The sequence below is a fragment of the Cenococcum geophilum genome (assembly GCF_001692895.1).
Source record: "Cenococcum geophilum 1.58 unplaced genomic scaffold K441scaffold_4, whole genome shotgun sequence".
In the NCBI taxonomy this organism is placed as follows: domain Eukaryota; kingdom Fungi; phylum Ascomycota; class Dothideomycetes; order Gloniales; family Gloniaceae; genus Cenococcum; species Cenococcum geophilum.
The window spans coordinates 4,561,722-4,700,814 of record NW_027137562.1 but is presented as its reverse complement, the minus strand read 5'-3'; the positions used below and the strand labels follow the sequence as shown (position 1 = coordinate 4,700,814).

Here is a 139,093-nt window from a genome sequence, read left to right as displayed (position 1 = left end):
TACTATGCTAAAGGAGCTAGCAACTCGGTTTAATATTAATGTTAGCTATTCACGCCTATAATATCTTAGTTATATCATTAACCTAGTTATTAAGGCCTTACTATTTAGTAAGGGCATTAGTAAGCTTAAGCGGAAGCTAGCCGGTGCTTTATACAATGAAGTATTTAAAATTTAGAATAGTATAGGCCCGATCGGCAAGCTCCATAATATCTATATCTATATTAACTATAATTTAATAAGGATAATAATATTTAAAGAGTGCCAGGAGGAAGACTTCTAATATTACCAGCTTCTTACAGATAGAGGAATTCGGTGGAATTTAACTAAGGCTATAATTTCTTGTGGTATATCCTGTTTCTTTTATTTATATAATAGTACTAGAGCATATTACCTGCCATATTGCCACCATATCGCTGCAATATGCCGTATATTGCCATTATAGGTTACCACTAAGGGTATTATACTACGCGCTATTTCTAGGCTCTTTGCGGCCGTAATATGCGGTATAAGTTACCAGCTAGCAACTTATACCGCATATTCCTATAGCAGCGCTTATAGTAACCTATATAACTTAAGCATACTACATAATAAGCCTTAGCGGTCAGCTATATATATTTGTTTACATCGGTCTTAGCAACCCCTTCTTCTTCTTAATTTAGTATTATAAAGATAGCAATTATTTAAGGCTCGGTTCAGAGCCATTCATTTAAGTTGTCACAATTTATATTGGCTATTATACTAATAAATGCTAGCAATTAAACTACGTACTACTATTACCCTTTACTAAACCCGCTAGAAACTTCTAAACTAGTAGGGTGCCTATAACCTTTAACAAGACTTTCTATAAGAGGCCGATTAGGAGGACCTAATTAGGTGGCAAAAAATACTAGTTTCCTTTTAGGAGCTTTATAAACAAGAGGAAGGTTAAGTATAGATAGTTAGTTAAGAGGGACAATATAGCGCACTATAGAGAGTTCTCCATGGTATGAACTTTATGTATAATGTTCTTAAGAAGGCGTAGAAGGAGATTAATAAGTCTAATGCCGATTTTGAACGAACTGAGCACTATAATACTGGTATTAACACGGCCTGGCTAAAGCTTAAGAAGTACTTTAAGCTAATAAATTTCTCACCTCTTTACGTTGCGGCTATTGTCCTTTACCCTATACGGCGATTTAAGTACTTTGAGGATAAGTAGGCAGAGCATCTAAGTTGGGTTAAGACCGCAAGGAAGACATTTAAAGACCTTTTCCTAAGTTATTATGAAAAGGTTCCTAATATTAATTCCGCCTTTAACTTTAAGAATTAGCCAAATAATGTAAAATTTTCCTACCTTGTATACAACAAATTCTTAGTTAATTACCTATTACGGAAGTATTATAAGCAGAAAAAAAAGGATATGGATAGTCTGGAGCTTAATACCTATCTAAGGTCTTTTAATTACCGGCTTCTATTAATTAAGGACCCGCTTATGTAGTAGAAGGAACATTAAACTAATTTTCCTATCCTTGTACGTATGGCATTTAACATATTCTTAATACTAGTAATAAGTAGTAAGGTAGAACGCGTGTTCTTAGCGGCCAAAAGGCTTATTACGGATAAGCGAAATTGCTTAGGAGTAGAGGTTATAGAGGCTAGTAAGTGTCAGAGGCACTAGCTAAAGGTAGATCTTGTAAATTAAAGCGAATTCTAGCGAATTCTTGCAATTAATGAGCTCAATATCTTACCTTTTGTTCTTTCTGCTACTGCATCGCGGCACGTTGCTAGGACAACCCCCTAGCCAAATAATTGATTGGAAGTTTAATTAAATCAGCCGTCAATCAGGCTAGCTTCAATTAAATACGGCCTATGCGTCAATCAATCAAATATCCCGCCAATTAATTAGGATATTTGATTGTTGGCAGCACTAGCTGTAAGCCGAAGTCCAATTTTTACGTTCTATAACGACCACCCCCTTCCAACTAAAGCCCTCCCTTCCAGACCCCAAAAAGTTCAACGGACATTCTCATAAATTTAATACTTGGTTGCTATTGATTAAGGCAAAGTTACGGGTTAATAGTGCGGCTATTGGCGATATAGTCGCGCAGTTCTACTACGTGTACTTAAATCTCGATAGCAGCGTATAGGCAATGGTTCTCCCCCAGCTTGGATAGGCAGAAAAGTCGAATACATGGGATTACAATACAATTCTTAATTAGTTGGTGCGCGTCTATAATAACCCAAACAAGGTGCAACAGGCAGAGGATAGGCTACTGTCCCTACGGTAAGACAACGATTTAGTACCGACCTATATATCAAAATTCGAACGCGTTCTATACGAGGCAGACGGGCAGAATTAGCCGGATGTTAACAAGATATTGATATTTAGGAACGGGCTAAGCACTACCATCCGTAGCAGGCTTAATCAGCAGCTCAACCTACTAAAAAAATACCCTGATTTTGTTCGAACTGTTCAACAGCTAGCTGGCCGATTGTCTTCTTATTCTACGGTATAGTCTTCTAGCAATGGTAACGGCAACGGCAACGGCAACTACTATCGCGGAGCAGAGCCTATGGATATCGGTGCTATTAGAATTAACGTAATTGATACCCCTATCTCCGCACGACCTATCTCCGCACGATCTACTCCCCTACAATCTACTAGTTCCCCCACGGGACCCCGCGCTCGGTCTATGTCACCAGCTTACAGAGAACGATATAGATTGGAAGGACGTTGCGTACGCTATGGTGCACATGACCACTGGGTTAAAGATTGTCTGCTAGAGCCGTTTAAGAAGCAGATTAGTATGACAGCCCTCCGCAACTATAACCAGGCTCTCCAAAAACAGGCTCTCCGCGATCTGGCTACCTATAATTAGGAATTTGAATTAGAATCGGATTTGGATATGGATAAGGAAATTGGTCGGTTATAAAGGGGTGAGATTTAATCCATTTACTGTATGTAAGATAGACAAGCACCTAGAGAATAAAGCCTAAGGGCAGGCTTTTTCAAAGGGGGGGGGTGATGTGACGGCGCTGGGGCGCGTCACCTAGTTAGGGGTTCGCTTAGGACTTGGCATGTGTATATGGACGTGGCCTTACCACCTTCTCTTGCTCCTTAGCTTAATATCTTCGTAATACAGCATTCGTTCGCTTCTCCTTGCAAGCATTTATTTAAGTCTCTGTCGAGACATTTGTTTGATAGTTCGAGCCGTTATAGTATACTTGGAACGGCCTTACCTAGGACCTCTATAAATACCTAGATAATTATAATGCCTACTAACACTCTAAATCGCGCCGCTATAAACCCTATAGTGAGCTGCAGCCTCTCTAGGCCCCTACCCGAGCCTAGCGGTATTATTTACTTAACTTTATTACGGATCTCCTAGAGTCTAAAACTCCTAATAGCGTAGAGTATAACTCCGTTCTTGTCCTTATAGACTATTTTATAAAGCTAGTATACTACTATCTAGTATATAAGATAATTAATACTACGCAACTCGCAGAACTCTTATTTAGAGTCTTTGTATAAATAGGGCCTCTAGATAATATTATCTCTAATAGGGGTAGTATATTTATAAGCAAATACTAAAGTACTATATACTACTATCTCCGCGTTTAATATAAACTCAGCACTATATTCTACTCGTAGATAGATAGTTAAATAAAGCGTTAGAACTAGGAGCTTAAGGCATATCTACGTATATTTACAAACTGGGAATAGTCTAATTAGGCCTCCCTACTTAAAGAAGTAGCCTTTGCCTATAACTTTAAGGTCTATACCATAATAAAGCGTTCCCCTATTAAGCTCGCCTATAGCTAGCTACCAAACGTCCTAAATAGAGTCCTAGATAGCGTCTAAGATGCCTAGTAAGGTAGGGAGGGGTCTAAGTTAACAAATATCCAACTTGTAGAGACGTATCTATAACGCCTACGCCTTACATATAAGGTAGCGGCGGCGTTAATAATGCACGCCTAAAAGCTTTAGGTAAAATACTATAATTATTACCACCTAGCTAAATACTTCGCCGTTAGTGAACGAGTCCTGCTCTCCTCTAAGAACATCCATATAAAACGTCCCTATAAAAAGCTTAACTATAAGTTTATAGGACCGTTTTAGATNCTAGAGNGNNTANGGNAGNAAGNATATAAGCTANAGCTNCTACCTANTATNGNANNGCTCNACCNAGTCTTCTATATCTCCCTACTAGAGCCTTATAGGTTATACCCTAGGTTTTAACCCCTAGCAGTAGAAGAGCTTAAAGAAGGTAGCTGGGAAGTAGAAGTAATTATCGCCTATTAGGATTGTGCTGGACAACCGCAGTACCTTATTAAATGGCTAGGATAGCTAAATAAGTATAATAAATAGAAATATAAGATAGAACTTAAGAATTGTTAATAACTGCTAGATAAGTACCGTAAGCGGGACACCCTAGCCTTATAGCTAAAGCGCAGGCAAAAAGTAAGCGCCGCTGTTAAAATATAACCTATATTAAAGCGGAACAGAGGACGTCTAAAGGGATTAAAAAATAAGTAACGATTGCTGTAACTTACAGGTAAGGCTACGGTGTATACCAGCAATAAAGCTTAATTTAGAAACCACCCTTCCTAGACCTAGTCCGTTACTCTATACTAGCTAAGCAGATTATTTATATATTAGAGAATAGGCCCGTTTATAACTAGGGTCTATTTAACTAAGGTTTATAACCTACTAGTAACCCGCTAGTAGTAACCTATACTAATAACTTATACTATTTCACGTATATATTACGTAGATAACGTATAAGGCTAAAATATAGGTTAATAGCGGGTCTAATGGGTATATAGCCTTACTGTCCTAATCTAGCTGTATGTAAATAACCTATAACCTACCCGCGAAGTATATACGGCGCTACGCCGGTATAGTATAAGGCTAAAGTAGGGTTAGCGGCGGATTTAATAGGTATATAGCCTTACCGTCCACAAATCTGGCTATATGCGAATAACCTATAACCTACCCGCGAGGTACTAGCGACCTGCCTATATAAGCGAGCTTTAGAATATTTCTAGTCCACTAAATTTAAGCGATGGTATTAAGCTCTACTAGCTCTACCTATTAAATGGACTAATTAGGATTTTCCATGCCGGGTATATAAAATCGCTACTAGCTCGGTTAAATGCGAGGGAGTCTTAGTAAGGCAAATCTGACTAATTAAACAACTTTGACTGCCGGTCGAAGTTCTTTAATATCTTCGCGCCGCGCATATATACTACCTATCTCTCTATATATAAAAATCAAGACGCTCTTTCCCCTCTAAAAATTTTCCTTACTAAGGTTTTTTATAGGGTTTTATTAAGGCTTAAGTATATAAAGGATTGGGGACGACCCTTTTTAAAGGAGGGGGCATTATTAGGTAAAACCTAAGTAGATAGTTATATAGCCGCAAGGTATAGGTGACCTTGGGGCAACCTAGGGGTGACTCGCCCGTAAGGCACGTGTTCTGTACATTAAGAAAAAAAATTTTAGGCGCGTTGTTACAGCCGAAAATTAGGGTCTGCTTAACTTGCTTAAGTCGCAATTTTAGCAATTTGCGGCGATTTGCAGCGATTTGCAGGCTACTTTATATAAATTGCTAAAATTGCGACTTAAGCGACTTAAGCAGACCCTAATTTTTGGCTGCAACAAAAATGTAATAAAAATATAATAAAAATACTATAAAACTGTATAAAGCGCTATATAAAGCTCTATACGAAGCTCTATACAAAGCTTTATACGAGGTTCTATATAAGGCTCTATATAAAACTCTACGTATAGAGGCTCTGTATAAAGCTCTATACAAAGCTCTATATAAAGCTCTACACAAAGCTCTATATAAAGCTTTGTATAAGGTTTTATACTAGGGTTTATATAAGGCTCTATATAAGGCTCTATATAAAGCTCTATACAAATCTCTATATAAAGCTTTATACAAGGCTTTACGTAAGGCTTTATATAAAGCTTTATATATAAAGGCTCTATATAAGGCTCTATATAAGGCTCTATATAAGGCTCTATATAAGGCTCTATACAAAGTTCTATACAAAGCTCTATATAAAGCTCTATACGAAGCTCTGTATAAAGCTCTATATAAAGCTCTATATAAAGCTCTATATAAAGCTCTATATAAGGCTCTATATAAAGCTCTATATAAAGCTTTATACGAGGCTCTATATAAGGCTCTATATAAAGCTTTATATATAGAGGCTCTATATAAGGCTCTATATAAAGCTCTATATAAAGCTCTATATAAAGCTCTATACGAAGCTCTATATAAAGCTTTATATAAAGCTCTATATATAAAGGCTCTGTATAAGGCTCTACGCGAAGCTCTATATATAAAGGCTTTACGTAAAGCTCTATATTAGGTCCCCGCTATATTCCTAATAGCCTTTATATATACCTCTACTAAGTATACCCCCTATATATACCTAGGTAGCCACCTTATTTTTTACCCTTCCTTATATCCTCCCTACCTAGGAAGACACTAAAACGATAGCCAGCAGGCGACCGTTGCCGGAGCTAGATGACTATCGCCGGAGCTAGACAACCGTCGCCAGTGCTAAACGACCGTCATTAGAGCTAGACGACCGTCACCAAAGCTAAATAACCGTCGCCAGAGCTAGACGACCGTTGTTAGAGCTGGACGACCGTCGTTAGAGCTAAACGACCGTCGTTAGAGCTAGACAACCGTCGCCGGAGCCAGATAACCGTCGCTAGATAACCGTCACTAGAGCTAGACGACCGTTAGAGCCAGACGACCGTCGTTAGAGCTAGACAACCATCACTAGAGCTAGATAACCGTCGCTAGATAACTATCGCCAGAGCTAGACAACCATTGCCGTCACCAGATAACCGTTAGAGCTAGACGACCGTCGTTATTACTAGACGACCGTCGCTAGAGCTATACAACCGCTGCTAGAGCTATATAACAACCGTTTAAACAACTAGCCAGCGAATATAATAAACGATTTAATTAATCGATTGAATTAAGGTAATATAGATAGGTAGGTATAGATAAGTAGGTATAAATAGGTAGGTATAGATAGATAGATAGATAGATAGACAGATAGACAGATAGATAGATAGGTAAGTAGGTAGATAGGTAGGTAGGTAGGTAGGTAGGTAGATAGGTAAGTAGGTAGGTAGGTAGGTAGGTAGGTAGGTAGGTAGGTAGATAGGTAGGTAAGTAGGTAGGTAGATAGGCAGGTAGGTAGATAATTTAGAGCCTCTACAAAAGGCTTCCCCCTTAATGCCTAAAGTAGATAGCTCTATATTTTATATAGTTATAATATAAATATATTTAAAAGTATATTATAGAAATCTATAGGAATATGTAATAATTTGGTTATTATATAATATAATAATAATTTATATAGTTATAATTTATACAGTTCGTACAGTTTATATAGTTTATATAGTTTATATAGTTTATATAGTTTATACAGTTCGTACAGTTTATATAGTTCGTATAGTTTACGCGCTATTTATTTATAGGGTAGCAAAAAGCTAGAATTAGTTTGGTAGTTAAGCGTTTTGCTGTAATTTACTAGCAGATGCTGTAATTTTGTTGCGAAACGCGCGGTTTACGCGAATCGCTAACGACCATATACGACTACGCAAATCGCATAGTTTGCAGCAAATTGCCGCAATCTGCAACAACGCGCCTAAAAAAAAAAATCCTAATATACGTGCCTAGGGAAAACCCTTCCTACCTCGCACACAGACTCCTCCTTTTCCCTTAAGGATTCGTCTCTGTCTATGTCAGGTGAAACCTAAGTATATAGTTATATAGCTGCGAGGCATAGGCGACTCGCATGCGACTCGCCTGTAAGGCACGTGCTCTGCACGTGCCTAGGGAAACCCCTTCCTTACCTCGCATCTCAGACTCCTCCTTCTCCCTTAAGGATTTGTCTCTACTTATATAATATACCCTATTGTTCTATTATTGGACTCCCTATCCATATCCTTACCTTATATTTAAATCCTTACTAATCCCTTTAGGAGGATAGCCGGTTTAATCTTTTCACAATACCTCCGAAGATAAGATTAACGCCTACGCTTAATGGCAATACGCCTACAATATAACGGCAGAACGCCTTAAGGTCTAGTACTAGAAGCACATTAGTAGAATCTACGCGACCTTCCAAATCTTAAGACAATTAGATATCTACGAACGCTGGAAACTAGTTTAACTTATATACCTAGGCTTAATAGGAGCTTAGTAAGGTTACCAGCGTCCTACCAAATACTACTAACCTAAAGGAGCTAGATAAGCTAGCTAATAAAATAGCCAACTTATGGAGCATTATTAATTCAATAAAGCCCTTCTATTATCTCTTTAGCGAAGAGCATAAGTTATATAGCGAACGCATATAACGAATGAATCTTAACGCCCTAGTTAAGAAGTCACCGCCTAATATTAGTGGCACTACTTAACAGAAGTTTAACCGGTGGATTGCCGCAATTAAAAATTAATTTAAGATCTACGACGCTAACTATAACTGCGAGCGACGTACGCGCTAGGCCATCGAAGGTCTTGTAAAAGAGAAAACAGTCGCCTAACTAGTGCATTACCGCCTGGGCGCTAAAGATAAAGGTCCTCTACTGTGGGATAAACTTAAGACTATAGTATAAGACTAGATTAAGAACCCTATAGTAAAACGCTTTAAAAATGCTACTATATACTATATAACTGTAATAAAGGAGAACTAGAAGTTTGATACCTTCTTAGCCCATATATATAGCTTAAAGGACCTCTTCTTATACACCCCTTTTATTAACCCTAATTAATAGGTAGACTTTTGGTTCTTATGCCTCCTAACCTACCTATAAGCAGAGCTCTTCTGCCAGAACTTTGCTGCACGGGTAAGAACCGCTAAGGACCTCTTTATAGAAATCCGCCGTATAAAGTAACTGCTTAACACTATAAAGCTTACAGAAGATCGCGTAGTTAGCAGTAGCAAATCCTTGCGTTTAAAGCGCGGTCGTACCTTAAGCTCCGCAGGATTAGGTTTAGAGGACAAAACCTTAGGAAGGCAACGCTTTCCCAACCAAACTCCCGGGGAGACTACTTAACAGCTAAATGGCTTAGAGGACCCCCCGGACGCCGGCGCTACGCATACAACTTACACGAGGAACGCAGACAGCAGCCGTAGCAAAGATCACTGGCAGCAAGCCACCCAAGACTAGGATAACGCATACCCCTAAACGCACACCTTGCGCAGGCGCATCGCGACCCGACGTTAGAGAACGAGACGAGGACACCACATACCCTAAACGCATATCGTGCGCAGGTATATTGCGACCCAACGTCAGATGCCAAGACCAGGACACCGCATACCCTAAACGCACATTATGCGTAGGACATCGCGACCCGACGTCAGATTCGGATACCGCATACCCCTAAACGCATACCTTACGCAGGCGCATTGCGACCTAACGCCAGATGGGGAGAAAAGGAACGCATTGTGGTATATATTGCGATAGATACGCCCTAGGGTGAAGTCCGCCTACGTGCTTAATACGACAATAGGTGCCAAATCAACCCTTAATGCTATATAAAAGTTACGGGTTATAGACCTTGTGGGCGGTCCTAGTGCTACTACACCAATAACCTGGCGCCGGCGGACTAGAGCGTCTTACCATTCTCACTAAGACTTTGACTAACCTGTGGCGCTAGACCCTTAGCCTAGGCGACGGTCCCCTATAACGACCCTGCGAGTTACCTTACTAGCACTAGCTTTACGCAGAGCCTCGTGCCACGGTAAGTAGTAGTAGTAGCTACCTTAGCTAAAATAGCTTATAGAATACCCCTGAGTTACTAGTCTATCTATAGAGTATAAGGGACGCCTTTATATGCTCCACACGTGACTACCTAGGGGCGAGCTCTTACTAGTAACACTTAAGGACTCCTAAGGCATAATAAGGTCTAGCCTTATTAAGGACCTCCGTAAATACCTAGGTACTACAATACCTGCTAACGCTTAAATCGCACTACTATACACCTTATAGTGAGCTGCAGCCCCTAAGGCCCCTATATAAGCCTAGCGGTATTACTTACTTAACTATTACGGATCTCCCTAAGGCTAAGACACCTCCTTGTCCTTATAGACCGTTTTATAAAACTAGTATACTACTACTTAGCCTCGCAGCTAAAGCGTAAGCGAAAAGTAAGCGCTGCTGCTAAGATATAACTTATATACTATTCTATATATATGCTATATAGAGAACGCGTAAGGCTAAAGCAAGGTAGTGGCGGTTTAACGGATATAGCCCACATCTTAATTTGGCTGCATATAAGTAACCTATAACTTACCCGCGAAGTATATACGGCGCTATGCCGGTATAGCGTAAGGCTAAAGCAAGGGTCAGCGGCGGGTTTAACTGGCATACAGCCTTACCGTCTATAAATCTGGCTGTATGCGAATAACCTACGACCTACCCGCGAGGTACTAGCGACCTGCCTACGTGTCGACCTGAGTCGGGTGTCATGCCGCCGACTCAGTTACCTACTCCTTGACTCGGTCACCGACTCAGTCACCGACTCCCTATTACGTACCCCCCCCCCCCTATACCTGCATCTACCTTATGTATATATAGCCTCTTTTTCTTCATAGATCAATCGACACACGAGTTCTTCTTTTCTTATAATCGGTGCACGGACTTCCGATTGACACTACGCAAGCGAGCTTTTGGAATATTTCTTGTCTACCAAATTTAGATAACGGTATTAAGCTACTAGCTCTACCTATTAAATGGACCAATTAGGATTTTCCATGCTAGGTATGTAAAATCACTATTGGCTTGGTGAAATGCAGGGAAGTCTTGGCAAGCCAAATCTGACTAATTAGATAACTTTGACCGGCGGTTGAAGTTCCTTAATATCTTCGCGTAAGTGTACTACCTGTCTCTCTATACGCAAAATTAGGACGCTCTTTTCCTTCCAATTTTTTCCTTATTAAGGTTTTTATAGGGTTTTATCGAGGCCTGAGCATATAAAGGATCGGGGACGACCCTTTTTAAAGGGGGGGGCATTGTTAGGTGAAACCTGAGTATATAGTTATATAGCTGCGAGGCATAGGCGACTCGCATGCGACTCGCCTGTGAGGTACGTGCTCTGCACGTGCCTAGGGAAACCCCTTCCTTACCTCGCACCTCAGACTCCTCCTTCTCCCTTAAGGATTCGTCTCTACTTATACAATATACCCTATTGTTCTATCATTGGACTCCCTATCCACATCCTCACCTTATAGTCTATACAATATACCTATTATTCTATTATTAGACTCCCTATTTATATCCTCACCTTATATAAAATATAAAAAATATTTATATTTAAGTCTTATTTATATATATAAAGATATATAGTTTTTAGTTATAACAAAGCAACTTAAACTACTAAAATTATATTTAATAATAATTCTTAATATATTTTAATTATATATAGCTAAAATAGGTTTGTAACTAGTTATAAATATATTATAAACGTCTTAGAAACATTTAAATATATTAGAAAAAACTTATTATTTACCTTTATAGGATTTTTTGGGTTTAAATAGGCTTTATAAATAGCTTAAACTATTAAAATTGCTATAAATAGGCTATAAATAGCTTATATAGCTCTTTAAGGTAATAATTATTATATTAAAAATATTTTTATAATAGATTTAAGATATATATATAAGAAAAGATAAGGTAGAAGGTAAGGTCAAATTGAGAGAGGCAGGGTGGGGTTTGGTGTGGTGGGCGGAGGTTTCGCTTATCGGGCCGACCTTTTAGCGTGGTCCGACCGACCTATACGCACTGGGCGCACGTTTGCTGTTCTCCTCACCTCTCCTCACCTCCCCTCCTGATTTCAACCCACCCCACTCTCCTCCTGCTAGCCAATCTTCTCCATCGACTTCGCGCCTCACCCTTCTTCGTCCTCGTCCTTGTCCTACTCCTATAATTACTCCACTTTATGCACCCCCATCTTTGGCATCCCACCAGAGAGGCTCGAACCAACACGGGTTGGTGCCCATCAGACAGTTCTCGCTCTTCTCAAGGCTCGGCGCAGAAGGACTCTAGGTCAGAAGATGAGGCGGGCTACAAGGCGGACGGACGTGATGAGCGCGACGGACGCTGATTCAGACGATGCTCGCGAGGGAGAGTTGGCCGTGTCCGCCTGGCTCCTCGCTGACAAGGACCATTCACGACCTAGGAAATCTCTTCTAAGAGAATCTTATATAAATTATAGCACCAATACGCAAGCTGAGAGAATTAGTTATTAATTCTATATTACATGTATCGCTGCGAGGCCCTGTCCCCCCACCGCGAGTACGGAGTAGAGGGCGGCCAAATTCGCCCCCCTAGCCCCCCCAGCTCCCTACTATCACCCCCTTAGGAAACTCAATACCCGCGATACTCTCTATGTTGCTAGGGCCTTAACATGCACCGGGGTGGCGCCATCTAGTGCGCAGGGCGCGAGCGCGTCGCGACCAAAACAACTTAACAACTTCAACACCATGATATGGCCCCATCTACGCCTGAAAAGCTATTAAAAAGTGTGGAAAGGGATACTATAAAACACACTCGATTCTTTACTCTTTGCGATTCACGAAACCAGGCGATTCTCTGGCTAGAATCTATAGAAGAGAAGATACTCCCATAAGTTATGGATCAAGATCCCAGACTTTAGGGTTATTATCGCGCTAAAATTCCATAGTTCTACTTCCAGCCGCCATAAGTTTAAGTCCTCTGGTCCAAACTCCCTTCTTTACGTCCATGCCTAGCCTGTAATCCCCAAAGACCGCGTGATGATCCTCACGCGCGTAATCCGAGCAACTGTCGCAGCCACAATCATATTGCGTGTACCAGTCTACGCATCTCTCGAATGTAGGATCGCATATGTCCTCAGGCTCGAATCTGACGAAACAGTGGTATTGTATTGGCTTATGAATGTGGATGAGCTTTACGTCTTTAAGCTGAGTCAAGGAATTTAAGAGCCCAGACCAAGCACCCTTCTTAGGGGTAGTAAGGTTCAGTTCATTAAACACAACGGTTTTGATGGTGTCACTATGCAGAGCGATAAATTTTCGAAGGTCACTAGCGTGTATATTAATTTCTGAGAGCCGAAAGTCGGTTATTAAGGGAAGCGATAATGTAGCAAGTAGGCCGCCGACAAATTTTTCGAAACCTATAAAGTTGAAATCTGCCAGATGAAGTGACCGTAGGTTCGTTAATGTTTGTAGGCTCTGGCCAAGTTCTTTGATGTCGATCCCCTTGGCCATCGAGTATCTTGAGTCAGATTTCTGGTATTTGTTGGTGTATCGGAAAAGTATAATCTCTTTCAAAGCTGGATTTAGAAATTTGTTCTTTGAAATTCCGGTAAGAGCTGAGATAGTTCTTTGCGTTAGGGGCCATGAACCTGATGAGAAGCATTCCCTTGCGAATATTCCTGTGGTGTTGAGTGCTAGGGCTCTACACGTCTCGCGAACTTGTATAATCGCGTTTTTTTTGCTTGGAATGAAGTTAAGTGTATGGTTGATAAGCTCCACTGGAAGGTCTGGAAGCGATAGGGCCATAGCAACGAAAGTAGCAAATAGGCTGTTGAATATGGACGTTGGCGACAATATAATAGAGACCTAGGTAAGATTAAGCTTCGTAAACACAATTAAAAGCTATATTTCTAGGAAAAGCTTACCGTTTTCTAATGTTTAACAGTTTAAGTGTCTAAAGAGTGGAAGACAAAGTGTCTGAAGAATGGAAGATAATAAGTGCGAGTTATATAGAAGATGTTGCAAATTTTGTAACATCTACCATGGATCTAATCCAGGCAGAAATTGTTAGCTTTGGGGAACTGCAAACTTTAACGATCATATTCTCCTAAACTAACGTTATCCCTTAACCCGTTTGGGCAGGCAGAGGAGAAGGCCAGTGCGCGAACACAAGAATCAGAACAACGCGTAACGGGTTAGCCAGCCAAACGAGACAGCCACCCATTCGAGACAGTGCACGGACCTCCTACTAAAATTAAAATCAATTTGATGCCAAAATCAAGATCAATTTGATATCAAAATTAACCCAAATCTACCCTATTACACAAATATACTATAATCCATTGGTAGTCCCTTCCAAACCTTCTTTGTAAAGGTAATAACTCCTTATAATGCAGCCCTTCTTTCCTTTGCTGTAGCCTCTTCCTATTCCTTTTGAAGCTTTTCCTTGTTCTTCTTTTAAGCCTCAGCCACAGACAAAACTCGCGCCTTCCTATATGCAGCTTTTGTCTTACTATAACGCTGCTTCTTCTGCTTTTTAAGAAGCTCTTAATTCGTTCGCTTGAGGATTGTATTATTAGCTACCGTACTTAAGGTAAACTGCTAAATATTATATATAACTTTAGAACGAAAGGGTGATGCACCTTATAAAAGCTGCCTAAATATAGCCGTAAGTTTCTCCTTTACGGAAGGAGACATAGGTATATCAAATTGATGGCCATTCTTATCCGTAAAGCTTATGCAAGGAGTCGTTGGCTAAGTCGTTAGCTATATCTTTTGTAAAATAACTAAAGGATTAAACGGTAGAAGGCCTGTTGCTCGCTATATACTTACTATATTAGTAGGTAATATAACTTCGTGTTATGCAGCTTGGTAATACTTAAGGAACTTAGGTTTAGTAATATTAACAGCTCTATAAAAGGCAAAGTCGTAGAGGCGCTTTTTATAAGCTCTTGCTAAAGGACTAAATATACTAACATCTAGGGGTTAAAGTAGGTGTGTTAAATGAGGTAGTAGACAGAGAGGGATAATCTTATAAGTCTCGTAATACTTAGCGAACTATATTAATACGTAGCTCTTATATCCGTTAAGAATTAATAAGCAATAGATTCCTTAGAGTTGTGGCTTTATATATTAATTAAAGTGTTTTAACCAATTAACTATAATATCCAAATTTATCCACCCCAAATCGCTTACTTAAATTACTATTTTATAATTAAGTTCGGGTAATATCTAGGATCGTTATACTTGTTTCCCTTAAAATATAAGGTAGGGAGGTAATTAATATTAACTTAATATATACTTAATAATAGACACCTAATCGCGATTACCTAGCTTTATAATAAAGGCTTAAGCCTCTAATTAAGGAATAAGTACCTTAACCTTATCGCCTACCCCTATTATAATTCCTTTCTTATCTATACTATATTAATTACTTAGGGGAATCGCGTACTTAGTAATAGTAGCTTTATAGAGGTTAAACTATTCCTTAATAATATTTGGATCCTTAGAATCCTTTCGCTTTTAATTAAGGCCTTAGGTAAATTAAGCTTAAAGCTTTAGGTATTAGGTAAGGAAGTTTTTATACTAGTATTAGCTAAGCTTTAAAAAACATCTTCTTTATAATAAGGATACTTTTGGCTATAGATTTAAGGTATTAAATTTAAGGTAGCTAACCCTAAGCTCCTATAACGGGACTAGCCCAGTTATAACGGAACCTTATAACAAGAACTACGATAGGCTCGTTAATGGGCTAGGTGTGTAGGAAATGCAAGTATAAAAGTTAACAACGTAATAATAACTGGTGGAGTGGTTGCCTAACAGATTAACTCTAATTATATTCTAAGAATTACTATAAGGAAGGAACTATCTAGGTAGGGATTAAAGGTCCTTAAATATATAACCATACTCCTATAAAATCCTTCTTGTACGTAATAAACGTGTGCTCTATTTGCTTTATAACGGATTATATAGATTATATTATATAACCTTAGTTGCCATTTCTTGTTACATAGTTCTATCGGCTCCATTCTAGACCCTGCCTAAATTAACCAACTAGCTTCTTCTAACTCCTTTCCTAGTAGTCGTAACATTGTACTTAAAGCGTCCGTAACACCATCTCCCTCCTCTCTATCTTTATCCTTAAAGATTCCTAATATTTCTAAGTTATTTACTAGAGGTGTAATATCCGTCTAATTAATTTGGTTAATATTGTTACTTATTATACCTAAAGCAATTTCTTCGTCCTTAACTATCCGTCGTGCTCGCACTATTACTACGATATTGTCTCTTAGTGAGATTATACCGTCTCCATATTCTTATTATTTAAAAGAGGGGTTAGTTTATATTATATTAGCAAGTCCATCTTCTTAACAACCGTCCTCTTATTTAGAGTGCACTAAAGCGAATATTTATTCGTCTTATAACGTTCGCTTTACCTCTAATGCTAAATATACGCGATCTATTACTCTTAATAGTCGTCTAGTTCCCTAATTAATTTATTTTAGGGTCTCGTGTTTAATCCGCTGCTACTTAGCTAGATAGTAAACTATCTTAAACCCTTACTAAGTTAAAATATTCCTATAACGCGGAATAGAAGGCCCTAAATACTTAGATCGCGGCGTCTACTCGTTTACTTCGTCTTAAAAAGGTTTATAAGAAGGTCTATTTTAAGGAGTAGAAACTTATAAAACAAGGTTTATAGGAACTTAGTAATAAAAGAACGGATTCTCTTTTAATAGAGAAGGAAATAGATTTAAGTAGTTCGGCAACTACTCTTTTTAGGTCCCCCTTAGGTGACTTATTCTTTAGCGATCCTTCTTTATTAATACTGCCTAACCTAATTTCTTCCGATACTCCTATACCTTTCTTATAGTATTCTTTAAATTTTCTAGTAGTTCTTAGGTAGTCTTAGTATAGCCTATCCACTTAACCTTATACTATATTTTATCGTTAACGTCCTTATAACTAACAATCTTTAAAACTTACTATTTATCTTCTTCCTATTCTCTATACGTGTCTACTTTATAAACTAGTGGCTTAATATTCCTATATACTAGCTCTAGTATTACGATATACTATATAGGGTAGATCTTTATCTTAGCTAGTAGGTTTAACTTAAATATAACTAGTAAAATCCTTTATATAATTTTAAAAGGTCCTAGTCTAACATAGTCTAACTTCTTACTTAGTTATTAACTCTTGAAATTTTTATATAGTAGCTATACTTTATCTCCCTCCTTAAGATCTAGTCCCTTAGATCTCTTAGCATTATAGTACTTTTTCATTCTCTTTTATACTTTCTTTGCTAATTTTATAAGGTCTATATAAAGATTTATTAACATCTTTATTTTTTCTTTAGCTATACTACTCGTTTTTTTTACTTACTATAGTAACAACAATATTCTTAGCTTATATCTATAATTTGCCTTAAATAGTAATATGCCTATTCCTTCTTAAGGTGTTATATTATATGCAAACTATATAACTAGTAATAACAATACCTAATTATTTTGTATATAATTAATATAATGCCTTAAATACTACTCTAGTATCTAGTTTAATCTTTCCGTTTAACCATCTGTCTGTAGATAATATACGGTAAAAGTTACTATTTAAACTCCTTACTCTGCTAAGAATACTTCCTAGAATACTACTATAAATCTTAGATCTCTATCTAATATAATTTTACTTAGTGCTCTATATCTTATAAATACTTCTTTAATATAGATTTTAGCGATATCTTCCGCTGATATTTCTTCTGTGTATGCTATAAAGTATCCCTACTTTATAAGCTTATCCACTATTACTAAGATTATATTATAATCTTATCCGGTAATAGGATCTCTTAATTTTAGCAACTTAATAATAAAGTCCTATAATATAACCTCCTATGGTCTCTTTAGTGTTTTAATAGGTTATAGCCCTCTATATAGCTTATACCTTATTAGTTTATTTCTCTAGCAATCTAAATATTCCTTTATAACTTTTTATGCTAAGCCCTAGATTCTATTAATAATATATTCCTCTTAGAGTCTTAACACTAAGCCCGTAGCCCCGTTATATCCTTAAGTTAATCCCTTATAGAACTCTTCCATAAATTACTTAGCTATGCTTCTTAGGATGTACTTTACTTCTTAATATTCGTATATATCCGCCTATAGATCTTCTAGCTATACTTCTAGAATTCTTTACGCCTAAAAGCTCTCTAGTATCTTATAAACTTTTTCTAGCTTATCGTCTTCTTAAGTTACTGCAATTTTCGGATAATTATACCTAATTAATTCGTCTATATCCTTTCGCAGTAAAGCCCCTAATAGCTTCTTATTGTTTTATAGTTTAGCCTTCCAACTTAGAGCGTCTGCTCGTGTGTTGTCTATACCCTTAGTATACTAAATCTTAAAATAGTATTCTGTAAGTATCTCTGCCCATTTAACCTATTTTTAGTTAAGTTCCTTTACTATTAGGAATCCTATTAGGTTCTTATAATCCGTCTTAACTATAAATAGTTTCTCTATACCTTATAAGAATGCTCTCTATTCCTTAAGTGCTGTAACTATACCTAATAACTCCTTATTGTAGATGTTATAGTTTAACTCTAGTAGTGTTATCTTCTAACTATAGTATACCACTAGGTGCCATCCATCTTAATATTTCTATATAAAGTACGCCCCTAGTATATAGTCTGATATATCCGTCTTTATAACCGTCTCTAGTCCTAGTTAATAGATTTTAAGAATTGGCTCCTAGGTAAACAATTCTTTAACTTACTTAAATAGTCTCTACTACTCTTCTCCCTATGCCTATAGTTCTTCTTTCCTTATTAACCTTATAAATAGCTTAATATTCTTTAACCATTATACTATAAACCTCCTACAGTAATTGCAAAACCCTAGGAACGATCTTAACTGCGTAATATTCTCTAGTTCTTACCAATTTACTATAGCCTTAATCTTCTTTAGATCTATGCTAAGTTGGCCTAGTTTAATAATAAATTTAACAAAATCTGTCTTCCTTATAAAGAACTCGCATTTCTTAATTGCTACTAGCATCTATTCTTCCTATAGTCTCTTTAAAACCTATTTAACGTGTTCCCTATATTCTTCCTTAGTTATTAAGTAGATAATAATATCATTAAGGTATACCATAACAAATTTATCTAAGTATTCTTCTAATATATTATTAATACGCTTTTAGAACGTTACTAGTGCGTTTATAAGCCCAAATTATATAACTAATGGTTTATATAGTCCTTCCTTAGACCTAAAGGCTGCCTTCTATTTATCGCCTTCCTTAATTTTAATCTAATAGTACGCCTATCTTAGATCTATCTTCGTAAAGATTTACGCGTTGCCTATCCTATCCTAGATCTCGCTAATTAAGGGTAAAGAATACCTATCCTTTCTAGTAATGCTGTTTAACTATCTATAGTCGATATACAGCCTTAGTTTGCCATTCTTCTTTAGTATAAATAGTACTAGATAACCCACTAATAACTGCGATAGTCTAATATATCCCTTTTATAAATTTTCCTAGATAAACTCTTTTAATGCTCTACCTTCTTCTTCGGTAAGCTTATAGATTAAAAAGAACTTTAGACTTATTCCTAGTCCTAACTTTATTTTATAGTCCTATACTATATAATCTAATAGCTTCTTACTTTTTAGTGACCATAGTTTTTTGCCATACTTGTGGTATCTCTTTAGTATATAACTTAAGCCTCGCTTAGTCTCTTTATATATCACTCTAACTTAGTACTATACTAACTTAGTTTATTATCGTATCTTACGGCGTTAAGTATCTTTAATATCGACCTAACCTGTAATCTAATCGATCCTTAGATTGTATTTCTATAACTAAGGTATTCCTAATACTGCCTCATCCCGTCCTAATAATAGGATATCAAAAAATATCTTAATTCGTCTCCCTTTAATAGTTATCTAAATAGGTCCTATTTTAAGATTAATAATCCCTCCTCTATAGGCTATTAAATCTCCTAAAATTGTAACTAATAGGTAAAGTTACTCCTTCTATCTATAAGGTAATCCTATTCTCTTAACTACTACTAGTAAAATATGGTTTCGTATTACTCCACTATCTATTAGCGCTTTAAACTATTAATCTTACTATTTAACTCGTAAATTTAGGTGTTATTCTTAAATTCCTTTAAGGGTCTAAGGCTCTACCACTAGCTCCCTTTAGTTCTATAGGCCTCTACTTTTCCTAACTATTAGCTACTTAATTCTTATATACTTAGCTTACTCTTTAACTAATACCTAGTTCGCTTTTTATCTTTAATATACTATAGATACATATTCTCTAGGCATTCCCACCACTATTATTTATCTAAGCATTCTTTTATAAGGAATCTTTCTGGCTAAAGTATTAAATTTCCTTCTTCTTAAACCTCTGCTGGATGCCATCTATATATATATTTAGCATTTCTATACTATCGCTTATTTATTATCTAGTATATCCTTATAGGGTATTTCCGATTATTTTCTTTCGGATTCTTATATATCTTGTATATATTGTCTACGCATATAATCTATAATAGCGTATAGTATGCTAGGTGCTTTAGGTTAACTCTTAACTCGTCTTTATCTTTAAGTTTAAACCTTTATCGTGCTAATCTAAACGTTACAACTTTATTTATAGGTATTAAGATGCGTCTCTTGCTTCTCTAGTCCTCTAATCGTTCCTCTAAATCCTTTAACATTATAATTAAGGCTCCTTTAATATGCGTTATGGCCTTTTCTATAATTAGGTGGTCTTAGATAACTCTTTTATCCAACTATATATAGAAATCTTCCCACTTATCGTTGTGTTGTTACCTATACCACTTTTAGTATAGCTGCTAGAGTGTATACGGCTTATCCGTAAGGAAGTATCTTCTTATTACTACGTTGTAATAGCCTTTTATATATCGTTCCTCGAACCTAATTAGAATCCCTAGATCCTCTTTATTTTCCAGTTTAGTAAGCTACTTGGCTCTTAGTATGCCTACCCTAGGCCTATTAGTAATTCTTTATACTAGCGCTCTATCCCTTATACGTCCCAATATGCTAGATCTCTTATCTAGTTTCTATTCTTGCTATGTGATAATTCTTTGCCTAAACTCTTCTATAGTTTCTTTTAGTTTGCGTTTTATAGACTAATTCTTAAAGTTCTCTTACTTCTTAATCTTGGTATTAACTTTTTAATCTTTAAGCTAAACACTGTGTTCCCCTAGTAAGTCTTCTAGGTCTATATACTTATCTCCTAGTCTAACTGCTATTTATACTGCAGATTCTCTGATCTGTAAAGAAGCCTCTTACCTCTTATTTACGGGTGTCCTTATTTATACTCTAAATTCTTAACTCCTTTAGATTCTTAATCCTAAGCTTGCTTTTATCTTAAGCTTTACTTTAGCCTTAGTCTAACTAGGCTTACTTAGTATTCTTATCTCGTCTTAAGAGTCTTAAATCTCACTCATTTTATCTTAAGAATCTTATACCTTTAGGAAACTTCGTCCTAAGCTTATTCGTATATCACTAAACTAAGCTATTACTCTGCTCTATTAGTTACCGTCCGTTATAGGTCCTTAAGCTTGCCTTATTTTGTCTTAAGAATCTTAGTTATCTCGCATCTTATCTTAAGAGTCTTAAGCTTTTAGCCTTTTGCCTTTATTAAGTGCCGAAGTAGCTTGCTATTCTATTTTTTTTACGTCTTATAAAGCGATAGACATTATATCTAGTAGGGTCTTAATCCCTACTAATATTCCCTATTCTATAGTGGAATTATCCTCTACCTTTAGTATAATATCTTTAATAGCTATATGTTTCTAGTAAACCGCTTTTATCACCTTATCGTCACGGAATATTTTACCTATATTAAATTTATCGTCCTTAATGTCCGATCTGCGAACTAGTTCGTTAGTTCCTTAATATTTTAATAAACTTAGCTCCTATAGCTAATAGCTTACACCATACTTAGCGTCCTTATAAATTTAGTATACGTTATTATAATAAAACGCAAAACTTCTAATTAAACATTCTTTTGTTCCTTGTAGTATATTATCATCCCTCTATATATATATATCGTCTACTAGTCTTATCCCTTTTACTATATAGTAACTCTGCCTACTTCTATAGTCTCTAACGTAATAACCCTGTTTTCCGCAATTTATATAAGCCCCTTTTTTAAACTATTTTTCTTATTATAGAGTCCGCCTAAACGTCTTCTACTGCTAAGATCCCTAGTTTGGCCTCTGCTCCTTAGACCTCTAATTACTTAATCCTTATCCTTTAGGTTTCTATAGTTGTTTACTCTATCTCTTATAGGCTTCTTTAGTACTACTTAGGTCTATTAGCTCTGCGCCATACTATAGTTCTTAACTTAGCTTTAGTTATTGCGTACTTTACGCCTTATATAACTATAGAACTCTATTTTAGCCTCTCTTAGCCTGTTCCCTTTAATAGATCTAATTGTTAATCTTAATCACTTAATCTATTAATTCCCTTAGGGTGTCCGTATCTTCTATTAAAATAATTACATCCTAGACTTTAGCCTTAAGTCCCTATTTATACTATGCTATAAGCGCCCTATTATTCCACTCTACTTACGTCACTAATATCTGGAACTGCGTTATATATTTAATTGCTAAGGTTCGTTATATAATATCTTAGAGTTTTCTTTCCGCCGTAGTTACTGCCTCTAGATCTCCGAATATTTATATAAGTCGCTCTATAAATCCGTTTTAGCTTAAGAATATAAACCGTACCTTTTAGTTCGTTATTATTATTCTATTTACCTAGATTTCTATAAGGTAAGGCTTAAACTATTTAAGTGCTCTTCCTATTAAGAACAATCCCGTATACGCTATTTAATCTATAAGTGTTACTAGCTTTACTCCCTCTTGCGCAACCTTAAAGTGCATTTATATAAGGAATCCTTTAAGCTTTAACTTCTCTCCTAAAAATCTTTTAATTAATAGTAACTTTACCTTTACTGCGCCTATTCCGTTAATCCTATTTTCCAACGTCGCATTATTTTCTATTAGCTGGTCAACTATCTCTTATAGTTATCCGACCGTTACAGGTTACTATAAGTTAGTGTCTGCTATACTAGTGTCATTACCTAACCTTAAAGTAGTTGCCGCCGTTAATAGCATTATAGTGGCTGCTTTTAGTGGCATGTTGTTCGACTTTCTATATTAATACTATAACTATAGTAGTAATTATATAACGGAACCTTATAGCAAGAACTATAATAGGCTCGTTAATGGGCTAGGTGTGTAGGAAATGCAAGTATAAAAGTTAACAACGTAATAATAACTAGTGGAGTGGTTGCCTAATAGATTAACTCTAATTATATTCTGAGAATCACTATAAGGAAGGAACTATCTAGGTAGGGATTAAGGGTCCTTAAATATATAACCGTACTCCTATAAAATCCTTCTTATATATAATAAACGTATGCTCTATCTACTCTATAACGGATTATATAGATTATATAGATTATATTATATAACCTTAGTTACTATTCCTTATTACATAGTTCTATCGGCTCCATCCTAGACCGTGCCTAAATTAACTAACTAGCTTCTTTCGACTCCTCTCCTAGTAGTTGTAACATCGTACTTAAAGCGTCCGTAACACCAGTTATAGTAGGAATATCTTAATAAAACACTTAATAGATAAATTCCGACGCTTTAACCAAATTCTGCTAGATTAATTAAATTCTACTAAAGTCCGTTAAAAACCGCGTGCGTATATACGCACGCATCGACTACTAAGCCCCTAACTATTTAATTATATAATTCTCTTGTTATTCTCTTCTCTTCTTTACGTAACGTCTTATTCTCTACAAGAGCTATACCTATAGATTTAGATAGAATTTATATTATTCCTTTAAATCTGCCCCAAAGCCTCTTTGCGCCCTTATATTACGTTATATTAATACTAATACCCTTAAAATAGTAAACGAACTTAAATCCGCTACGTTAACTATTATAGCCCTAGTTAGGGAATAAATAACTATAATATAACAGCCCTTTATAGATGCCTTAGCCTAGTAATAAACTATACTAGAAGCTTAGTATTAGTAATCGATTAAAGCAATATATAAAGAACTCTATAACGCTAAAGTACTCGCGTTAAAGACCCTAATAGTAACACCTGTAAATAAAATTAAAATAAATAGATATAAACCCGACCTATTAAATATAAACCCTAAACTAGTAACGGTAGCTTAACCTATACCTATAATAAACCTAGTACCTACTACAAAATCCAAAAAGCTCCCTAACCCTTTAATGTTTAATAGAAATTAAAATAACCTATATTCCTTTATAACTAAGCTCCGTCTTAAACTTTTAATAAACTATAACTAATACCCTATTAAAGCTAGCAAGATTAGCTATAGAATGCCTTGTTTAAGTAAAGACGCTATATAAATTATAGACCTATTCTTCTATAACAGCATCTTTATTAATTTTAAAATCTTTATCTCTCTATTAAAATAAATATATAATAACGCTAGCCGCGAATATATAGCTGTTACTAAACTTAAAAACCTATAATAACAGAACCAAGACTTTACTAGCTTCTTTTTGGAATTTTTAGGCCTTATTAGTAAACTAGATTAAAATAAAGCCGCTAGAGTTACTGCTCTCCGTTAAGCTATTTTAGATAAAATTAAAGTATAGTTAGTAGGTAGAGAACTGCTAAAGGATTTACCCAAATTTGCTATAGTATATTAATAAATTAATAAGGACCTTTAATATAATAAATAAACTTATTCCCTAAAGCTAACTATACCTTACGTTTAAAACTCTATAAAACTAGTATATACCCTAAAGTATAATCCGTCTTTAAGACCTAAAAGCCCTATATATAACCCTATAGACCTTAATACTACCTAATCCTATATACCCTTAGGAACTAATAAATAAAGAACTTAAGCCGTAAATAGAGAATGCTTTAGATGCGGTAAAAGGGATATATTTAAAGGAATTGTCAAACTTACCCTTTTAAAAAGGTCCGCCGTAGTTCCTCTTAGCCCTTAAATTATACTTATTTTATAAATTATACTTAGTTACTATAAAGCATCTTACCTTTAGTTACTATAAAGCATCTTACCTTTAGTTAATTTAGAAAACAAATTATCCTAGGGCTAAGTTACGCCTTAGGATAAGAAGTGGAAGAGTATAAGTATTTAGGCTCTTTTAGCGCTAATATATAACACAACTCCCTTAATATACTCAGTAAAATTTAAATACTTAAAAAATAGAAGGAGGTATAAATGCTTATAGATAGTAGAGCTACTAGTATAGGCTTTATTAATATAAACTACGCGAAAACTTAACGCTTAAATTTAAAGAAACTTAATAAGCCCTAAGGCCTATAAGGCTTTAATAGTAAGCCTTTAATATATAGCGAACTAACGCACTACGCTCTTATAAAGATGCGGATAGGCAAATACCTTAAATACGTTTCCCTATTTATAATACCCTTAAAGCATTATAAGGTAATACTTAAATATAGATAGCTAAAACGATATAACCCTTTAATTAGCTGGGTTAAAGAAACACTAAAATTCCGTATAACCTACTACTAAAGTTACTGCTTAAAATACTACTTGCCCTATAAATATATACACGACTATTTAAATTTAATATAATATAAATTACCTTTACTATAAACTCCGAACTAATATAATAAAGTTATAACTACTAATCGCGGTAAAGAATGCGAAGATAATATATTAAAACCCCTTAAAATTTATATAATATAAGCCGCACCCTTTTATTTATTAGTAAGAAAACGAAACTATAAGATCTTTACTATAACACTAGAAGATATTAAAAAGGCGTTAGAACCGAAGCAATATATTAACCCCTAACCTCTTATACCTAAAGAATATCATAATCTAATTAATATATTTAAGAAATAATTCGTAGACTAACTACCCCTATATTAAGATAAGTATAATTTTAAAATAGAACTTAAACCTGGTATAATGCTAAAGTTCGGCCCGTTATACGGTATGTTACAATGATAACTAAATTAGACAGCCTACGGCGCTGGCTGCTAGTTTATAATGCCCACAGTTTCCTTCTACTAATTAGACGAAAATTGATAGGAAAGGGCAGCGGCTTAGTTTAGGGAAATATGGGTAAGCACGGAATAAAGCTTCTAAAAGGCATAAGACTCTTAAGACGAGATAAGTGAGATCTAGAACTCTTAAGATAAGACGAGGACACTATAAAGGCCTAATTAGATAAAGGTTAGAGCTTAGCTTAAGAAAGAAGCAAGCTTGGGGCTAAGAATCCTATAGGACCAAGATTTTAATATATAAATAAGGACTATTAATAGGACTAAGAAATAAGAGTTTAGATGTAACGGAGCCTTATAGTAGGAACTACGGTAAACTCGTTAATGGGCTAGGTATATAGGTATTGCAAGTAAGTTAACAACGTAATAATAACTAGTGGAGTAGTTGCCTAATAGATTAACTCTAATTATATTCTAAGAATTACTATAAGGAAGGAACTATCTAGGTAGGAACTAAGGGTCCTTAAATACACAACCGTACTCCTAAGAAAGTCGCTACTCTATCTACTCTATCTACTCTATTTGCTCTATTATAGATCTTATAGATTACACAGATTACACAGATCACATTACGTAACTTTGCTTACTATTCCTCATTACATAGTTCTACGGGTTCTATCCTAGACCGTGCTTATATTAACTAACTAGCTTCTTTTAACTCCTCTCTAAGTAGTTATAATATTATACTTAAAGTGTTTATAACACCATCTCCCTCCTCTTTATCTTTGTCCTTAAAGATACCTAGTATCTTTAAGTTATTTACTAGAGGTATAATATCCGTCTAATTAATTTAGTTAATATTGTTACTTATAATACCTAAAGCACCTTCTTTTTCTTTAACTCTTTGTTATACGCGTACAGTCTCTTCTATACTATTACTTAGTGAAGTAATGCTATCTCCGTGCTCTCGTTATTTAAAAAAGGGGTTAGTTTATATTACGTTAGCAAGTCCTTTATTTTAATAGCCCTCTTTTTATACAGAGTATACTAAAGTAAACATTTAATTATTCTGCGATGTTCGCTTAATTTCTAATGCTAAGTATACGCGTCCTATAACTCTTAATAGTCTCTAAGTTCCCTAAGTAATTTATTATAGGGTCTTATATTTAATTTGCCGCTGCGAAGCTTAATAATAAGCTATCCTTAGCGCTGCTTGCAGTTTAATATGCCTTAGAAGAGTCCGTACGTGTCCTTAAAGCTTAGCGTCTAGCTTACGCTTATCTTTAGCGTTTAGAATATGTTTATAAAAAGGTTCATTTAAAGAAATAGAAACTTATTTAATAAGGTTTATAGGAACTTAGTAATAAAAAAACAGATTCTCTTTTAATAGAGAAGGAAACAACTCTAAGTAGTTTAGCAGTTACTCTTCCTAGATCCCCCTTAGGTAACTCATTTTTTAGCGATTCCTCTTTATTAATATTACCTAACCTTTTCTCTTCTAATACTCCTATACCTTTCCTATAGCGTTTTTTAGGTTCTCTAGTAGCTCCTAGGTAGTCTTGTTATAACCTATCTACTTTACTTTATACTATATTTTATCGTCTATATCCTTATAACTAACGATCTTTAAAACTTACTATTTGTCTTCCTCTTATCCTTTATATATATCTGCTTTATAAACTAATGGCTTAATATTCCTATATGCTAGCTCTAGGATTGCGATATACTATATAAGGTAAATCTTTATCCTAGCTGGTAGGTTTAACTTAAATATAACTAATAAAATTTTCTATATAATTTTAAAAGGTCCTAGTCTAACGTAGTTTAACTTCTTACTTAGTTATTAACTCTTAAAATTTTTATATAGTAGCCATACTTTATCTCCCTCCTTAAGATCTAGTCCCTTAGATCTCTTAGCATTATAGTACTTTTTTATTCTCTACTATACTACCTTAGCTGTTTCCATAAGGTCTGCATAAAGATTTATTAAACTCTTTATTCTTTACTTAGCTATACTACTTATCTTCTTTACTTAGCGTAGTAATAATAAGGTCCTTAGCTTATATCTATAATTCGCCTTAAATAGTAACGTGCCCATTCCTTTTTATAGTGTTGCATTATATATAAACTATATAACTGGTAATAAAAATACCTAATTATTCTGTATATAATTAATATAATGCCTTAGATACTATTCTAGTATCTAATTTAATCTTTCCGTTTAACCGTCTGTCTATAAATAATATACAGTAAAAGTTACTACTTAAACTCCTTACTCTGCTAAGAATACTTCCTAGAATACTACTATAAATCTTAGATCTCTGTCCAATATAATTTTACTTAGTACTTTATATCTTACAAACACTTCTTTAATATAGATTTTAGCGATATCTTCTGCTAATATTTCTTCTAAACATACTATAAAGTATCCCTACTTTATAAGCTTGTCTATTATTACTAAGATCGCGTTATAATCTTATCCGGTAATAGGGTCTCTTAACTTTAATAACTTAATAATAAAGTCCCATAATATAACCTCCTATGGTCTCTTTAGTATTTTAATAGGTTATACCTCTCTATATAGCTTATACCTTATTAGTTTATTCCTTTAGCAATCTAGATATTCCTTAGTAATTTTCCGTGCTAAACCCTAGATTCTATTAATAATGTACTCCTCTTAAAGTCTTAACACTAAGCCTATAGCTCTGTTATGTCCTTAAGTTAGTCCTTTATAAAATAACTTAATAAACTCCTTTATAATAGATCTTGGTATATATATTACTTCTTAATTTTTGTACTACTCTAAGTCTAGATCCTCTGTTTATGCGTCTAGAATCTTTTATATTTAATTACTCTCTAGTAAATTATAAATCTATTCTTCTTATATTGCTATAATTTTTGGATAATTATACCTAATTAATTTATCTATATCCCTTCGCAATAAAGCCCCTAATAGCTTTTTATTATTTTATAGTTCAGCTTTTCTACTTAAAGCGTCTACTCGTGTATTCTCTGTACCCTTAGTATACTAAATCTCGAAATAGTATTTTATAAGCATCTCCGCCTATCTAACCTATCTATAATTACATTCTTTTATTATTAGGAACCCTATTAGGTTCTTATAATCCGTCTTAACTATAAATAGTTTTTCTATACCTTATAAGAATAATCTCTATTCCTTTAGTGCTGCAACTATACCTAATAACTTCTTATTATAGATATTATAGTTTAGTTCCGGTAGTATTATCTTTTAATTATAGTATACCACTAGGTGCCATCTATCTTTATATTTCTATAGAAAGCACGCTTCTAGTATATAGTCTAATGCATCCATTTTAACTACTATCTCTAACTATAGTTAATAGATTTTAAGAACTAGCTCCCGGGTAAACAACTACTTAATTTTCTTAAATAGTTCCTTTTGTTCCTCTCCCCATACCTATAGTTCTTCTTTCTTTATTAATTTTATAAGTGGCTTAATATCCTTTAACTATTAAGCTATAAACCTTCTGCAGTAGTTATAGAACCCTAGAAATAACCTTAACTGTGTTATATTTTCTAGTTCTTACCAATTCACTATAGCCTTAATCTTCTTTAAATCTATACTAAGTTAGCCTAGTTTAATAATAAATCTAACAAAATCCGTCTTTCTGGTAAAGAACTCGCATTTCTTAATTGCTACTAGCATCTACTCTTCCTATAGTCTCTTTAAGACCCATTTAATATATTCTCCATGTTCTTCCTTATATATTAAGTAGATAATAATAATATTAAGATATACTATAACAAATTTATCTAAGTATTCTCTTAATATATTATTAATGCGCTTCTAAAATATTACTAGTGCGTTTATAAGCCCGAATTGTATAACTAGTGGTTTATATAGTCCTTCCTTTAACCTAAAGGCTACCTTCTATTTGTTGCCTTCCTTAATTCTAATCTAATGGTATGCCTATCTTAGATCTATCTTTATATAGATTTGCGCATTACTAATTCTATCTTGGATTTCGCTAATTAAGGGTAAAGGATACCTATCCTTCCTAATAATACTATTTAACTGTCTATAGTTAATGCATAGCCTAAGTTTTCTATTCTTCTTTAGTACAAATAGTACTAGATATCTTATTAATAACTACAATAGTCTAATGTATCCTTTTTAAAGATTTTCCTAGACAAACTCCTTAAGTGCCTATAACTCTTTTTCTGTTAACTTATAGGTTAGGTAAAACCTTAGACTTATTCCTAGTTCTAACTCTATTTTATAGTTTTATGCTATATACTTTAATAGCTTTTTACTTTCTAGTGACCATAACTTTTTACTATATTTGTGGTATCTCTTTAGTACATAACTTAATCCTTAATTAGTCTCCTTATATATTACTCTAACTTAGTACTATACTAACTTAGTTTATTATCGCATCTTATATTATTATATATCTTAGATACCGACCTAACCTATAACCTAATCGATCTTTAGATTATATTCCTATAACTAAGGTATTCCTAGTACTACCTTATCCTTCCCTAATGGTAATATATTAAAAGACATCTTAACTTATCTCCCTTTAATAGTTATCTAAATTGGTCCTATTTTAAGATTAATAATACCTCCTCTGTAGGCTATCGGATCTCCTAAAATTATTACTAATAGATAAGGGTGCTCTTTTTGCCTATATAGTAGCCCCATTCTTTTAACTGCTATTAGTAAAATATAGTTCCGTATTGCTCCACTATCTACTAACGCTTTAAACTGTTAATCTTGCTAATTAACTCTTAGGTTTAGGTATTGTCCTTAAATTCCTTTAAGGGTTTAAGGCTCTACTACTAGCTCCCTCTAGTCCTATAGGCCTCTACTTTTCTTAACTATTAGCTGCTTAATCCTATTACACTTAGCTTATTCTTTAGCTAATACCTAGTTTACTTTTTGTCTTTAATATACTATAGATAGGTGTTTTCTGGACATTCCCACTATTATTATCTATCTAAGTATTCTTCCATAAGGAACCTTCCTGGTTAAAGTATTAAACTTCCTTCTCTTAAACTTCTGCTAGATGCTAGCTATATATATACTTAGCATTCCTATATTATTATTCTTCTATTATCTAGTATATCCTTATAGGGTATTTCTAGTTCTTTTTCTTCGGATTCTTATATATTTTATATATATCGTCTATATATATAATCTATAATAGCGTATAGTATGCTAGGTGCTTTAGGTTAACTCTTAACTCATCTTTATCTTTAAGTTTAAACCTCTATCGCACTAATCTAAACGTTATAACTTTATTCGCAGGTATTAAGACGCGCCTTTTACTTCTCTAGTCCTCTAATCGTTCCTCTAGGTCCTTTAATATTATAATTAAGGCTCCCTTAATATGATTTATTGCTTTTTCCGTAATTAGGTGGTCTTAGATAACTTTTTCGTCCAACTATATATAGAAATCTTCCCACTTATTATTATGTCGTTGCCTATACCACTTTTAGTATAGCTGTTAGAGTATATTTGGTCTATCTATAAGGAAGTATCTTCTTATTACTGCGTTATAACAGCCTTTTATATATCGTTCTTTAAACCTAATAGGAATCCCTAAATCCTCTTCTTGTTCCAGTTTAGTAAGCCACTTAGCTCTTAGTATGCCTATTCTCGGCCTATTAGTAATTCTTTATACGGGTGCTCTGTCCCTTATATATCCTAATATACTAGATCTCTTATCTAGTTTCTGTTCTTGCTATAAGGTAATTCTTGCTTTAAATTCCTCTATAATTTCTTCCTTTTCGCGTCTTATAAGTAGATCCTTAAAGTCTTCTTACTTCTTAATCTTGGTATTAAACTCTTAATCCTTAGTCTAAACATTTTATTTAACTAGTAAGTCTTCTAGGTCTATATATCTATCTCCTAATTTAACTGCTGTTTATATTGTAGATTCTCTAATCTATAAGGAAGCCCTTTACCTCTTACTTATGGGTGTTCTAATTTATACTCTAAATTTTTAGTCCCTTAGATCCTTTAATCCCGAGCTTACTAACTTAAGCTTAGCTTCTGCCTTAGTCCAACTAGGCTTACTTAGTGTTCTTATCTCGTCTTAAGAGTCTTAAATCTCACTCATCTCGTCTTAAGAGTCTTGTGCCTTTAGGAAACTTCGTCCTAAGCTTATTTGTATGTTGCTAAACTAAGCCGTTGCTCTATTCTATCGGTTTTTATTCATTATAGGTCCTTAAGCGTGCCTTATCTTATCTTAAGAATCTTAGTCGTCTCTTATCTCGTCTTAAGAATCTTAAGCCTGTAGCCTTTTGCCTTTATTAAGTGGTAAGCTAGCACTAGCAGTTGTCTGCTTACTTAATTGTCTTTAAATATTGCTCCTTTTATCTTATAAAGTAATAGATACTATATCTAACGGTGTTATAATACCCGTTACTAAACCTTGCTCTATAGCGGTCTTAGTCTCTGCTTTTATTATATTATTAAGGTTTAGATACCCCTAGTTAGTTCCTTTACTATCCTTATTGCTATTAATTAATGGGTACTCTAACTCTATTATTATTATTACTAATTATTATCCGCACGTTACTGTAATATTTTAATCCAGCTTATAGAGTTAATCTTATTCTTTATCTAACTCTTTAGTTCCTTTAAGTCCTCTTAACTCTAGCTTTTATAGCTAATAGCTTATACTATACTTAGCGTCTTTATAAATTTAGTATACGTTATTGTAATAAAACGTAAAACTTCTAATTAAACACTCTTTTGTTCCTTATAGTATACTATTATCCCTCTATATATATATGTTATATACTATTAGTTTAGTTTCCTTTACTATATAATAACTCTAACTACTTTTATAGTCTCTGGCGAAATAACCCTATTTTCCGTAATTTATGCAAGCTCCGTTTTTAAACTATTACTTTTGCTATAGAGTCCGCTTAAACGTCTTCCGCTATTAAGATCCTTGGTTTAACCTATGCTCCTTAGTCCTATAATTACTTAATTCTTAACTTTTAAATTTTTATAGTTACTTTCCCTATCTCTTATAGGTTTCTCTAGTACCACTTAGGTCTATTAGCTCTGCGCCATACCATAGTTTCTAATTTAGCTTTAGTCGTTATATGCTCTATATCTTATATAACTATAGAACTCTGTCCTAGCCTCTCTTAGCCTATTCCCCTTAGAAGATCTTATTGTTGATCTTAATTGCTTAGTCTATTAATTCCCTTAGGGTATCCGTATCTTCTATTAGAATAATTATATTTTAGACTTTAGCCTTAAGTCCTTATTTATACTATGCTATAAGCGCCTTATTATTCTATTTAACCTATATAGTAAGTGTTTAAAACTATATTATATACTTAATTACTAAAGTTCGCTATATTAGGTCCTAAAGCTTTTTCTTTACTATAGTTGTTACTTCTGGGTCCCTAAATATCTATATTAATTATTCCGCGAATCCTACCTAGCTAGAAAACATAAATTATACCTCTTAATTAGTAGTAGTTATTCCGTTAGTCTATATTTCCGTTAAGTAGGGTTTAAACTATTTAAGTGCCTAACCCGTTAGGAATAGTTCTGCGTAGGCTATCTAATCCATTATTATAGCTAACTTGGCCCCTTCTTATATAACTTTAAAATGCATTTACGTTAGGAATCCTTTAAGCTTTAATCTCTCCCCTAAGAATTGTTTAATTAAAGGTAACTTAACCTTTACTACTCCGATCCTATTAAGTCTTTCTTTAAGTATTTAGTTGTTCTTATTTAACCTATTAACAATTTTCTATAACTGCCTAACCGTAACTGGTTGTAAGTCAGTATCTTGTATACTTGTATCTCTACTTAACCTTAAAGTAGTTGCTGCCGTTAACGGCGTTATGGTGGCTGCTTTTAGTGGCATATTATTTAACTTATTAAAACTATAACCATGGTAGTGATTGTGTAATGGAGCCTTATAGTAGGAACTACGGTGGACTTATTAATGGGCTAGGTATATAGGTATTATAAGTAAGTTAACAACGTAATAATAACTGGTAAAGTGGTTGCCTAATAGATTAACTTTAATTGTATTCTAAGAATTACTATAAGGAAGGAACTATCTAGGTAGGGACTGAGGGTCCTTAAATACACAACCGTACTCCTAAGAAAGTCGCTGCTTTGTCTGCTCTGTCTGCTCTGTTTGCTTTATTACAGATCTTATAGATTATACAGATTACACAGATTACATCACGTGACTCTGCTTACTATTTCTCGTCATATAGTTCCATGGGTTCTATCCTAGACCGTGCTTGTATTAACTAACTAGCTTCTTCCAACTCCTCTTTAAGTAGTCGTAATATTGTACTTAAAGCGTTCGTAACATTAGAGACTTACTTATAAGGCGAGGAATAAAAGAAACTATAGAGGAATTTAGGTAGAGGATCCTTATATAGTAAGAATAGAAGATAGACTAAAAGTCTAATATATTAGGACATATAAAGGATAAAGTATCTATATAAAGAATTACTAATAGACCTAAGATAGGTACGCTAAGAATAAAATGGCTAATTAAACTGGAGTAAAAAAAGGATCTAGGGATCCTAACTAGGTTTAAAGAACGATATATAAAGGGTTGTCACGACGTAGCTATAAGGAGGTATTTCCTTACTAATAGATTATATATACTTTAAGGAGCTATACTAAAAGTGGTATAGGTAGCGACACAATAATAAGTGGGAAGACTTTTATATATAGTTAGACGAACGAGTTGTTTAAGACCAACTAATTATAGAAAAAGCGATAAGTTATATTAAGGGAGCCTTAATTATAACATTAAAGGATCTAAAGGAGTAATTAGAGGGCTAGAGAAGTAAAAGATAAATCTTAGTACTAGCGAGAGAGGTTATAACGCTTAGATCACCATAATAGAGATTTAAACTTAAGGATAGGGACGAGCTATAAGTTAACCTAAAGCACCTAGTACACTATATGTTAGCATGGATTGCATATATAGATAATATAGATAATATGTATAATATATATAGTATACTAAAAGATAGGAATAGGAAGTACCTAATAAGAATCTATTAGGTACTAGACGAAAAGAAATACAGAAATGCTAAGTATATATATAGCTGGCATCTAGTAGAGGTTTAGAAATTAGGGAACCTAATACTTTAACCAGGAAGATTCTTTACGGAAGAATGCCTAGATAGACGGCAATAGTAGGAATGCCTAAAAAGTATATATCTATAGTACGTTAAAGAAAAGAAACGAACTAAGTATTGGCTAAAGAGTGACTAAAAGTAAATAGGATCTAGTAGCTAATAGTTGGGAAAAGGGGAGGCCTATAGGACTAGAGGGAGCCAGTAGTAAAGCCTTAAACCCTTAAGGGAATCTAAGGATAATATCTATATCTACGGATTAAATGGCAAGATTAAAAGTTCGAAACACTAATAGATAGTGGAGCAACGAGAAACTATATCTTATTAATAGTAGTTAAATAAATAGGACTATTATATAGGCAGAAGAAGCAACCTTACCTATTAGTAATAATTTTAGGAGATCTAATAACCTATAAAGGAGGTATTATTAATCTTAAAACAGGACCAATTTAGACAACTATTAAAGGGAGATAAATTAAAATGTCCTTTAATATCCTACTATTAGGATAGGATAAGGCAGTTTTAGAAATACCTTAGCTATAGGAATATAATCTAAGGATTAATTGGATTACGGGTTAAGTCGATATTAGGGATACTTAACGACGTAAAATAAGATAAGCTATTAAAACGGTATAGTACTAGGTTGGAGCGACTTATAAAGAAACTAATAAGCAGATTAGATATATACTAAAAAGATTTTAGAAATACGTAAAGCTATAGAGCGAAGACTTTAAAGAAAGATTAGTAGATTATAAGCTATAAGATTACGTAATTAATCTAGAACTAGGAACGTACCTAAAGTTTTTTCTAACGTATAAGCTGATATAAGAGGAGTTAAAGGAACTTAATGAGTTTGTTTAAGAAAACTTACGGTTAGAACGGATTAGACTATTATAGTTATTAGTAGGATACCTAGTACTATTTATACTAAAGAAGAATAGAAAACTAAGACTATATATTAACTATAAATAGTTAAATAGCATTATAAAGAAGGATAAATATCCTTTATCCTTAATTAGTAAAATTTATAACAGGATTAGTATTATAAAGATCTTTATAAAGATAGATCTAAGATAGGCGTACCACTAGATTAGGATTAAGGAAGGGAGCCTTTAGAATATAATAAAGATTATATAAACTAATAGTTTTATAATTTGGCTTTATAAACGTACTAGTAATATTCTAAAGATAAATTAATAACGTGTTAAGAGAACACTTGGATAATTTCGTAATAGTATACCTTAATATTATTATTATCTACTTAAAAAATAAGAAGGAATACGAGGAATATATTAAATGGGTCTTAAAGTATTAGTTACATAAGGTAATATCACGTAGCTACGGTTCGTAGATAGTATAATAATGATTATTATATATCCCTCCTACTTAAGGAAGGGCGAGAAGCTTAAGGCTCCTCGCTACGCTAGTGCCGCGGCGACACGTAACGGCAACTTGCCTCGCGTGACGGCAACTTACCTATATTCCTAACACTGGCAACTCTTCTTTTATAGTTGCTATCTATATATATATACCACTTAACTAGCGTAACAAATATTAATCCTCCTTACTTACTATTGCTATTATAATATAAGTCTTACTATTTTAAAATTTGCCTTTTAGCACGTAGTACTTTCTTACTTAGGAGTTATAGGTAGATATCTTGTTTAGAGGGCCGCTAAGGCGCTAGTAGTAAGCGAGCTAATAGCGATTTTCTATTCTGGGGATGGAAAATCCTAATTGGCTAGGTTAAGTTAGGGTCTATAAAATGTTATACTCCCCCTTTAAAAAGTCTTAGTAAGAGAATCTAACTAATTAGATAACTTTAACCGCCGGTTAAAGTTCCTAAATATTTTAAGACCTTATATAACTAAGAAATTTCTAGGAACTCCCTTTTAACCTAACCTTTAACTTATATATATAGAGTATTTATATTAATAAACGTCTCTAGTGNCTTATTTAGGTTCGCCTTTATTATTATATCTACTAGGTTATCTTAGCTATTAATCTATTAAATCTTAAAGAGTTTTTAACGCTTATAGGATTGCTAAAGTGCTATAATATTAATTATAAGGCGCTTCTTCTTTATAGTACTAAGCTTAACTAAATACTTATAGAGGGAATATAAGTTGGTATATACAATTATAGGGATAATAGGAAGTTTAAGTTAATCTATAATTATCTTTAGGGTAGTTCTAATTATAATTGCTATATTAACTCCGCTAACTATTTTATATATCTCTAACACTAAAACATTTTAGGTAATATGCTTACTCTTAGTTAAGCTCTAATAGATAAGATTGCTATAGATTATAAAGTTATTCTCTTTAGTAAATTTATTTATAATAATAATCTTATATCCTAACTAGGAGCTAAAATCTTTATTATTTATAAACGATCTATTAATAAATATAAAGAGCTTAGTAGTAGGAAGATTAATAGGCACGTAAAGTAGTCCCCAATTAAGATAGTTTATTTACTAAAAAAACGTTTATTTAGGGCAAGAACATTATCCTTAGTTAGTTCCTAGTATTAGGCGGTAACAGAGAGATTAAATAAAGCCTTAGGTTAATAGATAGAAGTAATATAAGCTTTATAAGTGCGTTGCTTTATATATCCTTACTTTAGGGAATTAACGTTAATAACGTTAATTTTTTTACCTTAACCCTTCTGGCGTAAAGCAATAGAATCCTTATTTAGGGAGAGAATACATTTATTAAAAAGTAATAGTGTTATTAAATTAAGCTTTTCCTTTAGCTTTACTATAAGATTTACCTTTACTAGCTTATCCTCTTTAAGAGCTAAAAATTAGTCGTCTCCTAAGATAATTATATTATTAGTTTATATACTAATAATTCTAAATAGGGTTCCTGTAGTTATAATAAGGAAGTAGGGATTAAATATAAAAGTAATTATTAAAAGCTTCTCTTTATAGTGCTTACTGTAGGTAGCCTACTAGTAAGTTCCTACCTCTACAGTTCTATATAATGGCTTAAGCATAACTATAATTATATCTTTAGGATACTGGTAGCGAATTTGCTCTAGAAGGTATGCTAATATTAAGCGCTAAAGGTGCGTCTCTAATTGGGTGTAGGCTTAAATAATATTTTATAAATAAACCGCTAATCTATTCTTTATTAAAGAGGGAGCTAATATAATAATAACTCGCTAACTAGCTTGTTAAATTATAGGAGATTATATAAAATTATTTCTTTACTATTATTATTATAACCTTAAATAATAAGCCTTAATTTCTTAAATGGGGCGTTAGTAGCTTTGCCCTTAATCTTATTAATTATCCTTAACTTAAAGATACGAACTTTATTAAACTTAATAGGGTTATACTTCTTAAATTTAAAGACTTCTCTTGTAATAAGACCGTCGATCTCTTACTTATTAAATGCTTAGAAAGGAGCTCCTAGGGTTATAATATGACCTTCCTTTTAAAGCTATTTTATAAGCTTAAAGTTAGCCTTCTCCTTAGCTATTATAAAGGCCATTAATAACTTAACTCTATTCTTAATGGCGGCAACAAATTATTTTTTAAAATTAATAAGATAATAGCGATTTCATGATTCTTTTAGGCGACTTTTACCGCGTTATAGTTATGGCGCATCTACTATAATTATATCGGGGTTATAGTCGCCTTCTAAAGTATATTAATCGTAGTTCTCCTCTAAGATATCTTCTAGGGCATACTATAAAGGCTTAAAATTGTTATCTTTATAGTAAGGCTTAATAACAGTTAAATAGAATTAAGTAGGTCTATAAGGTATCTAAATAGTATAAGTTTAACCATTAATTATAATAAGTTAGTGTAGGCCTAACTATCCTCCCTTTTTACGCTATATGCGTACTTTAGACTAGAGTAGTAGATTAAGCGTAGTTAATATATTTAGGCTATTTCTTATTCCTAGTGCGTTATTAACCTAGTATATAGCATAGAGACGTTATACCTTCTTTATTGCCTTATAAATAGCCTTAGCTTATTATATAATAGAGGGAGATAGTAGAGAATTATTAGTTATTTAAGGGTAGGCGTTAAAGACTAGTAATATAAGTATAAGTCTATCTAGGCTAGCGGAATTATTAATAGCTTTAACAGCCATTTATAAGGTAAGTTCTTTACTAGCATCCTTTAGTTCTAAAGAGATAATCTTATATACGCGGCGTAATGGCGTATAATATTGCTCTACTTTTCTAATGCTATTATATACCTTAACAGGGACTTCCTTAACCTTAATTACTATTGCCTTTGTCTATTATCAGAACTCTATAAATAAGAAGTTCTTTTTTATATTATAGATAATTTAATTAGGGGGTCCTAAATAGATATTAATCTAGTATAACTAAAGGGTATCCTATATATTTCTAGCTAATATATCTTTTAAAAAACGCGCGGCTTAGAAGAAGGTTAAGAAGTTAATAACTTAGAGCACTAGCTTGCCGCTAAGATATATAATGTTAATAATAATACAGAAGTTAAAGTTGTAGTTATTCTTAAGGGTAAACTTAAATCGGCTAGGGAACTTCTAGTTTATTTAGTAGTAATAGTAGTACTTTATAAGATACTTAATTACCTTAACCTTAACTTTATAGCCTACTTACTAAAGAACCCTAAGTAATTAATAAACGGATAGGTGGCTAAAACGATAGTGTAGTTAGCGTAATTCCAACTTAGTTAAGTGGCTTTAAATAACACTCTTTTCTAGTTAATAAAGGAGCAACTAGGGGTAACCCTACTTGCACATAATAGGTACCTAATTATCTCCCTAAATAAGTATATTTTTAAGGTTGTTAAGCCTAATACCTAACTTATTTATATCTTTAATGTAAAATAGAAATGGAGTGTTTATAGGAATAATATAGAAAGTAATATATCCTAAGGGGGTTTAGACCCTAATTATGCTAAGAGAGATTATAGTACCTTTACTAAAGCAAATTGTATATTAGCCTGCCGTTAATTAGTTAATCTAAATAGAGCTATTAAGCTGCTAAAGAGCTTAAACTTAAGGTTTTCCTACTATAGATACTCCTGCGGCTCCTGTATCCGGTATAATACTATAAAAAATATACGCTAAGTATTTATTGTTAAAGGAAAACGTGGAACTCTTCTTTAGCTTATTAAAAATATCTAATTTTATAATAAAATAGAGCGTAGATTAATTATTAAGAATAGTAACGGTTTATATGTTATCTACCTTACTATATTTAGTAAAGTATTAGTTAGGGGAGTAGTTCTTAATTTCTATATCTATAAGGAGCCACCTAACCTTATTAACCTCACCCTTAAGATCTTCTACGCCTTTATATTAAACTAGGAAGCTTTAAAAGTAGGCTATAGTAACCTTATAATTTCTAATATTTTTTATACTCTAATAAAACTTATTATATGCCTCTTTTTGCTTATTAAGGGAGTGTTGTTACGGACGCTTTAAGTACGATGTTATGACTACTTGGAGAAGAGTCGGAAGAAGCTAGTTGGTTAATATAGGCACGGACTAGGATGGAACCCGTGGAACCATGTAACGAAGAATAGTAAGCGAGTTATATAATGGTTAAACGTGTTAGCTGCGTTAAATATAAGGGACGTTACGTTTAATATAGATAAGACGTACATTACGTATAAGAAGGATTTCTTAGGAGTACGGTTATATATTTAAAGACCCTTAGTCCCTACCTAGATAGTTCCTTCCTTATAGTAATTCTTAAAATATAATTAGAGTTAATCTATTAGGCAACCACTCTACTAGTTATTATTACGTTATTAATTATTATCTTTACATTTCCTATACACCTAGCCCATTAACAGAACCCATCGTAGTTCTTACTATAAGGTTCCGTTACACAATTACTACCTAGTTATAGTATTAAATATAAAGTTAAATAACATACTACTAAAAGCAGCCACCACAACGCCATTAACGGCGGCAACTACTTTAAGGTCAGGGGGTGACACTAATATAGCGGACACTAACTCGCAACAACCTATAACGGTAGGATAATTATAAGAAATAGTAGATCGATTAATAGAAAATAATACGGTACTTAAAAATAGACTTAATAGAATTGGAGCAGTAAAGGTTAAGTTACTATTAATTAAACGATTTTTAAAAGAGAGATTAAAGCTTAAAGGATTTCTAACGTAAATACATTTTAAAGTTATGTAAGAAGAGGCTAAGTTAGCCATAATAATAGACTAGATAGCCTACGCAGGACTATTCCTAACGGGTTAGGCACTTAAATGGTTTAAACCCTACTTAATAGAAATATAGACTAACGGAATAACTACTATAAACTAAGAAGTACAATTTATGTTTTCTAGCTGGGCAGAATTCGCGGAACGATTAATATAGATATTTAGAGACACGGAAGCAATAACTACAGTAAAAAAAAAGCTTTAGGACTTAATATAGTAAACTTTAGTAATTAAGTATATAACGTAGTTTTAAATACTTATAATATAGGTCGAATAGAATAATAAGGCGCTTATAGCACAGTATAAATAAGGACTTAAGGCTAAAGTTTAGGACGTAATTATTCTAATAGAAGATGCGAATACCCTAAGGGAATTAATAGATTAAGCGATTAAGATTAATAATAGGATCTTCTAAAGGGAATAGGCTAAGAAAGGCTAGGATAGAGTTTTACAGTTATATAAGATGCAGAGCACGCAATAACTAAAGCTAAGTTAAAAACTATGGTATAGCGCAGAGCTAATAGACCTAAGCGGTACTAAAGAAGCCTATAAGAGATAGAGTAAGAAACTATAAAAACCTAGAGGTTAAGGATCTAGTAATTATAGGACTAAGGAGCAGAGGCTAAACCAGGGATCTTATTAGCAGAAGACGTTTAGGTAAACTCTATAATAAAGTTAATAGTTTAGAGACGGAGCTTATATAAATTATAGGAAATAAGGTTACTTTATAAGGGATTATAAAGATAGTTAAAGTTACTATATAATAAAGGGAACTAGACTAATAGTATGTGATATACACGTATAAAGGGATGATAGTATACTATAAGAAATAAAGGAATGTTTAATTAAAAGTTTTGCGTTTTATTATAATAACGCATGCCAATTTTATAAAGACGCTAAGTATGGTACAAGCTATTAGCTATAGAAGCCAGAGTTAAAAGGACTTAAGGGAACTATAGAGTTAGATAAAGAATAAGATCGACTCTATAAGCTAAATTAAGATATTATAGCAATATATTGATAATAATTAGCAATAATAATAATAGAGTTAGAGTACTTATTAATTAACAGCAATAAGGATAGTAAAGGAACTAACTAAGGGTATTTAAACCTTAATAACGTAACAGAAGTAGAGACTAAGACCACTATAGAGTAAGGTTTAGTAACGGGCATTATAACACCATTAGATACGGCATCTATCGCTTTATAAGACAAAAAAAGCAATATCTAGAAACGATTAAGTAAGCAGACAACTACTAGTGCTAGCTTACCACTTAATAAAGGTAAAAGGCCACAGGCTTAAGATTCTTAGGATAAGATAAGAGACAACTAAGATTCTTAAAGTGAGATAAGGCACACCTAAGGACCCACAATAGACGAAAACCGATGGAGCAGGGCAGTAGCTTAGTTTAGTAATATACAAATGAGCTCGGGATAAGAATTCCTAACGGCATAAGACTCTTAAGATAAGATAAGTGAGATTTAGGACTCTTAAACCGAGACAAGGACACTAGTTAAGCCTAGTTAGACTAAGGCTAGAGCTAAGCTTAAGTTAGAAGTAAGCTTAGGATTAAAGAATCCAAGGGATTAAGAATTTGGAGTATAAATTAAAACACCTATAAGTAAGAAGTAAGGAGCTTCCTTATAGATTAGAGAATCTATAGTGCAAATAGCAATTAGACTAGGAGACAGATACATAAACCTAAAAGACTTACTAGGGGAATATAGCGTTTAACCTAAAGATCGAAAAGCCAATACTAAGGTTAAGAAGCACAAAGATTTTAAAAATCCATTTATAAGACGCAATGTAAAGGAAACCATAGAGGAATTCAGGGCAAGAATTACCTTATGGCAAGAACAGAAACTAAATAAGAGGTCTAACACATTGGGATATATAAAGGACAGAGCGCTAGTATAAAGGATCACCAATAGACCTAGAATAGGCACACTAAGAGCTAAGTAGCTTACCGAACCGGAATAAAAAGAGGATTTAGGAATTCCTACTAGGTTCAAGGAATAACATACCAAAGGCTATTACAATACAGCAATAAAGAGATATTTTCTTACGGATGAGCCGTATATACTTAAGCAGCTATACTAAAAGTGGTATAAGCAACGACATAATAATAAGTAGGAAGATTTCTATATATAGTTAGACGAGAAAGTTATCCAAAACCACCTAATTACAGAGAAGGCTATAACTTATATTAAAGGAGCCTTAATTATAATATTAAAGGATCTAAAGGAGTAATTAGAGGACTAGAGAAGCAAGAGACGTATCTTAGTACCTGTAAATAAAGTCGTAACACTTAGATTAATATAAGAAAGGTTTAAACTTTAGAATAAAGACAAGCTAAGAGTTAACCTAAGATATTAAGCATATTATACACTATTATAAATAGCATGCGTAGATAATGTGTGCAATATATATAGAGCACTAAAGGATAAAAATTAAAAGTATCTAATAAGGATATATTAGATAACGGATAAGGCGAAGTATTAAAACGCTAAGTATATATATAGTTAACACCTAGTAGAAGTTTAAGAACAAGGGGACTTAATACTTTAACTAGGAAGATTCCTTATAGAAGAATGCCTAGATGGATGATAATAGTAGGAATATCCAGAGAACACCTATCTATAGTATATTAAAGACAAAAAATGAACTAAGTATTAGCCTAAGTTAGACCAAGTATAAACAGGATCTAGTAGCCAGCAGTTAGGAAAAGTAGAGGCCTATAGAACCAGAGGGAGCTAGTAGTAGAGCCTTAGACCCTTAAAGGAATTTAAGAACAATACCTAAATTTAAAAGTTAAATAGCAAGATTAACAGTTTAAGGTATTAATAGATAGTAGAGCAATAAGGAACTATATCTTACTAGCAGCAGTTAAAAGAATAGGGTTACTATATAGATAGAAGGAACGTCCTTACCTATTAGTAATAATTTTAGGAGATCTGATAGCCTACGGAAGAGGCATTATTAATCTTAAAATAGAACCTATTTAGTTAACCATTAAAGAAAGATAAGTTAAGATATCTTTTAATATATTACCATTAGGGAATAATAAGGTAGTATTTAGAATGCCTTAGTTATAGGAATATAATCCAAAGATTAATTAGGTTATAGGTTAGGTCAATATCAAAAATATATAATAATATAAAATACAATAACAAACCAAGTTAATATAGTACTAAGTAGGAGCAACCTATAAAGAAATAGAAAAAGGGTTAAGCTATATACTAAGAAGATACCATAAATATAGTAAGAAACTATAGTTACCTAAGAGTAAAAAGCTATTAAAGTATGTAGCGTAGGACTATAAAATAGAATTAGAACTAGGAATAAGTCTAAGGTTCTTTCCAATCTACAAGCTTACTAAAGAAGAAGGTAGAGCACTAAAAGAGTTTATTTAGGAGAACTTATAAAAGGGATATATTAGACCATCGTAATTATTAGCAGGTTATCCAGTACTGTTCGTACTAAAAAAGAATGGTAAACTAAGGCTATGTATTAACTATAAATAGTTAAACAACATTACTAGAAAGGATAGGTATCCTTTACCCTTAATTAGTAAGATCTAAGATAGAATAGGTAAAGTATAAATCTTTATAAAGGTAGATCTAAAATAGGCATACTATTAAATTAGGATTAAGGAAGGCGACAAATAGAAGGCAGCCTTTAGGTTAAAGAAAGGACTATATAAACTATTAGTTATGCAATTCGGGCTTATAAACGCACTAGCAACGTTCTAGAAGCAAATTAATAATGTATTAGGAGAACATTTAGATAAATTTATTATAGCATACTTTAATAATATTATTATCTACTTAATAACTAAGGAAGAATACGGAGAATACGTTAAATAGGTCTTAAGGAGACTATAGGAAAAACAGATACTAGTAGCAATTAAGAAATACGAGTTCTTTATAAGAAAGACTAATTTCGTTAGATTTATTATTAAACTAAGCTAACTTAGTATAGATCTAAAAAAGATCGAGGCTATAGTAAATTAGTAAGAACTAGAGAACATTACGCAGTTAAGATTGTTTTTAGGGTTTTGCAATTACTACAGAAGGTTTATAGCGTAATAGTTAAAGAATATTAAACCACTTACGCAATTAATAAAGAAAGAAGAACTATAGGTATAAGGAGAGGAATAGTAAGAACTCTTTAAAAAAGTCAAAGAGTTATTCACCTAGGAGCTAGTTCTTAAGATCTATTAACTAGGACTAGAGACGGTTGTAGAAACAGATATATTAGACTTTGCACTAAAAGTATATTTTATATAGAAGCATCCAGATAGATAGCATCCAGTAGCGTATTATAGTTGGAAGATAACACTATTAGAGTTAAACTATAACATCTATAACAAGGAGTTATTAGGTATAGTTACAGCACTAAAGAAATAGAGAGCATTCTTATAAGGCACAGAGAAACCATTTATGGTTAAGATAGATTATAAGAACCTAATAGAATTCCTAATAATAAAGGAACTTAATTAAAGGTAGGTTAGATAGGCAGAGATGCTTACAGAATATTATTTTAAGATTTAGTATACTAAAGGTACAGACAACACGCAAGCCGATATATTAAGTTAAAAAGCTAAACTACAAAACGATAATAAACCATCAGGGGCTTTACTACGAAAAAATACAGATGGACTAATTAGGTATAATTATCCAAAAATTGCAGCAACTTAAGAGGATAAGTTAGGACAAGTCTATAAAACACTAGGAAGCTTTTAGGCATAAAGAATTCTAGAAGCATAGCTAGAAGATCCACAGTTAGATATATATAAAAATTAAGAAGTAAAGTATATCCCAAGAAGTATAGTAGAGTAGTTCATGGAGGACTTCTATAAGGGACTAACTTAAGGATATAATGGAGTAATAAGCTTAGTATCAAGACTCTAGGAGGAGTATATTATTGACGGAATCTAAAGGATAGCCAGAAAGGTCACTAAGGAGTGTCTAGATTACTAAAGGAATAAATTAATAAGGCATAAGCCATATAAAGGGCTACAACCTATTAAAATACTAGAAAGACTATAGAAGGTCATATTATAGGACTTTATTATTAAGTTGCTAAAATTAAGAGATCCTATTATAGGATAAGATTATAATGCGATCTTAGTGATAGTAGACAAGCTTACAAAGTGGGGATACTTTATAGCCTATACAGAAGAAATCTCAGCGGAAGATATCGCTAGAATTTATATTAAAGAAGTGTTTATAAGACATAGAGCACTAAGCAAAATTATATTAGATAGAGATCTAAGATTTATAGCAGCATTTTAGGAGGTATTCTTAGCGGAACAAGGAGTTTAAGCAGCAACTTCTACTGTATATTATCCGCAGACAGACGGTTAAATAGAAAAATTAAACTAGACACTAGAGTAGTATCTAAAGTATTATATTAATTACGTATAGAATAATTGGGTATTACTATTACTAATTATATAGTTTATATACAATATAACACCACAAGAAGGAATGGGTATATTACTATTTAAGGCGAATTACGGATATAAGCTAAGAATATTATTATTACTACGTTAAGTAAAGAAAACGAGTAGTAAAGCTAAGTAAAGAATAGAGACTTTAATAAATCTTTACGCAAACCTTATGGAAACGGCTAAGGCAGTATAGTAGAGAATAAAAAAGTACTATAATGCTAAGAGATCTAAGGGACTAGATCTTAAGGAGGGAGATAAAGTATAGCTACTGCATAAAAATTTCAAAAGTTAATAACTAAGTAAGAAGTTAGACTATGTTAGACTAGAACCTTTCGAAATTATATAAAGAATTTTACCGGTTATGTTTAAGTTAAACCTACCAGCTAAAATAAAGATTTACCCTATATAGTATATCATAATGCTAGAGCCAGTATATAGAGGGCAAGAAGAAGATAAATAGCAAGTTTTAAAGATTATTAGTTATAAGGACATTAACAATAAAATATAGTATAAGGTTAAGTGGATAGGCTACACTAAGACTACCTAGGAGCCACTAGAAAATTTAAAAAACACTATAGGAAAGGTATAGAAGTATCGGAAGAAAATAGGTCAGGTAATATTAATAAAGAAAAATCGTTAAAGAACGAGTTATTTAAGGGGGACCCAGGAAGAGCGACTGCTAAACTACTTAGAGTTATTCCCTTTACTGTAGGAGGAGAGTTAGTTCTCTTATTACCTAGTTCTTAAAGACCTTATTAAATAAGTTTCTACTTCTTTAAATGAACTTTCTTACGGACACGTTCTAAACGCTAAAGACGAGCGTAAGCTAGATGCTAAGCTTTAAGGATACATACGGACTCTTTTAAGGTATACTAAACCTTAAGTAGCGTAGAGGCCAGCTTACTATTAAGCTTTATAGCAGCAGACTAAATATAAGACCCTATAACAAATTACTTAGGGAACTTAAAAACTATTAAGAGTAATAGGATGTGTATATTTAATATTAGATGTAGAACAAACGTTATATAACGAACGCATATTAGCGCGAGTGCATTTAGAATAAGAGGAAGGTTAGCGACCGGAAGGACTCGCAATTATAATATAACTTAACCCCTCTTTTATATAACAAGAGTAAGGAATTGCTATTACTTTACCTAGCAATAGTATTAAGAAAACGGTATAAAGGCGACGCTCAACCTAAGAAAGAGAAGAAATTGCTTTAGGTATAATAAGCAATAATATTAACCAAATTAATTAGACGGATATTATACCTCTAGTAAACAACCTAAAGATACTAGGTATCTTTAAGGATAAAGATAAAAAGGAGGGAGATAGTGTTACGGACGCTTTAAGTATAATATTATAACTACTTAGAGAAAAGTTGGAAGAAGCTAGTTAGTTAATATAGGCATAGACCAAGATGGAACCTATAGAACTATATAATAAAGAATAGTAAGTAAGTTATATAATAGTTAAATGTGTTAGCTGCGTTAAATATAAGGGATGTCACGTTCAATATAAATAAGACATACATTATGTACAAAAAGGATTTCTTAGGAGTACGGTTGTGTATTTAAGGACCCTTAGTTCCTACCTAGATAGTTCCTTCCTTATAGTAATTCTTAGAATATAATTAGAGTTAATCTATTAGGCAACCACTCCACCAGTTGTTATTACGTTGTTAACTATTGTCTTTACATTTCCTATACACCTAGCCCATTAACAGAACCCATTATAGTTCTTATTATAAGGTTCCGTTACAAGTGTCTAGTTAACTAGTAATTTGGCTTTTTATAAACGTAGTACTTCTTCTAGTAATTACTTTAAAATAAACCTCTATAAGGACCTCTATAATTACCTTATAGTTAATATTAATTATACCCTTTTCCGTATTCCCTACTACGGCCACTATATATTTAATTAGTTTAGTTATAATTATATTAGTTAGGAATACTTAGTTAGGTAGGGTTTTTAGTATAAAACTATTAAGATTCTTATATTTATATTATAGTACCTATAGCAAAGCGTAGCTTAGTATATACTCCTTTAAACGTATTTATAGGTTTATATAGCGCCAAATTACACTTAGAAATACTATGGCAGGCTAAGATAACCTAGTCCCTTAGGCTATTCTTATTTTAGTAAGTTTTAATAAAACTATATTAGATTTTCTAGAGTTTATTAAAGAGTAGTTAAAGGCACTTTAAATAAGTCTTTATTGGGTTAGAAGCAATAACTCTTTAGAATATAGTCTCTCGCCATTTGGATATATAAAGTTGGCAATTCTTATTAGTCTTAAAGTAAGTTCTAGTAAGCTAAAGTATTATATTAAAGCTATAGTTTCTACCCGTAATATAGTTATAATAAAATACTACTGCCTATCCCTTTAATATAATAAAGAAAGCGTAGTAGTACTAGTGGCATTAAATTCTAACCTTATTGTAATAGTTATAGAAAACCTATAGTTTTGCTCCAAGTATATTATATAATTCTCCTCTAAACTTCTTCTCTTTGTCTAAATATACCTTTATTAGATTCGTAACTTCTTATAATAGAGGGTTACCGGTTGGCTAGAGTAGAGGAGCTAAAGGTAGTAAAGGTAGAGGAGGAGTACCTCTAGGTAAGAAAGCACCTTTAGGTGGGAAAGTATTTCTAGGTGGGAGAGTAGCGTTCTAGGGGTTTTGTTCTAAATTAAAGTTGCCTTTTAAAGAATATAGGTTAGTTTTAGGTTTCTATAGTTAACGTATAATCTTAGCTTCTGTCTATATTAATTCTTCTATATTAGTAATAACGGCCTAAATATTACTAGTAATTGGGTTACTATTCTTAGTAATGTATACCCCGTTCCTATAGAGGAAGTCTTAAAATTTTTAAATAATATTAATATTACTAAGTGCTTAGGTGTTAGCGGTCCATCCTACAAAATCTTCCCTAAAATATTCCTATAGCTATAAATTGGTATAGTATTTACTTTAGTAGAATATAATACGGTATAGGAGAAAGCTATTAACTTATTTTACGGTACAAGTTGTTATATTAAAGGTAAATTCATCCTAATTTTTATTAATAAGTTTCGCGTATAAAGCTACCCCTAGTAGTAAAGAGTCTTCCCAGTCGTTTAAAGTAGGCGTAGCTATATTTTTAGAGGGAGGGAAGTGTTATTGGCGTAGGGATTATTGTTTTATACGCGTTTATAATATATATTTATTATTTAGTACGCGTTTATAACATGTATTTACAATTATAGGGCTTAGGACTAGTTCTAACCTTAAATCGTAAAGACTTATAAAGCGTATTATTCTGCGTAATAGACGTAAGAATCTATAATTTAGGAAAGGCTTAGGACTAGTTCTAGCCTTTAAATCTTTAGATTTATAGAAGAGTTCTATTTAAGGTTTAGGACCAGTTCTAACCTTAAAAGACAGCTTCCTCTAGCACGAGTAGCACTGGTATAGTGGCTTATCTCTTCTTAGTGGAATACCTAGCTATTCTGTAGTATAATAGTAAAGTTAACTACTAATTAGTGTTGGTTACACAAGGTGATATTACGTAGCTACGGTTCGTAGATAGTATGATAATAATTATTTTATATCCCTCCTGCTTAAGGAAGGGCGAGGAGCTTAAGGCTCCTCGCCACGCTAGTGCCGCGGCAACACGTGACGGCAACTTACCTATATTCCCAACATAAAGAGACTATAAAAAGAGTAAATACTAATAGTAATTAAGAAATGCGAGTTCTTTATAAGGAAGACTGATTTTGTTAAATTTATTATTAAACTAGGCCAACTTAGTATAGATCCTAAAAAGATTAAGGCTATAGTAAATTAGTAAGAACTAGAGAACGTTATATAATTAAGATTGTTCCTAAAATTTTGTAATTATTATAAAAGGTTTATTATAGAATAGTTAAAGAATATTAAACCCTTTATAAGATTAACGAAAAAGGAGGAACTATAGGTATAGGGAAAGGAATAAAAAGAACTATTTAAGGAACTTAAGAAGTTATTTACCTAGGATCTAATCCTTAAAATCTACTAACTAGGATTAGAGACGGTTATAGAAATATATGTATTAGACTTTATACTAGGGGTATACTTTCTATAAAAATATAAGGATGGATAGTACCTAGTGGTATACTATAGTTAAAAAATAACACTACTAGAGTTAAACTACAATATCTATAATAAGAAATTATTAGGTATAGTCGCAGTACTTAAGGAATAGAGAGCATTCTCATATGGCACGGAGAAACTATTTATAGTTAAAACGGACTATAAGAACCTTATAGGATTCCTAATAATAAAAAAACTTAACTAAAGATAGGTTAAATGGGTAGAAATACTTATAGAATACCATTTTGAGATTTAGTATACTAAAGGCACTAAGAACGCGCGAGCAGACGCTCTAAGTAGGAGGGCTAAACTATAGAACGACGAAAAGCTATTAGGAGCTATATTAAGAAAAGATAAAGATAGGAAGATTAGGTATAACTATCCCAAAATTGCAGTAATGTAAGAGAATTAGGTTTACGAATTACTAGAAAGTAACTAGATATAGAGGATTTAAGAAGTATAAAATAAAGATCTAGACTTAGAGCAGTACGAAAATAGGGAAGTAATGTACGTACTAAGGGCTATTATAAAAGAATTTATTAAAGATTTCTATAAGGGAATAACGTAAGGATATAATAGAGCTATAGGCTTAGTGTTAAGACTTAAGAGGAGTATATTATTTATAGAATCTAGGGACTAGTAAGATAAGTTATAAGAGAATATTTAGATTGCTAAAGAAATAAACTAATAAGGTATAAACTATACGGAGGGTTATAACCTATTAAAGTACTAGAACAACTATAGGAAACAATATTATAGAACTTTATCGTAAAATTGCTAAAATTAAGAGATCCTATTACCGGACAAGATTATAACGCGATCTTAGTAATGGTGGATAAGTTAACTAAGTAGGGCTACTTTATAGCATGTATAGAAGAAGTCTTAGTAGAGGATATTGCTAGAATCTATATTAAGGAGGTATTTATAAGATATAGAGCGCTAGATAAAATTATGTTAGATAGGGATCTAAAATTCATAGTAGTATTCTAGAAGGTGTTTCTAGTAGAATAGGGGGTTCGCGTAGTAATATTAACTATATACTACCTATAAACAGATAGCTAAATAGAAAGATTAAATTAGACACTAGAGTAGTATTTAAGGCACTATATTAACTATATATAGAACAATTAGGTATTATTATTACCAGTTATACAGTTTATATATAACGTAATACTATAAAAAGAAATAGGCATATTACTATTTAAGGTAAATTATAGATATAAGCTAAGGATATTATTGTCACTATAATAACTAAAGAAAATAAGTAGTATAGCTAAAGAAAGAATAAAGATATTAATAAATCTTTATATAGACCATATAGAATTAGTAAAGATAGTATAATAGCAAATAAAAAGGTACTATAACGCTAAGAGATTTAAGGGACTAGATCTTAAGGAGGGAGATAAAGTATAGCTACTATATAAAACATTTTATTAATTATATTTAGATTAAACTTACTAGCTAAAATAAAAATCTACCCTATATAGCACATTGTAATACTAGAGCTAGTATACTAGAATGTTAAACTATTAGTCTATAAGTTAGACACGTATAGAGGATAAGAGGAAGACAAATAGTAAGTTTTGAAAATCGTTAGCTATAAGGACATTAATAATAAAATATAGTATAAAGTAAAGTAGATAGACTATAATAAGACTACCTAGAAGCTATTAGAAACCCTAAGAAACGCTATAAAAAGGTATAGGAGTATTAGAGGAGATTAGGTTAGGTAGTATTAATAAAGAAAGATTGCTACGAAAACAAGTTACTTAAGGGGGACCTAGGAGGAGCAGCCGCTAAACTACTTAAAGTTGTTTCCCTTACGGTTAGAGGAGAATCTATTCTTTTATCGCTAAGTTTCTATAAACCTTATTCCATAAGTTTCTACTTCTTAAAACAACCTTTTTTACGTACCTTCTTAAGACGAAATAATTAGGTAGACGCCGTAATATAGGCTTTAAGGGCCTTCTGCTCTATATTATAAGAACGCTCTAATTTAATAAGGGCCTAAGTTAGCTTACTATTAAGCCGCGTAGCCGTAGATTAAATATAAGACCCTAAGGTAAATTAACTAAGGAACTAGACGACTATTAAAAATAATAGGACGTGTATACTTAGCGTTAGAGATAGAGCGAATATTATAGGATAAATAAATATTTACTTTAGTACACTCTAAATAGGAAAAGGGCTGTCGTGAAAATGGACTTGCTAACGCAATATAGACTAACCCCTTTTTCGCATAACGAGAATATAGAGACGGTATAATTTCACTAAGTAATAGTATTGTAGTAACGGTATAAGTATAATATTGTGCTTGTAAAGAAAAAGGTGCCTTAGGTATAATAAGTAATAATATTAACTAAATTAATTAGATAAATATTATACCTCTAGTAAATAACTTAGAGATATTAGAAATCTTTAAAGACGAAGATAAAGAGAAGAAAGATGGTGTTATGGACGCTTTAAGTATAATATTATAACTACTAGAAGAGGAGTTAAGAGCGGCTAGTTAGTTAATAGAAGTACGGTTTAAGATGGAACCGGTAGAACTATATAATAAGGAATAGTAAGCGAGGTTATATAATATTATACGTAGTATATAAAGTATATAAAGCGAATGTATGTATAATATATATAATACATATATTATATATAAGGAGGATTTTTTAGGAGTACGGTTGTATATTTAAAGGACTATAATCCCTACCTAGATAGTTCTTCTTTTTATAGTAAATCTTAGAATATAATTAGAGTTAATCTATTAGGTAACTACTCCACTAGTTATATTTATATTGTTGACTATTCTATACCTATATACCTAGCCTAATAACAAAGTCCACCGTAATATTTTCTATAAGGCTCCGTTATATATAGAGTCTTATTCCTATCTTACTAATCTAGCTTAGATTCTTAGTCTCTTAGGAATCTATATCCTGTGCTTATTTATTTACCTTTAAATTAAGCTACTACTCTTATCTATTGGTTAGAGTCTTAAGTTAGCCTTATCTCGTCTTAAGAATCTTAAACTTATAGCCTTTTACCTTTATTAAATGCCAAAGTAGCTTACTATCCTACTTCTCTTACGTCTTGTGAAGTAATAGATATTTTATCTAATAGGGTCTTAATCTCTATTACTAAGCCCTATTTTATAGTAGTTTTAATCTCTACCTCTATTATTACGTCCTTAAGGTCTATATACTTCTAGTAAGCCGTCTTTATTACCTTATTATCGCTACTAATAGTCTAATTATCTTAATCCTTAGATTTTATTACTTTCTAATAAAACTAGTACGTAAGGACTCCCTCCGCTAACTACTGGCTAAATATACTATCTTAGTCTTAATCTAGTTTATAGAGTTAATCTTACTTTTTATTTAACTCTATCGTGCCTTAAAAACCCTTTAACTTAGGCTCTTATAGTTAATAGCTTACGCTATACTTAGCATCCTTATAAACTTAGTATATATTATTATAGCAAAACATAAAACTTTTAATTAAATATTCCTTCGTTCCTTATAGTATATTATTATCTCTATATATATATATATTATCTACTAGCCTAGTTCCCTTTACTGCATAGTTACTCTAACTACCTTTATAGTCTCTAGTAAAATAACCTTATTTCCTATTGTTTATATAAGCTTTATCTTTAAACCACTTTTCTTACTATAGAGTCCGCCTAAACGTCTTCTGCTATTAAGATCCCTAGTTTAGCCTCTACTTTTTAATTCTATAATTACTTAATCCTTAACCTTTAGGTTTCTATAATTTTTTATTTTATTATCTTAACTCTTTAATACTGCTTAGGTCTATTAGCTTTACGTTATACTATAGTTTAGACACTTACTATAGTGCCTTTCTTATATATATTAGTCTCTAAAATATCCTACCGAATTTATTACTCTAGTATAGCCAATTATCTACTTTAATAGCCTATTTAATTAGCTCCCTTATATCGCTTAGATCGTCTATTAGTATTATAGTTAAACCTTAGCCTTTAGTCCCCTTCTATACTATACTATTAACGCCCCTTAATTTCACTTAGTTTATACTACTAGTGTTTAAAACTATATTATATAGTCTATTGCTAATCCCTTTTAAATAAGTTAATATGGCTTTTTTTTTAGCTATTGCTATTAATTCTAGATCTCCGTATATCTATATAAGTCTACTAATAAATCCTTCCTAGCTTAAGAATATATACCGCGCTTTTAAATTAGTAGTTAATAACCTATTAGCTTATATCTCTATAAGATAGGGTTTAAACCACTCTAATGCCTAACCTATTAAGAATAGTCCTATATAAGCCACTTAATTATTAATAAGCTCTAACTTGCTTTCTTTATACCTAATCTTTAGCTATATCTGCGTAAGGAATCCTCTTAACTTATATCCCTTACTTAAAAACCTTTTAATTAATAGTATTTTAATCTTCTTTTTCTTAATGTCTTATAGGTACTATAGTAGTGCACCTTAGTTATTATTCGTCTCCTTAATAAACTCTTTAAATTATGCCATTGTAATTATTTATAAGTCGTTATTCTATATCTAGTATCTCCTCTTAATCCTAAAATAGTTACTACTATAGACGGCGTCGTAACTAGTACTGCTTTAGGTGGCATATTATTTAACTTTATTAATATTATAGCTAGGTAGTAAATATATAATAAAGCCTTATAGGAAATACCACGGTGGACTTATTAATAGGCTAGGTATATAGGTAAATAAGAAGTTAATAACGTAAATATAAATCGTAAAGTAGGTTGCCTAATAGATTAACATTAATTATATTCTAAGGTTTACTATAAAGAGAAGAACTATCTAGGTAGGGACTATAGTCCTTTAAATACACAATCCTATGCCTAAGAAATATGCTAAGTATATTAGTACGTTAGTATATTAGTATATCCTACATTCCTACATTCTTATATTCCTATATTACGAACTTATAACATAACTAGCTATATAACTTGGTTACCTCTCATCCTATAGCTTAATCGATTCTAGCGCCTCCTATACTATCTTAACCAACCCGTTTATATCTTCTCTTAGTAATGCGACTACTGCTGATATAAGGTCCATAACAACTAAGGTATTAAGATTTATTTGGCGTATACGTTTGCCGTATAATTTATGCTCTTTACTAAAGAGGCAATAGGAGGGCTTTATTAAGTTAATAATACTCTATAAGTTAGCTATTTTCTTAGCTAGCTTATCTAGCTCTTTTAGGTTAATAGTATTTAGTAAAACGCTAGTAACCTTACTAAGCTTCTCTTAAGCCTAAGTATATAAGTTAAACTAGTCTTTAGCATTCGTAAATATCTAATTATTTTAAGGTTTAGAAAGTAGCTTAGATTCTACTAGTATGTTTCTAGCGGTTTTATCTATACTAGATCCTAAGGCGTTTTATAGTTATATCGCTAATATATTACCATTAGGTATAGGCGTCGGTTTTCTTTTTAAAGGCATTATATATAAAAAATTTAAACTGGTTATCCTCCTAAGGGTATTAGTAAGAATTTAAATATAAAGTAAAAATGTAGATAGGGAGTACAATTAATAGAATAATAGGGTATATTATATAGATAGGTAAATTGTTAAGGAAAAAGGAGGAGTCTATATATAAGGTATGGAAGGGTTTTCCCTAGGTACGTATAGCGTACGTACCTTATAGGTAAGTTGTCTCTAGGTTACCCCTAGGTCGTCTATACCTTATAGCTATATACCTATCTACTTAGGTTATCACGGATTCCGGCCTAGCGGCCCTTAGCGAGCCTTGGTACCCCACAGTATATAGAGCTGGTCCCTTCGCACCTCTTTGCACCTTCGTGCAATATCCTATCATGTACTATAGTCAATGCTACGACGTTCACAGAGCCTCCTGACCTCGTTCCGTAATATAGGTTTTACCTAACAAGTTCCTTAATATCTTTGCGCCGTGTATATATACTACCTATCTCTCTATATACAAAATTAGAACGCTTTTCTATTTTAAAATTTTCCTTATTAAGGTTTTTTTATAGGGTTTTATTAAGGTATAAGTATATAAAGGATTAGGGATAGTCCTTCTTAAAGGGGAGGGTAATATTAGGTAAAACTTAAATAAATAGTTATATAGTTATAAGGTATAGGCGACTTAGGGGCAACCTAGAGGTAATTTGCCTATAATGTATATGTGCTATATATGCCTAGGGAAACCCTTTTCCTTACCTCGCACTTAAACTTCTCCTTTCTCTTAAGGATTTATCTATTTATATAATATACCCTATCGTTCTATTAATTGGACTCCCTATTTATATTCTTACCTTATAGGGTATTAAATACGTTAAATACGTTAACGACGTCAACTATAGCTATTTTAATAGCTATTTGGCGTAGTTAATAGTATTTAATTTTACTTAATATAGAGTCCAAATTTTAGCCTATAGATATTTTCCTAATATACCCTTAGTAGTTATATTCTACTACTATAACTTTTAGGGTTAATAGTAAGGTTATACTTTAATTTTAAATTGCCGTTAATTATAAGTAAAGTACCTAGTCTTTAAGCTAGAGAAAGCTTATATAGCTAGAGCATCTTTTTACCTAAAGGACTGTCTTAAAAAAGGTCTACTTTATACTTCTATATTAGTAATATAGGAGCTTTACTTAATATTAACCGCTTATTAGTAACTCGGTATCTACATTTACTAATAAACCTACCATATATTATTAGGCAGAGATTGTCCTAATTAATAATAACAATAATAATTCTTTAATTAACGTCTAACACGGATCCTGCTAGTCTACGCAGACTACTCCGTTATAGGGGGAAAACTTATATATTTATAGGAAGAAAACCCCTATAGTTAGGGGAGGAAAAACTCTATAAGCTACCTTAGTTAGATAAAAAACCCTAATTTGCCATATTTGTACGTAGCAGTAGCCCTATAGGCCTATAGCACGTCCTCCTCCTTAGATATTTTAAACTCCTTAGGAACTACTACTTCCTTCTTTAGCTTATTTTAAGCTAGGGTTTACTACGTCCTAGCTAAGTCTTACCAATTAATTACCGTATGCTTATTATTTCTCCTATATCTTAACCGTCCCCTATATACTATCTTTTATTAACTATTACTATATGCGCCTTACCTCCCCCCCCCTTAAACTATTAAAGGCGTAAGGGGGATTTATTTATTCTAGGTACTGTAGTACTAATAGCGGGATATATTATATGCTTTAAGTATCCTTTATACCTAGGCCCTAGCTAGGCCCTTTTTAAGGGTTACTACTCTATTAAAAGGAGATGAGGAAAACCGTAGGTCGCAATCCAGGCTGCTAGGTATTTAGTAGTTAACGGTAAGTAACCGTATACTCTGTGGGCAATTGCCCTAGGGGTTAAAGGGGGCCGTATATTTACTTATTCGCTTATTTATTTATTTACGTTTATTTATTCGTTAATATAAGGTTATTAATGCTTTTAATTACGGGTTAAAGGATATTGGATTCTATATTATATCCGTGAGAATTATATAGGGTTAAATAAGAGAATATAGCAGTTGTCTACTATAAAGGGGGTTACTATTAATAGTGGTTTTCGAGATCTTACCATCCTATATAAAAACTTTTTACTACCTCCCATAATATTTTAACTACCACCACGACCTCCTACCCGCAGCTGTGCGACGTCTCTACGTTGGCTTTACTAAGTCCAAAGACTAGTAGGTTTATAGGCCTTACTACGTACAGGTGCAGAGTCCGATTTTAAGGACCTGTCCTAATTAATAGGAAAGATATAGCCGTAGTTCTAATTAGCTAGAGAAGGCTCTCGCGATATAGAATTATCTTAATCGCTTAATTTGGTATTATTATTAATTAAAAAAAGAAGTAATTAATCTATAAATCCTACGCGGTACTAAAGAAGTTAAGTAACGCGTATATTATTAATTTTAATAAGGAAGAAGTAAAGGAAGAAGTAGAGGAAGAAGCTCTACTATTTAGCTAATGCGTAATATATAATATATATAACAGATTTTATATAGGTAATAAAATTGTAAATTTTAGTATAAGAGAACGGGTTTATGGCGCGTATTAGAGATATTAGGGAAAATGCTTTATTTACTATAGCTAAGCAAGAGATTCCTATAGGTTTTTTATTACTTAGTATATAATTAGCTAAGGATCTAAATATCCTTAACTTCTACTAAAAGCTTTAACTAAATACCAAATCTTACTACTAAGGCAGCGAGCTATTAGCTAGCTACAGTCTTATAGCTAATTAACGGTTACAACTCTATAAGCTCGCTAACTGCTTATATTATTAGCCTCTTGGCAGCGACGCTAACTCTTGGACATACTGGATTGTCTATACGGTTATCGAAAAATCCAACGCCAGCTTGGGCTATACTTGGGGTAAAGTTGAACTTCTAGTGTTATCCGACAAATCCGGAGATGTTGCACTGGGTAAAAGTGAGATTACGATTAGTAGCCGAAAAAGTCGGGAGGAGCACGATCGGGATGTTGCGAAGAGCAGAGTCGTTAAAGCATACAAGGTTAGTGTTCGTACTAATTTAATAGCACGAGTGAGTCATATCCCGGGGCACGAAATACGTATAGTATCGTATGCTCTTTGGGATGGTGGTGACTGTCAATTCTATTAAGGTAGACTACATGGTCTATATACTAACGCGCCTCCCCCCTAATTAGTCAGCACGTAGGTGGTTAGTGCACGAACGCGTATTTACGCGTTCGTATACCAGGTGCTGTAATTATACACTGGCGGTACTTAGAAAATGAAACCACTTGTATACGGCCTCCGTAATTGCCTTAATAGAACCATAAAACACATAAGAAAATACATAGGAAATCCCTCCTAAGGTGCCTTCTGGGCTGCCTTCCAAACGGTGCCCCAAGCTGGCCATAAGTCCTGCTTACGGTCCGTAAAATAAACCGTACGGCCTTTTAACGGGCCGTAGACGAGCCATAGGTTAGATCTTAAGGGCCGCCAAGGCGCTAGTGCTAAGCGAGCCAATGGCGATTTTCCATCCCGGGGATGGAAAATCGTAATTGGTCAATTTAACTACCCTATAGAATTCGGCAGGTTACATAGGTCCACTAAGTTCCACCACAGCTTTTCCACCATTTTCCACCTATACCGTAACATGGGCAATTTTGCGGCAATTTGGGGCAATCTACCTGTGCCGATTATTTGATAGCTTACGGTCCGTAGGATGGACCGTACAGTAAACCGTACGGCCTTCCAACATACCATAGGTACTCCGTTAGTCTCGTTCCACCTATTCTATAACTTTTAGATTAAGCTTATTTGTGTTAATTAGGGCTTTAAGGGCTTAACACGGCTTTGCCTTAGTCATGGCGTCTACTAGGTTGTTTCCGCCACTAATCTATTTAACCTCCACAATTTTACGTCGTTCGTAGGCCTAATATAAGCATATTAGGTCGACTATAAGCCTCTTCTCTTATGTCGTACCTAGTTTAACTAGGCAGTCGTAGAGGGACTTTAAATCGGTGTATAAAACTAGGGGTAACTGCTCTAGTTATAGAATCTTTTAGACCGTTAATTTAATTGTAGCTGCTATATTAAAACCATAAGCTAGTGTATATAGTTTAGAAGCTAGTATACTACGGGTTACTTATTTACACTTAATTAAAGACTAGTATAGTATATTTGCATCCTAATTGTGGTCCATAAGTATAATTATAAAGCCGATTTATAATAATAGGTCTTTATTATTGGTAAAGGAGGCGTCCGTAAATGCTAGTAGGCTAAGGGAACTTAGGTCTAGTGGTATAAAAGTAAGTCTTCTTACTATATTGTTAATTTGCTACTAAATGCGCTTATTAAGCTGCTTAATATTTTCTTTTTATAAATCTACTGCCTAGGCCGCAAAGGATAAATCATAGGCAGATTTAGGTTAACAGACTGTGGCAATATAGGCGCCTCTTACACGCTGTGTAACGTATTAGTCCTTTATATTTACGGTCTTGCGGGTCTCTCTACGGGAGCTAGTGAGGTCCGTAGGCTTTACTATAACAGGCTTTAGGTTTTAAGCTTGGCGTTTCTAAGTTAGCTTAATTAGGTTGCCCTTTTATATAATTAGGCCTCTATTAAACTTAATTAGATTCTGCTTAGTTAACTACTCTTACGGCTTTGCCAAGAACTTGGCCTTTTATAGTTTAGTTTCTTTAGCGTCTATAAAGGTCTAGTCTACTAGAAATAGGGTATTATTTATTTAGAGTCTAATAATACTAAGGCCGTTTAATAGGCTGTATAGGAGGTAGGGGTTGTAGGTTAACTATTCTATTTTAAGTTTACTAATATGGTGCTAGTGGTATGTCTTAAATTAATGGTTTCTAGCTTCTAGTACCCTATAAAGAGGTTTTATAACCTATAAAATTGTTCCTAGTTATAAGTTAAGCTTATAGGGTGGTCGTATAAAGATATCCTTACTTAGGTAGGTATTTAACTACACGTAGGCTTATAAGATGTCCCGTAAGTAAAGGGCTACGGGTTTAGTTTACTGTAGTTTAGGTGTAAGTGTAAGTATAATCCGTTAACTAACTTATTAAATTGTAGGTAATTATATAAGGACTAGGTCCTTTCCCTAGTTATTATAAGCTTATATAATAAGCCTTAATTTCTTAAAAGCTTTATTAGTACTAGGGTGCTTAATTTCGTTAATAAAGCGTAAGTTAAATATACGGACGCCTTGCGGAATATCTTTTTCCGTTATAACCGCAAAGACGCCCTTTTTAAGTAGTCCGTTAATTTCTTTACGCCGTAAGTCTGTAAAAGGGGTTTCCTATACTAGAACTAATATATCTATAGGCGGAGATTGCTTTGCGGATATGCTTATAGAGGTTAGGTGATTCTTTATTATAGGGTTCTTACGGGGGCGTCCTCGGCTACGCTTTATAGCAGGTTTAGTAGGTTTAATGGGTTTCTAGGGGACCTCTAGGGTAGGTAAGGGTGCTTTTAGTTTATTTAATTTGGCGGGTGCTTCTAGTTCGTCTAGCTCGACGTTATAGGTGTTTTTAGACCAAAAGTAGGGTTTTACGGACGTGCTTCTAAAGCTAGTTGGCCCGCTAGGAAGTTATACGCAGCATGTCTCGTTTTTTACGGCTAGTAGACAATAGGGTCTATTCTAGCTGCCGCTTTTACGCTATATAAGGACTTTAGAGTTAAGCGGGAGGTTATATATTAAGGTTGTATTAGGTCCGTTACGGTAGTATAGGGCATTATTAATAGTTTGTTTGGCCTGTAGCTTAACTATCTCGGCTATCACCTTCCGTATTATAGCTACTTGTTTTATAATAGACGGGGTAGGAGGGCCTAGGTTGCTTATTCTTGGGTAGGCTCCGTAAACTAAGAGGGTAGGTACTAATCCGTTAGGGCTAGCGGTGCTATTAACGGCTTTTACGGCTATCTATAGAGCTAGTTCCTTTTAAATGTCCTTATATTTATCCGTAATAATCTAGTAAGCTCTTTATAAGGCTAGGTAAGCTCGCTTAATAAGCTTAATAGACTAGTACGCCTTAACTGGAACGGCTTTTGTTAAAATAGCTATGGCCGTAGTATACTGTTGGAATTCCTTGCTGATAAAGTTTTTACTAGCGTTGTAGGTAATATACTTAGGAGGTCTAAGGTATATGTTAATTTAGTAGGTCTATAAAATGTCCTAAGTATATTTTGCGGATATATTTTGCAACTAATGGGTAGCTTAGTAGTGGGTTGCCTTGTTAATTATATATAATACTAGGCTGCCGTTAATGTATATAATATTTACGTATACTAAGTGGTTGAAATTAAGATTCTTATAAAGGGTGAACTTAAATTGGCCTAGGGAACGTCTGTATTTCTGGCAAAAGGAGTAGTATTTAATTAGGTGGTTAATTGCCTTCCTGTTAATGTTGTTATATCTAGAGCGTTTAAGAACTCTATATAGCTTTTCGGCTAACGGGTGGCCGAAACGGTGGTATAGGTGGTGGATTTCCGTACTGGTAAGGTAGTACGGGTTATAGTCAAAAGATTCCTAAATGTAGGTCTGTAAAGTCTCTCCCTATATAAGGAACGGGTGTCTAAATTGTTATATAATTAGTAAGGTGATATGCTTGCTTCCTAGGGTAGTTATAGGGCCAATTAGGGTGTCCGTAATATTATTATAGTATACCTATAACCTATCTATGTCTATAAGATAGAGTAGGAAGGGGGTATCTGCTTTTACTATGTGGAAGTTAACTAGGCTAATTAGAGTCTTAACTTTAACTAATTTAATTAATGCGGTTAAGCCGATGCCAAATTAAACGTTTATAGCCCCAGTTTGCGTAATATTAATGTCCGTATTGTTATTTATAGTGGTCCTATATGCGAGGTATTGTCCGTAACCTATAGTAGACTTCTTAGAGGTACCTGTATCGATTATAACGCTATAGAATTCTTTAGGGGTGTAGCGTTTTGTGGTAATATATGCAAATAGGTCTTGTTTACAGTTTATAACATCTATAATAGGCCTAACAGGTATGCTTATAGGCTAGTTTTTAGGTATAATTAAGTGTGTAAAGGAGCGGTCGGCTAATACGGTTATAATATTAAAGGCTTAGCTATCCGTAAAAGGTCTAAAAGTGGTTAGGAATGTCTCTAAGGTTTTTTATTCTTAAGTGTCTAAGTAAAAGTTAATTATAAGGGCTTCTATTAACTTATTAGGGGGCTTTTCTACTTTCTTTCCTTTGTATTCTAAAATAAACTAGTTAATATAGCTATTAAGTCTTTTCCTGGACTTGTTACGTTCTTCTTAGGTATGCCTTATAAACTAATATCCTTCCTTACTATATACGAAGCACTTCTAGCTAGTTTATCTATGGGGGTATGTTTTTATATAGGGGTTGCTATAGGGGTTATAGGTAGGACTTGGTCGGTACAGGTGCTGCTAGCGGTAGCGGCGGTCCGTAAAGTAGACGTCTAAGTCTATTTGCGGATATTAAATATCTATAATAAAGGCTTAAGTGCTACCTGGTGGGTTTAAGACTTCGTACGTTATAATAGAGGAGCGTAGATTATTAATAAGGCCAGCTAAGGTATCTGTAGGCTTATAGTAGGTGTCACGGCTTAAATAAATGCCTTTAAACCGAAGCTTGAACGAATGCTATATTACGAAGATACTAAGCTAAAGAGAAGGAAAAGGGGTCGCTAGGACCGATGTAAACAAATATATAGGGTAAGCCGCTAAGGCGCTAGCTTTGGGCGGGCNAATNNNANGTCGGCAGAATATNGNAGAATTTGGNANGTAANGTGCGATAGCGCCGTTANATCACCCCCCTCTTTAAAAGAAAGCCTGCCCTTAGGCTTAGTTAGAAATAGGGTAGCATTAGGCTTATAAACGTAGGATTACAAAAATATAAGATAAGGAGATAAAGGGGATATAAGTCCGTCCTAACTAAGTATAAAGGGCGATTATAGGCTAAGTGGAAGCACTAGGCTAGAAAGAGTAGCCGCTAAAAGTCTTGGCACGGATCTAATTAATTAGATAACTTTAACCGGCAGTTAAAGTTCCTGGACATCTGAAATTTTATGGTACTAGCAGAAAACGGCAGAATATGGCAGAATTTGGCAGATAGCTATATTAGGGCTTTAGGGCGTTTTTGTCCCTATATTCTTCCGGTAACTTATTATCTTTATTATGCTAGTATTTTATCTATTTATCTAGGTACTTTGGGGGTCCAGGCGTATTAGGGTATTAGTTATAGAATTCTTTAAGCTTCTAGGGGTAGCCTATAAAGTTCCATATAGGGTACTAGGTTGGGTTAGGATTATAGCCCTTCCATTAGACACGGTATTTTAGCGTTCCCCATACTATCTTATAGGCCAGTATTTTGTTAACCTCCTATTTATTATTACCGTTTACTTAAACTAGTAGGGAAGGCTTATTCTTTTGTCTAGGCAATAGGTCGTTTATAGCTTTCTATAACTTATCTAGTAAGAAAATAGGGTAAACCCTAATTAAGTTTAGGAGCTTTATCTTATATAAGTTGCCTATCTTTTTAAGAACCTTATATGGTCCTACTATCTAGTAGTTTAGCTTATAGCTGGGTCGTTCGGTCCTCTAATTCCTTATTATAACCTAGACTATATCGCTAGGGGTAAAATTAGGCTCTTAACGGTGTTTGTTTGCCTGCTATTCTATTAACCTCTAAGCTTTTTCTAGGTTCTCGCGGGCTACCGTCTAGGCCTCCTCTAATTATTTGGTGTACTGTTGGGCCTTAGTATAGGATAGCTTCTCTTGTATAGTTTAGGGTTCTTCTAGCCTTTTCCAGTTAAAGCTTATGCGGGGTAAGTATCCCATTTCTAGCTAAATTAGGGCAAACCCTATGGAGTTATAGGGTAGGGTTGCTTGCGCGTAGTCTATTAAGGGTAGTAGTTTAAACTAGTTGTTCTAGAAATAGTTAACGAAGGGCCTAAGCCTCTAGTCTAGGTACTAATTTATAATCTCTGTCTAACCGTTTATCTAGGGGTAATAAGCCGTAGAAAGCTTTAGCTTAATGCCTAGAATCCGGGTAAACTTATTCTAGAAAGCTAATATAAATTATAGCCTATAATTGGATATAATAGTATCTGGTAGTTTATAGATTTAGTAAACGTAATAGATATATAGCCGGGCTGCCTCTTTAGCATTAATGTTCTTATAATATAGAATTAAGAACGGGCGTTTACCAAAGCGGTTAACTATAACTATAACCATATTATATCCGTTACGGTCCCTAAGTGGTTTATAAAAGTCTATAAAGATATACTGCTAAGGGCGCTCTGGTATCGGGAGTGGCTTAAGTAGTCCTAGGATCTTATCCTGTAGGATTATAGCTCTCTAACAGTCTTTACAGTTCCGTATATATTAATTAATATCTATAACTATTCTTGGCTAGTAGTAGCGGCAGTTAATAATTTTACGGGTCTTATTCTTGCTAGGGTATGCCGTAGAGACTTAGTAATAAGCTTCGCGGATTAGTTTAGTCCGTAAATTATTAACGTTAGGGACTATAAGCCGCTCCTAGTATAGGAGCAATCCTTCCTCTATTTTAAAATTAGGGTTTCCTTTTACAGCTTATTTACGGAGGGCCCTTAGGGCGTTGGCCGTGCGGTTTATAGTTAGGAGGCGGTTAATTAGCCCTATTAGCTTATCTAAGGACTCCTTTATTAGTGCTAGCTCGTTTTACTAGGAGTCTAGCTCCTTAAGGATCCGCGGGTCGAGCTATTCTAGATAAAGGAGGGCGCGCGTCCAATATTAGGTCTTTAGCTTATTTTAGGGTCCTATATCTTATTCTCTTTAGGTTAAAGTATTAGCCTTAGAGTTTTACTTACTAGAATGATATATAATCGTAAAGAAGAATTAGGAGAGTATTTTAGCTTACTGGGCTTATCGCCCTATAAGCTACTTTATAGTTATAAAGTACTCTAGGGCTTTATAATCTGTATATATCTTAATCCGGGAGTTTATACCTTTAAGCTCTATACGCTATTAGGAGAGTAATTAAATAATAGCTAGCATTTCTTTATTATGTACTTCGTAGTTATACTTAGCTAAGTCTATTATCTTTAAGAAGAAAGCTATAGGGTACTATTCGCCGTCTAGATATAACTATAATAGGATTCCCGCTATAACCCTATTAGAGGCGTCTATTTCTAGCATTAATTTAAAGTCCGGGTTATAGTAATAAAGAATTAGGGAAGAGATAAGCTAATCTTTTACCTCTTTAAAGGTCTTTATATAGCTATTATTAAAGACAAAAGGCGTATCCTTCCTAGTTAGTTATATAAGAGGTTTTACTATAATTCCGTAGTTACGGATAAACTAGTAGTAGAAATTATAAAAACTAAGGAAGAACTAGATTCCTTTTATTATATAAGGGGGCTTTTAGTTACGGATTACCTCTACCTTCTTAGGGTTAACCTTAATTCCTTCTATAGTTATAATAAACCTAAGGTATTTTATACGTTTTACCCTAAACTCGCATTTCTTAATATCGACTTATAAGCCCGCGTTCCGTAGTCTCTCTAAAACCTTCTTAATATAAACTTAATGCTTAAGTTCGTTGTCTAAGTATATAAGAATATTATCTAGGTATGCCATACAGAATTTGTTAAAGTAATTAAAAAGAACGTCATTTATATACCTTTAGTATATAGCCGGTCCGTTTATTAGTCTAAAAGGAAGAACTTTATATTTATAGGAACTATAGCGGGTATAAAATGTTGTTAAATATTTAAATATAGGGTCTATCCTAATTCGGTAAAAAGCTTAGTGGATATTAAGTTTAGTAAAGATCTTTACCTAGCTTAGACGTGCAAGGGTCTTGTTAATTAAAGGAATAGGATACCGGTCCTTTTAAGTAATAGCGTTTAGCTTTTAATAGTTAATATAAAAACAAAGGCCTCTATTAGGCTTTTTTATAAATAGGATAGGGGAAGTAAAAGGGGCTTAACTTAGCTCGATAAACCCTTTATCCAGGTTATTAATTAAGTACTACTTTATTGCTTTTAGCTTATCCATTAATTAATAGTAAAGGGGGCTATAGCCTAGCGAGTTATTGGCCTCTAATTAAATCTTATAATTGTACGTCTAGTAGGGGGGTAACTTATTTAAGGCCGCCTTTAAAAATGCATCCTTATAGCCTATATAAATGGTAGAAAGGAGGCGTTTAACTAGTTCCTTATTAGTTTCCTTATCTGGCCTTTCCTCTCTATTATTAATAATTTGGTTAATCTTATATAGGCTTATTATAAAGACCTTATTGTCCTTCTGGTATATATTAAAGTAGAACGCTATAGCGCTAATTACGGCAATATCTATAGTAGGGGGGTTAACTAATAATAGGGGCGTATATGACTTTAGGGACTTCTAGGGTACTAGCGTTATCATTACTCCTTTTAGCTCCTATTATATCTTTTAGAGGTTATCCCTTATATCCTATTAATACGTTCTTTTCTATAATGGTTAAATCTATATAATTTAGATGTTATCTACGTTATTATCTGTCCCGCTTCCGTATATAGAGTCCTCTTTAAACATAGCGCTTTAAAAGAGTATCTTTATTAATACAGAGTTCTTTCTAGCTTCGTGGTAGGCGTTCTTTTAAGTAAAGGCTAGGTCATGGGCTCAGACATCCTACTAATAAGTAGGGTCAGCCCTTACGGCTAGTGTCTTGCGGTTAGTTTAGATCTCCCTAATAAAGGAGGGTAACCTTAGTCTATCCTCCGGCTAGATAAACCGTCTTTTTTATATATTTAACTAAATATTAAAATAGGACATCTATTTTTGTCTAAGGATTATATTATAGGACCCTAGGTCTAGGATATAAAAGGGGATACTATATTAGCGTCGTCCGTTAAGAGCAATATATAACTTTAAAACGTGGGTAATAGGCTAACCGGCTTAGCTATTATAGCCCTTTACCTAGACGGGCTTCTCTAATTAGATGGCTTCTATATTTAGAAACTTAGTAATATTATTTGCATAGGCAGTATTTATAAAGGCGAAGCTATTTGCTTTAGTATTAATAAGGGCGGTTATATTAACTCTATATCTATTTTAAGATACTATATATAAAACTATAAAATACTTTCCACCTATTAACTAACTAAAATTAATCTCTTTAAGATTAATAGGGTACCCTAGGGGGGAGTCTTTCCTTAGGGTTCTTCTTTTCCTAACTTATTAGACGTTTCTCCTTCCTCTATCTCCTTAATATCGCCTATATCCTTTAGCTCTAGGCAGGATAAGGTAAAGTAATCTTGCTTATTGCAGTTAAAGTATATAGCTAAGGCAGGGTTAATTAGAGTATTACGGCAAATACTAGTTAGTGGCGTGGTATATAGCTAGTTAGGCAAGGCTCGCCGGTGCGTAGTTATAACCGCCTTTAGTATAAGAGCAGTCGTAACTTATCTTCCTACTTTAGCTCCTATAGGTGTAGCTAGCGAGTTCTAATTATTATAGAGTCGCTTCTACTAATTAGGGCGGGCGTTAATCCGCTTTAGTTCTAAGTCTAATAATAGGTAATAAGCTATAAGTCTTTTATAGGTTAGTAGGTTATTTAAGGTTATAGCAATCTTTTCTTATAGCTAGATTATTAGCTTATTATATAGGTCTAATTAGTAGTTCTTAAGGGGAACCTAGCCTTCTCCTATAAGGTATAGGAATTAAGTCTAGAATTTAGTAAAGGGTTAGTTTGGTTTTATTATTAGGTAATTATAGTTATAACGGGTATCCCGTACTTTATTTAGGTTAACATAAATAGCCGCTAGGTGCTATATTATCTTATTAATAGATATAAATCGGATAGGGAAATCGTCCTTAAACTTAGCTTAAAGGTGCCGTTAGGCGTCCCCAGTGGTTTAACTAAAGAGGTAGAGTATTTTAGCTTTTTTAGAAAGGAAATAGTTATAGTTAACGCGGAGCTTTCCTTATACTTAAATCCTCTAATTCTTAAAGGTAGGGTCTATCCTATTAGACAGTAGTAGGGGGTTAGGGAGCTTAACGGACTTTAATTACTTTATTATTATATCCGTACTCCCTAGTATATTGTATTTAGTAGAGTAAATAGGTCGGCTAGGGCTTTAAGAAGGGGAAGCTAGGTTATTTTATAGGGCCGTAAGGCTTTCTAGGATCTCTTATAGGGTCTCTTATATATTTCTCGCTTTAAGANAATTNGCTTCCTAGCTGGCTNCNAGGGCNCNAATCTACTNGCGTATGTCTANNANATTATNATTATCTTTAATTTCTGATCCTAATTAGATCTTAGGTTCCTCTTAGGTAGAGGCAGCTCTCTTAAATAAGCTTACTTTAGGTACCATTATTAGCTTCTTAAGGTTTATCGGTATTATACGCTTTAGTTTTAATTCTAGGGGTATAGGTCTAGTCCTATCTAGCTTATAAGGTAGGATATTATCTAGGCCTTTCTAGGCAATGTAGAGTTGTTTTGGTGTCTAAGTATAGCGCGTTAATGCGTTGTTGCAGATAAAGTTTCTTTAGAGTGGGATATTATTAAGGCCTTCCCAGGCAAGGTAGGGAGAGCTTAGTATAATATCACGGCTTAAACAAATGCCTCTAAACCAAAGCTTAAACAAATGCTGTATTACAAAGATACTAAGCTAAAAAGAAGGAAAAGGGGTTGCTAGGACCAATGTAAACAAATATATAGGGTGAGCCGCTAAGGCGCTAGCTTTGGGCGGGCTAATCACAGGTCAGCAGAATATAGCAGAATTTGGCAGGTAACGTGCGATAGCGCCGTTACAGTAGGTGTACTTATAGGGCTCTACTTCCTGGCAGGCCGTAATAAGTTTATTATATAGGAAGTTGTCTGTTTAAAGCTTAGCGTTAAGGCTGTGCTATAGGTACTAGAGGTCTTTAATAAGAATTTATAGGCACTCTATAGTCGATTTTTTAGTATTCTTATCAATTACGGTCTATAGCTTAGTCGTATTCTATTAGGTAAGGATATTACGCTTATATTCCGGTCCTTTAAAGTAGTTGCGGGTAGCTTTATATAGCTTATTAAAGGGAACACTAAGAGGGTTGCTCTTAAGGTTAGTGTAGTAGTAGTTAAGTGCTAGGCCGCGCAGTATAGTGGAATAGGCTTGGCTGAATTCCTGTTTAGGAATATTAGCCTTCCGATAGAGGTCCGTAAAGATAATAAGTTTAAAGTTAAAGTTATCGTTTTTACTGCTATACTTAGATTTGTTAGTATAGAGCTTAGCTAAGTTAGCTAGCTCCTTGCCGTAGGTCTTTACTTAGGTGGTTTGCGGATCTATAACTTAAATAATAAAAGGGGTTTAATCCGTAATTTGATTTGCGGGGGTATTACGGTCCGTAATTTGGGTTACGGGGGTATTGCGGTCCGTAACTTTAGTACTAGGTATACTTTGGTCCGTAAGATTAATTCCGAAATTGCTTAGGTTTATAGAATGAATTTGGTTAAGTAGGTTAGGTATAAGGCTAGCGATACTATTAAGTTTGGGAGAAGTAAAGAGTTTATTAGTGGTTTTAACCTAGTTTAGGATTTCCTCTTTAGTCTATTCCGTTTGGTCCTTCTCCTATATTGTGTTGTATAAGGACCGTGCAATAGTAACTTATTTATCCTTTTTAACCCATACACCTTAGTGACGTAAAAGGGTTCGTAGGTTATAGATGGCAGTAGGGTTATATGCCTTAAGAATAGCTTCCGTAAAGTCCGTAAAGTCTTCCTTGTATTGCTCCTATAGGTCGTCGTTTAGAAGCTTATAGTATCCGTATTTAAGGATTTTAAAATTAATATAGTCGTTAACGCCGTCCGTAGACGTGAGGTCGACTCCCTAACTCCACTTCTTTTGACCTTCGCTGATTTACTTGCTTAGGTCTGCCATACTGTATATGTAGTGTAGTACGTAGCAGGTGGAAGAGGTCTTGTGGTAGGCCGTAAAGGTAGTTAACAGGTCCGTAACGGTTTGTAGGAGGGTAGGGGGTTTCCGTAAGGTCTTGTAACGGTCCGTAAAGGTAATTGGCAGGTCCGTAGTAGTTCGCAGAAGGGTAAGGGGTCTCCGTAAAGGGTCTGAGAGAGGTTGGGGGTATTGGAGGAGGGTAGGGGGTTCCGTATAGGTCTGTATTCGCGTCTATAAACTTCCGGTAAACCGTACTAAGACTTGAATAAGTATACAGAGTTGGTGATAGTCCGTAATCCCCGACTTCCGACCTTCTAGTAGGTCGTACTAGGAGTCTGAACTGGTGGTCGCTGTCGAGTATCGCTCGGGGGGAGGTGTCGAGTGATTGCTGATCTGTGCGCGCTCACTGATCAGTGTTCGTACTAATTTAATAGCACGAGTGAGTCATATCCCGGGGCATGAAATACGTATAGTATCGTATGCTCTTTGGGATGGTGGTGACTGTCGATTCTATTGAGGTAGACTACGTGGTCTATATACTGACGCGCCTCCCCCCTGATTAGTCAGCACGTAGGTGGTTGGTGCACGAACGCGTATTTACGCGTTCGTACACCAGGTGCTGTAATTATACAGTTAGAGTCTGGTAGAATCGGCTGGATAATGATATCAGAGAGGTCAGAAATGTAATTCCAGCGACGCTGCTTTTGGGAAGGCTCCTTAGGCCCACATGGGCCCCTCAGCCTGGGGCCACGGAGGGCGCAACGGTGGTTTATCGGGATAATCACTGAACGGTGAGCCGCCAGGATGAGCATGGCTAAATTTATTACATCTACGCCGAAGGGATGCCTGGAGAGTTTGCCCCCCACGAAGGGTGAGTCAAAGGGTAAATCTCACTCAGTTCGTACTGGCCTGGAGCCATTCTGCTTTATATTCATTAGGTCTATCCATTAGTCTTATACATAGTGTGTAAAGTCATGGCGGTATCATGGTACAAACAACCGAAGCGTTGACCCTTTAGATCCCAGAAGGTCTGAGTGCATGTCTAAACCCCTTCGATGACTAGTAATCCGTTGTTCTTCTAAAATGTACAAGCTGACCGAGGCCATTCTGGCCTGCCCTTGGCGTGTTGTGAACTGATCGTTAAAGTCTTCGGAGCTAATATCAATCGGTTGATGTCCCTAGTTGTTGCTGAGCCAGCTCGCGGATAGCTTGTAACATCTGTTGGTAGTTCGGATCATCCCGAGATGCATACTTGACCATATATGAGTGGCTGGAGTTCATACCCATACGTTTCCCCCCACTTATTCTTGTGGTTGATTCAGGGGCCGTCTGCGCGTCACATGTCATTAGTCCGCGGTCCTAAAGAGATCAAATAAAACAATGTTCGAACTTACAAAAATCGGAATGGAAAGCCAAACAAGTCCATACTTTGTGGGCTTTAGCTCGTAGAACGAGACGAAACTGACAGTAGACGTCTCCAAAAACTTCTGAAAAGCTTTATCAAGTTGAACCAAATACTTTGACCCCACTGAGAGTCTCGAAAGAAAGGCTCCTGGCAATCGGAACAGACGGCTCATAGGAAGCGTAAAAGATGCTAGCTTGGAGCCTTGGTGAGGTGTCCCAACAAAGATCACTCCGATCACAGAGGGCAGAAAGCTGACAGTGTCAAGGGTTTGCTGTCCCATAGCAAGGGCCTAGTGATGTGTCAATTACGACGAACATGGCTATCTTCTCAGAACAGAGTGTGTGAGAAGCTCAAGGCATCATTATACCCGTTTCACGACCAGCCCGCCAAAACTGTGCCCGATTAGGATTATTGAAGTCATGTCATGCTGAACGAATACATTAGCCAAGTCATCTCGCGAAGTCAGAATAGTACCGCACGTCTTTTTGGCGTTGTTGCTGGATGCAGAATGTAAGTTGAAGTGCTTCATCCTCAAGCTCGGTGGCAGGAGTCTCCGCCAGACTCAAGGCCGCTGTGCGCAGCATAGCTATTTGGGGAGCGATCAGCAACAGGATCGCCGCAAAGTTTGCAAACAAACGTTTCAGCCCTGTTGTATAAAAAAAACAAAATGCGGAGAGAAAAGGCCAATGTACCGCACAAAGACACGACTGATCGTCGATTCTGCTTCAAGGGACTCGACCTTGGATCTTTTACGGGCTCAAAACTCATGATCCTAGCCGTAGGAAGATCGACCGGTAACAGGCCCTGCAGCCAATTTACGCCGTTGTTAGCCCATGTGTGATTCGGATCTGCCCATAATCCTTGAACAGCAATGATGCTGATACTCAGTCAGCTTGTAACGGTGAAATGATTCTCAAAAACATACCAGACAGAGGGTTTTCCAGCTGGTTCAAAGCGCTTGATTATTTGATATGGAGCCATGTATCGGGTGATTGATCGTAGGGGAGGATTGATTTTGCTTCGCAGGTGCAGTGGGAGACGATCGGTTATGCTAGATTACAAAAGTTGCAAAACCTTAACTTTAGCCTTACTATGATGATCGTCTGGTACACGCTTCGTATTTTTCCTAGTCCCGCGCGTTAACTTCACCAAAACCTGCGCGCCATACTAAATTTTCAACCATTAATTAACAGCGAACCAACGCTTTTATTGACGACCGACCATCGACAAGTTCTAGAACTTTATGAGGCAATTCGAACGCTATTAGAATTATTCTGAACGGCCAAGTGGTTGCTGCTGGAAAATGTACTAAAGCTGTCACCGCGCGGTCGTACTTAGTCGCACTCGGTCGCACTCGGTCGCATCTGCTGCTGCCCACCTATACAAACGCCAGACGGTCGGTAGACACCTTAGAAACAGCAAGTAGGCAACGAGTCAACGAGTCAACGGCGAGCCAGCGACGTTGAGGTAGTTAGACCGTTGGTAAATAATGAGGCACCTCGGTTACGCAGGCAGAGAGGCGGAAAATGAGGCTCTGTAGATGTCGGGCGTGATAAAGTAATAAAGCGGTTTACGGAAAATTAGCCAGCAAGGCTCTCTTCGCGGGCGTTAATTTAGTTATTCTAACTACCGTAGATAGCTATCCGGCGTATTGTTACTATAAAATTGTGACGTGACAAGCTCCGCACAAACCTACAAAAGGTAAGCGAATGACTGACAAGATGCCGGGCACGGCTGTGCGGAACAATATATATAAGCGAGGTGACTTTGTCACCTGACAAAAGTACACTAAAGATTGTATAATCTGTATCCCCTTGCACCGTCAGTGTGCACAAACTGGTCTCCGTGCGAGGAACACCAAAAGTCGATTATTAGTGGTCGGTGCGGGTCGACCACCCTCCCTACTTGTGGTGGCGATATTTAGTGCCAAATCAATTAATTACTGTTAGATATCACTTCCAAGCAAGCTTACGCAGTTCGACGCGTTCCGCATTTTCACTAGCTTTAAAGTTGTAATAACTGTGTCCAATAAATTGTGGCTCGTGCGCACCAATTAAAAGGCCTGCTTGAAGGGAAATATTGGGGAAGTATTAAACGTGCGCGGGCGTGATGTAGAGTACCTAGAATTTCTCGCACGGGCCACTTATTATTGGCAGTCATCAGTGCAGGGGATATTATCTATCTGCTACTTATTTAGAGTTTTAAGTGATGCCTGCGTATGAGGATGTAGAGGGCCAAGGGCTAGGGCCATTTTCGCATTAGGGGGTGTTCGGTTGCGACTCCATATTGTAACCGAAATGGAGCTCAAATCTGAATATGAGGTGGGTGTTCGGTAAATCTGACGACTTTTGAATATGGAGCTCCTCCATATCGGTAAGCGCGTCAAATTTGCAAGCTATACTGTATACAGTAGTTGAAATGAGGTTCTTGGCACCATTTTAATATGTAGCTTCGAGCTCCCGTTCCATATTCCATATTAATATGGAGCTCCAATATACGCGCCAAAGTGATAACTTCTCGTGATATGGCGACTCCACACGCCTCGACCGCGATACTGCTGTCGCATTTGCAAGCCTTATATGATGTCATTATCTTAACCTTCGTGATCGCGGGCGTCGCTGTAACTCTACTACGGCTCGTACGGGAGGTGGGCAAAGATGTAGGAAACGCCGATCGTGGAGAGGGCGTTGGCCGAGGAGGAGACTCCATTATTACACCAAAGTAGGGAGTCGCGATAGAGGCCTGGTGGCAGAGAGGGGCTTATTCGAATCGCTCACCGATGTCAATTATGCATTATGCGAAGTCAAATATGGAGCCTCATCTGGAGCCTTAACCGAACGGTCGACTCAATTATATATTCAATGGTAGCCGCCACTAAAAGGCGCACGGATTGACAGGTTATGAATATGGAGGCGATATGCAACTGAACAGCCCCTTAGTAACATAGCCTCTTCGTGGCGACTTTGGGACTTCCACGAACATGTTAGGTTGTTTTATACTGGTTAGCGTATTTGGATGCTTTTACGCAAGGACCTTCTTTCTCGTCTCTATCACTTGCACCTCCAGCTCTTCGGCCTCTACTACCGTCCTTGATCACCGTATGTCGACGCCAGGTTGGCCATGCTAATCAGTGTGTCTGGATGATCTTCTCCAAGCACCCTCTTTCTCGTCTCCATTACTTGCACCCCCAGCTCTTCAGCCTCCTTCCACCGCCTTTGATTCTTATACATTAATGCCAAATCGGATATGCTAACCAGTGTAACTGGATGCTCTTCTCCAAGTACCCTCTTTCTCGTCTCCATTACTTTTAACATTAGCTCTTCGGCCTTCTTCCACCGCCTTTGATTACTATACATCCACGCCAGGTTAGCCATGCTAAGCAGTGTGTCTAGATGCTCCTCTCCAAGCACCCTCTTTCTTATCTCTATTACTTGTAAATCCAGCTCTTCGGCCTCCTTTAACCGCCCCTGGCTATCATATACTAACGCTAGATTAGCCATGCTAATTAGCGTAGAAGGATGCTCCTTCCCAAGAACCCTCTTCTTTGTCTCTATTACTTGCACCCCTAGCTCTTCAGCCTCCTTCCACCGCCCTTGATTCCTGTACATCAATGCCAAATCGGATATGATATTCAGTGTGTCTGGGTGCTCTTCTCCGAGTACCCTCTTTCTTGTCTCCATTACTTGCACTTCTAGCTCTTCAGTCTCCTTCCACCGCCCTTGATTACTATACGTCCACGCCAGCCTAGCCATATGCTAACTAGTGTGTCTGGATGCTCTTCTCCAAGTACCCTCTTTCTTGTCTCCATTACTTGCACTTCTAGCTCTTCAGCCTCCTTCCACCCGCCCTTGATTACTATACGTCCACGCCCAGCCTAGCCATGCTAACTAGTGTGTCTGGATGCTCTTCTCCAAGTACCCTCTTTCTTGTCTCCATTACTTGCACTTCTAGCTCTTCAGTCTCCTTCCACCGCCCTTGATTACTATACGTCCACGCCAGCCTAGCCATGCTAACTAGTGTGTCTGGATGCTCTTCTCCAAGTACCCTCTTTCTTGTCTCCATTACTTGCACTTCTAGCTCTTCAGCCTCCTTCCACCGCCTTTGATTCTTGTATGCTAATGCCAAATCAGCTATGCTAATCAGTGTGTCTAGATGCTCCTCTCCAAGCACTCTCTTTCTTGTCTCTATTACTTTTAACCTCAACTCTTCAGCCTCTTTTAACCGCCCTTGATTACCGTAGGTCGGCCCCAGGTTAGCCGTGCTAGTCAGCGTGTCTGGATGCTCCTCTTTAAGCACCCCCTTTCCAGTCTCTATCACTTGCGCCTCCAGCTCTTCGGCCTCCTTCCACTGCCCTTGGTTCCTATACGTCGGCGCCTGGTTCACCATGCTATCTAGTGCGGAAGGATTCTCCTGCCCAATCACCCTCGCACTCGTATCCATTGATATTGCCAAAGGATCGCTATCTGAGCTATGCTCCGAATAAACGTCCTCTTCCATGATGCAGCACTCTCCACAGAACGGATTCTGTGGCTCTATCTCTCGCTGCTTAAACTGCGAGACTAAATAATAAAGTTGTTCTGCACTAACCCGGTTGTCATATGGTTCTTGAAGCATTGCATCGATCCACGATTCTACAATGAAGGGTAGCCGAGGCCTGCGACGCGGATTGTGAGACAATGTGTTAGTCATCCAGTCCTGAAAGGATGATATGTTACTATAAAATCGATGGACCTCTGTTCGCGCCCTGAAATAGTCACGCAAGTCTTCAACGGAATAGCCGTGAAGGACAGTCCATATTTCTAGGTAAATGCACCCTAAGGACCATATATCGGACGAAGAGTTCCGTTTCTCATGGCGGGCAACCTCTGGTGCGCAATATATAAGGCTCTTGGCGGTATCCTCGGTGGTAGTGCTTCTAGTAAGATTCTCCCAGTCAAGCGATATGCCGAAATCGGTGAGGTAGACTCGTTTGGCCTTGACTAAGATGTTCTCTGGTTTAATATCACGATGGCGGATCTTTGTCTGGTGTAGGTAATGTACAGCACTGGCAAGACAGCCGAAGAATGTACTCAAGCTTCGCAAGCTTGATTCGTCGCTAGTAGCAAAAGTAAAAAAGGAGGCAAGGTTACACTCCGCAACAGGGGCCATGAGGATGCCGAAGTGTTTAGAGTCTGTATAGCTGGCTATCTACGTAACATTAGTATTCGACGAATGCCATCACCTTCGTTTTACAGAGCCACTCACCAATTCAACGCAGTGATTGTGTTGTATGCGTTTCAGAACGTCTAGTTCATTCTTGAAGCTCTTGAGCTGGATTTTACTCTGTTGATTTCTTCCCACTCTGCGAAACCGCTTTCTGGCAAACTCCCGCCCACTCAACGTACTAATGACTTTGTCAACGTAGCCGAAAGCTCCCTCACCAAGTCTTCCAGCCTCCTTGAAGGGGAATTCATCATCACGCCCAAAATGTGCGTGTCTCGCGAGCTTTGGATTCTCTAAGCTAACCGCCTTTGTAAGCACTGTCTTCTGTGCTTCAAGGAATTCATCATGCAACGAGGGTCGAAGTGATAAAGGGAGCGAGGAACGGGATAAGGGCAACCATAAGTCAGTTATGCCGTAATTGATAAAGCTGTCAAGGAGCTGAAGTTGGTCTATTTTACGGAGCACGATGTAGAGCCTTGGCGTGACACTCCATTCCGACCGCCCAATTTTGCGAAGGAGCTGTGAGACCCCTGTGCAGTCAGCATCACTATATGATTTTATAGATTCGGAAAAATAGTCCCCAAGGTTATAGTTCGTAGATAATGTGCAAAGGGGACCTAAACTCCGGAGTGATGGATGTGATTTACTTTCGCCATGATGGCTGTCCTGTTGGATGCGCTGTTGCTGCGATACGGCAGTGCTAGCAAATTCAGAGCTTCCGTGTGTACTTATATCCTTAATCCACTTACGAAGCTCCCCAGTAATTGCTATAAACCCTGGGTCGTTTTCATCCTCAAACTTTGTCATGCCTATGTGATTACTTCGTATGCCGATAGGAATGTATCCAGGGAGGATAGCCGAGTGCGACGGGACGACCTAGGTGGCCCGTTAGAATGCAAGAATACGGCAATGTACCGAACTCGACTTACTACACCAATGCCTGGCAGAGGCAGCTCTTCGTAGAAGCCGGTAATCTCAATTGGCTGAAGGCCATCCTTAGCCCGTGCCCTAATTAAAGTATGGAAACTATCTTGGATCTGTGCAAGGACCTCAGTGTCGCTTTTAAGGACTGCAACAATCTGAGCATTTGTCTGCTTTAACACGCCGATGGACCTGGCTACCACTTCAGCCCATTTTGCCAGTCCAGATCCGTGATGGGGGGTGCCGAGGAACAAAATGCCGTGGGTTGAGTGAAGGATTCTTCGCAGATGGTTCTCTGGTCTCTGTGATGCCGCTACTAATGCCTGCAGTAAATATCAACCTTTATATGCTTTCCCATTAGGAGCGAGGCGGCGTACATCCTCACACACAAGGCCGCCGAGGCTGTGACACACAAAGACGATCGGGCGGTTGTTCTGCCAGCGTAAGCCACCTGCTCTACATATCATTCCCTTCTTAAGCTCACAGTATCATCGTTCTCCCGGTACGTCGCAACGGCAGTAAGCAGGTTCATCGAATGGTTTCCGATTCTATTCTTTGAGACCATGCCCATCCAGTCCGCAACGTATGCATCGTATCCGAATGTAAGGACTCGGGCATTGGGGAGTGTGTCCGGAAGCAAGGTTTGAGGCCATGGCGCTTTGGCATCCTTTGCCGTCCATGTCTTTTCGCGGTCTCCCGTGAGACCATGTACGAATATGATACTACGAAGGTGAGACGGTGAGTTAGAAGATCTAATGAACTAGTTTAAAGATAAAGCACTTGGGGGACAAGCTTGCCAGAGAAAAAAGCCAACTTACTCTGCAGCGCTGTTCTGCGCATCGTGGAACAGCTTAATGCCCGAAGGAACAGTCTTCCTGTGTGGGCCAGTAGTGGGGTTGCTTGGAAGAGAAGATGAGTCGCCCGTGGGGTCTTCAGCCCTGTGATGTGACAACCGTTGCGTGTTCTCCATCTCGCGCGTTGGGAGCGTGCTGATCTGCGACGGCAGGCCCGTCCGTCTAATAACAAAATAAAGAATGAAGCTGTAATGGGCGAAAAGAGGCCTGCGTGTTTGGATTTGAGGGCCTAAAACTCAGCCTGGCGCTTGCTTGTTCTGGTCTGCAGCCTGTGGCATCCAATCCCGTTTCGTTAAACATGATCAAGGTGATAAACTATATATAGTAGCCTTGCCCGATTCCTACCATATTGTCCCGTTTCTCCCATTTAACATTTGCTATCTTTTGCAACCTTAAAAAGCTATTCTGCAAGCTGAAAATGGGGGCAGGCCTGTCGCCGATAGCTAGTGCAAACCGGCCATACCCTTGTAGACCGACGAAGGTTTTGCTCAAAACGGCTTAGTGCACGGCAAAATCTCGGTAAGAAGGTCTGGCACTGAGATAACTTTAGCCGAACCGCCAGCCATGACTTTTCTAGCGGCAGGGTTGCATAAGACTGCTCCTGCTAACCTCTAACAAGCCGCCTATGTATCTATGCCGACGGAAGAAACACAATCTCGGAGGGTTTTCTGGTGGATAGCAAACGTACTCTAATAATATGGATCCGCGAAATCGAGTTTTCGGGTACCTGCCCACTCAGCAGCCTATTTCACCGAATCAATATATGTCACCGTACTACGACCCTCGGCTGTTCGGAGAAATTCAAATACCACACAGTGGCTCTCAATTCCAATATGATCAAGAATATGTTACCCACGGGCCTGTGGTACATGAAGGTTTTGTTCCTAGTAATAACTTTGACGATTTCGATGATATCGAAGACGAAGGAGCTTATCCAGTGCTGCCACCACAACTTCAATCATCGTTTGTGGGCTTTAATCCTCAAACAGATTTGTTTCAAATAGATACTTCAGGTGGCCTTGAGGATGAGGAAGAGGACGATGAAAGTGAAGACGAAATCGATCCGACCGCTGACGAACAGTTCCTGAGCTTTATCCCAGACCCAAACAACCCTAATGTTGACCCCGATTATGCAATGTCAGACGGAGAGCAGGCTAGTCAAGATGAAATGCTAATCGACGAATCTTTGCAAGAAACCCTGCTACCACGGCGAGGACGCTCGCTAGGCACTGGCAGAGGAAAAGGCCGCCGTGGTCGCCCACCTAAAGAATCTCGTCCAAAACCAAGAGGCCGTAGGAAAGGAGCAGCCCCAAAGGGTGAAGGCCAACGTGGAGGAATGCGGGGAAGGAAAGGACCTCGTACGGTTGCTGATCCTGGGCCAGAGTTCAAGAATCTCCAAAATCGTGCGAGCGATGCCTACGTTGAAAAGAATTACCAGGCTGCTATCGATTATGCCAATAGAGCTATTCAGCTCAATCCGGAGATATTTGCAACTCATAGCCTCCTATCCGAAATCCATCTGGAAATGGGAGACATGCAACGTTCTCTAGAAGCTTTAATTGTCGGTGCTCCAACCAAGCGAGACAAGAATCTTTGGTTCCATATTATCGAGCGAATTTGGGATCTCGAGGAAGAAAAATACCCCCTGTACAACCGGGGAGTCAAGATTGCCCTCGCCCTTTCATGCCTAAAGGAAATCCTTTTGATGGATCCGAATGACTACGAAGCCCGAGAACAGAAACTTAAGATTGAAGTAGAGCTTGGAAATAATGGCAAAGCTATATCACTTTGTGCAAAGATGCTAGAAATCCGACCTTCCGAGACTGAGGTTGTTCGAGAAATGGCGAGGTTAAGTACAAAATCTGGGAGACATGCTGCAAAGTACCTTGATAAAGTCCTGAATAGTTTCGGGAGCACAATTACCTATTTTACAAAGAACGAATCTCCTGCAACTAGCAACTTTGATTGGTCTTTACTAAATTACTATCTAGAGCTTCTAGAGCGTGTAAAGAATTATGACAAGGCTTTAACAAGCTTAAAGATGCTCTCTAGATGGCTGCTTGGCAGGAAGGAGGAGAAATATTGGGATTCTCAACAAGACGATCGGGAGTGGGACGTTGGAGATGAGCCCAGAAGGATTGGAGTAAGTGGGTTTACTCCTGGGGATTATCCTAACGAAACGTATGGAGAAGGTATGCCTCTAGAAATAAGGGTGAAAATGGGTGTTTATAGGTTGCATATGGGCCCTTCTCATCTTGCTGAAGCTTTGGTATGTTTTGGCCAACTACTGCACTTTAAGCTGCTAATTTCTTTAAAGAAACATTTCGAGTTTCTCGAACCGGATGACGAATCACCAGATGCAAAGGTCATGGACTACGGCGATCTCTTCCGCGAAGCTGCCGATACTTTCAAATCATTAGGTTATCACCAAGAAGCGATTCGTTTCTACGAAGCACTCCAAAGGAACCCCGATGAAATGAATGTAGCATACTATCTAGGGCTCGCAGTTTGCTACACAGCACTTCGGCGAACATCGGATGCAGCTGAATGCTTGCAGACTGTGATGAGCACAGACACGCAGAATGTCGAAGATCTCGTACAACTAGCAAAATTCCTCGAGGACTTTGGGATGAAGGAGGCCGCAATTCGTAAGGGTAGAGAGGTGTTCAAATTGGGAAGGCTAGACCTTCTCAGAAAAGCTGGATTCAAATCGATCGCGGCTGTCCAGCCAGCCTTTCCTCCGAGGAAACCCGTTTTCAAGAACGAAGACAGAAAGAACCATATGAGAAGTATGCCAAGGAAAATTGCCCCAAGGTCTGTACCAAGGCATGAGTTGAATACTGGTTTGGATCTGGACGAGAATTCCGATGAAGCGTTAAGCGGTACCAATGGCCCTACCGGAGGTCATGAGTTGAATACTGGTTTGGATCTGGACGAGAATTCCGATGAAGCGTTAAGCGGTACCAATGGCCCTACCGGAGGTCAACCACCGGAACGGTCAAGTTCCAGTAGGAGGCCGTTTGAACCTCAGAAATTTGGGAAGCAAATGCCTGGTTCTTTTGAAAGCTCGTTCATAAGAACGTTCCAACCTGTCGATGATCCCCAGTTTTCTAAATCTGCTACTGTAAGATATAGGCTAAGTCAGGCTGCTGCGAAAAGGCCAGCAGAAATGCAGGCAGCCAAGGATGTGGATCTAAGAATCAAAGATCAATTTAAGACTATGAAAGAGTTGGAGGAAGCCATAGATACTGGAGACCGCCTTACCACAGAAGAATGGATGAATGCGGCAAGCGAAATGATAGCTGAGTTCATGAAGTTCAAACTCTTCTTTATGGACAGGAACCTCCCATTTACTGGATACTTCCGGAGGCGCGGGGATTGGTGGAAAGATGCGGCTATCACCGAATTAGCGTCTTTCGCAAATAGGATCGACAGTGGCGGTAAGTTGCCTCCGATGCGCAGATATGATCGGTGCTAAGAAGTTCTGCAGATCATGATCTCGATGCTGAATTAGATAATGTTGCCAATGAGTTCCATGACATTTCATTTGAAGAGTGGTTCGACATATTCTGCTCATACGCCACACAATTGGCCAAAACAGGGAACGGCGAGCGATGTTTCGAGATTCTAAATGCAGCTTGTAAAGCCAACGTCTTCTTCACAGAAAGGAATCGCCTACATCGGATCTACGTCTGCTGGTTAGGTAAGGAAATTTGTTTACAGCTGTGACTGGATCCTAAGTAACTGACGCTCTCGTTAGCCTGTGCTATCACTCTCAACGATGCTGAACAAGTCTGCTATGCCTGTCGTTGGTTCATGAAGCATTATCCATTCGATAGCGACCTCTTCCGGCTCTATAACATCTCCAATCGGCTCTGCTCGGGCCCAAATGGTTGGTACAACTCGGGACCAGCCCAGAAGGCTATACTCCGATACGTCAAAGCCATGGACTTTACACTGCTCACACCAGAGCAGCGTAAATGGTACAAATTCAACAACACTGAGCGGTCCTCCTGGACAACTGGAACCGGGCTAATGCACAAGATCAAAAGCCACGACCCCACTCTCTTTGCCCTCTACGGCCACGTGCTTGTCGCCGCAGGGACCTACGTGAGTGCGCTGAACTACTATTTCCGAGCCTATGTTATCACTCCTGACGACCCGATTGTCAACCTCTCAATAGCACTTTGCTACATCCAGCACGCGATGAAGCGGCAGTCCGAGAACCGCCAGTATCAGGTCCAGCAGGGCCTTGCTTTTCTTTTCCGCTACTACGAATTGCGGACCAAGGATAACGTCGCGGTTCATATTCAAGAGGCCGAGTTCAACATTGGCCGGGCATGGCATGCTCTCGGCTTGACACACTTGGCGTTCCCGGCGTATGAGAGGTGCATTGAGATGAGTGGCCGTGTGCGGGAGGAGCAGCAGAATCGTGAGAATGGTAAAGTCGAAGCTGTGGAAGATTTTGCGGCTGAGGCGTCGTTCGCGATTCAGACGATACTTGCTTTGACGGGAAATTTTGAGGGCGCGAGGAAGGTCACTGAACGAGGGCTTGTTATTGAGTAGCTCATCTTTTCTAGCGTGTTGCATTTTCTAGAGTCTGGTGCAAGCTCTAGGGATATGGTGCTTGTAGCGCCTGCCTTTCCCGGCGGCGGGTTAAATTATATACCTGCACATAGTTGTGTTTGGGGATGGGGCATATGCGTTGATCATCTCCACAATATCAGTGTAAGCGGCATCTAAAAATTGAAACAAACATTTCAAAATATATTGGAATCTTAACTGAGATGTGCTCTAAATATAGCTTTCTCGACTGATCAATTTAGGGTATTCTGTCATATCTTCACCAGACCTTAAGCCAAAGAGAGTTCATAATTCGTTACCGGACCATCCGAAACCAACAGACGCTTACCGATACAAACCAACCCACCCCAAATACAAATTGTTAACACAGTCCAACCAAAGATGCCTCTCGAAACCTCTTAATCTCCCCTCTCATCCTCTCACAGCATAATAAAGCGCACCCAGCTACCAGCCCCCCCTAGCCCTCCTCTCTCTCACCTTCCCCCTACCAACTCCCCATCCCCTCACCGTCCTCCTTACCACCGCGCCCCTCCACAAACTCTGAAAGCTGACCACATCCCTCTCCAACCTCTCTCTCCTCGCCTCCAGCACACCCTTCCATGCCCTTTGCAGCACCACCGCAGCGCCCACCAGCCGCTCGCGCGTCCGCACCACCAGTGCGCAGTGCGCCGCAACCCGCATCAACGCGACGCGGCGGCTCGCAGTGCGGCGCGCCAGGCACACGCGCCAGAAAGCCTGAATGGTAGCTGCAGCGCGGGCAGCGCGGGCGGCCGGCAGCAGGCGCGAGGCCAGGAAGGCGAGAGTCGAGATCGTAAAGTCGCGCGAGGGTAGGGCGGGGGTGCTGGAGAAGAGATTTGTGAAGGCGGCGGAGCAGCCGGCTGAGTGGAGTTTTGCGGCGAGGGAGAGCTTGCGGGAGGCCCTGGAGCTGGAGATGGTGGGGTTGTGGGGTAGGTAGGCGTCGACGATTGCTTCGAGGGCTTTGCCGTCTGCGAAGGCGGTGGTGAGGTTTGCGACGCGCAGGCCGCGCAGGCGCGCGATGCTGCGAGCCCAGGCGTGCAGGAGGTGCGTGTAGCGTTCTAGGCCCTCGAGCTCAACGGTGTCGTCCTCGTTATCCGAGTATAGCTCCGAGCTGGCAGTGCCGAAGGTGTGCTTCTCGTACCACATCTGCCTGAATCGGGCCGTCTCCTTCTCGACTTCCGCCCAGTTTATGAGAGGGCCTAAACCCCATTTACAGACTAGGGCCCAGAGGAGACCGAGCGTATTTTCGCGGTGGCCATCAACGATGTCGTCAGGTTTGACGTCGGAGATAGCGCGGCTGGGGAGGCCTTTGACACCTTCGAGGGCGCTAAGGGCGATCTGCACGTTGTAGAGCTTCTGAGCGCGGCCGATGCTGGGGAATTTTAGGTGCTGGGAGAGAATCCAAGGTTCCTTCTGGTCTAAGTCGAATGTACTGGTCAGAATATCGCCAGTTGGCATCGTAATTGTCAACGTCTCCTCAGAACGCGATGCGAGGGTTGACGGAGGATATAGGAGTAACTCAACTAGCCTCGTTAGGAGCACCCCATTCCTGAGATCGGTGGCGAGGTTGCTTATGTGATAGGTGTATTCTTGTAGAGGGTATTGGATGTGTTCAACGCGGTAGTTGAGATGGCCAAGTGGGCGGGTTATATCGCCTAACGATGGTAGCAGTATTGATGCTAGAGTATGGAGCACTGTAGTTGAAGATTTCTGGGGAGATGAAATCTGAAACAGGCAACCGGGAAGGATATCTGTGGCCTTTGCTTTGTCCAAAAGGAGGACAAGCATCAAGCTCCGAAGTACTGTTCGGCGCCATGACCAACCTTGAGATCCAAAGTCATCACCATGAAGTTCGCTCTGCCGGGCGATGCTTGCAATGCTGCCAACGCCTGTCTTAACACGTATGGCGTCTTCGTTGCGGATGATAAATGTATCTATGAACCCTTCAATGGCTCTCCTTTCCGCTCGCACCTGGCGCTCTCCGCCGTCTGAACTAGTGGAGACTCCAGATAATCTTGATGAGACTGGAATCTGACGGCCGATGATAGTTTCTGCTGCCGCTTTCAAGGCCCCTAAGTCGTATGTGTCAACCCACAACTTCAAGAATTTACGGCGGAGGCCAACATCATCTTTCAGGCGCAGAGTCTGCGCGAGGAGATCTTTCGGTATGCTTAATGCGCCGTAGAGTAAAGATGCTTGGAGGCGCTTATGCAGTAGTGGCATAGCGGGCTCATGATATAGTGTAATAAACTTCTTTCTTAGTTCATCGGGATCCTGTTCACGATTGCAATCCTTGCTGGCAGATTCGAAAAGACTATTGAGTAGTTGCGTGATAGCAACCTCTTGGTAACTCAGCCAATTATCCTCATAGAGCTCTGGTATTGAAAGGTTCTCGGAAAGTACTGGATATCTCTCTTGTTGCTGCGAAGCTTTCTGGGCAACGAGAGGAACGTTGAGCTTCGAAGGAGGCCGATCTGTTTTGTGTCGTCGTAACGCGCTTGGCGGAGAGTTCGTCGGCTGGAATGGAGAAGACGAGTTCGTAGGAAGTAGCTTGGAAACTCTTCGTGTAGATAACTTCTGAGAAGCAGCAGAGGCAGCCGTCGCGTCAGCTCTAGTTTTTAACGATTTCGAGGGAGATCCGGCATGGCTAATCTCAGAGCTTATTCTCTTCCGGCTTCCCCCAGCCTTAACTCTGGAGCTTTGAACATGCTCATGTTGCTTCGATGAAGTAAAATGGACCTTGGATGACTTTCTGACATGACTTTTGGATTCTTCTTTCCCAAATTGAAATCGGCTTTCTTTCCGTACGGGCTTCGCATCATCGATTAGTGACCTCCCAGGCGGTATGTTCTCCTTTCCACCACCTTTCCCCACAACATCCTCAGCGAATATCACACCTTGCACAGGCCGGGAGGTTTGCTGCAGAGGACCTCGTTTTGGAGGTACCGCTAACGACTTTCGAGATGTTTTCTTGTCCTGCCGCAGTGCTGATACAAGGCTCCCCGGCTCCTCCTCCGATAAAGTCACCAAATCAAGACCAAAGTCCGGTGATTTCATTCTCCCACTCCTATGTTTATGAGTTGGCGCCCCCGGATGAACCGTTATAATGGTGGTGTCCTCGGACGGAATGTATATGGTCCTCCGGCGCGGATCCTTTCTGATTTCCGACTTCTTATGTTCATGCCTCTTCAGCCTATCCTCTTGAACCTGTATAGTTTTCTCGGTTCCCAAAGGCTCTCTGTCCGCTAGGACGGAAGATACGCGTCTTCTCGTTGGTCGCGCCAATTGTGGTTCCTGAACTGCTGGCGGGGCAATTGGCATTTTTTGCGCTGGATGTGCTAAGATCGTACTCTTCCTTGCTCCTAATTCCCTGCACACAATAGAAGCTCTACCCCTACTAGCCTCAGCAATCTGGTGGTGTTGTTCCTCGAGGGCCACATCCTCGAAAATGTCCATCGACGGGTTAAATGTTGACTTCCGCGCTGGATCCCTCGGGCGCCGCCTCGGTTTCGCATTCCTGATATGTGTTTGTAATTCTGTCGTGTATTCTAAGGTAGTTGTGGTATCATCCTGTAAATAGGAAGCGCCCGAGTTCGCGTATGTGGAGGAGCGATTTGCGTTTGTGTAATAACGATCGATATTTTGGAACGATGGATTCGGTGCGGGGCACGGTGTTGCCTGAGTATACCGATGCATGATTGCTAGAGTGCACGATGTACTCTACGCTTTTCTGAAATGTTGCGGTCTGGAGCAATGATAGAGGTGCATGGTAGTGTTGCGGTTCTCGGGCACGGACGCGAAACGAGATTCGTTTGTTTACCGTCAGGTTGCTGTGGGAATCAATACCATGAGACCATCGTGGTCCATGCCAATTTGCGAAGGGGGCCAGACGAGAGTATTGTTTCGACATACCATAGTACACATGTCCATGATTATACAAAAGGTGTTAAGATTAACTTCCTACCAACAATTGTAATTTTTATCATCAATTAGGCTGGTTTCTGCAAGTATTTCGCTGTTCCTCTACTGAGCATTAGATTTAGTACCTCAATATTTCGCATGCCCGGGCTGAAAAATTGTATTCTACACTGAAAAGTAGTATATACAGGAAGTAATCCAACCATCCCAAACTCTTAAACGCCACGCTATGCTCACAAAGTGATAAAATACCTTGCTCGTCTTTTCATTATCAATCATTGCGGTCGTCATCGGCATCCTCAACGGTAGCCGGACGAGGAGTACTATGTGTAGTAGTGCTAGGGGCCCCACTAGTTTGAGTAGCGGAAGGGTTGTTTGTTCCAATCTGCCCGAAAATCCAACCAGACTGGAGGTCATCAGGAACCCCGGGAACACTCTGCGCATCTGCATTCGCAGCAGCGGTTGGAGGTGTGGCAGTGCGTGAATTTGCGCTCTCGCTAGGATCACGGATTTGATTTGTGCGAGTCGATTGCTGACCATGGCTTCCATAAGACTCCGGGTACAACGCCCTGCGGATGTGATCTGAAGGAAGGTTCTGCGGCGGTGGCATGGAACCAATACCCAATGTATCAGTTTGCAGATCTAGAGTCGAAGGGGCTTGTGCCACACGTCGCAGCGTATAGCCTGGCGGTAGAGTTAATCCAGCTGGCAGATCCTGGTGGCCAGCACCCATGACAGGCCGTCCTTCAACTGGGAGAAAGGCTCTCTGCGCACCCATCGCACCCCAATTGGGATTTAATGGTAGCACATTGGGAAATTCCGTGGGCCCACCACTAGCTTGCTGGATCCTGTGGAGCTCTCCAAGTAGCGCGTGGATGTATTCTAATTGATCATGCTGGGTATGAAGCTGTCGGACGGAGTAGATGATGTTTTCCTGCAGGCGCAAGATGTCAGATTGAACATCAGCGGGATTTCTGTTAGGCAGACCATTCATCGCCGGCCCTTGGTTGAGTAGTTGCCCAATTTGTTGCTGATTCCGTGGTTGGTTTTGAACAAGACCCTGTGCAAGATTCGCGGCAGGATTGGCTGGGTTGTTTAAATGGTTAGCCGCACCGTTCATTACTCCAATTCTGATCGGGCCAAAGTTGAATACCCGCATTCCATTCGCAGGACGGTTAGGCTGAACCCCTTGCTGTGCGTTTTGGCCTTGTCTCTGATTGCCTTGACGACCTCCGAAGTTGAAAAAGTTCTGTATATTCTGCATGTTTTGCTGGGCTGGGTTTCCCTGGTTGGCTGCAGGGGCGCGAGGGTTATTTGCTTCGGAAAGGACTGGACGCCGGCATGTAGGACATACTTGTTGTCTCTCAAGCCAGCTCCTAAGGCAACCAAAATGTAGGATGTGGTTACAAGGCAATTTCTTTGGCCGTTGTCTTTCATCGACCCGTCTAGCTGTTCCGTTTGCCTGTGCTCCCTCCGCACCTGGTTGAGTCCATGGCCTCATCTCCTCACGGCAAACGATACATGTACTTTCCCGTTCGAGGTCTTCTGCGGTTGCATCTGGATAACGAGCGTTCATATCGCGTGTAGCGTTGCGATATTGAATAAAATCATTGATCCTCTTAAAGAACGATCTTAGAGTGAAGAATAAATCCCGCATGATGTGAATCGGGATGCCATGGAAAGCTATAAGAATGGTGAAAAATCCACAGTAGACGACAGACTTGATAAAATCTAGCAAGAACGTTAGTTTTCATCAGCGAAGATATTGGCCTCTAATGCATACCGGTAGTAAGATCAAGATAGAAGACCCAACGTCCTTTCTCTTCCCATCCAGGAACATCACTGTCGTCATCATCTTCCTCTTCCTCTTCCGCGCCTGCTTGTTGTGCACTAGTTGCAGCGCCTTCTCCAGCCTGTGCTTCAGTGTTCGAATTAGCTTGTCGTTGTGCTTGTTCTCTCGCAATCCTTCGAGCTTCCGCTCTCGCGCGAGTTTGACGACTGATAACCAACATCTCACAGAGCGTTAAGACGTATCGTAGGAGTATGGACACTGATGCTATTGCAAGGAGAGCGTATTCGAAGCCAAACATAACCATCATGCCTGGACGTGCTTCCTGCAAGATAGTATCGATGCAGTGTCGCATCATAAGAATATCGAAGATGACAGACAGAACGAGTGATGCGGATAGTCGTGCGTGGAAAAGGCGTGGGTTTGCCGGAGGTTGTTGTTCAAGAATCTCGACGCGGCCTTCACCGATCCATTGCCAAACCTTCCCGCCCAATAGGCAAAGAAACATGACAAAGAACCAGACGCCAATATCATCACGAAATATTGTCATGGCAAGGAGGGTTTCGCTGACGGCAAACCAGGCTTTGTCATACAACTGTTCGGTTTCGATAGGACGTAGTGGGCCATAGAGGAGCCTTTGAAGACCATAGCCAAAACTGATGGTGCAAATGAGTGCTAGGTTGACTAAGAGCTATATACCGTGAGCTTTTTCTATGCACGCTGTAAAAGGTCGAGACAAACCATCAACGACCCATTGCTTTGGGAAATGTATACGGCAGCGGAATAAAAATTGGGGCGCTCATAGTATGCGCGAAGAAGGACAATATTAGCTAGGAGGGCCGAAACCTAGGCAGGTAAAGTTATGTCAGTGTCCGGTATGAAGTGAGTATTTGAAGGTCTCACCCCGACGTATATGGTATACCTCATCATGCCGCAAGGATGACCGACTACAGAAAAGAACAAGGAAGAGAACGACAATCCATTAGATGAATGGGAAGGTGACTGAAGCAGTTGAGCGCAAGCAACTGGTGGGGATGCTGCGGATGTCGGGTGGCGGGTGATAAAGACACGAAGCTCCTTTGGAGGTCGCGTCGGTCCATCCGGGCCAAGATGACGAACCGCCACAGCACAGGCGACAGCCGTCAATTAAATGGAAACGCCAAGAATAAATGCTCGTCCGCTTAAAAGACGAGGATGGAGACGGCTTGCGCATATGCATGAGGATACGGGCGGGCACAGTTCCGCTGCCCCTTCTGAATATTTCCTCTCCGTACAAGAGTACGAAAGATAAGTCACGAGGGCTTCCATCCCAGTATTCTCACCCGGTGGCATCAACCACGGTAAGTCCTCGGCAGCTCTCAACGGCATACATCCGCGAGCTTAAGACGTCATGCAGTCAACATATAAGCTGCGTCATTTAAGTATTCCATTTAAGCCACCCCAATTGCAAAATCAGCCTAAGTCTGCATAGGCAAGGAATTGGATCCGCGTCGAGCCGCTCTTTCTGTCGGGAAGCATCTTGGTTTTGTGGGAATATGATAGAATACGGGAATTCAAAGTACTACTACGCACCATCCATGTCAATCGGCGGCTGCCCTCAGTAACCATCCCGCCACCGCATCATTTTAGATCGCCTTCACTCCACCTGCAGAAGCAATGAGGCTACCCTCTTTAAAGCCTGTGGTCATCCCCTGAATATTTCCTGCTTTGTAGGGCTCCTGTCTTTGAAGGGATTTTTTTTACAGCCTCACAACTAAACTGCCGTCTTAAATTTACCAAGTTTGGCCATTATGTGGCGTACAACCCCGTTTCTAGGTGTTGCGCTCCTTGCCTTTTCCACTGCGTCTGCACAGAATCTGGATGACTCTACAATACAGGCCGTGGGAAATAACAGTCTCTTTACACGATGGCGCCCGACATCCCATTTTATCGCTCCCGCAGGGTGGATGAACGTTAGTCTTTGCTTGAGCCCTTATTTACGGACTATCAATGTTTTCAATTGTACTTGGAGGAATTGACAACTAACAGCCAGTTTTAGGATCCCTGCGGTTCCATGTACGATCCACATCGAGACATTTATCATCTCTTCTACCAATGGCATCCAAATCATATTAATTGGGGTAGGCGTGTTTCCCAATACAATGGGATGCCAGCACTTTGCTCATACAATCCTAGGAAATATATCCTGGGGGTGCGTTCCAGTGCTTGTACATCGCTTCTTGCTGACATTATATAGCCATGCTACATCAAAGGACCTTATCACGTGGACGGACGTAGGGGGCTGGCAAGACCAACAAGCCCAGGCACTTGGCACAGGGCCAGTTGGTACCTATAACGGACTTGGTATCTTCTCCGGCACTGCTCAGCCTGTTAATATTCATGGCAAACAAGATGGAACCCTCTTAGCGCTCTACACCACCGTATCTAAATTACCAACTGGTTATGCAATACCATACATGACGGGGACAGAAAGCCAAAGCCTTGCGTTGTCGACCGACGGCGGTGCGACATGGCAAGAATATCAAGGCAATCCAATTATAACACATCCGCCTGATCACTGGAACATCACTGGGTGGCGGGATCCCTTCTTTGAGCCCTGGCCGGCAATGGATGCATTACTCGGACAGTCTGCACCCCACTATTATGCCGTCTTTGGCTCTGGAATTAAGGGTGTCGGTCCTCGAATTCCATTATACAGCGCTCCGGCAAGCGACCTAACGAAGTGGACTTTTTTGGGTGCGCTTTGGGAACCTGCCTATAACACGAGTCTAGGGACTGTATTAGAGACAGGATCGTATGGCTTCAATTTTGAAGTGTAAGATATAGCCCAAATTTATCGCAGTCAGCGCATCACTAACCCCACTTCTAGCTCCGGCTTCTTTTCTTTGGAGGACTCGAAAGGGGATCTCCACTATTTTGTAAACATGGGCACCGAAGGCGGAAACGTCAGTTTCCACGAAAGCTCTCACTGGTCCTTGTGGAACGAAGGTATTGTAACTAGGCGGACCAATGGCTCTGCCCAGTTCACGCCAATTTCCGGAGGGGCGGGCGACTGGGGCTTGCTCTACGCTATGACAAGCTTTAACGATACTAAACACAATCGCCGAGTCCAATGGGGGTGGGCACCAGAAGACGAAGGCAACTTTGCGCTCACCCAACAAGGTTATCAAGGCTGCTTCGCGCTTCCGCGCGAGCTTTTTGTGCATATGGCGACTGGGCTCATCAATGCTGACGGCAACCTGACTACTCTTGGTAATTCGCATGTCACAGAACAAAGCGACGGGACCTTTACTGCCACAACCCTTGGTAACCGTCCTCTTCCTGATGTCATTGCCGGTATACGGAAAGGCTCAACCTCAACAACTTATTCCGTGGGGAAGTGTTCTTCTAGCAAGAAGCTTGCGGCCGGCAGCAGCCATATGGAGCTTATTGCCACATTTAGCGACTTCTCAGGCGCAGCTGGACTAACTATAGCTGCTTCATTAGGTGGTGAGGAGTATACACACATTTATTTCGACCCATCCAGCTATACCATTAACGTTGATCGGGCGCACTCATCTACAATCGTCGAATTTTCTAACTCTACAGTTGTCGGGTATTTCTACCCTTACGCCTCGGCAAAGAGTGGAACGGAAAGCATTACCATGAACGTATTCCTCGATGGCTCTCTGTTAGAAGTCTACGTCAATGTACTCAGTTTCTTGCCTTCATAACAAGCTTAGTCACTAATCTTGACAGGACCGCTTCACCCTAACTACCCGCATCTATCCTAGCCGAACTGATAGTACTAGCTTTGGCGTCTTTGTGGTATCCGGCGGAAGCGTTAACGTAGCAGACATGTCCTCCTGGGTCGGACTGATGAACGTATTCCCTGACCGACCGCTTAATTCAAGCAGCAAATTATTATTCGACACAGTCGCCGAGACGGATAACTACACATGGTGGCCAGGGAACTAAAGCTGATTCACACCTCTGTTGTTTTTGGTGCTAGTCATGTTTCTGTGATAAAGTCTCAGACGATGGCCTAACCTAAATATATTTTAGTTTAATTGTCCTTGATAAGAAAGAAGAGTACACACAGTAGAGGCGTTGCAAGTCAACGCCTTTTACGAAATATTAACCTTTGGAATACAAAAAAGGAATAGTGTTGGCTAGCATAAATCTTGTTCGCCTCATTTCTCTGTGGATAGAAAGCCATTAGAGCCGTCTCCGAAGCCTGAGTCATGGCCGGCGCTGGTTCCGAGCAGTTGAGCTACGGAAGATAAATCTATTGTGTTTTATAACCCTATAAAGTCTACTGGCTTGACGGAAAGGTCACATGCACGAGACGATGATGAAAGGTGGACTCTTCAGGCCACGACTATGTAATGTGACTTTGGAAAAAGGCAGTGGCTTCTTGAAAGTTTCACCAAGATAAAGCTTGAGAAAGGCCGAGCCTGATTAGTCCACGTACTAATTTACTCGACTGCATAGTGGACGCTCTTGTATGCAACGTGATTCTGGTGCAGGTCGCAGGAGGGTCGAAAGCACCGGGTAAAAGATTGAGTGGTGCAAAAGGCCTGGTTCCCCAGACCAAAGGCCACCAGTCAGGGACCAGAAGCGCCAAATCGTTGACGGTTGCAGGCGGCTGCGTGCAGCGACTCGGGATTCTTCCAGTCACCGATGCAGGCACAACTCCCGCGAGGCCCAGGGCAGGAACGCCAGGCGCAGATAACAATGAAGCCTCCCGGCGATTCTGGCTGCAGAGTCACAACTCTCCCAGCCTTCCGTCCGCAATGTCGAGCGCCGATACCTGCAATTGCGTGGCTTCTATCACATCCTCTTTTGCTAACGGGCTCGACATCTTCAAACGGCTTCGCGAGAGACGGCGCAAGAAGAAGACCAAGAGGGTCCGTACACAGCCTGATCCGAAATCCGGGAACGAATTAAAGCTCGGCAATTCGCTAAGAAGAGGTCCAGCCGAGATCCAAACCCACTATGAGCGAAACTATGGAGCAGCGGGTGAGAGGTTTGCAAAAGGCGACGGTGAGCGTTCCAGCACCAGAATATTAGAATAACATCCGAGCACACCAGCTAACCCCAGAAACCTCAGCAATCGCGCATGCCTCCCTCGCCGAAACCCTTCTCAAACTCAATACTGGCCTTGTAGGAATAATAGCATCCTTTTTGAATCAGGACCGTAAAGATCTACATCTCGACTACAAGTCGCTCACAAACCTCTCCGATGCCTCGAGAGTTGAAGCTATTGACACGCTCAACCAGCTATACCAGCGGCTCTCCCAGTCAAATGTGGCATTATACCAACCCAACCTCGGCTGCCCGCATTGTGGCAGTTTGAAGCACGCCCGTTGCGGTGCTGTTTCCACCAGGAACACATCCACGGACAGGCATAGCAATGGGAAGAAGCCTAGGAAACGCCAAACTGGTGGAAAGGCAGCGTCTTCCCGGTCTCACTCTAATACCCCTACGATTGCTCGAGTGCCTGGGAAGAGCTCTTCACAGACCCAGTTAGTCGTCATGAGGCCACGGAATCGGAGGACGACATCCTCGTCGAGTACAAGCTCGTCCGGTGGTTCCACCAGGTCCCCTTCCACCGCTTCAACTGTTGTAACAACCCCTCACTCGTCCCCTTTGACATCTCCAAACTACACAACCATAAATCCTTTCCAATACCAGGCACCATTTGCGCCCAAGGCTGGAAACTTTAGACCCTTAGCAGCACCCAAACGCAAACCACCACCTATTCCATCCCAGAGGCCTCAGACTTGGCCACATGGCAAACCAGATTCATCAAATGCACCTGCTATGCCTAAGCTTCCAATAACTTCGACTTCTCACCAGACTCCTCAGCCCTCAGAGAAACAACAACTAGTTCCATCCACAGGCTTGGCCCTTGGACCAACTAGCGTTCCACGCAGATTGGACAAAGCAACTCCATCTGCGTACTCTTTTGCCTCAGATAGCACGAAACTCGGCGAAATACCCATGCGCAAATGGACAACGCCATACGACTTCGAGGCTATGGACAGGCTAAATGCTGAGGCTCTAGCAAATGGCTGGGTACCCGGAATGCCAGAGCCTCCCAAGGAGAAACCGAAGAGGAAATTATTCGGATTCTTGAGAAAATCTGAAGCTGGACCTTCATAAGATCTTTGATTAACCACTTGATGAGTAGATGAGTTCAACGCTGCATTGCTTACGATTTAGGTCACGTGTATACGGTCTTCTTCATTGTTTTTCATAATACCCGTTCAAGCAAGCGTGGAGTCTAGCTATCTGGCGCTCTTCTGTTTCTGTACCTCGCATTACATGAGCATAACTCGCATTATGATTATATCTCAACCCCCTTTTCGCCACCTCTAAAATGCATTTAAGTGACTGCACTAAGCAACAGCCGTCTGCAACCCCTTCATCCTCTCCAGCTCCTCCCTCTTCATCCTCTCCTGCACTCTCACCCTTTCCGGTACAATACGATCCCTCACCCCCTGGATCTTCCAACCCTCCAACCTACTCTTCCCCAACTCCCTCAGCGTCTTCCGCTCCACAACGCTGTACTGACTCTCATCCTCCCTGTCAAAGCAAAACGGCTCTCTCAAACTAACTGGCGGGTTCGTAATGATCCTCGGCACCCTCAACGCATTATTGCTCGCAGAATGCAGCATCAACGGATGCAGCAAATACACGTCGCCGACCTCCCCCGTCGCCTCCACAAACCCCTCCTCTTTGCACTCCTTCGCGAGCTCATTAAACCAACTCAGCCTGGTCTTCTCCTGCTCCATCGATGGATTCAGCGCGCGCGGCGTCATGCGCGGCGACACGCCCTCAGGATGAATCTCCAGATGCCTCGCGACCCTTTTAATAGCCCCAGGACACAACATGGTGCCGCCGCCGGCGGGGCCGATATCGGTAAACAGCGGGATGACCAGCAGGGCCTGCTCGGGCGAGTCCAAATAATGGACGAAGAAGTCGCCGTCGACGTGCCAGCCGAACAGCTTTTCGCCGGGCACCGTCTTACCCTCGCCCGCCGGCGTGCCCAGGTTGACGATGAACGAGTCCCTCCACGTGCTGCCGCCCGCGCTGATCCGCGCCGCGCCGCCCAGCAGCTCGCAGATCCCTGCCCACGCCTTGGGCGCGAATGCCGCGACCGAGAATGTCTGGTGCCATGGCATGTTGATCCGCTCGGCGGCCCAGGTCGCCTTGTCGGTTGGCGACATGCCGAGCCGCGTCCAGACGGACGACGTGATGGCCGCCGCTTGCTCGCGCGTGAAGCACGCTGGCAGCTTCACCCAGCCGTGCGAGAGGAAGTGCTGGATGTCTGCTTCGGAGAGTACGGGGGAAGAGGGATGCGGCTCCGCTGCCATTGTTGGATGGTCTAACCGCTTTCTTTTCTTTATTCTCTTTGATTGGTAGAGGTGTTTAGTCTACCCGATCAGGGTGCTTGAGTCGCTGTAAGATTGGAGAATTGCTTGATGTGAAGCTATGTAGCACTATGTAGAGGACTTGTGGCTGTGCCTGATAAATTCAATTTATCCACCTATTCATCCGGCCGATGAACGGGGCCGACACGTGAGTCGAGATGCAGGGTGGGGGACTCCTTGTTATAGATAGTTAGCCCGATGCGGGTGCGGATGCTCGACTGGCGCTCTCCAACGACGGGTCTGCATTGTGAGAGGCACGGCAGTGTTACGAGGCTCTGGATTATTTCCGGGGGAAGGTAAGGCGAATTGCTGCTTGTGAGAGGAACGATGCTTTGTAAATATTCTCAAAGATATCATTTTTGCTAAATTGTAATTGAGGACATGACTAGATATCTTAGGTGCAAATAGACATAATGACCAGTCAGGAAATCCCGAAGATAGCACCCAACTCCTCCGTCCTTTTAGAACACGCTAAATATATCATCAAAGCTTGTTCGTGGAAGCTCCGAAGCTCACAACTTCGCCTTGATAGGCTTCTGCCCCTTCTCCGCCACCTGCACCTTCTCATACCTGTCCTCAGGCTGTACTTTCACAGGTTCTACATCTTCCGCTTTCTCCCCCTTGTTCTTCTCGCTGGCCCACTCATCCGTGACAAGCTTCGCTATATTCATCCCCATAAGCGCACTTGTCTCCATAGTGCTGATGAAACTCTCAATCCCGCTCGTGTACCATAGATCCTTATCGAGCCTGATCTCCTCAAACGTGACGCGCGGATACTCGTATGGGTACGAGTGCCACAGCTTGCGGTAGACCCACGACACGTCATCCTTGCTCAACTCCTCACCCTCGGCGCCTGCGGCTGGCGGGAGTACGCCGAGGATTTTGGCCAGGAAGGTCGCGTTGACACGCATCGGTGAGAAGATCTTGTAGAAGTACTCTGGCCGGTCTTTTGCAGCTGGCCCGGGGTTTAGGCCTCCACCGAGCGTGCTGATACTGAAGAATCCGGCTCTACCCACGCCTTGCGGACTACTTCCGTAGTTTTCATCGGGCGCGAGCGTGGTGAGGATCACTTGTGGAGCGTGGGCGTCCGGAGCGAGGCCGAATGCCGTGGGGGAGAGGACGTGCGGGGAAGCAAAGAGGGTGACGTGGAGGTGGACATAGGGGATCTTGTCCGGGGTGTGCTTTGGAGCCGGAGAGATATCTATACCAGTGAATTGGTAGGGAGCGGCGAGGATGACTGTGTCGAATGTTTCTTCTGATGCGCTAGATTGTTCTGCAGAGGGCTCGGAGTGGGTTGGTATAGATTTCACAATGTAGGTGCCGTCGTCCTGGCGTGAGAGACTGTTCACGATGGTGTTGAGGCGCACGTCTGCTTTGGACCCGCGAGCCAAACCGTCGAAGATCTGCCAATTACCCCCTGCCACGGACATGGCACCCTCAGTCGCCATACAGACCATCGTCTCCAATCCATGGATAAGGGGGATATTCTGAGCGTAATTGACGCGTGTGCTATAGACATCAACGAGCAATTCGGAAGACAGCAGGAGACATACCTAGCCTGGACAACCTCATTGGCAAACAGTGCCCCAATACTATTCTCCTTAAGATATTGTTCACCTGTGGCCGCTGTAACGGCCGTCAAACCCAAATCATAAGCCACCTTGGTGAGCGACTTGAATGGGAAATGTGGCTCGTCATACATCTTGAAGAACTTGCCAGTCGTAGACTTCATCAGATTGTTTGTCCGAATTGGGGCTAAGCCGTACCTCCACAATAGTTTCGCAGTATCCCACCATCCGCTCCCCGCAGCGGTCTGAAGCACCAATTCATAGCCATTGTATATCCCCAGCTCCGGCACGTTTTCAGGTCCCACGCTTCTAGCAGAATCGATCGAAAGATTGAAATTCTCTACTGCGGAAACGAGGATTTTATTTACTTTTACGAAGATTGAGGCACCGAGCTCGATGGGGAGGTTAGGGTCATCCCAAGGGTAAACAGTAGTGGACCGGCCACCTACGTACGAGGATCGCTCGAAGAGGGTGATGTTGGTTTTGATGCCCAAATCATTAGCGTTCTGTCTCACGTAGTATGCTGCGGAAGAACCTCCAGCTCCTGCGCCTATTGATGGTCAGCATATAACTCCGGTTGGTATAGGGAATGTCCGGCAAGCTCCGGAGCCCAGCTCCGTTAAGTGCTACCCAGAGTTTGTATGACGATCTTCTATACTTACCGATGATTGCCACTCTTTTTGCAGACATTTCGTGGCTCTCTTGAGCTTGGTGAGCTCCATGGTGACTATGCAAAGCCTGCGAAAATGGGAGGCAGCACGCAAGTGCAAGGGTGGTAAGCAATGACATGTTACTGTGACGTTGATGTTTAGCTCAATTAGAGAAGGTTCACGAAGATGGAGAGGAACATTCGTGTTGGAAGGTAAGTTTATTCGGTTGCCTTAAGCACGAAGCCAGCTGGCTTGTCGTATTCTTACCTAGAGATTTGTGCCAATAGATGTGCTATTGATGAGGAGCACACCCTAGGGATCAACAATTATCACAGGCCTCAACATCATATCTCGTATCAGCGTGCTCAGCAGTTTGCTCCATTTACCTATACATATTTCTAAGACTCAATCTCCGAGTATTTTGATGTTCCAAGTATGTGTGGATATTTATGGAGTCTTCAATTATCAGACCAGACACCAATACACAATCTTCGCCATGGACGCCCAGACCATGACCGCTATGATGCCTAAACCCGAAAAATCAAGAGCGTCCGCCAATGTATACAGCTTCTATGCGCCCTCACTACCGAACTCTTGGGTCCAATCTGCATTCCTCTCCAAGTCTGCCTTGCTGACAGTCGGTCTCGAAGCTTTGATAGCCTTGATGAAGTCCTTGACACGGAGTGGGGGCTCCAACAGTTGATCGGATTCAATATCGGTCCATGACATCTCAACTGCCCCCTTATCTCCAGGAGAGCACGGCGTCAATTTCTCCATCCCGTCGACCGTGACCTAGGTTCATTCCGTCAATGATAAATCACTCAAACCTTTAGATAGCAGGCTCACCTTCTTCTTGTAGTGTGTTGCAGTCTGAATAAGACGAACTGGCTGCATAAGAGCATCCTGGACCGCAATACTGATATCGCTGCCGGAATAGCCCTCACTCAGCTCGGCCAACTTCCTGTAATCCTGCTGCGAGAGGTCGCAAGGTGTGGTGCCGACTGCGAGTTCGAACATCTTCATTCGCGCGGGGAAATCCGGAAGACTGATGTGGACCCGCCTCTGGAAACGACGTCGGATAGCTGCATCCAATTGCCATGGGATATTCGTTGCGCCCAGAATTAACACGCCTTTGGAGTCTTTTCCCACCCCGTCCATTTGTACGAGCAGCTCGGTCTTTATACGCCTCGAAGCTTCAGACTCGCCTTCCCCTCGAGGACCACACAATGCGTCAATCTCGTCGATGAAGATAATTGATGGTTTGTTCTCTCGTGCCATGCCGAAGAGTTGTTTTACCAACCTAGATGTAGAGTCAGCATGATTCTTAAAATGCAAAGAAATTGTGTATCTCACCGTTCGCTCTCTCCCATCCATTTCGAAACCAAATCGGAACTGCTAACACTGAAGAACGTGCTGTTTGCTTCTGTCGCCACTGCCTTGGCTAGGTAACTCTTACCCGTACCGGGCGGGCCGTACAGTAGTATACCTTTCCACGGTTGTCGCTTGCCGGTAAACAGGTGCGGGAACTTGATAGGTAATATGACCGCCTCCTTTAACGCTTCTTTGGCCTGATCCAAACCAGCTACATCCTCCCACCTAATGTTTGGTTTTTCCGATAGGATAGCACCTGCTAATGCACCTCGTAGCTTCTTGGAATCTGGGTCTTGATCTTCGTCCTCGTCGTCGGCCCTAGAATAACAACCTCGTTAGCACTGTATTATGCTAATCTGAAGATAATACCCCCCCAGAAGACTTAACATACTTTCCTTTCCCACTTCCAGACGAGACCTTCCCATTTGCCCCAACAGCACTTGGCTTTTTTCGATTCCCTTTATCATTCTCCGCCAGATGGTTCTTTAACTTTTCCGCCCTCTCCATATACTCTCCGGCTTTAACGCGGATCATCTCCTTCGATTTGGCATTCTTCTCCCCTAAGATAATGTAACCCGGTTAGAATCTGTTATAGACTTGTACAGTGGAAATGCGCAACTCACATTTCAGCGCGAGCATAAACAGCTCCACTATGTAATCAGTTAGCATTTAGGACTATATATAAGTAACTGAACTTAGTTTTAGAGCAAACTTACAAGCTTGATAATATAATGAATATGCCTTCTCATAGTCACCAGCGGTATCAGTCTCAATAGCCTTCTTCACCACGTCAATCGCCCGCCCTAGGAAGTCTGTATTGCTCATGTTGTTCAAGGAACCTTCGCCCCCACTCTCAGGTATTGGTACTTGGAGGTGCTTTCCCGAGTCTCCCCCAGCGGTTATATGTGCCGGGCGGTGGTGGAAGGCCTGGGCGACAGAGGAAAGTGGGGAGGCGCCTCACCGGAAGATCAGGGTTTAGAAATTCTCTGCGCGTGGATATAGAGTTGCGAAAATGACCAGCTTCTCTGAGTGGAACGGTTCGGCGCGAGGTAGGGTAATGTTTAGTTGGGGTCTTGTTGTGGAATGGTTGTTAGGTTCCTCCAAACGATGTCACTTCGCTCGCCAACACCCCGCCGTCGCCCAGGGCAGCCTCTGATCTTTACGGCAGCAACCAAAATTAATTTGACTCCATAACGCGACATGGGAGATCCACAAAAGAAGCTACAGGATCTGACCGACGAGTTCCAGAAGATTCAAGGCGGTGCGCTCTACTTCTCTTATTATATAGCACATGTGATTATTCTAACAATTATCTCTAGAACTCCAATCCGCCGTCGACGCGCGCCAGAAGCTCGAATCCCAGCAGCAAGAGAATACAAGTGTCCAGAAGGTCAGACGCTTTCCTCCCGGCTTGAAGATCTCGAACCTTACGGGCAAATGTAGGAGTTCGCCAAACTCGACGAGGATGCGAACATCTACAAACAAATCGGGCCGGTGCTGCTAAAGCAGGATAAGACAGAAGCGGTCATGGCTGTGGACGGCCGGTTAGAATTCATTGATAAAGAGATGTAGGCAGCCGGTCCTTGGACAGGGGTTCAGAAACGTATTGAAGCTAATCAGTTTACAGTAAACGAGTCGAGAAGCAGATATCAGATATTGAGGAAAGGAGTAACAAGACAAAGATGGCAGTATGTGCAGAACATTTTCCCTCGTCAGGATTCATAACTAATCAGGTAATTTATAAGATTCTTCAACTGCAATCACAAATGCAGCAACTCCAGCAACAGTCCGCGAAAGCTGCGTCGTAACCATGGGGCCAAATGTTCAAGGTTGGCGTCTCACAATAGCATAATCACGGAGTTTGGGGATGTATTGTCTTTTTTAAAGGGAAAGACGGGAGGATTCATAACACGCAATCTATTGCTGGCCTTGAACAGCGTTCCACGCACGGTAATACATGTGGATCGGTCGAGCGGCGGATGACAGAAGACGAAGTCTTCCACTTAACGTCCTATCCCTCCTCTTTCCGTATCACACGCCTTTGCGGGATCTGACAATGACAAGCAAGTAAACATTTGCACCAAAAGTTGGAAAGAAAACCGCCTGACGTCACTAAACATCCACTTCCATCTCCGTTCGTGCCTACAAATAATGTAATAACAACTTAGATTGCGGCCTTAATCCTTCTCCTTGTCAGCTTGCGCAGGAGCGCTCACATGATACCTTTCCGGGAACTCGACCCACGGAAACGCCTTCTCCGGTGTCGGTCTCCGTTGAAACAGATTTCAATATATCGCGCGGAAAATCTTTTGGAATTGACTCGTCCATCCACTCCTTACCACCTACTGAAACCCAGAAATCGACAAAAAGGCGACTCACGGGTGAAGATTCTGTAATGCCATTATAGAGAATTGCAATCGCAGGGCCAACAGGACAGTGACTCGCACTAGGCAGAAGGGACAGGTTTTCGAAAAGGTTCGCTGATACAGCTTATTTATTCATTTAGAATGCGCTAGAGAGCTGTAAGGTTATCCAGCAAGCCCTTTACACTTAAAGCGAGATGCTCCGCCGGCACTTCTACTGTAGGGCTCTCAACAATTCCTAATATCTTTCGTTTCACTGCTCTTCACTCGTCGTGAAAGGTATCGCATGGAATAACTTAGTGACGACCCACACGCTAGTGTCAACCACCAAGCATTATTCGAATAAATCCTCCCAAGACTACAGTGCCAAGGGTCATACGATTTTTTAACAAAAATAAATAAATTCTTCCTCAAGTTTTCGAATCCCTGCAGAGCCACTCATGTTTAGCAGATCATCCCTTGTAGCAGAGGGTCTCTTTGCCGTGTGAATGCCATTGACACGTATTTGACCCCACCCATGGGTAAACCCCTTTCGGCAGTTTTCTGTCACTCAACAGCGCAGTAGTGAGGTCAATCAGAAAGTCCTTCGGAAGGTCTTCCCGCTTCGACCAAAACGTGATCCATTTTTCGGAACCACACCAGACGTACATCGTGACAAACAATTTTCGTGCAGGAGAATCTTCAGGAGTGCCACTGTAAATAACACGAACGGCCTCCCCAACTGGATACCAATTGTTACAATCTGAAGCTGGAGTTTCCGCTTTTGAGATGATAGCGTCGATTATCGCATCCCTAAATGTGGTGTCCATCAACTTCTCACCAAGACAATAAGCTTGTGAGAGTCGAATGTACTCCACATTTCCTTCACGACCTGGCTTGTTGATAGCTGTTGGAATTTTACGAGTATAGAGCCAGTTCTGGTACAATGAGAAGATATCCGGGCTGTCGACTGGTAGCCGGACACGGCGCTCTGCAGACTCCTTCCATTCTCGGCTCATAGCGTTCTCGAAGAATTTGGAATGAGCACAGACAAGTTCCTCATGTAGACAAAAAGTTTCTTCTTCAGGTCCGACAATTACTTCTATAGACTTCCCACCAAATCTACTATCGTAAGCGCATTCTTAACTCGTAGTAATACATTACTTACCTGAGACGTTGGTCTTCCTTTACACGAAGAGAACTGACAGCCATGCCGGCTCAATATCGTCGCTTCGCCAGTCTGGCCATACACATATTAGTACCATTCAAAAGGTAGAAATAATCTAGCACGCGGCTCCTCAAAGCAGTGAGGCTCTGGAGAAGGCTGAAGAGTGATTATCAGCCAACGCACTCGGGACCGGAGTATGATAAGCGTCTCTCCTAAACAGATTACTTATGCAAGACTGTATACTATACTCAAAAAATCTGCTGCGGTGAAATATATGGAAATAACAGGAAGGGATCGGACACACAGAGCTTATATGCTCGGCATCTAATTTGGAATACACCCGTTTCAAAAAGATCGGTAAAAATCGCCAAGCCGCAGCAACGCGCATTGCCTCCCCACCAAAAGCAATACAACCCCAATAGCCCCACTATTATAGCTCTAACTTATATGAATAGGAGCTCATTTATAACTCTACTCTAAAGCTATGAAATAAGCCCTTATTTATATAATTTAGAGCTGTTTTGGTAAGATCATGAGCCAGGCCCTTGTTGCTGAGTTCTCTAAAACTCAGAGTCAAATGCATTTGCACCACTAAACTCCATCATGCAGAATATAATAGATATAATATTAAGGGTCTTAGCTTTTGAATCATCATTCTTATCTTTGAGAATAATTCGGCATGGAATAGTGGTTCATCCCCACCAATAACATTTGCTACGTTTGCAAACGCCGTACCAGAAAAATTTGTGCAGAGTTTATGAAGTAGAAACCCTAAACACCATATATTATTTCTTTACTTATACAGCTGGCCTCTTTTCACCACGGCAGTACTCTCGCTCTCCCCTGGCACATATTAACCCACAGCGAGATGACCAACTTTTTCCTCAGGCGCTACGTCGCCGAATCTCACCATTACGTTTTTGAGAATTCTAGGCCGCTGCCTGTCGTCAAGGATAGCTCCGCTAATTGATAGATCGAAGTGTGGATTGCCTCTTAAATTTTTTAATATGTTCATAGCTAGATCCAGAACGTACGTGACGAAGCCCAGCACGATATTGACGAGGCTTGCGGGGAACATTGCCAGTGTAGCAATGAGTAGCCGGACAAGCCAAGTTCGATGACAAACCAGGATCTCCTGCTCAGTCGATGTCGTGGCATTGTTGTGCGCTATGACTGAAGAGTTAATGAAGTACCAGGTGGGTCCCATCGCTAATAGCGAAAGACATGCTCTGCATAAGCCGGTAGATGTTCATCAGCTAGGATAGTGTTTAAACAGCTATAGAGACGTGCTAATTTAATAAAATGGCCGTAGGTTTAATTGGACCGCAATCGCATTGGTAATCGTTACGCTTCCAAGAAACTGATCGAGAATGCCAAGTCGTCCACGATGTTCGAGTTTCCATAGACAGATTGTTTTCATTGCATTACCAATGGAGGCAGCAAATAGCATCTAGAATACAGATGGACTCAATGCACAGGTTAGGGAATTTTCCAAGTTTACTGTTCCGAAGACTAGTATTCAGCAAAACATCAAGGTGAGCAGCTTCAACCAGTCATTCCTTGATTCTAAGTTCTTTACTCGGAACCCCGTCATATTTAGAGACCACGCCTGTGTACACAAAGCAGGCAATTGACAGCAGGGCGAGAGTGAGGTTTCCTGTTGAACAGGACGATCAGGAATGAGAACTCTGTCGATTGAAGATGGCTCTAGAAGCTCTCTATATACATAAGATCGGTGCAGGCAACAGAAACAGGTGGTAAGCAATACGGTAGTAAGAAGCAGGTTGGTGAGTCATAAGCATAGTGGTGAGACATAGGATACTAGGCATCAAAGACAGTAGTAAGACGGTGGTAAATCCGATTCAGGTCAACATTTCCGAACGCTTGTAGGAGTACTGTGAGTTCTTTGATTTGAGGAACTTTAGCCGCAATTAATCACGGGTGTTTGAGTGAGGGCTTGAGATTTTAAATAAGCAGAAGGATCAGTATCTGGATGACCCCAAACTATCTGCGTACATCAAACCTAGTACAGGATCGATACAATGCAGAAGCATCATGTAAACCAACCAAGACAATGCCCCATCTGGTCAAGACGCAATTGACAAGCAACACCGCGTAGTTACTTCACACAGCGAGATAGAATGTGGCCACTTCAGGATTCTTTAGATGCTTCTTCGCGTTCGTGGTAGAGACGCCCCTTCAAGAGCTCCGCAAGGTCCACATTCTTGGACTCCAAAACCTTTAGCGACGCAACCGCTAGATCCTGGAAGAATTCTGGAGGTTCGCAGCCTTCCAGCAACTCGTAAGAGCAATCCCGAAGGAAAGTATCCACAAGAAACCGTCTAAAACCACAAGGGCCAGGCGTACCTTCGTAGACCTGCTTAATGCAACCGCCTCCAGGATAGAATTGGGTTCCCTCTTCATCCTGTATCTCATCTACAGAGAGGAATGCGTCGACCACAGCGTTTTTGAAACCCGTATCTTGGAATTGGTCTCCTAGGATGTAGGCGTTAACTAGCTTCCTAACTTCTTTCTGGTACGTCTTGATGTTGAATGTAGAGTTACCCGATGGGATTCGTCTGGTATAGAGCCATTGGGCATATAAATTGAAGGTGGCCGGCTGATTGGTAGGAAGTTGAATAATACGATTATTTGATTCCTCCCATTTACCGTTCATCGCGTTGTTAAAGAACTTCGAGTTGCTGCAGATGAGTTCCTGATGAACGTAAAATATATCTGGAGTCTCGCCGACGTGAACTTCGAGAACTTCCCCAAGCCTAAAAGCGAGAACATGTTAGTACCGCGGTTATCTAAAAAGACGGTTTTCTTTTATCACTGACTTAATCGCTTCGTCTTCGAAAGCGCGAACGGTAGTAGAACCCATAGTGAAACTGAACCATCCAACAGTGGGAGGATTTCGTACCCCTATATTAATTAGCTTCGCTGAAGGTACCGGAACAACGAGGCATGCCTTTATCTTATGTGTGCACGTTATGGCCAAGGTTTTGAGAGGAGTATTAGGCGCATCGTAGCATATGGGGGTTGGATGAGGATAGGGGTTTTAACTCAAAAGGTAATCCGCTTCCTGCCGACACTAGGATTTATCTTCACCCCACTTGGGTGAGGCTATGTATTTTGCCCACACATGTGTGAATCGATGACGCTGATTGAAATCAAAATTACGTTATTTTGGACCTGCCCATATGAGTCAATGCAATCTACCAGGCCGATTTCTGAGCACGGCCCTATCAACCATGGTAAATACTTCAAATTATCCTGTGAGCCTTGACTTGCCTCGTCATCATCATCACTACCTAACTTTGATATTCCCTAATCACCCTCTACTCAAGACTAAGGCCCCCGGTCGAGCTATAAATATCTATGTTAACCTCTACGACTTATAACCGGCAGCAAAGTTCTTGCCACTCATATCCCTTAGCCCGTTGATTTGGGTCCTACGGTTATCGATAAGGGACCAACCAATCGGAGAACCCGGTTCAATGCAAGTGCCTAATCAAATCCAGTGGTGAGTTCTCTAAGGACCCCAACGGGTTAAGGGATAACTCGATGTTGGTCTAGCCTGCAAATCCTCCATAGGTGGAGGGCCACGGGACTGACGAGCGGGATGCTGTCGGGTGTGAGCAAAGCCGCACTTAAAAGTGGGGTAATTGTAATACTGGGGGTTTGAGCCACGCCATGTTGGCAGGCGCTGCATCTCGCACTGGACTTGTGGCGTGCGCGGCCTATACAAGGGAAGGTTCCTGGTATATACTCCGTTGGTACGTAGGGTGGTGATGGCCTCCAGGGCTGAGCTGGGCCATCGGGGCGCCCGCTGGGCACATACTCTGGTAGTTCTGGTGACAAATGTCATCCATGTCCGTGTTGGCACCACAACACGCGGAAGCAGCGGAGAGTTCAGGCCCTGGAATTGGTCCTTGTGTGTCTATCGTGTGTCTGTATCATCTCAACTTCGCGCGGTGGGGATTTGAGCGGGCCTGTCGAGGTTGGAGGTAGTTCGCAGGGTCGAATCCCTCCCCGAGTTTTACTCTGGGGCCCTTTGGTGAACCGTGTCCGTGTTGGCAGCGTGAATGATAGGTTTGGTCCTGGTAATCACCTCAGTGTTCTCGGCTTCTAAACGCCGCCTGTTTGAAAGAATGAAACCGGCCACCACACATGCGAAGAATATTTTAATGAAAATAACGAGATACTTACTCCGCTTTATGACCCTGCTTTGCTAAGGAAGTTTCTTTGAGAGCCGGTTTATACGTGGGCTCCGAGAGATATTCCTTGCAAGAGTTATATCCACTTGGAGGAGAATCTTCACGAGCGACTCTGTCGGTTTTTCGAGCGGAATAATAACATACCCCTCGCAAGACATATCGTCTTCAGGAGATGTTTGTTTCTCTGGAGCAACCAGAACATAGTCGTCCATAGTTATACCCGACATTGTGAGCTATAGTGATACGAGAATGTTCAGTGAGTAAAGGGGGTGTATGTCGGAGAGAAGGATTAACTTACTATAATAACTTGATGTAGAGCTTAGGGGTCGTGGAAACCATTCAGAGATATTGTGTTTCTTAGCGAACTTGTTGGGTTGACTAAGGAGGGTGGAGGTAGTTGGATTAGGGGAAACATTTAGGAGCTGAGAGGTTCTTTTCATGTTGAAGAAGAGCATGAGTGTGGTATCCGGGTTGTGATATCTGTGGAGTGGATTTTTTAAAGCAACAGTATACCGGGCACCAACGAGATTGCAGCTTCTTGGGAACTCAAACTAGTGCGAATTCATTGGGATGGGAAGAAACATCACTAATCTAAACTTTGTTAATCGTAATGTTTCTGCCGAACCGGGTTACAGGTAGATTTGTAGCTGCTAAAACACTGCAAAGCCAAGGTAACATATGATGAGCAAATCCGAGCTGAAGGAGCCCAACATAGAATTACTGTAACTCGAATCTTGTATACAACTAAGTGGGTAGCCTCGGCACCGGAGCACCTAGAATATCCCGCTAGTGTTCCTAATATATACATACAGCAAGGTATTCTCTGTAAACAAGCTCTTCATTTCCTTTCTTCGTCTGGGGTAACCGCATATGTTGGCCGGACAAATCTGTATTGGATATATATACGTTAGAAAGCTCAATTGTTACCAATACTCTAATTGGTGTCAGTAACTTACCGGTCGCTATTATACACCTTTGTCTCACTTCCCAAAAGCTGCTTTTCTCTCGCTTTATCTGCTAAATATCGCCGCACCTGATCCCGATCCTCCTCCGCCTGAAGTACTGGGATGAGATGTATGCGGGACCACATCTTCTCCCGGGCAAGCTCGCTATAGCGCGAACAACAATCAGCTACGACTACCTAGCATTCACCTAGATAGAAACCCACTTGTGTTCCCTAATGCCCTTGCCGACCCTATAGAAGCCGTATGTCATGAGCAAGCCGGTTGCGAGGAGATAAACGGACGGTCGGAAGCCACGAGCAGGCAGATTTCGTTTGTACTGGACTGGCTCGTAGCCGCCCGCGGGCGGCATATCTTGTGGCATGGTGACTGAAGGTGTTGGGTGTCAATGCTGGCTTTCGTATCGTCATGGGAAGAACTTCAAGGTAATCTTAATGTTGGACAATAGGGCACTACACCAAAAAGAGCAGCGGTCAAAAGCGGCAGTTATTTTACATGCCACCAAATTCTCTGAAACTCTTTCCCCCGCAAAACTCGATCAATATGGAAGCAGAGGAGCGACCTGCAAAAATGCAGAAGGTTGAACATGGTGTGGAATTGCCTGAGGCAGAGTTTGTGTCTGATCACACAGTAGCCAATAGTGGTCCCGCAAACATTAACGACCATGAAGACATGGGATACCTGTCATCGAAATCACAGCTTCAGGACAACAGTCCTGGGAACGATGAGCACCGACAAGACGGCCGATCAGATCTAAAACGCCAAGTAAATTCAGCCTCCGCCGGCGCGTCTGATTCATTAGCTCCTCTCTCGAAGAGCCAATTGAAGAAGATCAAACGTCAACAAGAATGGGAGGCTGGTCGGGAAGACCGCAAAGCTAAGCGGAAAGAAAAGATAAAAGCGAAGAAAGAACGTAAAAAGGCTGAATACCAAGAGAACCAATCTCTAGAGAACGATGGAATTTCCAATGATCCGCAGAATCCTGCTCAGAGATCGAAAAAGACCTGGGCCAGTCCCGCCATCCAGCTCCCCATAAGCATTATATTTGATTGCAATTTTGACGACAAGATGATGGAGAATGAGATGAAGTCATTGGCAAGCCAGCTTACTAGATGTTACTCGGATAACAGGAATGCGCATTTGAGAGCTCATCTGGCTGTGGCTTCATTTGGTGGAAAACTGAAAGAGAGATTCGACAATGTCCTGGCAAAGCATTATGAGTCATGGAAGGGCATCAGGTTCTTTGCAGAGGACTTCGTCGTAGTGGCAGAGAAAGCTAAGGAATGGATGAAAAAGGAAGACGGCGGAAGACTTGCTGGAACTCTTGAAGAGAGGAATGGTTTAAAATCGGCAGACAACAACACCGGACGTGATGGTGAAGTGGTGTACCTATCTAGTGAGAGCGATGTCACGTTGGAAGAGCTCAAGCCGTACGGAACATATATCATCGGAGGCCTTGTTGACAAGAATCGCCACAAGGGCATTTGCTACAAACGCGCAACGGGCCGCGGAGTAAAGACAGCCAAATTGCCAATTGGTGACTTTTTGGAGATGAACAGTCGATCCGTGCTGGCTACGAACCATGTTTCGGAAATCATGCTCAAGTGGTTAGAACTGGGCGATTGGGGTGAAGCATTCATCCAGGTCATACCCAAACGGAAAGGAGGCAAACTCAGGTGCGCAGGGAGTACAGTTAGCGACATCCAGAACAAAGGCTCTCTTGAAGGCGATCGAGAGACGGATAGCGACAATGAAGATAGCGGAGGTGGAGTGTCTCTACTGGAGTACAACGAATATGAAGTGCCGAGCGCCAGCAAACATGATGAATTTAACATTCCCCAAGAATCCAGTTCTGTCTCAAACAACGGAGACAGTTGAATAAATGAGTTTACTATTGGAGGATGTTTAAACCCTTAGGGACCAGGGTACAATCCCAATTTTGAGGAGGTATCACCGCTTGTAGGATATGACTTTGTTGGCATTGTGTTGACATTACTTGGAAATGAACCGTCAAAAGGTTACAGATACTGTCATCAACATTTGCTTGGTAGTCTGCCAATGCATGTTAAGCATAACAACTTAACAGAGCATTTTGTGACAGACATAGTTAAAACTTAATCAAGTGGAGTAAGATAAGCAAGGAGAGCGTTGCAGCATGGCGAATATGATACCTGAAATCTGAAATATATGTGTGTTACTATAGACCTAGATAGCTCTCAAACCGTTACTTGCTTACTTGGTCTCCCTCCCCAAACATTTCGTGATGGAGAAAAAGCATTCTATAATTAATTCGTGGCGATTTAAGCTCAGCTGGCTTGAGCCACAATCTGGGGAAGCGCACCGGGTTAGCGCCGCGTCGTGGCGGGATCACTCCATCAAGTTTTGAAATGTGACACCCTAACATCCGCCTTGATCGCCCCCGAGAACTCTCCGGTCTCAGATCCAGATACATCATCTTTGCCACAATATCGAACTTTTCATGCCGACCACTGCACATTCCCACTCATCTCTTTCCTCCTCTGCTCCGCCCACCTCCAAATCCTCGTCCTCGTCCTCTTATTTGGTATACCCCGTCGCATACGCGGTATCCGGACTTCTACGTCGGTTGTCTGCTGATCCTGAACCTTCCAAGGGTTCCTCTTCTGATAGTCAGAGTCTGAGCCAGAGTGTAGACAGCATGGACAGTGTCTACACTCCTCCACGCCGGCATGCCTCGCCATTTCAGCCTCCTCCGCTCACCCCACTCACCCTTAATGGATATAAATCTAGCACTCCTCAGTCCGCCAAGCTATTAACCAGAGCTCTCGCCGAGGAAATTAGGCTGCTCGTTCCGCCGCGATTGCAGCTTGTTGATGAGTGGAATTTGACATACAGTTTGGAGCAAAATGGTGTGAGCTTAGCAACATTATACGACAAGTCTGATGACTATAGGGGGAAGAGAGGTGGTTTTGTACTTGTTATTCGCGATGGAAATGGAGGGGTAACGGATTCCTACTCTCACGTCTGATTTAGCACCATTGACCTAACATATTCCTTCTCTAGGTTTTTGGAGCATATCTTAGCGATGCGCCGCATCCAGCACCGCACTTTTACGGTACTGGCGAGTGTTTCCTATGGCGTGCCCACACGCTGCCATCTATTCCGACCCTCTCTTCACTTCCACTTCCTCCTAGCGCCGACACAACAAATGCACAACGGATGACGACTTTTGCACATACCAAGAACTCAAATTCTTTAAGTCCTTCAATTTCGGAACAAGGAAGTCGAAGTGGCACAACTACACCGGAAGGGATACGCTTCAAAGCGTTTCCCTATAGTGGTGTAAACGACTATATGATATTTTGCGAGCAGGGATATCTGAGCGTAGGGGGAGGGTAAGCTAGCCAAACATTTTTCTAAGAGTCCCGTTAACAAGACCTGCAGAGATGGTCACTATGGATTATGGCTTGATGACAACCTAGATAAAGGGGTATCCAACTCATGTCCAACTTTTGGCAATGAACCCTTGAGTGACGAAGGAATTAAATTCGAAGTCCTCGGCGTTGAGCTCTGGTATATTGGCGCATGATCCCCAGAAAAGGTCTACTTGCTTTAGCCGAGAGGATAACAACCCGAAAGCAAAATCAACGGAGGCGCAGTGGCGTTCTTTAGTTTGGGTGTACTTTCTATCTTGGAGTCACCAGGCGCAGTTACTGATCTCTACTAATTACCGCAGGGGTGGTTTGGGTATCTAGGGAATAGGTCTTTTGGTCTAAGTCGAAATGCGCAGGACGCATAAAAGCGCTGAATTCGGATGGGTTGCTCTCCGGGTACCTATCCCACCATTCACGATCTACGTCATGAATTTAAGTTTTATAGTTTCGGTCATCCGACACGTTTCAACTTTCAAATGTAACAGCAGGCTTTCGAAGATTTCGTACTTTTGTTCCTTAGTGTCGTTTATCTACAGAAGGGGCCGATTTAGTGGACAGCTCCGTTAAGGACAACGTCATAGCTTCACCACAAATTGTCTGCCTCTTATCTGAAGCTCAGCGCCGCTGCACATATAACTGTCGCTCTTTCCTTTTTATTCTTACTTTTGCATTCAATGGCTCCTACTGGCTCAACAAAATATGTTACGGCTCTGGTTTTCCACTCAATGCGGAGTGAACGTGGGGAGACTTTCCCTCCGCATCCCCACATGAACTTACCACCTCACCCTAGCAAGGATAACCATACCCTATTTGTATTTCAACATTATTTGTCGCTGTTACGGCTCGGCATTTCAAGATCAACCCAGTTTTAACATAATCCTATTCCACTCATAGTGAACATATCAACAACAGTATAGAGTTGCAAAGCTTAATAGTGCGTGATTACCCTAAATAAACACCTTCAAGGATAACTTCTTCTCCCAAAGTTGCTCTCATAACCGGTGGCGGTAAGACATAACCTTGGATCTTGATTTACTACTTCTAAGTTTACGACTCACTAAGACTGCACAGTATCTCGGCAGGCAATGTCTTTCGAGAACACTAGTTTTCTTAAGCAGCAAAGTAGCATGACTAACCTTCAATTGATAGCCCCTGGCATGGGCCTAGCCGTTGTGCAGCCCTCTAGCATCGAGGGGCGACTGGCACATCCATCTAGTAGACCCCAATGCCGAGCGCGGCGCCGCAGCTGCATCTTCCACCGGATCATCAACATCCTTTCACCAAACCAATATCGCCTCTTACGATTCTCTAGCCTCAGCATCCAAACAGGCGTATGAGACTCAGAAACGAATCAACTTTGTCCCCGCAAACGCAGGCATCGCAGAGCACACCAACTTCTACGCTACACACGACACCGACCCACCACCACCAGTTGCAGGCCTCGACCCGATAGTGGATATTGAGCTCAAGTCTGTCGTTAGCGCGAGCTATCTTGCACTCCACTACTTCCGCAAGTCTCCAGACGCGAAGGATAAATTCCTCGTCATGACCGCGAGCTGCGGAGGCCTTTATCCCAGCTATTACTCGCCGACATACACGGCGACGAAGCACGGGGTCATCGGGCTCATGCGCAGCATTGCACGGTATTTCTGGTTCCGGAACAAGATCAGAGTTAATGCTATCTGTCCTAGCGTGGTAAGGGCAAATTTTGCTGGACACGAAGGAGTGGGCGAATTTCATGGAAGAACCGGAGTCCTGTGACGAGGCAATGCGCGCTGTGATGGCCCGACCGATATTGAGATGCTAGAGACTTGATAGTGGTGAAAGGCATTTTCCATTCAGAAATGAGATCCCTTCGCAATCCAAATGTCCTAATCTCACCACAACAATTACACTCTCTAAAAATATTCAATTATTCCAATGCACAAAAAAATCAACTCAATCTAAGGCATAAGGGCATTCTACAGGTGTATCACGCTATTGGCCCAAAGTGGAACAATGATTCCCGAACTTTCACAACCAACCGAAATTTCGGGGAAAATTATTGTAAATCGCAAGTCCCGACTACCTCAACAGTTTACAACTCCGGACACTAAATCATCCAGTAATGTTACTGATCTGCGCAGGTCCGCGCCATTTTCCCATCAGCCATACTGAGGCTATCCCTTGACCCGTCAATTCGCGCCCAACGGTTATCGATAAGAACTAACCAATCAATCGAGCTGAATTTAACACCCGTACTGAGGAATATAAAGCTTTTGATTATATAGTAATTTAATATACACGCCTAATTTTGGGAGTTAAGTCGCTCGATATGAGGTTACTAGCACTTATCCTATAGAACCGTATTTTGCATTGTAGTAGGTAATTAATTGATGGAATCTATATAGATACACGCGTTGTTTAAAACTAGTGTTCGCGCACGGACTACTTACTCATTGGATGACGGGTCAAGGGATACTGAGCACTTCACACCCTCAAAACTATGTCACGAGAATTAAGCACAAGTTTTGAACCACACAACCCCTATAAAACCAGGAATTCTTACAATCCACGCCCTAGCGCTCGGCGCTGGCACCCATACTCGCACCATGCATCTGAACCGGGTCCTGCGAGCATCGCGTAAGCAAACTTGCCCCTGTCGTACCCACCCAAATGATCCTGCACGGTGCAGGGAGCGTATATTAATCCAGGGTTTCTTCACTCCACCAACCTCTCGTGTTACCAACGACCCAGTTTCTAGAAGCCCGACCTACGTCTTCAATAGGAAATTATCTGCTTACGAACAATCGCTAAGGCGGAAGCGTTAGTTGTACGATGCGGTCTGCGCTTCAAAGGTTAGATATGCTTGATGCGGGCGTCGTAGTTGAGTCCTCGAGGCTGGGATACAAAGGCATAGGGTCCTCACAGCTTTCCTTTCTGTCAAGCCTTTCGATTTCTGAAATGTCAGTTCCTTAAGTTCAGTGCCATTTGGACTTTCACAATGCGTGCTTTCCTATTCTCATCCTTCGTCCTCTTCCTCTCTCTCCTCCCCCTCTCTCTCCTCCCCTCCTCCCACTCCGCCTTCCACTACCCCACTGCGCTCCTCTCGCGCCTCGAACACCTCCTCGTCGACACTGATGGCGCCTTCCGGTCCGGCTTCAAAGATGCCATCACGCCGTGCTCCAACTACGTGTCCGGTTCGCAGCTCTTCGGCCGCCAGACCAGCTCACAATGGCTGCGCGTCGCGTTCCACGATTTCGTAACAGCGCACATCGACGAAGGGACCGGTGGCATCGACGCCTCAATCGGCTTCGAGACGCTGCGGTCTGAAGACTCCGGCAGCGCGTTCAACGACAGCTTTGCGTTCTTCGCGCCCTACGTCGACGCCCGCACATCGAGTAAGAGGTCCCTCATCTCCCCCCCTTTCCCACCTCCCTTTCCCACCTCCTACTCCTTCTCCCCTCTCCGCCTACTCCGCCTCCTCACGCTAACAAACCTCCCAGTGGCCGACCTCGTCGCCCTCTCCGTCGTCCTCAGCGTCGGCAACTGCGGCGGGCCGCAAGTCCCCCTGCGAGGCGGCCGCATCGACGCCACGACGGGCGGCGCCTTCGGCGTGCCGGAGCCGGAAACCAACCTGACGGAAACGCTCGCCGAGTTCGCGAGCGCGGGCTTCAACGCCGCCGACAGCATCGGGCTGACAGCGTGCGGGCACTCGCTGGGCCGCGTGCACCACGGCGGCTTCCCGCAAGTCGTGCCCGCGAGCGCCGTCACGGCCAACAACACGGCGGGCGGGATTAATCTGGATAGCACGCCGGCGGAGTTCGATGTCGTGGTGGTGCGCGAGTATCTGGGGGGCTATGGGCAGCGGGGGGGCCCGCTGGTTACGAGCGATAATGTGACGGCGAGGAGTGATTTGAGGCTGTACGAGAGCGATGGAAATGCGACGATGAGGGCGCTCGGGGCGAGTAAGGAGGGGTTTGCGGCGACGTGTGAGGGGCTGTTTGAGCGCATGGTCAATACGGTGCCGAAGGAGGTGGTGCTGAGTGCGGTGGTGACGCCGCTGCGGGTGAAGCCTGTGAACGTCAGTTTTGATATCGATTTGGCGGAGGATCCGCTCGGAGGGCTGGTGTTTGGTGGGAGTATCAGAGTAAGTTCTTGCTCCTTTCTCTTGGATTATGGGATTGGGTCTAGGTCTTCTTGAGTAGCTCTGATCAAAAGTGGCGCGTAGGTTCTAAGGTCAGATGATGAAAGTGCTCCTGCTACCATCCACTATTCCGTCTCTGCCGGAAGTAACCACTACTCAGGAACCGCATCTGCCCTATCTAAGACCGGCAGCAATATCTGGGGTAACACGACTTTCTATCCCTTCTCGGTAACCGTTCCGACCAACAACAGCGCCCCGTTTGCTCTCATCATCTCCGGTTCAGGCATTCCTTCCACGACCTTCAAACTGCAATCGGCAGCATTCCTCATCCCGTCCTTGACCTCGGCTACCAACAATGATCTGACGATTTCTGCGGCGGTGCTGAAAGGATATGCTAAGGGAGTTGTGGCCGTCTCCGCCCAGATCGCTTCGCCTATACCGCAGCAAGGCACGCTTGCGCCCGCTATTACGTCTCAGAGTGTTGATCTAGTCTACTCAAAAAGTGTAGGAAACTACGATATTTATTCTGTGGCTTTGGCAAGTGATGCAGCGGCGGATTTGTCGAAGACGAGCGTGGATATAACAGCAGAATTTAAGGGTGGTAGCAAGGTTGTGGATGAATATAATCTACTAACGTTTCTGAGCTGATTGCATGTCCTATACGTTGTTCCTTTTGAAGGCTGGTGGGAAGCTTGGAAAATCAAAGCAATTGAAAAGGACTTGGAAGATACCTCGTTGAATAAAAAACGCGAGGAAAACTTCATCTAGACATATTAAAGGCTTATATCAGTATTTTTCTATGACAGTCCCCGCGTACTCGCATAATATCAAGATCTGCATTTCAAAAACTCATAAGCATCACATGGCATATACCCTAATTGTTACGGCACTAGCAGATGCGATCACTCGCCGTCCGCGCTGTATTCGCCTAGCAGCCTGGATAACAACCCCCACGGTTTTCCTGTCTCTACGGCTGGCCACCCTAGAGAGGGCCTAGCAACTAGGGCCTAGCCTAGACAGAAAAGATACCCAGAGCACATATACATACACATCCCGCTCGCCTTTCAGTATTATGGACAGTGTGGCCAACAGTCAGCGTTCAGCGAGCGAAGACGTCTTCCGCTGACTGACTGCAGCCAATCAAACCGCTCGCTGGACGCTCGCTGGAAAAGTATATACGCTGACTGCAAAGCTGTCAGCGCGCTTATCCTAATCGGGTAATTATATAGATCTAGTAGAGTTATAGAGTTATATTTTATATTTTTAGTAGTACATATATATATATATATAAATATTAGTGTTACCTAGTCTTAAATCTACCTTATTTAACCTTAGATAGTGTCTAAATATTATTAAATTTAATTAGTACGCTGTAGAGGCTTTAAAGAAGGATAGCGGTAGAGGGATACTACGCGGACACCCTAATTAATACACGGACACTCCCTACTAATTAAGTTTAGTTCCTTCCTGATTAAGTTAGAATATCACGTGAATTTAAGTTGTTTGCATCTGCATTAGTGAGCGACCGTTGCGCGTATACCCAAAACATTACCTCGCATTTGCCTTACCTATGCCCACCCTAGCCTCTAACTGTTAAGCGCCGCCACGGCCGCCCGGCTGGCTCTGTTCGCATTAATACATTAACTCGTTGTGGTCGATCAGCATTTGGACAGAATACTGGGTATACTACGCGTGCGCGCGGGCGCGTGCGCGGGCACAGGCGCGAGCGCGGGCGTGCTCGCAGAGGCAGTTCGTAGACATCAAGCAGAGGTAGTAGAACCCAAATAAGTTCACGCGGCGCCTCATAGGGTACTACGTAATCAAGGCATTACAGCTAAAGATCTAGGGGTTCTTAAATTCTGCTAAAGGCTTTAAAATACTACTAAATTAGTCCTTCCTTACTATCTATGCAGCGAGCTGTCAGCGCGCTGCATAAATATACGCTGACTGACTGTTATAACTATGTACGCTGACTGACTGCTTACATCAGCAGCTCGCTGCCAGCGACGCTGCCAGCGACGCTGCCTGTTGGCCACACTGATTATGGAGCTATGGGGATGATCCCCTTACGCCTTCGATAGCCCCTGGGGAGAGGGCGTATATGCAAACAATGGTCTACAAGAGATAGCATGCGCAGGGGACTGTCAAGATATGGGAAACTGCTACGTATAGCAATCAATTAATTAACAGCAAGGCCTAGCTAAGACGTAGTGAACCCTAGCCACGGATAAGCTGAAAGACGGATGCAGTGGTTACCAAGGAGATCTAACATCCAACGGAGGTCAGGACGCAGCTGCAGGCTGCATAGCTGCAGACTACGTGCGAAGATGGTTAACGGGGTTTTCCTACTAAGGTGGCTCATAGGGTTTTTCCTCCCCCAAATACCACATGATACGTGCGTCCCAATCGACCACACCAATTTCCATTTCCGCTTTTAGATCTAAGCAAAGCCGTTTTAAACGAAAGCTATTAGTAAGAAATCCTGAGCTGTGGCGGTGCATCATGAGTTATATTCGAAGCATCCTGAGCACTCCTGAGTTTGGGCCGGAGCTCCTTGGTGGGGCCCAGTTCCGGAAACCTTAGCTATAACCATATCACCTAATTCCGGGCCATCCTTCTGATCCCTCTTTTAGCCCCCCTTTTGTTCGGCTGACCTCGGTCTTCGGCCAGCCGCTCTATATGGACAGCCTTTTCTGTAAGGCCAGCCCTTCTACCCGACCAGCCGTACTTTTTGGCCAGCCCTTTTACTCGGCCAGTCCTTCTATTCGGCTAGCCCTTCTACTCGGCTAACCCATCTCTTCGTCCAGCCTAACCATTTGTATAGCCTAAACTTTCGCCTAGCCTCAAAGAGATCACCGTATCTAGCTTGTAGAAATCAAGTAGACCCTCGATATCTTATTAGGACCTAGTACAAGTATTCGTCTTATAGGATCTCTTACTGTCTTCTTCCTCTCTGGGTTCTTTCGATAGGATATTTCTTGTCCGCTTTCCAAGTCAAATTCCGAAAATAAGTGTATAAAGAGACGCTAAGATAATAAGGCTAAAGGTATTAAATAGTACATTATACGTGCGTGCTAATCCAGTTCAAAGTAGTTTTAACCTAAAGCTCTTAAATGCTATAGGTTCCCAGTTTTGACCCCCTTGCGTTCTCAAGGAGATGCAGTTCTGGGATGCTGTGGTATTCAAGGGAGCCTTCTTTTGGTCCTCTTTTTCGGCTGACTATAATGTTCGTCTGCCCTAGTTCACTTTCTAACCTGAGTCTTTTGACCTAGGTCATTTGTCCAAGGTCTTCACTTTAAGCCTTACAAGAACGTAGAAGGAGGGAATACTCCCTAGGCTACCTATAGTATGTTTTATGATTTTATTCAAAAACCAAACGAGGTCTTCCATCCTCTTAGCAACGAGAAAAACCGTCTGTCAAGCTAGAATAGGAGAGTCTTGAAGCGGAAAGTCCGGTACCGAAGACGTGAAAAGTATACTATATCTACTATGCATAATTGAGAGTTGGTGACATTCCTCCAGTATTAATGTACCAGTTCAATGAGACAGGGACACAACAAAGCAATGTGGGGAATTCTTTTGAAGCAAGCAAGATTATTTGACATCTGTTCTCAACAAGAGAGAACATTCCTCAAGCTGATTTGTGGTCTAGGACAGACGACATTCATCTCGTAATTCAGAAGTGGCCAACCTCATAAGTGCACATTATCTTGAACACCAGTCGCTCCACGCTAGCCTAGTAGCTCCGACCGAACTGCACCCATTTTTGGGCATCTCGAGCACACGACGGACGGAGGCACTTGGTACCAGGCGGGAGCTCCTTTTGCTCGAAGGGAATGCAAAGAGCTAGAATGTCAATGTTTAGAAAAAGCGCTATTAGCTAAGTGTTGTGATGGACTTACCCTTTGCGCCCATCGAGGGGGCACGAATATCAATCTCGGCCGTCGTCTTGCACATGTCTGCAGTCTCCTTCTTGACCGCATCCGCGCAATCGCCATCAAGGCAATGAGGAATCAAGAGGACGTTCTTTTCATTCAAGCGCGGAACCATGTCGGACCAATCGGTGACTTCGATACGGTGGCTGAGATAGGCTTCCTTTGCCCGGTTGTACATGTCCTTCTGAATGGTTTCAAGCAACGTAAAAACCCCTGTGGCGACCTCCGAGACCTTGATGGTACCCTTCTCGCCATTATCGCGGCGAACAGTCGTGACCACCCCATTGGCGGCATCCTTGGGACCAAATTCGAGACGAAGAGGAACGCCGGTCATTTCGTACTCGTTGAATTTCCAGCCTGGGGAGTAATGTTCGCGAGTATCGGCTTCGACTCGGATGTTTGCATTTCTCAGCTCGTTGGCAATGGACTCGATCTTGTCCATTAATTCTTTCCGCGCTTCCGGGCTGTGTTTGACCGTCAAGCCAACGGGAATCAGCACGGCTTGGATTTCGCAGACCCTTGGAGGAATGACAGCGCCGCGGTCGTCTCCGTGAATCATGATCTGATTGGTAGTTGTCAGTGTCTCTGAAGTAACCCATCTTGAGAATCCATTACCATAGCACCGAGGGACCGGGTCGAAAGACCCCAACTGTTTTGCCAACTGCGAAAATCAGTGTGATTCTTCAGGGGATTGGGCAATCGCATACACATAGAGCCGCTTTGAAGCCTCGCCCTCAGCCTTTGGGGCCGGATCTTCGACAGTGATGTCATACCTGATCGAAATGTTAGTCCCTGAAAAGAATCCAAGGCGGAGAAATCACATCTTCGCAAATCTCTGGCCGAGTAGATGACTAGTTCCTGAAACAGTGATTAGGCCTTAAGCATTCGTGTCTTGATGGGCTTCAAAAAATACCTGCTTGAATGCCGCGTCCATTGGCCGGGACAAATCCCTCAACCGTAGTAGTCACTGCAAAACCGGTCAGCATGTTTCAACCTCGTTCAAGGTGCCGCCGGTTGCCCGAGACTAAGCTGCACTTGGGGGCGTCCAATCATGGCAATATGCTTGAAATGTCTTAAGAGACGTTATGGTGAGTGTTGGCCACACATCCTTCCATATCCCCAAAAACTCTCAAATGCCATTTAACCAGTTAATTGGGAATTGGGGTGTTGGGGTAGAACGTACTGTCTGCGCCCGGGAATTTCTCATTCTCTAGAAGACACTGTTAGACGAATCGTAACAGCACACAAAGATATCCCACCAGTCTTTTGGCCTTTTATGACGGGGACAGCAAGAAGCTCTTCATAAACAGAGGCATAGAAGTCTAGGATCTGCATTACTTCTAGAAATCGAGTCAGCCGCCGCTGTTGATTAAGTTTGACAGCCTCGTGGAAGATGTGAAAGAGACAATTAGCAACCAGGGAAGAACCTCTTACCGTCGTGTGCGCTCTCTCTTGTTAAAAAGGCGCTGTGGCCTTCTTGCCAGTGAAATTCCCTACTGCGCAAGAGCGGTCTGAAGTCAAGTTAGAAGTGAGAGGGGAAAGGGGGGGGGGGTATCTTACGTCTAATCTCAAGTTAACGAGCGAAATGAATTTGAGAGGCTAAAACCAGCAGTTGAGGCTACTTACGCAGTGCGAGAATTCCCACCCACAAACTTAGCAACGGTCAAATATTAGACTAGTATTAGATTGTGCTCACCTAACAACGTTGTTCCACTGGTTACGTCGCAGAGGGAGGTCGCGATGGGATTGGATCTTGTAGTGAAAGTCCTAAACTAGCTGTTAGAAACGTTCGAAAGGGAGATATTAGGCGAGTCACCTTGTACCTAATTAATAGAAGGTATATAAATTAATATAGAATATCCTAAAATAAACTCTAAGTATGGAGGACGGAGCAAAAAGAGATTTCCACTTCCATTTTGGGACTAGTGGCTACCCCCCATAAGGTCGCCAAAGTTATGGGGGCTCTGTCGCCTGAGTAACGAGATTTCAGGCGGTCTATGCCCCTAGACCCGCCAAAGGCCCCTCCGAAGAGGCCTAAAACCTCAGCAACCTTATGGGGAGAAAACCGCTAGTCCCAAAAAGGAAGGGGAAACCTCTTTTTGCTCCGTCCTCCGTATTACGGAAGTATTTAGGTGAGGACTAACATGGCTGTCTCTGAAGTCGGCCTTATGCCTATTGGTTTCTCCAGTTTGGATTTCCCACCTGGAAAGGTCGTCAGAACATATGCGCCATGGATGAAGCTGTGAGGAGGAATACCGTGAGTAACCCAAGCCACCTCGGCCGAAAAGCCTTCGATGTGATCCTTTTCCCGCTCGAGATTGTCTTGCGAAATGAAGAGGGGGTAGGAACCTAGGACTAGAAGTGAGCGGTAGTTCAGACAAATGGTGTATCATTCGACGACGGACAGTTGCGGACACCTGGGGAGCAAGATTGGTTAGCACTGGTCCCAGGTGTTAACAGGATTCCGCACCGATGGCTTTGATCTTTTTGTCAAAGTACTCCTTGATCTGCTCCCAGACAAAGTAGATGGGCGGCTCAAGGATATAACATCCTGCAAAAAGACGGTTAACACTGCCATCCCTGATGCCATCAGCCCAGGTCTTTATACCTTGCACGTCGTAATAAGATACGAATTTCCCCCGGGTCAGAACTTGTGAATACCACTCGGCTAGATCATCGTCCCGCTTAACACCTATCCGTGCTTCAATGGTTAGGTGGTTGGTCCAAGCGAAGGGAACGATGCAGACATATCTTTTGTGTCGGCATTTCCTTGGGCGGTTAACTTGCCACCTTGCTTCGCAACAGGAGGCTTCTTCTGGGTCTTTGAATTGCCTTTTGGGTGTTGGGCGAGCTTGGACACTGCGTCAGCCATTTCGAAGGGTTGCGTCAGGCGTCTAAGTGACTGTTAGCTCTTGTGCGACGCAAAGTAGCGTGTGGGATTACCTATCGCCTAGAGAGAAAGGCAGTAGAGCCGGAGAGAGCAGAAGGAGCGGATAGAGGATCCCACGGACGTCAGTGAACTTTTGAAGCTCGCGAAGTTCGTGAGTCATTCCACTGTCACCGTGGTTGTGCGGTTATCTCGTTCCCAGACGATATCATCACGTGCTCATTACATCACGTGGAGATTACATAAGCTTGGATGATGATCGTTAAGGTCACGCACGGGCCATATCTACACGCCCGACGACGGTATAAGGGATAATCCCGCCTAGTAGCATAGATAATAATACGTAGCTTTATCTCCTCTCTACGGACTACCCCCCCTTAAGAGGGCCTAATAACTAGGGCCTGGGCAGAAAAGATACCTAAAGTATATATATATCCCGCTCGCCTTTTAGTATTAAAATAGTATTAATTTAAATAAATAAATCCCTCTTACGCCTTTAATAAGCTTTAGGGAAGGTTAGGGTATATATAATAGGGGACGGTTAAAATATAAGAAACTACTAGTATATAGTAATTAATAGTAGGGCCTAGCTAGGACGCAGCAAACCCTAGCTCTAGCTCTAAGTAAGCTAAGAGAAGGATATAGTAGTAACTACGAAGATTTAAGATTTAGTAGAGGTCTAGACGTAACTACTAAGCTATATATATAAGAGTATATATTAGATCCCGCAACAGTCGCGATAGATTCGCGAGCATAGTCTACTTTTTTGGCCTTATAGCGATGTGGAGCGGGACACCTTACATATACGAAGGTAGGTAAACTGGAGTTTTTTATTCTTCTAAGGTAGCTTATAGGGTTTTCCCCTTAATATACTAGGGGTTTTTCCTATATAATATATAATTTCCCCCTATATATGGAGTAGTCTATATAGGCCTAGATAGGATCCATATTAGACAGTAATTAAAAAGTTAATAACAATAATAATTGTATACTAACTCCTTAGCGCTCTATTCCTTAGCCGTAGTTTAAATTAGGTATAGATTTAGAGCTCTAGGAGTTAAATTAACCAAGATCCACTTTAATCCACTAATTAGAAGGCCCAATCCAAATCCATATCGAACTTGAATCCACACTGGAGCTCCAAATAGACCCCAGTCTAATTAGATCACTAATAGCGAGTGACCAGCAAGATGCCCCAGTCCAAGAACATATCGACGTTTCTTTCAGCACCAGCCCTCGGCTCCTCAATCGGCGGTAAGTTGGCCCTAACCCTCACGACCCTGCAAGGAAGTCAGCACATCTCAAACTTCAACTTCGCATCGGACTCACTCGACGGTCCTCCTCCAGAGCGCTATTATCCGAAGAGATAGGCGAATATAGCGGCCCCGTCGCCGTATCATTCTCCACCTTTCCCTTCCGGCCAGAGTGCAGTCGCCGGCCGCCCTAACTGCTCTTTTTCGCTATTAGGTTCGATGGTTGAGGTGAGATGTCGTGTAGGGGTGGGCCGGGTAGAGACTTGTAGCGAGGTTATAAGCTATTCAGTTCGAACAACGGAGTGGGCGAGGAGCTTCGCATAGTCTAGGCTATGGAGGACTCCGGAGGAGACTTAGATTAAAACCTAAGTAGATAGTTATATAGCCGTAAGGTACGGGCGACCCTAGGGCAACCTAGGGGTGACTTACTCGTAAGGCACGTGCGCTGTATATGCCTAGGGAAAACCCTTCCTACCTCGCATACAGACTCCTCCTTTTTCCCTTAAGGATTCGTCTCTGTCTATACAATATACCCTATTATTCTATTATTAGACTCCCTATTTACATCCTTACCTTATACCTATTAAGGTACTCCTATAAGATCTTAAGCTCTTTATATAAGATGTTATAAATAGAAAGGTTTAGTAGTTATTTACCTTTTCTAAATTAATTATATAATTGTACTCCAAGTTCTATAGTAGGACTTTAGCTCTTCTACCCAAAAATACCCTTAGTAAGTCCCTTAGGTCTACTAGAATATTTAATAAATTGGGGTCGCGTTTATCCTCTATATTATTATTAGGTAGGTTTTAAAGCTCCCTTAAAATACTCACGGGCAGTGTTATACGCTATAGTAGTTACTTATATATAGTTACTACCGTATATTATACTATTTTATATAGTAGCTAATAAAGGGTAGGGAAATCCTTAACGTAGCGCTTAAGATACCGTAGTATACTCTCCGTATATTACTTAAGCTAGAGTAACCTATAATAGTTAAAGTATCTTATAAGATCCTTAAGATCGCCGCCTCCCTATAATATTTCCGCAACCTATTTAATAATAATAAATTCAATTTACCGCCCGTCCCGGTCCCCCTAGTGGGTCCACGCAGGCTAATACCTTCTATAGGAAAAACTCTAACTTAGAGAAAACCCCACCTCGGGCCGCGCTGGAGAGATGGCAGCGTTCCGATATCGGAGCGCCGGCGGCTCGCCTTCTACCTACCTTTAAGTCTGCATATTAAGCTAACTGGCCGCGCTTTGCGGGTAATCTTACTCTACCCCCTTCTTTCCTTATCCTTTTATCCTTATTCTTTTACCAGTCCTTTAGGCTTTAAAAGGGCTGGTATCTACTTATATCCTTTATATCTATTACCTTTACTACCTAAAACTAGGGTAACGCACCTAACTATACTAGACATTTTACTGCCGCTTAAGCGCTTTCTTTATTATTTAAAACATCCTAAAGGCGTTTAGAGGCGCATTTTGCTATAAAGTCCGCCCTTTAGTAGTATGGACACTAGAATAGTATATAGTGGACTATCTGCCTTATCTAGCCACATTTATACCACAAGAGAACTGCCAGTATACCGACGGATATAAGCCATGCATTAAGCCCTATTACCTCTATACAAAGAAGAAATAGTGCTATAGCCTTTACTTTTGTTAGGCCTTTATATAATGGGATTATAGGTTTCCCCTATAGGGTCTTCCATATGGTTTTTATACGGTCTTTAGCCTTTACCTGCTACCGTTATCGCTATTCTAAATCTGCCCATTTCGCGATAAAGGTAGTTACCTGCCTTTGGTGCTGGTAACCTCCTATATAGTAGCGGCGCTCCGCCTACGCTCTACCGGTGTTTTGCTGGCCACACTTATAGGGGTTTATTATAGCTTCCCGCTCTATATAGTCCTTCTAGTGCGCAAGGAAGCCTTATATCTTATTTTTACGGTCCTTTACGCGTTCCCTAAGCGCTTCTAATAGTACTAATAGCCGTTTTATTTTTTGCTAGCGCTTTACTAATATATTCTAGATACCGTTAAGTGCCTCTACTAATTCCTTTTCTACCCTATTAAAGGCCGTCTTAGCGGCTCTTTAAAGGGCTGTTATTTTAATATAGAGTTGGATTAGGGGAATAGCCGCTTCCTTCTCCATTACAGCTATTAGTATTCGCTAGTGTGCCCCTATAACCCTGCGGAGACACTAGTTCTGGACTTTCTATAGTGGTTTAAGTAAGCTTTTCGCTAGCGTTCCGCCGTCGTCCTATATTCCCTATACTTAGGCGCTATATAGCATTGCTAGTCGGACAGTAGCTATATATAGGAGGTATAAGCGGCGTATTAATAGGCCCTATATAGACGTGGTAATCCTTAATATCGCTTTAAAGGCTGCTAAGCCCTTACTCGCGGCCTTTTTAACCTATTCTTTTTATTAGAGCTTAAGGTCTACCTAGATCCCTAGGACTTACATACTAGTTTTCTAGGGGGCTATCTCGCAGCCAGCGATACGCACAGTAGACGTAAGGTCTGCGGTAGCGTGGCGCTGTTGCCTTATAAAGTGCATAAGCTGGTACTTCTTAGGGGCGAACGCCGCCCTATATTAATTTGCCTATACAGCGCAGTAGTTATAGGCGGCCTCTAATTATCGACAGTTCTCTACTGTAGAGTCTCCCTAAGTAATAAGGTTTATGTCGTCTATAAAGCTAAACCCTAGCGTGCCATTATTGGGGCGCTAGAATTCCTCTAATAGCTCTAATATAAAAAAGAGGAATAAGATTAGTAATAAGGGTAACCTTTAGGGGATGCCTGTCTATATCTAAATCTAGTTGCTCTTATATTCTATAAACTTAATACGGGTTTTATATGCTGTTAGAAAGCTTTATACAAAGTCTATAAGCCACTTTAAAAAGCCTTTTCTTTTTAGAATGTAAAGGAGCCTTTTATAGGAGATGTTGTTAAATACCCCTGCTAAGTCTAGGCTTAGCATTAATACTACACACCTACGGCGTGTTTGCTACGCCGTTTATACACAAAAGCTAAGCAGTCCTACCGCTAATAGTGTGGATTATTTACGCCTTACTTCTATCTAGTTCTAAGGGAGTAGCCTATGCTCCTCCGCAGCCTTAGATATAATATTAGCTATATACTTTTTTAGGACTTTTGCTAGCGTGTTTTTAAGGGTAATTAGTCTATAGCTGCCTAGGAGAGAGTAGTCTTTCTTTCCTTTTTTACGTAATACTATAGTTATAGATTCTTTAAGGCTTTCTAGTATTATTCCGCTGGTAAAGTAATAACTAACTACTTCTGCTAAATCTTTTATAATAACTAGGGCAGCTACTTTAAGGACTTTATTTAGTATGCTATCTAGCCCTAGGGCTTTTCTATTTAGAAGACTCCTAATAAGCTTACTGATTTCTTCTATTAAGATAGTGGGGCTAATATTAAGCACATTTTGTTCCCTTATTGTCTCTATATCGCTAAGGTCTACTATTCTAGTTTTAGGAAAGAACTTAGCTGTAAGGATATCAGCCTTTATAATATTATTATCTATTAAGGGATCCTTAGTAGACCTTTTAAGGTCTGGTAGATAGGGGTCCGCCTTTATTACGCTTGCTTTTTTGCTCTATTTTAATAAAGTCTAAAGTCCCTTATTATATAGTTTTAACTAATCTTTAGTAAGTTTATAAATAAAGCGTCTTTAGTTATTACGATTAACTCTCCTAGTCTCTTTTTACAGTTAATTATTTAATGCTAAATATCTTTGGTGGTCCTTAGAGTTGTTATAGGCTTAGAGCTGTCGTCGCGCCTATTAGGCGCCGGCGTGGAGCTATATAGCCTATAGCGACTATTCTTAACGGGTTTACCGGCTAGGCTGTGCTTATAGGTAGTATTCTTTAAGTGCTTGCTTAATCCCTTCCTAAAGGGCTTAAAAGGGGTCTTTAGATGTAGTCTAGTTAAGCTCCTAGATGCTTTAGAGAAAGCCCTATAAGTTTAGCTTCTTAAGGGTAAGGCGCTGGCGTTCCGCTAGCGGATAGCTAGCGTTATTAATTTAGATGCGGATTAGTATATAGTCTTTTATAAGGGCCTATTCCTTAACTATACTATAGAAGTTAACTTTTCTGTATAAATCTGGTGATATAAATATGAGGTCTATTACACTCTCCTATTGCCCTCTTTTTTATATAGGCTCTCCTTTTAATATAGCGAGTACCAGGCCTCTAGCATCGGTTTTGGCCAGAAGGCGTTCCGCCTGCTCTTCGCTAGCTATATACTTTCCGCCCTATATTAGATAGTGGGCGTTAAAGTCACCTAAGAGTATAATTTCTCTCTTAGCTTCCTTAATAGCTATTTAAACCTTAGGCTATGCTCTAATCTAAGGGCCATCTTCGCGCGGGTTGTAGATATTGATAATTATAGCCTCTAGCCCCTTTAGGCGTACCTAGAGGGCTATAGTAAAGGGGCCATACTGTCTGCGCTTCTAATACGCGGCGTTAATATTCCGGCTAATTATAAAGCAAACCTTTATTATAGGGAGAGCGTCGTATATAAGTATAAATCCCCTAGGGTAGTATGTTAATTTAGTGTATCTATTATATACTAGCTCCTAAATTATAAGGACCTAGTGGTCCGCTAGCGTAACACTATTAAAGAAGGGGCGATACGCCCCTTAGTTTGCATTTCCGTAGTTATACTAGATAATTATATACTTACTTATTTAAAGTGGGTGTAGGCTTATCTATATCTATGTCCTATTCCTTATCGTTTTCGCTATTAACTATTATTACTCTATTAGCACGAAGCCAGAGCCTTAATTATAATCTGTTTTTACTTATTATTTTAATAAAAGATAGTTTACCTAGTCCCCGTTTAAGTGGTTATTCTTAGGTCCCTAGATAAGATATTTCCCGTCCTTTTTTCTTATTAGTGCTAATTATAAGGTTTCCTAGTATTAAGGGTTGGTATATTATTTCTATAGCTTCTTATATATGGAGTAACTATATTAAGAGGGCCATCCTCTTTATTTAGATACCTTTAAGGTAGCTTTAAAAGGTCCTATACTCTTTTCTTTACTATACTTTATAGGCTTTACCGCAGTTAATATAGAATACCCTTTCCTTAGGGCAATCTGTGGTGTTATATGGTCCCATATATTGCCTATATTTTATTTACTTTCCGTATACACTTTATATATACCCTTATTAATTATAGCGGTAGTATTACTTTATAATTACGCTATTCTTAAATAGCCTAGTTTTAAAAAGCTGGGATTTAATAACTATCCCACTTTTTATAATCTTTTGCTAAATTACTTAGGTTAGGACGCCAATTATAATTATTCCCTTAGTCTTCTTAGGTTCTCTTTAGGCGCTACTAAAGTTTACCTAGCGTTTTGCCTGCGCTTTAGGGTCGTATAGCCATTAGATCCGGCTAATAGCTATCCTAGGTATAAGGCGCTTTATAGCTTTATAAATAGATTAAGTTAATTCTAAATTATTTACGTCCCTTTTACTATTAATTAGAGTCTTAAGCGGGACTCCTAGTACTTCTAGGAGGTAATTTTTCCTTAGTATCCTAAGTTCTAGCGCGTCTAGCCTATTTAGGATTTAGTTATTTATTGTTTAAGAGGGGATATAAATATCTATATCCCTATTATTAAGGGTACGTACGGCGTATACGCTTAGTATTATTCTCTAAATAGTCTTAAGAAGCTCCCCTAGTTTATAGCCCTAGGGCTCCTTAAGCCGGACGTATATACTCGCTCTCTATAGTGCCGCAACTACGTTTACCGTGCGGGCCGCCTGCGCAGTAATGGCTGCCTAGGTTTGGACCTGTACTAGGGGAACTTCTAGGCCTAGGGGTCCTCCTTTACGCGTTTTTTTGGATTTTCTTAATACTAGCTTTAATTCGGTTGAGCTAGGCCTTAGTCTCTTATTCTTAGGTTATCTAGGGGACTGGACGTATAGAGAAGGCTTTAATATACTATATTGCCTCTTAAATAGAGGCAAGTATCTAGTGCCGTGGAGTTTCTTCCTCCTCTTTTATAAGATCGTTTTTAATTTATTTAAGTGTTTCCTTTAGTTTTTGCTATTACTGGCAGCTGTTCTTTTTGCGTTGTTGCCTACTTGGTTCGTGGTTCGGTTCCCACGTGTCGCGACTTTCACGACTTTAGTAGGAAGCCTGCGCCCCTCCGTCGTCCCCTATGCTCTAGATGGGGGCGGCGTGGTTTTATGGGGTTTCTCGGTGTGGGGAATAGGATTCCGATATCGGGTTGCTTTATTAAGTGGTTTTGGGCTGGTTTCGCTGCTGTTGCGGCTTTTCCGCAACCTATTTAGTAGTTCCCTATAGGGTCTCCATTATAGAGAAGTTATTACCTATACTAGGCTTTATACCTATCTTGCTATTAAATAGGGGTTAGATTTAATACTCCTTTAGGTATAAAGCGTATACTATTTCGCCTAGGGCTATATTCTCTAAGATATCCTTTAGGCTTATTAGTAATACACACCCTTCTAAATCTTTATTATTCCACTATTTAAAGGCTTCTATCTTAAAGTATATCTTAAAATCTACTTCTATAAGCTAAGGGTATCTAAGGATAAGATTATAACCTATAAAGTTAGCTGCCTAGAAGGGTTGCGGGCTAACTACCTTAATATAGTTATATATATTAGCTACTAATACTATAAGCTTATAGGCACTATATAGTTTAATCCAATACTTATTTAAGAAGCCTATAATAGGTTTCCGCTACCTTTATAATAGAATAAGTTTATACTCTTTTACTAAATTATATTATATAAGATTAATTTCGGCGCCGCTATTATATAGTACTTAAAACTAACATACCTTACCTATAGGGAGTATTATTTCTAGCTTAATAGTAATACGAAGAGTATTTTCTTTTATATCTTGCCCTAGTTATAGCTAGAAGAGGTCTATAACTAGGGCTTTTCTTTTTTTAAATTATTAGTATAGTTATCGCCCTACTTATTTTTCCAATAAAATCTACCTCTAAAGTTTTCTCTTAACTTTTTAAAGTGTTTCTATAAAGGTGCTAGACGGGTATTAGGTTAGCCCTAAAAGTCTTTTCCGTTATTTAAGGTTCTTAATTTTAACCCTTTTAAAGTTTTTTTAAGAACGGCTTCTTTAAAGGTTAGGCCTGCCCTATATTATTACTAAAGTACCTACACTTTTAGTAACCCCCTAGCTTTCTACTAAAAGAGGTTTAGTTCCTTGCCATATCTTTAGCATTTAGAACTACTTATTTAAAATCTATATATATAGTAATCCGTAATAGGGCTCCTATGCGCTTTATTTTATTATAAATTATTAGCTTAATTCTAGCCTAAATAAACCCAATCTTCTCCTTTTTATAAATACTACTATCCTTATTTTTAAAGGGCTTTAAATCTATTTATTAAGTATAAATTTCTATAAAGTTTATAAACTAGCAAAAGTTATAGCGGTTAAGCTATATCCTATTCTAGAATAGCTCTGTATTATTATATTATATAATATATAAATCTTAAGTCTATTTCTTTAAAAAGGGTTATAGCTATAGTGTAACGGGACTAGCCCAGTTACAGTAGGAATGTCTTAGTGAAACACTCAATAGATAAATTCCGACGCTTTGACCAAATTCTACCAAATTCTGCTAAATTAATTAAATTCTACTAAAGTCCATTAAAGACCGCGTGCGTATATACGCACGTATCGACCACTAAGCCCCTAACTATTTAATTATATAATTCTTTTATTATTCCTCCTCTTCTTTATATAACGTCTTATTCTTAGCAAGAGCTATATACCCTTAGATTTAGATAGAATTAATATTATTCCTTTAAATCTTCCCTAAAGTCTCTTCGCGCCCTTATATTACATTATATTAAAACAACTACTATTAAAATAGCAAACAAACTTAAGCCCTTTACGTTAACTATAAGCATTATAGCCCTAGTTAGGAAATAGTTAACCATAATACAACAGTCCTTTACGTATACTTTAGCCTAATAGCGAGCGATATTAGAAGCTTAGCACTAGCAATTAATAAGAGCAATCTATAAAGAACTCTATAACCTTAAAGCACTTATATTAAAGACCTTAATAGCAACACCTATAAATAAAATTAAAATAACTATATATAAACCCGACCTATTAAATATAAACCCTAAACTAGTAATAGTAGCTTAACCTATACCTATAATAAACCTAGTACCTACTATAAAATCTAAAAAGCTCCCTAACCCTCTAATATTTAATAGAAATTAAAATAACCTACGTCCCTTTATAACTAAGCTTTGTTTTAAACTTTTAATAAACTATAACTAATACCCTACTAAAGCTAGCAAGATTAGCTATAGAATATCTTATTTAAGTAAAGACGCTATATAAACTATAGACCTATTCTTCTATAATAGCACCTTTATTAATTTTAAAATCTTTATTTTTTTTTAACTAGAATAAATGTATAATAACGCCAGCCGCGAATATATAGCTATTACTAAACTTAAAAACCTATAATAACGGAACCAAGATTTTACTAGCTTCTTTTTGGAATTTTTAGGCCTTATTAGTAAACTAAATTAGAATAAAGCCGCTAGAGTTACTACTCTTTATTAAGCTATTTTAAATAAAATTAGAGTATAGTTAGTAGGTAGAGAACTGCTAAAGAACTTACCTAAATTTACTATAATGTGTTAATAAATTAATAAGGACCTTTAATATAATAAATAGACTCGTTCTCTAAAGCTAACTATACTTTATATTTAAAACTTTATAAAACTGGTATATACCTTAAAGCGCAATCCGTCTTTAAGACCTAAAGGCCCTATATATAACCTTATAAACCTTAACGCCACTTAATTCTATATACCCTTAGAAACTAATAAACTAAAAACATAAGCTATAAATAAAGAATGTTTTAGATATAGAAAAAAGGGATATATTTAAAGGGATTGCTAAACGTACCCTTTTAAAAAGGTCCACCGTAGCTCCTTTTAGTACTTAAGTCGCACTTATTCTATAAATTATACTCGTTTTATAAATTATACTTAGTCGCTATAAAGCATCTTACCTTTAATTAACTTGGAAAATAAATTATCCTAGGGCTAAGTCGCGCCTTAGGATAAAAGATAGAAGAGTATAAGTATTTAGGCTCTTCTAGCGCTAATATATAATATAACTCCCTTAATATACTTAGCGAAATTTAAATACTTAAAAAATAAAAGGAGGTATAAATCCTAATAGATAGCAGAGCTATTAGTATAGGCTTTATTAATATAAACTACGCAAAAACCTAACACCTAAATTTAAAGAAACTTAATAAGCCTTAAGGCCTATAAGGCTTTAATAGTAAACCCTTAATATATAGCGAACTAACGCACTACGCTTTTATAAAGATGCGGATAAGCAAATACCTTAAATATATTTCTCTATTTATAATACCCTTAAAGTATTATAAGGTAATACTTAAATATAGATAGCTAAAATAATATAACCCTTTAATTAGCTAGGTTAAAGAAACACTAAAATTCCGTATAACCTACTACTAAAGTTATTACTTAAAATACTACTTGCCCTATAAATATATATATAACTATTTAAATTTAATATAATATAAATTACTCTTACTATAAACCCCAAACTAATATAATAAAGTTATAACTACTAATCGCGGTAAAGAATGCAAAGATAATATATTAAAACCCCTTAAAATTTATATAATATAAGCCGCACCCTTTTATTTATTAGTAAGAAAATAAAACTATAAGAACTTTACTATAATACTAGAAGATATTAAGAAGGCGTTAAAACTAAAGCAATATATTAACCCCTAACCTCTTATACCTAAAGAATATTATAATCTAATTAATACGTTTAAGAAACAATTTATAAACTAATTACCCCCGCATTAAAATAAGCACGATTTTAAGATAGAACATAAACCTAGTATAATACTAAAATTCGGCCCGTTATATGGTATATTATAAGAAGAGATGCTTATAATATAATAATACCTTAAAAAGCATCTAGAGAAAGGATTTATTCGCCCTAGTTAATTACTATTTACCTTATTTATACTATTTATTAAGAAACCTAAAGGAGGCTTAAGGTTCTGTATTAATTATTAAGCCCTAAATATAAATATAATTTAAAACTAATATCCAATTGTCTATATAAGTAGAGGTTGTAAATAGTGTTACGCGCAGAGCGTATACGGCAGGGGCCGCATAGCGTAGCGTAGGTCACCTGACCACCTACGGCCCAATAGATAGTCCGACCTCAGCCCCCCCCCTATTTAGGCACCGCGATCCTTATAATCCTCTGCGAAAGGATAAAGAAATTAATTAAGACTAAAAACCCCCCCTACCGTGATCCGAACACTGATTAGTGCCGTATAGATTAGCAAAGAAATAACGAAGAGAGGCACTATCTAATTCTCTAGACCTCTTGTTAAAGGCTAAGAATTAAGGTATTGCTTGCTAAGCCCAAAGGCCAGTTTATAAGGTTACTCGCGCTTCTAACCTACGTCCATTACGCCTTTAGAACAATTAGTTTATGGTTATTTCTACGCTTTTAGTCTAACTGTTAAATCAAATTAACTACGGAACCAAAAAGATAGCTACCTCCGCAACAAATACTAAAAAATAGGAGACTAAAAAATGGGAGACTAGAATCGATGCGATAGTAACCAACATTAAGGAAATCAAGGTATTTGTTAATTGGCGTTTATTAATATACAAGGAGAATAAATAGAAGGGATTCGACCTATAGGAGAGCTTTATTAACAATTTTGAGTCGTTTATAAGGGATATACTTAATGACCTTAGTAAGGATCGATTAAAGGAGATTAGGGATTACCTCCGTAAAAATAGGGTATACATACGGAAGGAGGCAAGGAAGTCAATTGCAGACGGTCTTTTAGGAGTTATTCACAAACCAACTCCCTTAAAATGGCCTACTGACGACCCTACCGACGACCCTATTAACGACCCTACCGACGATAACCCTACTGACGGCCCTACTGACGACCCTACTGACGACCCTACCCCAGCTCTACCATTACTATCGACTGCCCCCGTTCAAACTACTCAGCCTATAGCTACACCTATACCTACACCTACAGCTATAAAACTACCCGGAACGTAGACACCTACCCCTATAACACCTCGACTACCTATTACACTTATACCTTAGCCTATAGCCACAGTTATAACGCCGCCTGGAACGTAGATACCTACCCCTGTGACACCTTAACTACCTATTATATTTATACCCCAGTAACAGTATAATTTTCAGCAGCCTGCCTAGCAGTAGTAGTATAACCCTTAGTAACCTAACTAATAATAATAACTAGACCTAAAAGGAGGAGGAATAGCCTTATACAACACTTAAATACCTTAGTAATACCTTATACGCGCCTACCTGTTTCCACCGCAATATTTGAATATTTACGATATCTGTAATATCCGCAATATCTATAATGATATCCGCAATGTCCGCAATATCCGCAATATTCACAATACCCGAAATATCCGTAATTACTGCCCTAAGCACCTATTAACGTATATACTTCTTCTTTATACTTTTTTACCTTCTTTCCTTTTTATAAATGTTGCCAGTGTCTATATAAGTAGAGGTTGTAAATAGTGTTATACGTAAAGCGTATACGGTAGGGGCTGTATAGCATAGCGTAGGTTACCTAACCACCTATAGCCCAATAGATAGTCCGACCTCAGCCCCCCCCCTATTTAGGCACCGCGATCCTTACAATTCTCTACAAAAGGATAAAGAAATTAATTAAGACTAAAAACCCCCCCTACCGTAATCTAAACACTGATTAGTGCCGTATAGATTAGTAAAGGAATAATAAAGAGAGGCACTGTCTGATTCTCTAGACCTCTTATTAAAGGCTAAGAATTAAGGTATTGCTTACTAAGCCTAAAGGCCAGTTTATAAGGTTACTCGCGCTTTTAACCTACGTCCATTACGCCTTTAGAACAATTAGTTTATAGTTATTTCCACGCTTCTAGTCTAACTGTTAAATCGAATCAACTACGGAACCAAAAAGATAGCTACCTTTGCAACAAATACTAAAAAATAGGAGACTAAAAAATAAGAGACTGGAATTAATGCGACAGTAACCGACATTAAGGAAATTAAGGCATTTGTTAATTGGCGTTTATTAATATACAAGGAGAATAAATAGAAGGGATTCGACCTATAGGAGAGCTTTATTAACGATTTTAAGTCGTTTATAAGGGATATACTTAATAACCTTAGCAAGGATCAATTGAAGGAGATTAGGGATTACCTCCGTAAAAATAGGGTATACATACGGAAGGAGGCAAGGAAGTTAATTGCAGACGGTCTTTTAGGAGTTATTCACGAACCAACTCCCTCAAAATGGCCTACCGACGACCCTACCGACGACCCTATTGACGACCCTACCGACGACGACCCTACTGACGGCCCTACCGACGGCCCTACCGACGGCCCTACTGACGGCCCTACCGACGACCCTACCGACGACCCTACCCCAGCTCTACCATTACTATCGACTGCCCCCGTTCAAACTACTTAGCCTATAGCTACACCTACACCTACACCTATAGCTATAAAACCACCCGGAACGCAGATACCTACCCCTATAATATCTCAACTACCTATTACACTTATACCTTAGCCTATAGCCACAGTTATAACGCCGCCTAGAACGTAGACACCTACCCCTATAACACCTTAACTACCTATTGCATTTATACCCTAGCAACAGTACAATTTTCAGCAGCCTGCCTAGTAGCAGTAGTACAACCCTTAGTAACCTAACTAATAACAACAACTAGACCTAGGAGGAGGAGGAACAGCCTTATATAACACTTAGACACCTTAGTAACACCTTATACGCGCCTACCTATTTCCACCGCAATATCCGAATATTTACGACATCCGCAATATCCGCAATATCCATAATAATATCCGCAATGTCCGCAATATCCGCAATATTCACAATACCCAAAATATCCGCGATTACTACCCTAAGCACCTGTTAACGTATATACTTCTCCTTTATACTTTTTTACCTTCTTTCCTTTTTATAAATGTTGCCAGTGTTTATATAAGTAGAGGTTGTAAATAGTGTTACGCGCAGAGCGTATACGGCAGGGGCCGTATAGCGTAGCGTAGGTCACCTGACCACCTACGGCCCGATAGATAGTCCGACCTCAGCCCCCCCCCTATTTAGGCACCGCGATCCTTACGATCCTCTGCGAAAGGATAAAGAAATCAATTGAGACTAAAAACCCCCCCTACTGTGATCCGAACACCAATTCCTCTACTTTAAGAAACGCTTAACTACTTAGTAAAAGTATAATACTTTATAAAGCTTAACATAGTTACTACCTTTAATTAAATCCGTGTTTATAAAGGAGATAAGAAGTATATAGCTTTTTATATATAATAGGGACTTTTTAAATACCTAGTAATACCGTTTAGTATAAAGAACGGTCCTGGTACGTTTTAGTAATATATTAATAATATACTTCGCGAATTCCTTAATATATTTATTACCGCGTATATTAATAATATCTTAATCTATTTATTTTTGCTTTTTAAGCATTAAAAACACGTCTAAATAGTCTTTAAACGCCTGCAAGACGCGGGCTTATAATGCGATATTAAGAAATATAAGTTCCACGCGTCCGAAGTTATATACTTAGGCCTAATTATATCCTATAACGGAATTAAAATAGACTTTAAAAAAATCGCTATAATTATAAACTAGGAAAGTCCTAGTAGTGTATAAGATATCTAAGGATTTCTAAAATTTGTAAATTTTTATTATTAATTTATTAATTACTTCTTAAAAGTTGTTTAGTGTCGGAATATATGGACAGAGGTTATATGGTCATTCGTGTCTCTGATTAGTTATCCTTATGATGACTTATTAGCCCCCTACTTAGGCACCGCGATCCTTACGATCCTCTGCTTTCTATACCTATTAGACA

The 139,093-nt window shown here is 39.6% G+C and overlaps 24 protein-coding genes across 24 annotated transcripts; 8 read left to right on the top strand and 16 right to left on the bottom strand.

Annotated features, from left to right (window-relative positions):
- Window positions 1-12,375: 12,375 nt before the first annotated feature.
- Window positions 12,376-13,871, bottom strand: K441DRAFT_217341 (uncharacterized protein). Its single transcript, XM_067640577.1, has 2 exons — window positions 13,680-13,871; window positions 12,376-13,620 (listed from the first exon to the last, which is right to left on the bottom strand). Exon 2 carries the CDS (start codon window positions 13,558-13,560, stop codon window positions 12,688-12,690), a length of 873 nt encoding a protein of 290 aa, XP_067509000.1. The 5' UTR covers window positions 13,561-13,620; window positions 13,680-13,871; the 3' UTR covers window positions 12,376-12,687.
- Window positions 13,872-71,978: 58,107 nt separating this feature from the next.
- Window positions 71,979-73,229, bottom strand: K441DRAFT_653051 (uncharacterized protein). The gene is made up of 4 exons (XM_067647466.1): window positions 72,966-73,229; window positions 72,854-72,913; window positions 72,476-72,775; window positions 71,979-72,410 (listed from the first exon to the last, which is right to left on the bottom strand). The coding sequence occupies exons 1-4, from the start codon at window positions 73,068-73,070 to the stop codon at window positions 72,243-72,245; spliced, it is 633 nt and encodes a 210-aa protein (XP_067508999.1). The 5' UTR covers window positions 73,071-73,229; the 3' UTR covers window positions 71,979-72,242.
- Window positions 73,230-75,566: 2,337 nt separating this feature from the next.
- On the bottom strand, window positions 75,567-76,872 carry K441DRAFT_539559 (TPR-like protein; the record flags this gene model as incomplete). The annotated part of the gene is made up of 2 exons (XM_067642563.1): window positions 75,567-76,212; window positions 76,343-76,872. The coding sequence occupies 2 exons, from the start codon at window positions 76,870-76,872 to the stop codon at window positions 75,567-75,569; spliced, it is 1,176 nt and encodes a 391-aa protein (XP_067508998.1).
- A 180-nt stretch (window positions 76,873-77,052) lies between these two features.
- Window positions 77,053-78,240, bottom strand: K441DRAFT_462085 (kinase-like protein; the record flags this gene model as incomplete). Its single annotated transcript, XM_067641788.1, has 2 exons — window positions 77,053-77,673; window positions 77,731-78,240. Coding segments are annotated over 2 exons (1,131 nt in total), but the record flags the coding sequence as incomplete, so codon positions are not given.
- A 183-nt stretch (window positions 78,241-78,423) lies between these two features.
- Window positions 78,424-79,579, bottom strand: K441DRAFT_538200 (uncharacterized protein; the record flags this gene model as incomplete). The annotated part of the gene is made up of 5 exons (XM_067642518.1): window positions 78,424-78,564; window positions 78,618-78,932; window positions 78,987-79,043; window positions 79,094-79,331; window positions 79,428-79,579. Coding segments are annotated over 5 exons (903 nt in total), but the record flags the coding sequence as incomplete, so codon positions are not given.
- Window positions 79,580-80,081: 502 nt separating this feature from the next.
- K441DRAFT_627860 (TPR-like protein) lies at window positions 80,082-84,200 on the top strand. The gene is made up of 5 exons (XM_067646178.1): window positions 80,082-81,732; window positions 81,781-82,366; window positions 82,445-82,903; window positions 82,954-83,166; window positions 83,224-84,200. The coding sequence occupies exons 1-5, from the start codon at window positions 80,161-80,163 to the stop codon at window positions 84,027-84,029; spliced, it is 3,636 nt and encodes a 1,211-aa protein (XP_067508995.1). The 5' UTR covers window positions 80,082-80,160; the 3' UTR covers window positions 84,030-84,200.
- Window positions 84,201-84,252: 52 nt separating this feature from the next.
- Window positions 84,253-87,785, bottom strand: K441DRAFT_653044 (uncharacterized protein). The gene has a single exon (XM_067647465.1). It carries the CDS (start codon window positions 87,759-87,761, stop codon window positions 84,492-84,494), a length of 3,270 nt encoding a protein of 1,089 aa, XP_067508994.1. The 5' UTR covers window positions 87,762-87,785; the 3' UTR covers window positions 84,253-84,491.
- A 273-nt stretch (window positions 87,786-88,058) lies between these two features.
- Window positions 88,059-90,871, bottom strand: K441DRAFT_653043 (uncharacterized protein). Its single transcript, XM_067647464.1, has 4 exons — window positions 90,676-90,871; window positions 90,514-90,618; window positions 89,767-90,463; window positions 88,059-89,714 (listed from the first exon to the last, which is right to left on the bottom strand). Exons 1-4 carry the CDS (start codon window positions 90,697-90,699, stop codon window positions 88,255-88,257), a joined length of 2,286 nt encoding a protein of 761 aa, XP_067508993.1. The 5' UTR covers window positions 90,700-90,871; the 3' UTR covers window positions 88,059-88,254.
- Window positions 90,872-91,221: 350 nt separating this feature from the next.
- Window positions 91,222-94,024, top strand: K441DRAFT_653041 (glycoside hydrolase family 32 protein). The gene is made up of 6 exons (XM_067647463.1): window positions 91,222-91,724; window positions 91,811-91,892; window positions 91,948-91,963; window positions 92,009-92,587; window positions 92,642-93,461; window positions 93,511-94,024. The coding sequence occupies exons 1-6, from the start codon at window positions 91,563-91,565 to the stop codon at window positions 93,727-93,729; spliced, it is 1,878 nt and encodes a 625-aa protein (XP_067508992.1). The 5' UTR covers window positions 91,222-91,562; the 3' UTR covers window positions 93,730-94,024.
- Window positions 94,025-94,547: 523 nt separating this feature from the next.
- K441DRAFT_538868 (uncharacterized protein) lies at window positions 94,548-95,919 on the top strand (the record flags this gene model as incomplete). Its single annotated transcript, XM_067642540.1, has 2 exons — window positions 94,548-94,797; window positions 94,865-95,919. 2 exons carry the CDS (start codon window positions 94,548-94,550, stop codon window positions 95,917-95,919), a joined length of 1,305 nt encoding a protein of 434 aa, XP_067508991.1.
- Window positions 95,920-96,001: 82 nt separating this feature from the next.
- On the bottom strand, window positions 96,002-97,373 carry K441DRAFT_627844 (uncharacterized protein). The gene has a single exon (XM_067646177.1). It carries the CDS (start codon window positions 97,131-97,133, stop codon window positions 96,156-96,158), a length of 978 nt encoding a protein of 325 aa, XP_067508990.1. The 5' UTR covers window positions 97,134-97,373; the 3' UTR covers window positions 96,002-96,155.
- A 329-nt stretch (window positions 97,374-97,702) lies between these two features.
- K441DRAFT_702925 (prenylcysteine oxidase 1) lies at window positions 97,703-99,693 on the bottom strand (the record flags this gene model as incomplete). Its single annotated transcript, XM_067653436.1, has 3 exons — window positions 99,421-99,693; window positions 98,744-99,308; window positions 97,703-98,699 (listed from the first exon to the last, which is right to left on the bottom strand). The coding sequence occupies exons 1-3, from the start codon at window positions 99,545-99,547 to the stop codon at window positions 97,703-97,705; spliced, it is 1,689 nt and encodes a 562-aa protein (XP_067508989.1). The 5' UTR covers window positions 99,548-99,693.
- A 70-nt stretch (window positions 99,694-99,763) lies between these two features.
- Window positions 99,764-101,875, bottom strand: K441DRAFT_653037 (vacuolar protein sorting-associated protein-like protein VPS4). Its single transcript, XM_067647462.1, has 6 exons — window positions 101,496-101,875; window positions 101,403-101,429; window positions 101,171-101,339; window positions 100,762-101,097; window positions 100,255-100,708; window positions 99,764-100,200 (listed from the first exon to the last, which is right to left on the bottom strand). Exons 1-6 carry the CDS (start codon window positions 101,602-101,604, stop codon window positions 99,979-99,981), a joined length of 1,317 nt encoding a protein of 438 aa, XP_067508988.1. The 5' UTR covers window positions 101,605-101,875; the 3' UTR covers window positions 99,764-99,978.
- Window positions 101,876-101,979: 104 nt separating this feature from the next.
- Window positions 101,980-102,554, top strand: K441DRAFT_522872 (prefoldin subunit 6; the record flags this gene model as incomplete). The annotated part of the gene is made up of 5 exons (XM_067642151.1): window positions 101,980-102,040; window positions 102,099-102,169; window positions 102,223-102,347; window positions 102,407-102,467; window positions 102,525-102,554. Coding segments are annotated over 5 exons (348 nt in total), but the record flags the coding sequence as incomplete, so codon positions are not given.
- A 548-nt stretch (window positions 102,555-103,102) lies between these two features.
- K441DRAFT_653036 (uncharacterized protein) lies at window positions 103,103-104,642 on the bottom strand. Its single transcript, XM_067647461.1, has 2 exons — window positions 104,290-104,642; window positions 103,103-104,243 (listed from the first exon to the last, which is right to left on the bottom strand). The coding sequence occupies exons 1-2, from the start codon at window positions 104,331-104,333 to the stop codon at window positions 103,595-103,597; spliced, it is 693 nt and encodes a 230-aa protein (XP_067508986.1). The 5' UTR covers window positions 104,334-104,642; the 3' UTR covers window positions 103,103-103,594.
- Window positions 104,643-105,076: 434 nt separating this feature from the next.
- Window positions 105,077-105,532, bottom strand: K441DRAFT_216998 (uncharacterized protein). Its single transcript, XM_067640576.1, has one exon. The coding sequence runs from the start codon at window positions 105,494-105,496 to the stop codon at window positions 105,143-105,145; it is 354 nt and encodes a 117-aa protein (XP_067508985.1). The 5' UTR covers window positions 105,497-105,532; the 3' UTR covers window positions 105,077-105,142.
- A 909-nt stretch (window positions 105,533-106,441) lies between these two features.
- Window positions 106,442-107,173, bottom strand: K441DRAFT_673778 (uncharacterized protein; the record flags this gene model as incomplete). The annotated part of the gene is made up of 2 exons (XM_067650678.1): window positions 106,442-107,066; window positions 107,130-107,173. 2 exons carry the CDS (start codon window positions 107,171-107,173, stop codon window positions 106,442-106,444), a joined length of 669 nt encoding a protein of 222 aa, XP_067508984.1.
- Window positions 107,174-107,566: 393 nt separating this feature from the next.
- Window positions 107,567-108,043, bottom strand: K441DRAFT_653034 (uncharacterized protein). Its single transcript, XM_067647460.1, has one exon. The coding sequence runs from the start codon at window positions 108,002-108,004 to the stop codon at window positions 107,825-107,827; it is 180 nt and encodes a 59-aa protein (XP_067508983.1). The 5' UTR covers window positions 108,005-108,043; the 3' UTR covers window positions 107,567-107,824.
- A 1,072-nt stretch (window positions 108,044-109,115) lies between these two features.
- K441DRAFT_702921 (NADH dehydrogenase-like protein 1 alpha subcomplex subunit 13) lies at window positions 109,116-109,874 on the bottom strand. The gene is made up of 3 exons (XM_067653435.1): window positions 109,678-109,874; window positions 109,466-109,618; window positions 109,116-109,396 (listed from the first exon to the last, which is right to left on the bottom strand). Exons 1-3 carry the CDS (start codon window positions 109,833-109,835, stop codon window positions 109,348-109,350), a joined length of 360 nt encoding a protein of 119 aa, XP_067508982.1. The 5' UTR covers window positions 109,836-109,874; the 3' UTR covers window positions 109,116-109,347.
- Window positions 109,875-110,003: 129 nt separating this feature from the next.
- On the top strand, window positions 110,004-111,693 carry K441DRAFT_653032 (uncharacterized protein). Its single transcript, XM_067647459.1, has one exon. The coding sequence runs from the start codon at window positions 110,015-110,017 to the stop codon at window positions 111,347-111,349; it is 1,335 nt and encodes a 444-aa protein (XP_067508981.1). The 5' UTR covers window positions 110,004-110,014; the 3' UTR covers window positions 111,350-111,693.
- A 311-nt stretch (window positions 111,694-112,004) lies between these two features.
- Window positions 112,005-113,039, top strand: K441DRAFT_422441 (TLD-domain-containing protein; the record flags this gene model as incomplete). Its single annotated transcript, XM_067641556.1, has 3 exons — window positions 112,005-112,451; window positions 112,514-112,845; window positions 112,895-113,039. Coding segments are annotated over 3 exons (924 nt in total), but the record flags the coding sequence as incomplete, so codon positions are not given.
- Window positions 113,040-113,969: 930 nt separating this feature from the next.
- Window positions 113,970-114,803, top strand: K441DRAFT_693016 (NAD(P)-binding protein; the record flags this gene model as incomplete). The annotated part of the gene is made up of 2 exons (XM_067652612.1): window positions 113,970-114,006; window positions 114,101-114,803. 2 exons carry the CDS (start codon window positions 113,970-113,972, stop codon window positions 114,643-114,645), a joined length of 582 nt encoding a protein of 193 aa, XP_067508979.1. The 3' UTR covers window positions 114,646-114,803.
- Window positions 114,804-115,375: 572 nt separating this feature from the next.
- On the top strand, window positions 115,376-117,952 carry K441DRAFT_216923 (heme peroxidase). The gene is made up of 4 exons (XM_067640575.1): window positions 115,376-116,264; window positions 116,370-117,013; window positions 117,095-117,116; window positions 117,171-117,952. Exons 1-4 carry the CDS (start codon window positions 115,868-115,870, stop codon window positions 117,656-117,658), a joined length of 1,551 nt encoding a protein of 516 aa, XP_067508978.1. The 5' UTR covers window positions 115,376-115,867; the 3' UTR covers window positions 117,659-117,952.
- Window positions 117,953-120,746: 2,794 nt separating this feature from the next.
- K441DRAFT_684361 (prolyl-tRNA synthetase) lies at window positions 120,747-123,817 on the bottom strand (the record flags this gene model as incomplete). Its single annotated transcript, XM_067651775.1, has 15 exons — window positions 120,747-120,856; window positions 120,913-121,507; window positions 121,561-121,606; window positions 121,653-121,718; window positions 121,767-121,803; window positions 121,859-121,912; window positions 122,129-122,155; window positions 122,205-122,285; window positions 122,380-122,456; window positions 122,642-122,712; window positions 123,086-123,147; window positions 123,202-123,294; window positions 123,416-123,496; window positions 123,554-123,646; window positions 123,736-123,817. 15 exons carry the CDS (start codon window positions 123,815-123,817, stop codon window positions 120,747-120,749), a joined length of 1,575 nt encoding a protein of 524 aa, XP_067508977.1.
- Window positions 123,818-139,093: the final 15,276 nt, after the last annotated feature.

What these genes read in the sequence shown, in the direction of transcription:
- K441DRAFT_653041 (XM_067647463.1), top strand. Translation starts at nt 91,563, where the DNA reads ATGTGGCGTACAACCCCGTTTCTAGGTGTTGCGCTCCTTGCCTTTTCC. An exon ending in TATGGCTTCAATTTTGAAGT is followed by an intron (nt 92,588 to 92,641) that starts GTAAGATATAGC and finishes CCCCACTTCTAG; the next exon opens with CTCCGGCTTCTTTTCTTTGG. An exon ending in TGTTAGAAGTCTACGTCAAT is followed by an intron (nt 93,462 to 93,510) that starts GTACTCAGTTTC and finishes TAATCTTGACAG; the next exon opens with GACCGCTTCACCCTAACTAC.
- K441DRAFT_216923 (XM_067640575.1), top strand. Translation starts at nt 115,868, where the DNA reads ATGCGTGCTTTCCTATTCTCATCCTTCGTCCTCTTCCTCTCTCTCCTC. An exon ending in CGTCGACGCCCGCACATCGA is followed by an intron (nt 116,265 to 116,369) that starts GTAAGAGGTCCC and finishes CAAACCTCCCAG; the next exon opens with TGGCCGACCTCGTCGCCCTC. An exon ending in TGTTTGGTGGGAGTATCAGA is followed by an intron (nt 117,014 to 117,094) that starts GTAAGTTCTTGC and finishes AGTGGCGCGTAG; the next exon opens with GTTCTAAGGTCAGATGATGA.
- K441DRAFT_653034 (XM_067647460.1), bottom strand. Translation starts at nt 108,004, where the DNA reads ATGCAGCGCCTGCCAACATGGCGTGGCTCAAACCCCCAGTATTACAAT.
- K441DRAFT_702921 (XM_067653435.1), bottom strand. Translation starts at nt 109,835, where the DNA reads ATGCCACAAGATATGCCGCCCGCGGGCGGCTACGAGCCAGTCCAGTAC. An exon ending in AAGGGCATTAGGGAACACAA is followed by an intron (nt 109,619 to 109,677) that starts GTGGGTTTCTAT and finishes TTCGCGCTATAG; the next exon opens with CGAGCTTGCCCGGGAGAAGA. An exon ending in AAGGTGTATAATAGCGACCG is followed by an intron (nt 109,397 to 109,465) that starts GTAAGTTACTGA and finishes TATCCAATACAG; the next exon opens with ATTTGTCCGGCCAACATATG.
- K441DRAFT_653044 (XM_067647465.1), bottom strand. Translation starts at nt 87,761, where the DNA reads ATGCATCGGTATACTCAGGCAACACCGTGCCCCGCACCGAATCCATCG.
- K441DRAFT_217341 (XM_067640577.1), bottom strand. Translation starts at nt 13,560, where the DNA reads ATGGCCCTATCGCTTCCAGACCTTCCAGTGGAGCTTATCAACCATACA.
- K441DRAFT_653037 (XM_067647462.1), bottom strand. Translation starts at nt 101,604, where the DNA reads ATGAGCAATACAGACTTCCTAGGGCGGGCGATTGACGTGGTGAAGAAG. An exon ending in TTCATTATATTATCAAGCTT is followed by an intron (nt 101,430 to 101,495) that starts GTAAGTTTGCTC and finishes CTGATTACATAG; the next exon opens with TGGAGCTGTTTATGCTCGCG. An exon ending in GTTTATGCTCGCGCTGAAAT is followed by an intron (nt 101,340 to 101,402) that starts GTGAGTTGCGCA and finishes ACATTATCTTAG; the next exon opens with GGGAGAAGAATGCCAAATCG.
- K441DRAFT_627860 (XM_067646178.1), top strand. Translation starts at nt 80,161, where the DNA reads ATGGATCCGCGAAATCGAGTTTTCGGGTACCTGCCCACTCAGCAGCCT. An exon ending in CTCATCTTGCTGAAGCTTTG is followed by an intron (nt 81,733 to 81,780) that starts GTATGTTTTGGC and finishes ATTTCTTTAAAG; the next exon opens with AAACATTTCGAGTTTCTCGA. An exon ending in GATCTACGTCTGCTGGTTAG is followed by an intron (nt 83,167 to 83,223) that starts GTAAGGAAATTT and finishes CGCTCTCGTTAG; the next exon opens with CCTGTGCTATCACTCTCAAC.
- K441DRAFT_653032 (XM_067647459.1), top strand. Translation starts at nt 110,015, where the DNA reads ATGGAAGCAGAGGAGCGACCTGCAAAAATGCAGAAGGTTGAACATGGT.
- K441DRAFT_653036 (XM_067647461.1), bottom strand. Translation starts at nt 104,333, where the DNA reads ATGGCTGTCAGTTCTCTTCGTGTAAAGGAAGACCAACGTCTCAG. An exon ending in AAGGAAGACCAACGTCTCAG is followed by an intron (nt 104,244 to 104,289) that starts GTAAGTAATGTA and finishes TTACGATAGTAG; the next exon opens with ATTTGGTGGGAAGTCTATAG.
- K441DRAFT_653051 (XM_067647466.1), bottom strand. Translation starts at nt 73,070, where the DNA reads ATGCTGCGCACAGCGGCCTTGAGTCTGGCGGAGACTCCTGCCACCGAG. An exon ending in AGCAACAACGCCAAAAAGAC is followed by an intron (nt 72,914 to 72,965) that starts GTGCGGTACTAT and finishes GTATTCGTTCAG; the next exon opens with CATGACATGACTTCAATAAT. An exon ending in GCGGGCTGGTCGTGAAACGG is followed by an intron (nt 72,776 to 72,853) that starts GTATAATGATGC and finishes ACACATCACTAG; the next exon opens with GCCCTTGCTATGGGACAGCA.
- K441DRAFT_653043 (XM_067647464.1), bottom strand. Translation starts at nt 90,699, where the DNA reads ATGAGGTATACCATATACGTCGGG. An exon ending in GGTATACCATATACGTCGGG is followed by an intron (nt 90,619 to 90,675) that starts GTGAGACCTTCA and finishes TTACCTGCCTAG; the next exon opens with GTTTCGGCCCTCCTAGCTAA. An exon ending in CTATCTTGATCTTACTACCG is followed by an intron (nt 89,715 to 89,766) that starts GTATGCATTAGA and finishes CGTTCTTGCTAG; the next exon opens with ATTTTATCAAGTCTGTCGTC.
- K441DRAFT_627844 (XM_067646177.1), bottom strand. Translation starts at nt 97,133, where the DNA reads ATGGCAGCGGAGCCGCATCCCTCTTCCCCCGTACTCTCCGAAGCAGAC.
- K441DRAFT_216998 (XM_067640576.1), bottom strand. Translation starts at nt 105,496, where the DNA reads ATGGGACCCACCTGGTACTTCATTAACTCTTCAGTCATAGCGCACAAC.